The 144,179-nt window shown below is 43.5% G+C and overlaps 2 protein-coding genes and 1 long non-coding RNA gene across 3 annotated transcripts in view; 1 reads left to right on the top strand and 2 right to left on the bottom strand.

Annotated features, from left to right (window-relative positions):
- Positions 1-43,472, top strand: part of LOC308296852 (leucine zipper putative tumor suppressor 2 homolog) — a gene marked incomplete at its 3' end in the record, with an annotated part of 86,174 nt that extends 42,702 nt beyond the window's left edge. The window contains exons 2-11 of the mRNA XM_080740203.1: positions 11,415-11,816; positions 13,462-13,737; positions 20,808-21,100; positions 21,750-22,215; positions 22,964-23,086; positions 25,256-25,402; positions 26,236-26,487; positions 31,188-31,451; positions 40,751-40,855; positions 43,287-43,472. Of these exons, the coding sequence (XP_080596329.1) occupies positions 11,451-11,816; positions 13,462-13,737; positions 20,808-21,100; positions 21,750-22,215; positions 22,964-23,086; positions 25,256-25,402; positions 26,236-26,487; positions 31,188-31,451; positions 40,751-40,855; positions 43,287-43,472 (2,478 nt within the window). The 5' untranslated portion in view covers positions 11,415-11,450. The remainder of the gene's footprint in view (positions 1-11,414; positions 11,817-13,461; positions 13,738-20,807; positions 21,101-21,749; positions 22,216-22,963; positions 23,087-25,255; positions 25,403-26,235; positions 26,488-31,187; positions 31,452-40,750; positions 40,856-43,286) is intronic.
- Positions 32,188-34,102, bottom strand: LOC308296854. Its single transcript, XR_013962642.1, has 3 exons — positions 34,064-34,102; positions 33,037-33,191; positions 32,188-32,538 (listed from the first exon to the last, which is right to left on the bottom strand). It is a non-coding gene; the product is annotated as an uncharacterized lncRNA (long non-coding RNA).
- Positions 43,473-61,018: 17,546 nt separating the features above from the next.
- On the bottom strand, positions 61,019-133,322 carry LOC308297458 (PDZ domain-containing protein 7-like; the record flags this gene model as incomplete). Its single annotated transcript, XM_080740864.1, has 18 exons — positions 61,019-61,285; positions 67,805-67,905; positions 69,713-70,134; positions 70,782-71,061; positions 72,977-73,045; positions 73,900-73,991; positions 76,436-76,527; positions 105,322-105,494; positions 108,705-108,857; positions 116,960-117,235; positions 117,829-118,127; positions 118,925-119,075; positions 121,254-121,314; positions 127,815-127,962; positions 129,093-129,275; positions 130,716-130,890; positions 132,148-132,285; positions 133,154-133,322. 18 exons carry the CDS (start codon positions 133,320-133,322, stop codon positions 61,019-61,021), a joined length of 3,249 nt encoding a protein of 1,082 aa, XP_080596990.1.
- Positions 133,323-144,179: the final 10,857 nt, after the last annotated feature.

Here is a 144,179-nt window from a genome sequence, read left to right as displayed (position 1 = left end):
CTCTTTTCTCCCTTCATCCTGATCTCCCACTGAGCAGGGGCGTCACAAGGGGGGGGGGAAAGTGGGTCTGAGTTACTAGGGCCCAAGTTAGAGGGGCCTGGAATTATTTTATACTTTAGCTTTTGAAAATGCCGCGCTGCGAGCTTGTAGATCTGCTATTTTTTTTAAAGTCATGAAAATGTGTGCAAATCTTTGAATATATGTATTTCTTAAGCAAACACTTGTAACTCAAATTTTGCTCCTGGGGGGTCCCTGGAACTAAATATTTTGAGATGGGAGTCCGGGCCAAACCCATATCATTTTGGGGGTCCTTGAAAACATGAAAACATGAAACATGAAAAAGTGTGAGCATCACTGAAATAAAAACATTTTCAAAAAACCATAGAAGAATTTGAAATATTCAAAGACATTTTCAAGATTTTTCAAAAATCTTACTTAGTAAGGGGACTACTAAGTAAGCACCGAGTGCCGCGCTGCGAGCTTGTATATCTGCTATTCTTCAATAGTTAAAGCACAAAATAATGCGTTCCCAGTCTAAATGGGTTAAACCCCATCCCCCTATGAAGAACATTCAATGGGGGGCCCGCAGTGAATCCTTGTACCCAGGGCCCAGAATTTGGTGTGACACCCCTGCTCCCTGCACCCTGATCCCTCTCCTTTCTCCCTGCATCCTGATCCCCCTGCCGAGCATCCGGAACTCCTCTCCTCTCGAGGCTTTAAGGAGGCCGATCCACCGCCGTGGAATAATGGGCTTCCTCTCCTGGGAAACGGCGGGCATTATTAACAGACTTATGATAACAGGCTTAACCCCCCCCTAGATCTGGATCTGTTTAGAGGTGGGGCTACCCGGGAACCTCTTTCTTCTGTCCGCCCCACTTTCACTCATCCAGTTGGGGCCGCAGGGTGCTGGGGTGGAGAGCATTGCAACTATCCTATCGCTGTTGTGTCCAAAACCGTTCGTTTTGTATTTGTCAGTTTAGAATTGTTTAAAATATTTAAAATAGTGAAATAGGCAGATCTATAAGCACATGATGCCTCGCACCGCATCTGCTGTTTTCACTAGTGTTGTGCGACAGTCTTACAGTCTTACGAAGAAAAGAAAACATACAAATTTGAAATTTGGTGCTAGGAGGTTTCTGCCCGACAGTGGCGCCATATTGTTTTAGCGATTTTCCGCTAGATTACGCTAGAAGCACGCTTAAAATAAGAAATGCTGTATATTCAATACATGTGATGTTGTATACAGTCTGTCAATATAGCAATTAACCACATGTGTCATTTTATATTTTGTTGTACAACGTTGTTGCTTAAAAAAATAAACGCAAAGTGAAGTGTCCTTGAGCAAGACACTCCAGGCTCACAGTTCTCAACCTGTGGGTCGGGACCCCCAGGGGGATCCCCAAATTATTTTGGTGGGTCCCCAGATGATATGCTTAATGTGAAACATTGTTGTCTCACTCAACAGTATACAAACCAACATACAGTATAAGTGTATAGACTAGAGGGTATCTGCACATTTCTAAAGTGACAATTTAAGGACTTTTAAGACCCTTTTAATACCTCTAAAATAAAATAAAAATAATAAACATTGGCCATATTGTCAAATATTAAAGGCAGAAATAGTGAAAATAGACGATCTACATGCTCACAACGCCTCATGCTGCGAGGCGTTGTGAGCATGTAGATCTGCTATTCTCACAATAGAACCGTGTTCTAGGAGGCCAGTGTGTGTTATTAGTGAGCGTCTGATCAAAATACCTGCCGGCTGAGGCAAACGGCCTCACGGAGGCTTCGTCGTCAATTCAAAAGTACAACCTTGGAAGGAGTTTTATTATCGCGCCCATTCAAACACTTGGAGACACGTTCTATTCTTAGACACCATGATGACATGACCACTGTTTCCTCACACTGTTTTTTCATGCCGCTGGCAGAAAGGGAGGATGAGGAGCGTGATGAGGGGTGTGTGTGTGTGTGCGTGTGTGTGTGTGTGTGTGTGTGCGTGCGTGTGCATGTGTGTGTGTGCGTGCACGTGTGGGGGAGGAGTGTTTTTCACTTGGTCTGAGGAATGTGACCGAGGAGGAGAAAGGAGTCAGAGGCCTGAAAACTTCAATAACTTTAAGAAATAACTGTTGGGCAGTTGGTTGGAAGGAGCATTCAGTTTTGTCAGTTTCTTTCCTAGTTTTTTTTTACTTTTCTTTTGACTCTAGTTTTTAATACTTGAGTAACAGTAGCAACACCACAATACACAAATACTAAGCCTTAGACTCTAAGGCCTGTGTTCAAAAGTGTAGCCTTCTTGAATAAAGGCCCAAAAGTATTGGTGGCATCACAATATACTAGCATAACTACCAAAGTAAAAGTACAACATTTTTTGGAGCTTGTTGATCGCCTATTTTCAAACAGCCAAAGTATAACATAGGACTTGCGTGGTTTCCTACATTTTCTTTGAAATTATTGTTATTTCAAAGCATTTTCAATGAATGAATGAATTAAAAAAACGATTTGAATACTTTTTTCAGTAATTTCATGAAGAAATAAAAGAAAAATCTAAGAAGTTCCATAAATTATATAGAAAACAAATGTTTAAGAAGTAGTGAAGATAGCCGATCTACAAGCTCACTATGCTCACTAGTTTGCGTCCGGGGCAAACATCTAATTCATTTTCTCTTTTGGGTCACGGGAACCACAGTATAAAGTATCAAAACAAAGGCAAAATACTCAAGCAAAGGGTACCTCGCGAATCGTACTCGAGTATAGGGCACTGCTGTGGCGGGCGACATCAGAGGTCTTGGGAGGGATTTGTTTGCCAGAGCAGGCAGAGAACAAAACCTGACCTCTGGAGGGTCACGGGGGTTGAAGGGACCGACTTACACACTCCCACTCCTACCGGGGTCATGGGGTTTAGGGGGTCGCAGGGGTCACGGACGACAACCGTACAGAGGGGCCTTTAATTCTATTATCCCAGGCTGGGTGGGTGGGTGGGGGGGAGGGGGGAGGTGCTGGATGAAGGGTGCAGTGAGGTCGCGAACCGCGATTCTTTTGGCTTTGGTAATGGTCAGAGTCAGACTCATGCACATACCGCGCAGAATCTTTATCTCGTTAGCTCATGTGTAAGCACACTCTTTTTTTCCCTACTTTATGCATGACTCTTTCTCTCTGTCTTTCTCTCTCTTCCCACTAGCCTTATAACATCTATCCCAGGGGTCTTCAACGTTTTCAGGCCAAGGACCCCTTAATCGAGAGAGAGGTGAAGCAGGGACCCCCATAGATTCCATATAGTTTCATCGTTTGACAGCACAATCATCAGTGTATTTTGGATTCATGTCAATGTGTGTTTCCAGATATTTAACCACTTGAATCCTCCATACTTAATTAACTTGACCTTTCACTCTGTACTTAGTCTGCTCTTTTCCCCCTCTACACCAAACCTCTTTGCCGAAAATAGCCGATCTACCAGCTCACTATGCCTCGCAGCGCGAGGCGTTGTGAGCTTGTAGATCTGCTATTTTTGGCTAAAGTTCTCAGAATATGGACGCTAGGGTTCAATTGGTTAATGTAGAAAAGGAGAAAAAACATTTACTATCACACACAGATTTGGAGGACCCCCTGTAGTAACTCTCAGGACCCCCAGGTTTTTGTTTTGATCCCGGTCGTCCAGACCCGATCTACAGATTCGGGAGAGTGTTTTTCGCAGGTCTTTCAGTCCGAGTGTATCCAAAAAGCAACTCGGTTAAGGCAGCGGAAGCTTGTGATTGGCCTTTCGGATTTTCGATCGCGGGGAGGGAGGGAATGTGGTCGCAAAAAAAAAAAAAAGAAAAAACTCATAATATGGGGTTGTGATATAAAACAGTTTCCGAAACAGACCCCCTGTACTAAACCGTCACTGCGTTGTGTGTGTCTGACATGCCCATATATGGAGATCCCGGATGCCATCAATATTAAGCCCATAGCATGGAATGCCCATATATGGACATGTTGTGTGAGTCTCATGTCGTCTATAACATAAAACATCTACAGTATGATGTCAGACATCAGTCATATCCATATTTGGGAGAATATTGTGTCCACATTTTGTCCAACTTAAACAACCAACCACAACTCCAATCACACTTTAGAATGAATTCCGTCCTGCGCGACGCCCTCAGGGCGTCTTACTAGTTTATTTATGTATGTATCTATTGGTAGGGGCATCATTTTTCTCTGTTGTTGGTAGTCATGGTTTCCAGTTCCCACCTGATGTCATGTGGAAGTTCAGACAGCTCCAGACCGTGCTGAATGACTGCTAGCTTGCATAACATCTTCAGGCTGGGATTTAAGTCTAGGATGTACAGGTCACCAGCGTTGAGTTTGTCTTCTTTGCTTCCTCCATGGATGATGATACAATCTCCCACCATGCAACAGCACATCCCAAACATGCCACAGGGGTCTTTCCCCTTGGGCTCAACCTGCTTCCAGGAAAAGGTCTCTGGACTGAATTTCCACAGATCATTGATGTAATGGTGGTTCCTGTTGTAGCCACCAAATATGTACAGCTCTCCATTGTAGGCAAAGGCTGAATGATGACAGCGTCCTTCTAGAATACACCTTATTCTAGAAGGCATGCTCAGCCAACAGTTGGTCTCTGTGTCAAACACATTGATGCTGCTGCTCCAGCCGGCCCGTTCGCCCCCAAATACAAACATCTTTTTTCCGATGATGGTGGCAGAGTGACCCACTGAAGCATATGGTGGAGTTCCTCTAGTGTTAATTAAAGACCATGCCATTATGGTGGTGTCCAACTTGTAGATGCCATTAGTATAGTCAGTCAGCTGGGTGTCTCCTCCACACACATACATGGCCTTCTCCAGGCCACAGGCTGAGTGGAACTTCCTTGCTTCTGGAATAGTCCCAGAAATGTTGGGTTTGAACCAGCTTTGGGTGTCGACATCAAAGGCGTAAAGCACATTGCAGTAAGGAGACCCTCCCCAGATGTAGGCAATTTCTTCTATCAGCACAGCTGTGTGGCCATAGCGCCCGGAGGGAACCTCAATGGGATGTTGTCCTCTTCCATTTGTCACTGGGGGAACCTTCCTCCAACGCAAAGACACTGTGTTGAAGACGTGGACTTCAATCTGACCACCGCTGTTGCTCCAAACTTCTCCAAATGAGTACAGCTTATATCTGACTACCACAGCAGCATGGTATTGCTCTTTAGGTCCTCCTTTCAGATGTATCGTCCAGTGAATCATTTCACACACCAACACTAGTTTACTGTATACGTCCTAAAACAACGGTTTAGACAGCTAACAAGTTGTTGAATGACACTTTGTTTATTGGACATTTACTTTAAAAGGACAAGTATACATTGGTTGTGATGACAATGTTGTGATGTCATTGTGTGATGATGTAACTAGAAAGATTCTGGGAAATTGCGAGTGTGGTTGATTAAACTTAGTAACATATTACAATACAAAAAAAAAGGCTCAAATTAAACATCCTGACTAAATACAGTATCACATACTTTATTATATTCTATTATAACATAGTTTAATAGTTTATTACAGTATAACATAGTTTAATAATATACTATTATAGTATTATTACATAGTCTAATAGTATATTTCAGTTTACATGTTATTGTATGGATCTATGCAGATCTATAGAATAACACGCTTTGTTTTGTGCTTTTGTTTTGTTCTGATTACTTTTCAAACATATTATTGTAACTAAGGATTTGTATGTATGATAGGCAGTTATAAGCTCTATCTATAGCTTCAGCCTATTCCCTTTGATCACTTCAAACAGTGTTGTTTCTTCTGTGGATGTATGATTTGTAAAATGCATGATTGATACTGTGATCTTTCACAGTATCAATCATGCATTTTACAAATCATACATCCAATCATCAATAAATGAACTAAAAGAAATAAAAAAAAAGATCCCGGATGTCATCATCAATATTAAGGCCAAAGCTTGGAATGTCCATATATTGTGTGAGTCTCATGTGGTCTATAACACTAGTAAGACACCTGAGGGTGGAATGCGACCTCAGGGTGACATGCGACCTCGCCCTAAAGGGCGAGGTCACGCCAATTCTTGACTATCTGGCCAACTCTCTGACGTTTCTAGTTGTTATCATTCTGGGGGGAGTTTGTTCATGTTTTTGTGAGGGTATCAACCCTAGGAGACACGGGGAGAACATGCAAACTCCACACAGAAAGGCCCTATCGCCAACCCCACCTAGGGTGTGAGCGATAGGGCCTAAACATGGAGATGTGGAGAACACTATATATGGAGATAGTCCAGTCCATCATGTCATATGGGACTACCGTCATAGACAGTAGCCATTGTTAGGACGGAGTCAATGGCTGTCTGTCTGACTGTCTGTACAGGAAGTGATGTCACATGACATACTTTTTATGCCCATATATGAGTCATTCTGTACCACATCTCCATGTTTGGGCCAAACAGGTTCGCTCCATTTCTCCATGTATAGGTCCAAATGACCAACGTCGAGCTTGACAAGGAGGATACCGCACATTGTACCTCATCCACCCTTTCTTCTCTCTCCTTTTGGTATCTTTATCCTCCTCCTCCTTTTTTTCTTTTTTATTCTTCTCTTTTTTTCACAGCCGCCCCCATATTTACTTTAGAAAATATATATTAAATTCTAAGAACGTTTCGAGTACCAGTTTGATACAAGAGCGAATAAGCGCTACACTTCTGGAATCCTGTGCGTCGACTTAAAGTCGGATCCAGGCCTAATAACTTTATCTAGCCGCCCCCGTTGCCACCTCCTTTTCTTTTCTGAGACACATTGTACCTCATCCGCCCTTTCTTCTCTCTCCTTTTGGTATCTTTATCCTCCTCCTCCTTTTTTTGTCTTTCTTAGTCTTGTGTATCCTTCTCTTTTGGCTACTGTCTATGACGGTAGTCCCATATGACATGATGGACTGGACTATCTCCATATATAGTGTTATCCAAATTTCGTGTAGCCGCCCCGTACAGGAAGTGATGTCACAACTCGCTGACATCACACTGACATCACAGAGGTTACGGAAGTAAGGAAGGACACTCAAGCGACACGGTTGGTCGCAATAAGACATCTATGATGTCAGACGTCAGTCATATCCACATTTGGGAGCATATTTTGTCCAACTTAAAGCTATACTGTGTAAGTTCAACTAGTGGTCAGTAGCGGTATTGCTTTTTTCGGCCGTTTTTCGGCCGGAGTCGTCGCGGACCACCGGAGCGGCGCCGCAAACCACCGCGACCGATAGTAATCCGTGGAGGGGTAGAACGCATGGTAGAACGTAATTTTCTGGCCAGGATTTGTGGATTAAGAGGTTAAAATCCTTCACCATGGTAAACACTGTAGCCAAGCGGAGGCGCTTCCTGGAGACCAGAGCAGATAAGCTGTGATTGGCCGGTAGTGTACCATGTGTGCATGATCGGCGATGTGATTGGGCAACGTATACACAACGTATACAGATGATGCAGATTACGTCATTTTGGCGCGAAATCCGGTCCACGGCCAGGATCATAGAAAACATATAAAGAGAAGGCTTCAGAAGCTGAAAATAACGGAGTGGGTGTTCTAAAACTTTAGCGATTTAACAGTTAGGACAATTTTAAGATTTGTTTTATAAAAAAAGTTACATGGTACAACTTTAAACAACCAACCACAACTCCAATCACACTAGCAAATGAATTCCGTCCTGTGCGAATTCCGTCCTACGCGATGCCCTGGCGTCTTACTGGTTTATTTATGTATGTATTTACTGGTGGGGGCATCATTTTTCTCTGTTGTTGGTAGTCATGGTTTCCAGTTCCCACCTGATGTTGTGTGGAAGTTCAGACAGCTCCAGACCGTGCTGAGTGACTGCTAACTTGCATAACATCTTCAGGCTGGGATTTAAGTCTAGGATGTACAGGTCCCCAGCAGCGAGGTGGCATTCTTTGAGTCCTCCATGGATGATGATACAATCTCCCACCATGCAACAGCACATCCCAAACATCCCACAGGGGTCTTTCCCCTTGGGTCCAACCTGCTTCCAGGAAAAGGTCTCTGGACTGAATTTCCACAGATCATTGATGTAATGGTGGTTGTAGCCACCAAATATGTACAGCTCTCCATTGTAGGCAAAGGCTGAATGATCCCTGCGTCCTTCTGGAATAAGGTGTCCAGAAGGCATGCTCAGCCAGCAGTTGGTCTCTGTGTCAAACACATTGATGCTGTTGCTGTAGACGCCCCGCCCCCTTTGCCCCCAAATAAAAACATCTTTTTTCCGATGATGGTGGCAGATTGACCACTGAAGGTAGAATTCCTCTTGTGTTAATTAAAGACCATGCCATTATGGTGGTGTCCAACTTGTACATGTCATTAGTTTTGCCAGTCAGCTGGGTGAGTCCTCCATACACATACATTGCCTTCTCCAGGCCACAGGCTGAGTGGAACATCCTTGCTTCTGGAATAGTCCCAGAAATATTGGGTTTGAACCAGCTGTGGCTGTCGACATCAAAGGCATAAAGCACATTGCAGTAAGGATACCCTCCCCAGATGTAGGCAATTTCTTCTACCAGCACAGCTGTGTGGCCATAGCGCCCGGAGGGAACCTCAATGGGACGTTGTCCTCTTCCATTTGTCACTGGGGGCAACTTCCCCCAACGCAAAGACAATGTGTTGAAGACGTGGACTCCAATCTGGTCACTGTTGTTGCCCCGCCTTACTCCAAATGTGTACAGCTTATATCTGACTACCACAGCAGCATGCCATACATCCCTAAGTCCTCCCTTCAGATGTATCGTCCAGTGAATCATTTCACACACTAGCACCAGCGGGGATTAGTGCAACTGTATAGGATGTAAAACGACTGTTAACAAGTTGGTGAATGGCACTTTGTATATTGGACGTTTACTTTTAAAGGACAGGTATACATTGATTGTGATGACAATGTTGTGATGTCATTGGGTGATGATGTAACTAGAAAGTTTCTGGGAAATTGCGAGTGTGGTTGCCTATTTATTGTCTGGATAGCCACAATGTCATGTGACACTCGCCCAATCCTCAAGCTAGCACATCTCCCCCTTTGACTCAATGGACATACTCTATTCAGGTGACGTCACCGGGGCTGGTGACGTCACCAAAAGTCTATCTAGAAACTAGAAATACTGTTCCTACGAAACAGTGTGGGTCTCGCATGTAACACCATGTATGGGCACAAAGATCTACCCTTTGGCTGCACCTCATTGGCTAAGAGCCCTGCCTTTGTACCTTGGAGGAGAACTTGACTGATAGACTGCCTTTGTACTGTCGAGGAAAACTTGACTAAATTGACGTAATAGGTTACGTCATTTTTGAGGAGAACTTAATAATTAAGATAAATAATGAAGATAGCATAGTGTTCTCGCTTTCAGCGAGCCCACAAATAAATAAAGCTACTCTAGAACAGGGGTTTTCAAAGTGGGTGACGGGGCACCCTGGGGTGCCGCGAGATCATTTGATAATATTTGGAATTTATTTGGACACTTGAAAAAATATTTATTATCATTTTAAACTTGAAGTACAAAGTTATTTTCAGTCAGTTCTAACCAAAATGGCAATTATCTCAACGTTTTCCTCACAACATGTGTACGTCTTTTGGTAAAGCAAAGCCCTGCTTCATCATACAAGACTGTCGCACAAAACTAGTGAAAACAGCCGATCTACAAGCACACAACGCCTCGCATCGCGAGGCGTTGTGTGCTTGTAGATCTGCTGTGTGTTGCCCCTGGTGTCCCCTTTTCCTGTGGTGCTAGGATCAATTATATGTCCTGTAAAGTTTTCTATTCATAAGCTTTCCCATGGTAATATCATATGAAACTAGAAAGGTACAATTCTGGGAAATTGCAAGTGTGGTTACCGTTTTTGCATTTCCCCATTCAAGTCAGTGAGGTTATTTACGTAATTTATTTATATATATTTATGAGCGGTGGTAGACCGCTCCTATACGTGGCTGTGCGTGTGTCTGTAGCCTTTTTCCTCATTGTTTTGCCATAGCAAAATGTGTGTACGTAGTAGCATCATGTTTGTCTAGTGATGTCATATGTCGTATGCCTGTAGCCTTTTTCCTCAGCGTTTTGCCATAGCAAAACGCGTGTGTGTAGCATAGCCTGTACATCCTAGACTCAAATCCTAGTCTGAAGACGTTATGCAAGCACGACCACCGCTCACTTCACATTGGGTGTGATTTTTGTATTATTTGCCCTATTTACGTATTGTATTTGAATACATCAAATGAATCCAGAAATGTGCATGAAAGCAGATACGCAAAGATTAGCTTGACTCTCAATACATTATTTTCTAACAAGCTCCATCTCAAGAATTTCATTTGACTCAAGACTTTTGATGACCCATCTCAAGACTTTTATTTGACTGTCTTGTGTGTTTGAATATTGTGTCTGTGTATGTATTATTGTGAGCAGTTGATGTTCATGTGTGTGTGTAGTGTAGTGTACTGTAGTGTAGTGTGACTATTAGCTCTGGATAAATGTTTGCAGTCATAGTCTGGTTGGAAAAAAGCCTATAAGCTCACAACACGCCCCAACCGCACCGTGCCGTGAGCTTGTAGGTCAGCTATTTCCGTCACGTGACACGGCCGCGCGACGACGTATAAATCTCACTCGATTCCACTTGGCCAGACGGATTTGCACTTGGCACGGCATGCTGAACATATCTGTCTGTCTCTGCTCACACAACTGATAATACGGGCTGCAAAGGGAACACTTAATCCTCTGCCACTTATTGTGTTATTATTCTAAATAAGGGCCTAATTTTGGATAAGTGAGGGCTCGCCATCGGGTGGGGGATTTGTATCTTTATGAAATCGTGTCTATAGCTCTCAGTTTGGGGATTAGATGATTGGCACATGAGGAGAAATTAGTATCTAAGCAAGCGTGGTTTCACTCTGAAAAAAATGCTGTAGCGTTGCAACTATGGATTATTTTCAAAATCAGATTTTTCTTTTTTCTTTTTTTTTCAGTAAAGAAGTGGGTGAAATGTCGTTTTTTTTAATGCAAGCTCCAAGGTTCTCGCTTATTTTTAGAAAAAGAGAAGAAAGGAAGGGGGGAGGGGCAGGGAGAGCAAAATCAAACATATCGTCGTTGTCGGGTGGAAACCTTGTATGTCCAAAAGCGTTCATTTTGTATTTATCATTTAAAAAATGAACTAAACTAGTGAAAACAGACGATACAAGCGCACAATGCCTCGCACTGCTTCTTAGCGATTATTCGGTTACTTTTTCAATTCATCGACTAACCAAGAAGCTCTGTCAACCAATCGGTGAACGGTGTCATATATGTTTATTTTGGGGGTCACAGCCTAAAAAAAGTTTGAGAACCCCTGTAAAATCTATCCCCATCTCTCTCTCTCTCTCTCTCTCTCTCTCTCCCACCAGGGTGTGTGCTGTGTGCAGTGACGCCGTCAGGGGGCCATGGCTCTGGTTCAGGCCCTACCTGTGTCCGTGACTGACCGCCCCAGCTCGGGTCTCGACGCGCAGCAGCCGTGCCACCCTCTCTCGTCCCACTCGTCGCACTTGGCCCCTTGCTCCTCCGGTCCCTGCTCCGGCCCCGCGCCCGCCATGGGCTCCGTCAGCAGTCTGATATCGGGCCGCTCGTACCAGGAGAGGCACTGCCGGGCGGCCGCCAGCGAGCACGGCGCCAACAAGCCCCGGCGCGCTGCCGCGCCCTCTTCTTCCTCCACCACCACCGGCTGCTTCCGCCTCCAGGACAAGACGCTCCGCAGCGGCAGCTCCCTGGAACAGCTGCTGGTCGTCAGCCACCACACGCAGCACACGCAGGTACACAGCAGTGAAGTTTGACGTCATTTACATATCCTACCTGGTTCCCCTTTTTTTTTTTTTTTTGAATTCCCATAGATAGTGACATGCTGGCCATTGGGAAAAGCGGGACAACTCCCGAACGGCCGGTTCATTCCCGAAATTAGGAAAAAAATAAAAAATAAAATGTCGGCCATGTTGGGGTCTGGGCGGCCAACAAAGTAAATCGTCACTATCGGGCAGAAACCTTGTATCTCCAAGTTTCAAATTTGTAATTTTTTTTCCGCAAAGCAAAGCCCTGCTTCATCATACAAGGCCGTCGCACAAAAGTAGTGAAAACAGCAGATCTACAAGCACACAACGCCTCGCACCGCGAGGCGTTGTGTGCTTGTAGATCGGCTGTTTCCACTAGTTTAAATCATTGTTAAAATGATAAATGCAAAACAAACGGTTTTGGACATACAAGGTTTCCACCCGACAACGACGAAATATAACTCATGTAATTGGCCCACTGTAGCTGGCTTGTCACTTGTCATGATCTGAAATGGCAAATATTTGAGTAGCAGCAATGAGCGCAATGAGGGCCTCTACAACTCTTTTTCCCGGGCTGAATCAGGGGCCCAGCACGTCCCTGGCCATAGACTTTTTTTAAAATAAGAACTGTGTAGCAAACAAACATAAACAAATGATCTCAGTGGTTTGACTCATATGGATATGAAGAATCAACTGATGGTGAGAAAACGCTAATGTTACCGTCGCCAAATTAGTTACATTTTCGCTAGAAACAGACTGTATCAAAATAGTTACTGACTATTATTAACCTTAAAGAGCAACCTTAGGGTGGATCTTAAATGACCTTTTTCTGATTTTCTTGATCTAAAAAAGGTAATTTAAGATCCACCCTAAGCAACCTCCCCGACAATATCGCGAAGACCGTTTGTTTATTTTTGGCCACAATGCTTATATGAGACGATTTTAAGATGACTCAATGTTATTCTCCATAGAGAAATTACTTCCGCGAACCGGGGGATGAGCGAGTCACGTCATGACTTCGCAGCTCTATAGGTGTTTTATATAGGCCCTGTCACTGTTTTTGGTGTAATTGAGGTCAGGGAAACATGAAAAATAAAAACTCAAAATAAAAAAGGATGTCATAAGACCTTTAACTTTTTCAGTGCCAGATGTTGTTATTTATTATTGGGTTTTGTGCCAGCAAAAGCACCTTACCTTTGCGATGTTATAGACAAAGATGTATTATTATTTTTTTCATTATTATTTTTTTATTTTCTCCTTAAAGAGGTGTACCGTGGCTCTACCAGCAGTAGAGGGCAGCCTCATGCAAGAATTAATGTGAAAATGGCCCCAGTAGGCTCCTGTTCGTCAAGGCAGCTCAGTAGCTACAGAGCAATAGATCCAGAGGAAATCACATGGAAGTGTTTTGTTACTCCATTGATGCTAACGTCCAGTGGGTTTTTGAGAGTACTTTTACGGACGCTGTCTCAACGGTACACACCCGCGCGACCCCTCATCAGTTTACAGACATCAAACCAAGGTACAAAAGAACGAGCCAAAGAACGTACAATTGGCATCGCGCCGCCGGGAAAAATGGGGCGAACGGGAACGTTCAAAGCGTTGATAGAGTTAATATCTGTTATCTGTGCGACAGGCCCCGGTCCAGCCACCCCCGCTGCCCAACAAGAAGCACCCGCGGCCCGGGAACTCGGCCTCGGGCGCCGCAGGAGGAGGAACCAACGGGAACAGCTATGGGAACCACGCGTGCGACGACGCACTGCTGGCGGACTGGAACGACAACGCCGCGGCGCTGGCCGCCGCCGGAAGCCCCTGCAGCGACTCGGAGGAGCAGCGGGACAACAGAGCGCTGAACGGGAACATTGGGGGGCCGCCTCCCAAGCTGGTGCCCGTGTCGGGACAACTGGAGAAGGTGAGAGATTAAACCCATTTAGGCCTAGAATTATTGAACGCTTTAACCGTTGAAAAATAGCAGATATACAAGCTCACAGCGCGGCACCGAGTGCCGCGCTGCGAGCTTGTAGATCTGCTATTTTTGAAAAAATGTCGTGAAAATGTGTGCAAATCTTTGAATATATCTCTGCTGTCGTGCCGAAACCTACTAACTCCAAAATGTTCATTTTCGGGGAAAATGAGCTCAAGTGGAGTTAGGAGGTTTTGACCGAAGGGCTTTTTAGTACTTTTCATTGGTTCAATATTATTTTAACCAACACTCAGATGTAAAGGGTGTTCAATAGAACATATTTATGAAAAAAATGTGGGGGTCCTTCACATGAAAAAGTTTGAGCTCCACTGACATAGAAACATAGGTTTTTCGAAAAACCTTAGAAGGATTCTAAAGACACTTATAGAATCTGGTCAAAATCGGGTCAAAATTCTAATTTTCACGATTTTTCAAAAATAGCAGATCTACAGCTTGTAAATCTGCTATTTTTCAACAGTTGAAGCATAAAATAATAATACGCAATAATGCGTAACCAGTCTAAATGGCTTAACTGATGGGGACACGTCCGGATATGTGGGGCAATGGCTATTTTAGGCCCAAGCCATCTAAAACAGGGTTTGTGCGTGTGAGTGTGTGAGTGTGTCCCTACGTTTTAACAGCAGGCAACAGCCGGCGACTCCGGGGGACGTCGTCCAAAAGATAAACTGTGTTCATGCTTTTGGGGCGACGTCGCCTCATCGCCTGCTTTTGCCAGTTAGTCGGGAGCGTTAGGGATATTTCGCGCTATATTAGTCTAAAAGCACCATATTTTGCACAGATGTAGCCCAGGGCATGCTCTAATGATTTTGCTAGGGCGCCCGAGTCGGCGACCTTCGGGCTCGCCACAGCGGCCAAATCAAGTTGGGCTCCCATCGACTTTCTATACAGGAAGAAAATACCCAGAAAATAAATCTGCTTTAAGTAGGATGCGAGGGGTCTAACTAGGGGTTTGTCATGATGCTGAATCCATTGCAAGCATTTGTTTTGCACAAAACACATTCATTGGGCTATAAATGGCCCAAGAAAACGCCCACAAAACTGTGAAAAGTGAGTGAAAAGTGATGACTCATCACTTTTCATCACTAAACCATCGTTGCGACCCCGAAGGTCGCCGACTCGGGTGCCCTAGCTAAATCATTAGAGCAAGCCCTGGGCTACATCTGTGCAAAATGTGCTGCTTTTAGACTCATATAGCGCGAAAATGCCATGTTATCTCCCTAACGCCCCCGACTAAGTAGTTGCCGGGTCCCGTTGACAAATAGCGCACTTCCGGAAAATACGACTGACCGTCGCCCGCTGTTAACATGCACTGTGTGTGTGTGTGTGTGTGTGTGTGTGTGTGTGTGTGTGTGTGTGTGTGTGTGTGTGTGTGTGTGTGTGTGTGTGTGTGTGTGTGTGTGTGTGTGTGTGTGTGTGTGTGTGTGTGTGTGTGCGTGTGTGTGTGTCTCTGTCCTCAAAAGCAGACCAATCACGTACGACGGAGCATAAAATACGTATCAGGAGGACGTTTGTAGGGTGCACCTTCACCACTGAACACCGCACAGTGATTTGTGCAGCTTCATTGGCAAACAGCACACAGAATCATTCGGCTAAAGACTTGGAGGTCGCGCCGTCTAGTTTCTAAACCAATGCCAGTTCTACTTTCACACGAGTCAAATGTCTCCTTTGGTTACAGGGACTGGAGAGAATGTTAGAGAGGCAGGGGCTGACATTTCTAAAATCGCCTTTTGGTGAAAATATTGAAAATAGCCGACCTCCAAGCTCACAGAGTAGAGGTCTGCAACGGGAGCGCACTCCCGCAGGACCTGCAGGTCCTGTCGCAAATAGTTGCGGCGCGGGGGGTCTTTTAATCACTGCGGGCGGGAGCAGGCGGTCAAAATAAAGCCAGCGGACCCCGCAAAATCCCATACTCTCCCGCAATAAACGAGACATAGAGCTTATATCTATACTTTAGCAAGATGTGAACATGTAGAGAACGTAATTCGCCCTGCTGAGGGCAACGCACGCACCTACAGTACGTGGACTGGAGTCTCTCTTTCTCTCTTGTCTCTTTCTCTCTCTCTCGCTCTCTCCCTCCGTCTGTGGCTCCGTCCCTCGCCCTCTCTTTTCGCTCTTCCTCTCTCTTTCTCTCATTTGTTCATACGCTACCGTGAGCAGCTTGTCACAGCGACATTGTCACTCATTATTTAATATATAACTATTTGTATATGTCCCTCCCTCCCATCACAATATAAACACTTTCCCACGTGTGTGCAACCCCTCACAAATGCTCCTCTCATCGCGCACACTTATTCTGTTTGGTAATGGTTTTGGAATGGATTTCAATGTGCCTTCTTGGAAGGAAGGCTGTTGGACGCGCATAATTTCATTTTTGCGGGCGGGAGCGGCGGGCAGGAATTTACAGCGGGCGGTCAAAAATGAAATCATTGCGGGCGCGGGCAGGAGTGGTCAGAAATCAAGCGGGAGCGGGCGGTAATGGGATTAAAAAATCAGTCCCGCGCAGACCTCTTTCACAGAGCTTAGAGGTCGGCTATTTTCAATATTTCGGTACAATATTTCGGTACTTGATACCACACTAAACTAAGCATAATAAATCAAGTCAATACTGGAGATGTGGTGTAACGGCATGGTTTTCTACACAGAGAGGGCAATTCTTTCAACATAAGATGCTGCATTCAAGTTCAGGAGAGTTTGGACAAGACAATTCTCTTGAACGCTGCCTTCGGGTAATTTCTTTCACCATAGTAAAAACTGCATTCATGGTCTGGAGAGGGCACTTTTTAAAGACAGATAAAAGGGCAGGGGCTCAAGCCCCCTTTGATGTCTATGTGTGCACGTGACTGTTTGGTTATTATAACCCAAGGTGACTTTGCCTAAAATACGTATATCACCACATATCTCCAAATATATATATACTTCTTTCTCCCTATCTTGTATCCTTCTAAGATAAGGGTCTTCAACCTCAGAGTTACTACAGGGGGTCCTTCAAATCTTTGTGTGATAGAATTTATTTCCCTCCCTTTTTACCACTGGAACCCTAGCGTCCCTATTCTGAGAACTTTAACCAAAAATAGCAGATCTACAAGCTCACAACGCCTCGCGCTGCGAGCCGTTGTGAGCTTGTAGATCGGCTATTTTTGGCAAATAGCTTTGGTGTAGAGGGGGAAAAAGAGCAGACTAAGTACAGAGTGAAAGGTCAAGTTTATTAAGTATTGATGGTTCAAGTGGTTAAATATCTGAAAACACAAATTGACATGAACCCAAAATACACTGATGATTGTGCTGTCAAACAATGAAACTATATGGAATCTACGAAAAGGTTGTGGGGGTCCCTGCTTCATCTCTCTCTCAGCTAAGGGGTCCTTGGCCTGAAAACGTTGAAGACCCCTGTTCTAAGACATGCTCGCGAGACAGCCAAGCCGAGGTGTGCCGTTCTGCGGCAGTCGCTGACATGTTTAACGGTAGATCGGCTTAGCCTGTCTAATTGGCTATTTATTTCCATTGATCGCGGGGGAAGCTTAATCACTCTCCTGACAGAGGCCCAGATAGATGGTTTGACGGCCCCGCTCACCTTGCCGGGCTCCCTGTGATCAATAGTCAGATCACTGACGTTCAGAGTTCACTCCGTGAGACCCCAGCCGAATCGTTAAAGAAGAAACGCTTACGGAACATGTGCTTTCGCTCCGTCTTCTGTTTCACTCCACTGGGTTCGCCGTCCGGTGGTGTAAATTAACTAAGTACGTTTACTTAAATACTGTACTTTAGTACAACTGTGAGGTATTTGTACTTTACTTTGAGTATTTCCAATTTCCAGTCCTTTTACTTCTACTCCACTACATCTCAGAGGCAAATATTGTACTTTTAGGCGCATAAATTAACCTCTTCAGTCCTATATGCCTATACATTTAAGGCCATATTTATACATTTGAAAACTTAAATTGGACATTCTGCCTAATGTCATTAGTACTTTTGGTACTTTAAGTACATTTTAATACAAAATACTTTTGTACTTTTACTCAAGTACATTTTGAATTCTGGACTTTAACTTGTAAGTCTGCAGCCACAACAAAGTATGGTCGCTCGCAGATAAACTCTTTCTGTGCACGGCTGACTAAAAACACAGAGAGCGCATTCTGTCCCAAAGCCAGTCACTAGAAATGAACAAAAATAGCCGACTTCCAAGCTCATAAGGAGCTTGGAGTTCTGCTATTTTCTATATTTTCACCAAAAGTCCCTATTAGAAATGTCAGACCCTGCCTCTCTAACATTCTCTGCACGTCCCTGCTTGTGAGTACTTTTTCCACCACTGCTCCTTTCTCCATCCCCTCCTTACTCCCACTCCCACGTCCCTCTGTCACGCTCTCTCTCCCCCAGCCTCTATCTGGGACGAGAGAGGGGAAATCGCTGAGAAAATTGCTTGAAGAAACCATGCATGTTAACACAACTAGTGCCTCTTAATCTGAAGGTTGCTTGGTGCCTCGGTGCCACGCAGTTTCCTCCATAGGCCGCCGCTATTATTTTGAAGGGCTGGAAGGGGGTTGTTTTTGTTTTTTTGGATTATCACTTGACGGCAACGATTACGTAATCTAGTCACATGACAGTGTGGGAAGAGAAGAGGAAGATGGCTGCGCCCTGCCTTGTGCCTTGTTTACATTTAGATCTGCTGCAAAATGTCTCAAAATGGCTATTTTGTTTAAATTAAGTTTCTTTATGGGCCTCTCCATTGACTTAACATTGAGGAGCTTCACTTCGCGTGCACGCCCAACGTGCGTTGTAAACAAATCGCCGACATTACCGATGCGGGCGGGACCGGAGCGACGTACAGTAAGTAATCATATCTTTACTGTATATACAGTAAGATTCACAGTCCTCACCGTCAACGGCGCCATGGTATTAACCCTTTCAATGATGGTGAGGACTGTCAACGGCAGCAGAACAGTTAATTAAAAACAAATTAAACTAATCGCCGCCCGCGCGCGACCCTTCCACCTTATCGCTGACCCCTTTAATGAGCTCCAACCAGCTGCTGCTAATGAAATAAGCGCAGCTCATGCTCTTCTCAATCGCCGATTTTCATGACCATAATTGATTTTGCGATTTTACTGATGACTTTTAAGCATGCTGCTCTTTTAGCTTGTTCTGTAATGGCTCGAACACACTGCCCGAATTTTTGAGCCGATTGTGCTGTCGTCAACCATTTTTGGCGCTCGCCGACAAAAACGGTGATCTGACTCGTGATCGGGCTTTGCTCGCTGATCGCTTTGCTCGCTGTGTATGAAACACACGCGATTCCAGCCCTCGCCGACAGCTTACAGAGCGTTTCTATATCTATAGCAGCTCTGTCACTCAATATTATTAATTAATTTTGGATAACCGGGATGAAATGTGTAACCAAAACTTACAGCTGTGTCCACTTAAATTCAAGCCATCAGCGCACTGATCAGCATGCCTTGCGCTGGTTGCCGTGCTAAAAAGTTAAACCTCTCATATAGCTCCATTGCGCATATTTTCACTGTAGGCTACAGTCTGTACGGTGGGGATCCATTTCTCTCTCTTTTTCTCTCGTTCTCTCTGCCTCGCGGCGCTGTCTCTATCTGTGCATGTGTGTGTGTGTGTGTGTGTGTGTGTGTGTGTGTGTGTGTGTGTGTGTGTGTGTGTGTGTGTGCGTGTGCGCGCGCGCGCGCCTGAATGTGCGTGCATTCCGAATCCTGCCTTCCTCCTCCCGTCTGCCTGTCTGTTGTGTGAGAAGTTAAACTCATTCATTCATAAAATAAAAATGCTTACAGTAGCCTACAAGTTTGAAGTAGCATAGGCTTAGTTGACAACTGTGTTTACTGCTGCTATTGCATATTTAAGTACATTTATTAGAGCGTCCTCCTCTCGCAACGCAGCGAATAAAAAAAAAAGGAAAAAAGACGAACGGACATTCTGTAGGCTTGAATCCATTTCTGTTATCTAAGAAAACTGAGAATAGCCTACCAGGCAATATGAATAATTTGACATTATGGCTGTTGCGTTTGGTTCTGTAAATTGGATGATATAAATCATATAATTAATGCGGTTGGATAATGGTTGATTAATTTTGCGGGCGGATTTGGATGACGCTCAGAGCCTATCGCGCACCTAGTGTGTGTGTGTGTGTGTGTGTGTGTGTGTGTGAGAGGGGAAAATCATTAGTTCCCGGTCTCGTGCACAATTAGAAACAAAAACAAATGTAATATTGGCTATGTATCGGCGATGCATCCTGGTGAAATATCTGGCAGTGTGTGATCCCTTGTCAGTGATCTGTCGGTGATCAATCTTGTCGGCGAAAACCACAACGAGCTGATTTCAAGAAAGTCAATCGTTCAGTGTGAAATACTCTAATGATCTGATGCCTCGCCGACCATGCAAAATCGTGCAGTGTATTCGAGCCCTAAGGCAGTAGGTTCTCAAAAGGTGGGTCGGGGGGGCGGGGGTCACCTCATGATTTTGTGTCCCCATGACAATTTAAGAACTTTTAAGACATTTTTAATAAAAGAAATAAGACCATTACTGGATCAAAAGTAATCAATCACTATAAAATCTGGTCAAACATTGTCCAAATTGTCAAATAATATAAGAAAGAGGCAAACATTGTGAAAATAGCTGGGGCGTGAGCTTGTAAATTGGCTATTTTCACAATGTTTATCTGAGTAACGTGAATTTTGTAATGTTAATTTTTGTGAATTTTTGTTGTGTGTTTTTACTTTGGTTCTATGTCCTGTGTGTTTTGATGTTTGTAAAAAAAGTGCAGTTTACATTTGTGACTTTAACATTTTTGATGATTTTCCTTTATTTTCTGCTAAAAAATGAATAAAGAGATTTGTAAAAAAAATGTTTATCTGAGGAACCAAGTCAAACTAAATTGAACGCCTTACCAAGTGATTGAAATATATTCGACCACTGCTGTGAAGCACTTTGTAACCCTGTTTGGAAAAGTGCTTTAAAAGAAACTAATCGTCTGGTATTTATTCCAGAACATGGAGAAGGTGTTGATCCGGCCCACGGCCTTCAAACCAGTGGTTCCCAAAAACCGTCACTCGGTGCAGTACCTGTCGCCGCGGCCAGGGGGCGGCAGCCTGTCGGAGAGCCAGGGCAGCCTCAACCTCCTGTTGCCCGTAGGGGGCGCCAGCATCACCAGCGGCGTCAACGGGAACGCTGCGGGCAGCGGCGGCTCGGACGGGAAGCGTAACTCGTACAGCGGCGGACGCAACGCTCGGAGCAGCCAGTCCTGCTCCATGTCAGACTCTGGACGCAACTCCCTCTCAAGGTGATCACAGTTTAGCATTTTTCTATTAGTTTTTATTAGGGGCAAAGCCTGAAGGCTTGCCCCGGAACTTGTTACACATGAACTTTGGATCAATTTCTAAAGGTGTATCTGAGCTGACCTTTTTTTTAAGTAAAAAAGCCAATGAATATTGCAGTTTTATGAAAAATATTCTTCTGCCCCTTGTGCGATAATGTAGAGGGTTAGTCCAAATATCACTGAAACAATCTTGCGCGATAGCAATCATTTGAAAAAATGCAACCTTTAAACAGGCATAAGTCATGCCTCGTTTGGCCTAAAGCCATGCAACTTACACATGTGCCTTGACTAATACGTTGGTAAAACACTTAAACACGTTTTTATCCTGGGATTTTTGAGCAATTTGCATGAAACATTCTACACACAACCTAAGGACAATCTGAGAAGCTTAAGCAGATGGAGCTTTTTTTGTTGTTTTAGCTTGAACCAACGTCTTTCTATCTCTCTCTCTCTCTCTGTCTCTCTCTCTGTCTCTCTGTCTCTCTGTCTCTCTCTCTCTCTCTCTCTCTCTCTGTCTCTCTCTCTGGGTCTCTGTCTCTCTCTCTCTCTCTCTCTCTCTCTCTCTCTCTCTCTCTCTCTCTCTCTCTCTCTCTCTCTCTCTCTCGCTCCCCAGCCTGCCGACCCACAGCAGCACCGGCTACAGCCTGGCCCCCAGCGAGGGCTCCAGCTCCGGCGGGTCCGCGTCCGGTTCCGGGGTGGTGGGTGGAGGAGGAGGGGGTCCCATCATGGATCCCATCATCCTGGGGGTCCGGACCACCTCGGGCGGAGGAGGGGGAGGAGTTGGCCACGGCCACACCAACTCGGACAGCGGCCGCTCCTCGTCCAGCAAGAGCACGGGCTCCGGCGGCTCGCTGGGCGGCGGGCGCTGCGGCGGGGGAGGCGGGCAGCCCCTGTCAGACAGTGGCTCATGCGGGCACTCGCCACCTCCGCCGCCGTCGCTGCTGCTGCTGCCGCTGCTCCCGCCGCTGGACGGCTACGAGGGCGTGGTGCGCGAGCTGGAGGACAAGCTGAGGGAGCGCGACGCCGAGCTGCAGCAGCTCCGCGACAACCTGGACGAGAACGAGGCCGCCATCTGCCAGGTGAGGAGAAGACGGGAGATGCTTTATATGTCGCCGACGGGCAGTTCAACGCTGATGTGTCGGATGTGTCTTTCACACGCAGTGTTGTTTTTGACAGCAAATTTTGATTACGTTTTAGTCACAGTCTTTTGAATAAAATGTAATTTAGTTTTAGTTATAGGCTTCTTTTTGGGGGACAGAAGCTCAGATAAATAATCTGGGGCCAGCCCGTGCCGAGTTTTTAGTCACCTGAAAAGGATTCGTTTTAGTCTAATTTTAGTCGACTAAATATCATACGATTTTAGGCGACTAAATCTACAGTTGATTTAGTCAACTGAAATGTATTTTGGCAGGCCTTGATGGCATCATAATGACATAATTTTACACTTGGTTGTGTGCTTAAAATAGCAGATCTACAAGCTCACAACGCGTAGCGTCGCTTCAAGAAGTTTTGTGTGTGCTGAAGCGGTCATTGCGCCTATGTGAGCGTGGTGTTGCTTTCTTTCCATTTCATTCACGTTCTTCTCAAGTTTGGAAGATTTCCGAACAGGGAAGTAGGGGGGGAGTGCGGTCGAACTACTTGAAGCGACGTGTGAAAGATAGGCACGCTTATTGAAACCGATGTTTAGAACCAGTCAGACTTCGAACCAGAGGTTGCGTCCATGCATCTGTTATGCAACTTTGGGAAAGTTTGAATAAGGTTTAGTGGTGATCTTGTACAGTGGTTCCCAACCGCCCGCAATGAAACTGTGCTGCTGTGTGGCTGCAGGTGTACGAGGAGAAGCAGCGGCGCTGTGAGGGGGAGATGGAGGAGCTGAGGCAGAGCTGCGCCGCCAAGATGAAACAGGCGTCTCAGAAGAACCAGAGAGCACAGCAGGTCCTGCAGCTCCAGGTACTGTCACTGATTGTACCGGGGATCAGGGGCGTCACACCAAATTCTGGGCCCTGGTTACAAGGATTCACTGCAGGCCCCCCATGAATGTTAACTATTGAAAAATAGCAGATATACAAGCTCACAGCGCGGCACCGAGTGCCGCGCTGCGAGCTTGTAGATCCGTGAAAATGTGTGCCAAGAAACCTATGTTTCCATGTCAGTGATGCTCAAACTTTTTCATGTGAAGGACCCCCCATCTCAAAATATTTAGTTCCAGGGAACCCCCAGAAGCAAAATTTGAGTTACAAATGTTCTCTTAAAAAATACATATGTTCAAAGATTTGCGCACATTTTCATGACTTTTCAAAAATAGCAGATCTACAAGCTCGCAGCGCGGCACTCGGTGCCGCGCTGTGAGCTTGTATATCTGCTATTTTTCAATAGGTAAAGTTACTAGGGCCCCTCCACCTTGGGCCCTGGTAACTCAGTCCCACTTTCCTACCCCTTGTGTCGCCCCTGCCGGGGATACATAACAGCAATACCTTTTATAGATGTGAATGGTGAGGAAGTAAAAAGTCCCCTATGGGGAATAGTAAACTGCAGTAAGTTACAGTTGCAGCATTAAACTTGCCCTATGTTGCCGTACTTCTAGCCATGGAACCCGGGCTTTTATTATCATTCGCGTTCGGCTACCGTACTTCCACATAATCAGCTTATGAAACCTCAACTAGTCAAGCTACAGTTACCCTAACCCTAATAATAATATTAACCTATCATAGTCATAGCCTCGCGTAGCCAGACAAATCTGCCATTGCTAAGTAAAATTGCCCTTGGCCCTTGGTCGGCTATGCAAGGCTATGTGAGTCGAGTCCATTGGTTGAAAACACGTTTTGTTTGTGTAGTGGGCCCAAACTAGAGTTCTCAAATTCTGCCTGAACCTGACCATACCCGACCGACGTTTTCTGCAGTATGCTAATAAATTTTCAGGCCCGAATTCTAACCCAAACCGACCCAAACATGCTTGGGTTCAGCTATACCCAAGACGGAAATAGCAAGACTGGTCAACGCCGGTTTACCTCCTGTATCTGACGTGAACACAGCTTCTGAACCATTCTTTAGCTCCATGGTCACTGAACTAAATATTGGACCCGATCGTCACAAGCCACACAATATTCCCAGAATGTTCATACTAAAATGGCTTTTCTCAGAGAGACAAATCAAGAGAAAATCTACTTTATTATGGACTTTTCTCTGTCCCAGCGATACACTCTCTCAGGATCTAGCACCAGTAGGGTTAGGACATAGGACGTGTGCAAGACTTAGGAGACCATTTGTAGGATGTGTGTATCATGTCGCCTCTAGTGGTGCCAGTTAAGATCGTGTATCTTCCTTTATTAAAAAAATCTTTGGCTATACTGATCAGAACAGAGAGGGACTCTGGGAAAGGTTACCAAACCCGTAATTTGACTGCAGCTTTAGCACCACACCACAACACACCACATACAAATATTTATCATTTTCCATTACACAAAAGTACCCGCTCTCAAATCCACAGTGTGAATAGCAGACTCCGGTCATTGACACTCCTTCATAGGTAAGGTAAGGTAAGGTAAATTTATTTACAAAACAATAGTTACAAGGATACAATGAAATAAAACAAACATCACAGAGCAAGAATAAAACAGAAACAATACAAATGAATAAACAGTACAAGGAAATAAACAATATTACACACCAAAATGTTTCCTAAATAAATGAGTTTTCAGCAGTGTTTTAAAAACATCTACCGACTCAGCATTTTTTATTGACAGTGGTAAGTCATTCCATAATGTCGGAGCTACTACTGCAAAAGCGCGATCCCCTTTTGTTTTTAATTTTGTTCTAGGGACCTTGAGTAGGCCCTTGTTTGAGGACCTAAGCAACCTCACATTCTTTTTGGGGGACAGAAGCTCAGATAAATAATCTGGGGCCAGCCCGTGCCGAGTTTTATAAGTAATTAGACTGATTTTAAAAACAATTCTGCTCTCAATGGGCGGCCAGTGCAAGAGGTCATTGCTTCTTGAGGTCATTGCTGTTGGTTCACGTCTGACAATCAGAGCGCGAGTCCGTAGCCACATATCTCTAGAGTCTAAATCTCCAGATCTCTCGGCGTGACCGTGGTGGATCTCCCCGTGTGCTCCTCTCCAGGTGTTTCAGCTCCAGCAGGAGAAGAAGAAGCTGCAGGAGGACTTCTCCTCGCTGCTCCAGGACAGGGAGGTGCTGGAGAGGAGGTGCGCCAGCATCCAGCGGGAGCAGACACAGCTGGCCCCGCGGCTGGAGGAGACCAAGTGGGAGGTGGGTGGGTCGCACGTGCACGCGTAGACATCAAAGGGGGCTTGAGTCCCTGCCCTTTTATCCGTCTGTAAAAAGTGCCCTCTCCAGACCATGAATGCAGTTTTTATTATGGTGAAAGAAATGCAAATGCCCTCTTTCCATGCCATACCTGAAGGCAGCATTCAAGAGAATTGCCCACTCCGTGTAGAAATCCATGCCATACACTACATCTCCAATATTGACTTGAAAAAACCGTATGAACTGCCCCTTTTAGTGAAATCATCAACATGTAATGCATTCTACAAGTCTTCTGAGCAAGATGCTGCAGAAAGAAAACCTTTTCCAACTTTTTACACCTATTTATAGTCATTTATACTCTCATAGTGTGGTCGACAACAACTCAACCCCGTTACATGAAATTACATGAAATAAAGATAAAAAACAGTAATTTGTGAAAACTATCTTTGTTATTTCAACAATGTATCTGATATCCTAATGTCATGCATGCCATTTGGTCTCCTCTCAATCACCACAGGTAGAGTAATGGCTATCTTGAGTAAAAAATCACAACCCCGTTATCAATTTCAACCCTGTTAAATGGATTATTCCATATAAAAATATTAATGTAATGCCTGAGATGGGGAAAATATGTTTTTTCTGCATGTTATATGTATGTTAATATGTCCTTAATGTTGTGGGCTAAAGTAATTCATTTCGATCAAATTTTCCCCCAAAAAATGTCCAAATCCTACCGGTTTCGTGGAATGACTCAAATACAAAACAAACAGTTTTGGACCTACAAGGTTTCCACCCGACAACGACGAAATGCAAACTCTCCAACCCACCCTCCTCAGGTGTGTCAGAAGTCCGGCGAGATCTCGCTGCTCAAGCAGCAGCTGAAGGAGATCCAGTCGGAGCTGAGCCAGAAGGCCGGGGAGATCGTGATCCTGAAGGCCCAGCTCCGCGAGGTCCACTCGGAGCTGCAGTCCAGCCAGGCGCGCTCGCAGGAGGCCGGCTCGGCCGTGCGGACCCGCGCCCTGGAGCTGGAGGTGTGCGAGAACGAGCTCCAGCGGCGCAAGAGCGAGGCCGAGCTGCTCCGGGAGAAGGTGGGCATGACACGTGGTTGTAAAGTACATTTGCTTGACCACATATGGTTGTGCCTGAGTCCCTCAGGGCTCTAGACTAGTATCTTTTTGTTTCGTTTTTTGTTATTGTGGGGATAGCTTATTGTGGGACAAATAGACGCTCACAACAATAGAAGCTCACAATGAGCTTTATCTATTTTTTTCACCTATATTTGAAAACTTTAGTTACTAGTTACTTTGTAGATTTGGATTAATATTACAAAAGATACATTAACCACTTCGGCCCTATATACATTTCGGATGCGACGCATTGTGAGCTTGTAGATCGGCTATTTTCAAAAGACTTTTATACATTTGAAAAACATACATAACGAGTACTTAGTACTTTTGGTACCTTAAAGGAGTAGTTCACCCTCAAAATTTAATTTTTTCTATTGATTATACCTACGCCATGGAGACTTGAGTTCAATATATGTTTTGATTTTTGTCGCGTTCACAAGACAATAATTTGATTACAATAATTTTACCCCCATTGATTCCGGATGGGAATCCGGAATCAATGGGGGTAAATTTACTATAATCCTTTTTTTTTGTCTTAGGAATGCGACAAATACAAAAAAAAATGTATTGAACTCAAGTTTCCATGGCGTGACTAATCGATAGAAAATAAGTAATTTTGGGGGTGAACTACTCCTTTAAAGCAATTCTATGCAGGATTAAGCCTAAAAATTTAAACTATATATACATATATATTTAGACCTTTTTCCCCTCTATCAGACACTATAAAATCATGGTGAGGTGTAAAACAAAACATTCAGCATTCAATTCCCCTTTTCTCCACTATTTTTGACTTACATCCGGGCATACGGGTCGAGAATGGAGCATGAATGGAGCAGTGAGGGGTGGTGTCGGTTGGTGGGGGAGATGGCCGTGCTAGCCAATGATAGCGTGACTTCCGCCTTTCTGAATCCCTTCCCTATACAGTTCATTCATAACGTAGCCTTCTGGAGCTATGGCTTACGACAAAGGAGCTAGAAGTTGGAGTTGAAGGAGTTTTTTTTTTAAATAAAGCTAAGGCAGATGCTGCTCGAGCTAAAACGAGAGTAAATCTTGGTGTTGCTTTTCATCGATGGTGTGATTTGAAGGCCCGGCTGCAGAAGAGAAGTGATGCTGAGTTGGGAATGTTTCTCTTGGACCAGTAAGTTTCTACTGTTATGTTTATTCACATAATCCAACGTAGCTCTCCCTATTGAAACCATCAAGTATGTAGTAAACTGTGCTCGACTTTCTGGACACTAAAAAAAGGAAAGAAAAAAAAAGTTTATCGTACGCAGTTTTCCATGAATGGAGCTAACTCTGCTGCTATTAGCAGCTAAGCTAACGATCTACAAGCTCTCAACGCGTCGCGACGCGTTGTGAGCTTGTAATCTGCTAATTACAAAGAGCGGAGTTATACATTAGGGCTAAAGTGGCTTATGTGTGTTATAATATTACCATAATATATCTTCAAAGTAAAAGCAAACTAAAGTCAGTAAAAGTCCAACTTTTGGACAGATCTAGTAAGTGAAAGACAAGTATAGGAAATGTTCAAGTAAAGTACAAATACCTCAAGTGTATTGAAGTAAATCTAACTAGTAGATTTATCTTTATCTTTTGGACAAGTACGTTTCTCTCTAGTATAGAGCCTACTGCAATGTTTTTCTTCACACAATAAAAACGTAGCACGCTCAATCTAAACCAACAAGTAGGCTGAGCTTGTATTATTGTGCAGCCTCAATTTATCTTGTTCTCCATTGTAAAAGATGCTAACGCTATTAGCTTGCATTGTACCGTGACTACATCAATAAATACAACTATTGAGTCATAGTCTATAGCTGGATTTGGGCTTGAAATTGAATAATATACTGTTCATGGAGACATAACCATATAGCCACAGTTTCTTTTATGAAGTGCTCATTATAACATAACCATGGTTATGGGGATGTTTCACTGGACAAATAAAATACTGTGAAGTGAAACATCCCCATAGCCATAATTTATTTTGTGAAGTGCTCATTATAAAAACAACATCGCCACATCCATTAATTTCTTCTAAATGTTCAGCAAACGAGTCACATTGCATTTTATGTACATTATCATAACAACGTTGCCACACCTATTAATTTAATTATTTATTCACCCCTCCTTGTGACATTCTGCTAAAATACTGAAAACAGGGGTAATGTTACTGCAATATTACTTGTCTGGTAGTATTCTGCTTGAGTGCAACATTAGAGTTGTTTTCAATCACATGCATCCATGCCTGCATCACCCATTTGATAACATTTAGGAAATAATTGTTGAGTGACTGACTGTACTAGCATTGTTTGATATTGTGTATTTTTCTTGTAGGTCATGCTTCCTCAGAGGGACACGCCACACAACAAATGCCATTTCCATGGGTTGATACAAATGTGAATGAGTCAACTGCCACTCTGACTCTAGACAAACATTATACCATCATTTGTATGGCCTCATAAGTATACAGTAGCATAATTTATTTCATAACTTCAGAGACAGTGAATTGTCTAATACAAACCTGATAACATCTTACTGAAAAAGTCTATTGGAGACCTGTCTGTATATATTGTATTTATAATGCTCTAATCTAACAAGGTGTTTTAGTTATTAGGCTGTGTCCTCATTTATTTTGCTCTTATCACCAACACCTGAAATGTACATGTATACCCAAGGTTATGTTAATAAAAGTTTTAAAATCATGGATTGATTCCTTCATTGACCAGGTCATCATAAGGTTATAGGTAGTTACCATGAATTTGAAAGGAATGTGTAAATCAATGTTTTATTTTTTATTAGCACATATATAAATACTGTATGACATTTGAAATTGTACAAAGGGTGTCAAGTGCCATTCCTCTCGCTTGACATGGTCGTGGAGGTTCTTGTCGCTGTAGCCTACATCTGGAGGGAGGTCTGCTCTGCTCTTCACCCACCACTGGTCCTTCACCTCTTCGTCTGCTTCTGACAAGACTGGATTGAATTGTCTCCTCTCCTGATAACAAAAGATACACAAGTCAATTTTGCCATGTTACAAGGGGTCAATGTCTGTACATGGACAAATGTGTCTGTGGCAAATCATTTGTAGATTTAGATTTTGCTTTACACAGCATTATATTTTCATCATAATACCCAATTACTGAATGTCAAGTCACTCCAGGCTGTTTATCCAGAATATGTATGACATTATTAGGCATTAGTGGTTCTCAAACGTTTTATTTGCAAGGACCTCCATAACTCTGTGTACAAATAGAACCAAATGGTCATTTGGTTCCATTTGTACACTGAGTAATAGAAGTCTAAAGGCCCATTCCCACTGGGCCAGATGACAGATAAAAAAATCTCTTTCTCCAGATATGTTTCCATTCAAAGTGGATAGTAGATACAGATAAAAAAAAATATTTGCCACAGATAAAAGTATCTGTGGCAAATATCTGTGGTAGATATTTTTATATTTATTATTTATATTTTATATTTATCTGTATCTACCATCCACTTTGAAAGAGATTTTTTTTATCTGGACCAGTGGGAATGGGCCTTTATGGTCATTCAGGGCTTTTTGTGTTTCTGGTAATATTATTGTCCATTTCATTTTGTATGTCAGTGGTGATGGACATTTATACCTGTTGTTTCTCGCTCGACAGTATTTGAATTAGCCCACACTAGGCAGTATATGGGCACATGATTTACTACGACACAAGTCCAAGGTCCAACTAGTACTAGTCTGGTTATTTGCAAAGACCACCATAACTCCCGAGTGTAGTATTACCGGTCCATTTGGTTCCATTTGAATCGGCCACCAATATGTTACTACCATAGATGTATGTCTATGTAGGCGAGGCAAATTGCATGTTAGGACAGATATTATGACTAGCCCTAGCTCTGGTCCATAACGTTAGTGGAGTTCTCGAACTCCACCAACGCTATGGACCAGAGCTAGGCTAGCCCATGATGCTAGTCACTGCTGTGCTTTGGCTAGCCCCATATAGAACCTCACCCGTCAGCACAACAGTATGCAGCGACGGGTGAGTTTCTATGGGGCTATGCTTTGGCTAGCCATGAAACATGACGGAGTGAGGATCTATATCAGGGCAGGGCTAGACCGTCTAGACGGCCGTCAAACCCACGATGTTTAGTAGCTACATACCTTTTCACCCTTGTCCAGCAACGTCCAAGTAAACGTTATGTCCGTCCTCCTCTTTCTTCTTTTTTTCCGGTTGATGGTGAATATAGGAGACGCTGAATGAAATGAAGTCGATATGGTGCGCGTGCGTGTGCACGTGCATGAGTGCGTGTGCAGTGCACGCGCGCATGCGCTGTTTAGGACAACAGAAACACATGCGTTTGCCGGGGGGAGGGAGGGGGCGGGTGCTTCAGTGTGACGATGAGCGGGGGAGGAGTGGGGGGTGACGTGTAGGAGTGCGAGGGGTGGAGCCCTGTTTGAATTTCAGTTTGCCAACAGACATTGTTTGCAAACATTTAAATTTAGGCTGCTACCTGCATATTGCACCTTTAAGTACATTTTGATATCGAAACTTTTGTACCTTTACTCAAGTACATTTTGAATACTGGACGTTCTACTTGTAACAGATTACATCTACATTAGCAGTGTTGATACTTTTACTCAAGTAAAGAATGTGACGACTTTTTTCCGCCACTGATAGATGGGGCGCCTGGAGGAGGAGTCGGCGCGCCTCCGCGACGCTCTGGCCGCCGCGTCCGCCAGTCAGTGTTCGGCGGTGAAGGGCCAGTGCACGCAGGGGAGATGCATGCAGATGGGCAGAGCGGCGGCCCCGGGGCCCCCCGGCGGCCCCCCTCCAGTGTACCGGGACGGAGGAGAGGAGAGCCGCCTGGCCTGGGGAGGCGAGAGCGACGAGGTCAAGGCACAGAGGCAGAACGCAGAAAACCTGCTGGGACTCCGGCAACAGGTAGAGACCTTATGTTGTGTTCCCCTTGTCATCCAAGTGTAATAATGCTTTCACTTGGTAAAACGCCATAATGGAGTGGAGACCATAGGGGCACGATACAAAGATCATATCCCACATGGAAAGAACATATATGTTACATATATGTTAAGACATATATGCCACATATATGTGACATATATGTCTTAATATATATGTAAGATATATGTACATATATGAAATACATATATGTAATATATATGTAATATATGTGTAATATATATGAATTACATATATGTAACATATATGTAACATATATGAACATCCCTGAAATTGGACCCCCTAGACATATATGTTGCATATATGCAACATATATGGAACATATATTATATATGTACTATATATGCGATATATATGTAATGAATTACTATATGCAATATGTTTATTTACACATGCTCCTGAAGGTATGCATACCTCATATATATATATATAAAAAGAAACTCAAAATGCAGGCATACAAGTCATTAACATTTATTGAACAGAACATACAAATGTACACTATTTTAGTGCCATATAGTGCATTCTCTTTCTTCCTCATTCTTAATTGTATGCCCTGGCTTACACAAAATTAAGTTTGTCTAGATGACAAAAACAAAACACTCAAACCCAGGGCCTCTCTTAAATTATAAAACCTGTGATGTAAACTGTCATCAAATGTGCAAATATAAAGTGACACAAACACCCAATAGTATAGAGGGTGTGTAAGAACCATTAGTGCAACTCTGGAGACACCAAACACAGCAGGAAGACGGCAAGAACAGCTTGACGTTTCAAGTCTTATAGTATCCATTAAACTGTAATTATTTGACTCATTGTGACCGCAAGAACAGCAGTCCATTGTTCCTGAAATATCAGTATTGTCCATGAGGAGGTAGACACATTAGAGTGTCGTAGGATACCCCAAGTTTGACTTGCGTTCGATTGACTTTGTTAGTTTCACTTGGGTTCCTTGGGATGCCTCCCTCGCGCTCTGGAGCATATCGCAGCCACTTCTTTACAGTGTCACTGAAGTCCTTGTGGGTCAGCTTGCGGTCAAACTTCCGAGCAGCAGCTGAAAGACAAGATTAAAAAATAAGGAAGAAGTGAGGAAGAATGAGCGAGTATCCCATACCATTCTTGTTATATTAGACCACTCTGTACATACAGTAACACATGCTACATGCTTTATTCTTCAGAGAGGAGACAAGCAATACAGTATATTACAGCTATAGCATTCAAACTCTGTACTATATGGCTCAGAAAGAGCATAATTATGTTCTGGATCACGCAGTCACACCCAGTGGTGTGATATGGATTTTTTAAGTGGTGGCCTTCTAAATTCATGATGACATGCACGTCACGTGTGCGCGCACGTGTGCATGCATGCCTGCTACTCTGTGCTAGTAACTACTGTTAGTTGAAATACTGTATTCAACACACATTTTTATGTAATTATATTTCTTATTAGATCAATTGTTAATTTGTTGTTTATTTTAGTTTCAATGAATGTATTTTCCTTTAAGTTTGATAAATCTAAGCTATTAAGTAGTTTGCAGGGGAGAATACTCACCAATTGTATTGTTGTTTGCTTGAATGGCTTGTTGCCGCTGCAACGCTTGTCTTCCAGTTGAACTGACAGGCCAGGACGTTAGTCAGAGGAGTTGCCAACATTCGTCTGATCAGGTTCTCTGAATTGGTGCCTCCTACCAGAGCCAGGCGAGAAATCTAAAATCAGAGGAGAGATGTACACTCTTGATACACTGATATTCCAGCGCATGGTGTTCAATAATGTTCATCCCTGTTGTTGCGTTTAACCCCGGTGTCCCAATTTTGGTCATGTCAATATGCAAATGTGTCAAATATTTTAACAAAGGTTCACACCATTGTCACATTTTTAACTTCTTTGTGGTTTCTTTAGAAAAAAAAAGTGATAAATGAAAACCTGCAAAGGAATTTAGTCTAATAGACCAGGGGTTTTCAAAGTGGGTGATGGGGCACCCTGGGGTGCCACGACGGCAGTCCAGGGGTGCCGCGAGATAATTTGATAATATTTGGGATTTATTTGGATACTTGAAAAATATTTAGTATAATTTTAAACTCTAATTACAAAGTTATTTTCAGTCAGTTCTAGCCAAAATGGCTATTATCTCAATGTTTTCCTCGCAACATAGGGTTAGGGTACTAAAACAAAAATATCGTCGCTGTTGGGCAGAAACCTCGTTTCATCTCCAAGTTTCAAATGTGTACGTCTTTTGCCCTGCTTCATCATACAAGACCATCGCACAAAACTAGTGAAAACAGACGATCTACAAGCACACAACGGTGTGCTTGTGGATCTGCTGATCAAGATCTGCTGTTTTCACTAGTTTAGTAAATTTTATAGATAAATACAAAAGCAACGGTTTTGGACATACAAGGTTTCCACCCGACAACGACGATATGCTACAAATATAAGGTGCTGGGAGTGAAAATTATGATGTAGGGGTGCCTCGGATTTAAAAAAATATATATATATGGGGTGCCCTGAGACAAAAAAGTTTGGGAACTCCTGTAATAGACAACATTAATAATAATTACACTATGTCCAATAGACTTGCCTTTCAAGAGGTGGCTGGTGTCATCTGTGTGGTTCCATCTGTAAAACAAAAACAATAATGCAAGTTAAGCACTGTCCATATTTGGAAGTTATTCAGCATGCGCAAGTGAAATTGACACAAAGTGATTTTATTTTGGTTAAAAATGTTAATAGCTATGCATTCTGTGTTCAGTAACAGGTCTCTCCCCTTTCCTACATCTCTTTTGTAAACAGAAAATACATTTTCAGTATCAAATCAGGAGAGAAAACTACATTTATGTACATGTTGTAACTGTGACTGTCTTGAAAGTCTGTGCGGTTTGGGCATCTTGTGATGCAGTACATTGTAATAAATACAATCCCAGGGCTCCATTTAATAATACTCAGAATGGTGAGAATTTTAGAACACAATCATCAGTAGTCACTGGTACGTCATTGGGCGTTTCAGGCCTTTAACTATACACCCTGTTATACCAGCTGGCCCAGAAAAGATGATCAAGCCTTCTCTGTGTGTTCCATGTCCAATTAAGTATTATGGCATTAGTTTTGGAAAGTAACATATACAGGCAGGGTACGAGTAGCCATTCGTATCGGTAGAACTGAGAAGACCTACAGGTTTGTGATGTTATATCTCATATATAGAAACAGCCGATCTATAAGTTTACAGAGAGTTGTATTGTATTATGGTTCTATAAGTTTACAGAGAGTTGTATTGTATTTGAGTTAAGGAAGGTTAAGTTAATCGAACCGCGAGTATGAATCATAGTGTCCTGTATGTTAAGTTAAGGAAGGTGAGTAAGATTAGCCGGTGTGTAACACCGCAGAGGTGATTATTAGTTCAGAGCTATATGCTAAGTAAGAATGAGTTCATCTAATCAGTATAAGACCTGGAGTCTCATGTGTTAAGGGTAGATAAGATAGGTATGTTACGCTAAGGTAAGTAGGATTAGTAGCTTTACAAGCTTGGGTCGTGGAGTGTCATTTGTTACGAAGGAACCACCCACGCGAAGGGAGTGAAAGGCTGAGTATCAGGACATAGGGTCTCTGAAAACCCAGATCTGAGCAACGCACCAGGGCTACTTCCACCAGTTAATGAGGAGGGTGGGATTGGGAACCTCCATTTCACTGGCAAGCCAATTGGACGTGACTCAGACCAATCAGTAACCACCCCCTACCCTGCTAATGAAAAGGGACGTAATGGTAAAGTCGTAGACTGTAGCCTACAAAGGTCACAGCCACGACTCCCTGAAGGCAAACCAATCATCACACAGCAAAACTCCGGGCTCAGAGAACTTGATGCAATGATCAGTAAGCCATCATACCAAAACGTTGTCTATCTAATGCAACTTACCGACTTACCAAAGGGAACGCCCAATCACACGTAATCGCAGACTCAGGAAGGGGACAAGTTGAGCATCAGCAACCTGAAACATCATTACCTATTATATAATACCTTCTTAACAGAATATTAACCCCTAAGTGATTTACAAGTAGAGTTATACAGGAGTTTAAGCAATATTAGCGTTGGAGGTGTAATATAAAGGGTTAATTAATTATGCAAATTAGGTCAAAAATTGAAAAGGGATTAAGGGGGGATCATAAGGTAAAGGTTTTAAACCGAAAGGTAGTATAGTATACAAATTATAGGTAAAAAGGTCTAAAAGGTGGTAAAATTAGGTTGAATTCAATAGGAAACCAATCCAAGTCAAAATAACATAAAGGGTTAATAAAATTTGAAAATTTAATAGGGGAACTGAAGAGGGACTAGAGAGGGTTATCTAGTCCAAAAATTAAGTCTATAACTGTTACCCAACTCAAGAAAATGACTAAAGTGTGTACAGAGCAAAAACAGCAGATCTACATGGCGTTAGCATGCTGTTTTGTTGATGTTTTAGCACAATACACGACGATTTAGGCTGAAAAAACCAAACATGGGTCAAAATAATTGTAAGATAAGTAAAGAGGAGCTAAAGGGGTTTAAGAAACCATTAATTATATGTCTGTAGCTGTAACCTAGCCCAAATGACAGCCAAAAGAAACACCAGAGTCCCCACCTGAAGCTGGGCCAATGCTAATTGGCTCCATAGAAACCCTGTGTAATTCATGCTAACAGTTAGCTTATGACACAGCAGTTTAAAGGCTAGGTCTCACCAGGTAAATTAAGTAAATCAAGCTATGAAAAGTGGATAAAAGTGAAACCCTTTACCCAAAAGGTGTAGATAAGATCCTAAGGAACATTTTGTGAAGATTACAAGTGTCCAGCTATAGTATAAATGAATTAAAAAAGCTAAAAGGTGAGAGAATGTGTAATTCATTACCTGTTCATGTGCAGGGTCTCTGCTAGTGAGACAAGATGGCCACCCATGTTGACATGGGGATGTATTGCCATAGTTCAGAAGGATGTTTCCCATGGTCTGTAAGAACCAATCAGAGGGCTGCTATATATAATTGACTGTAGCTAAGCAACCATATGTCCTATCGGAAAGTGGGGGGTATCGAATGAAAGAGCAGAGTGTCCCGCATATGATAGGGTCCATTCTGTAGTGGAGGGGAGGGGCTTGCAAGGGAGAGCCAATCAGAAGGCTGCTATATATAATTGACTGTAGCTAAGCAACCATATGTCCTATCGGAAAGTGGGGGGTATTGAATGAAAGAGCAGAGTGTCCCGCATATGATAGGGTCTATTCTGTAGTGGAGGGGAGGGGCTTGCAAGGGAGAGCCAATCAGAAGGCTGCTATATATAATTGACTGTAGCTAAGCCATCCTAGGTCCTATCGGGACATGGGAGGTATTAAATGAAACCGTAGAGTTCCTGCATTATGATAGGGTCTATCTTGTAATGAAGGGGAGGGGCTTGTAAGGGAGAGCCAATCAGAAGGCTGCTATATATAATTGACTGTAGCTAAGCCATCATAGGTCCTATCGGGACGTGGGAGGTATCGAATGAAACCGTAGAGTTCCTGCATTATGATAGGGTCTATCTTGTAATGAAGGGGAGGGGCTTATCAGGGAGAGCCAATCAGAAGGCTGCTACATAAAATTGAGAATAATTCAACAACCATAGGTCCCACAGGTAAGTGGGAGGTGTCCAATGAATCGGCAGAGAATCCTGCATCCTGATAGGGCTCCTAGGTAATAAGGGGGAGGGGCTTAGACCAAACCATAAGTAGATCTATAGTTAATGAACCAAAGGTCCCAGTAAGGTGCGAGAGGTATTAAACGACTCGTCTCGGAGTCCTGCATGCTAATTGGACCTTCTCATGTGTGAAAGGGGAGGGGCTTATGTTAAACCGGAAGTGACACTATAGTTCTGGAACCGTGAGTCCCCCGGAGGTGTGGGAGATGTCAAATGACTTGTTTAGGAGTCCTACATTCTAATTGGACCTTCTTATATGTGAGGGGGGAGGGGCTTAAGTCAAACCGGAAGTAATCCTATATCTCTAGAACCGTTTGTTCCCCGGAGGTGTGAAAGATCTCTAGAGACTTGTCTCGGAGTCCTGCATGCTAATTGGACCTTTCTGTATCAAAAGGGGGAGGGGCTTGTGTCAAAACGGAAGTAGCCCTGTATTAAATGAACTATCAGTCCTACCAGTGCGCGGGTGGTACCAAATGATTGGTTTAAGAGTCCCTAGTCCTGATTGGGCCTTTCTGTCCCAAAAGGGGAGGGGCCTATTTCAAACCGGAAGTGGCCCTGTAGTTAGTAAAGCATATGTCCCAAGGGAATTTATGTTGAAGTTATTGTCCACGACATTACAAGCGGCACGAAGGCCAGCGGCAGGTTAGTTACTTAGCGTAAGGCAGGTTAGTTACTTAGTGTAAGGCAGGTTAGTTACTTAGCGAAAGGCAGGTTAGTTACTTAGCGTAAGGTAGGTTAGTTACTTAGCGTAAGGCAGGTTAGTTACTTAGCGTAAGGCAGGTTAGTTACTTAGTGTAAGGCAGGTTAGTTACTTAGCGTAAGGCAGGTTAGTTACTTAGCGTAAGGCAGGTTAGTTACTGAGATAAGGTTTACTGTGGTTAGGTTTAGGGTTGGGGGTAGAGTTAGGGTTAGGTTAGGGTTAGGGTTAGGGTTAGGGTTAGGGTTTGGGTTTGGGTTTGGGTTAGGGTTTGGGGTTATGGTTAGGGTTGGGGTTAGGGGTTGGGGTTAGGATTAGGGTTAAGGTTAGGGTTAGGGTTTGTGTTAGGGTTAGGTTAGGATTAGGGAGAGGGTAAGGGTCTAAGGTTAGGGTTATGGACCTAGGGTTTTGGGGTTAGGGTTGGAGTTATATATAGAAGTTATTGTCCACGACATTATAAGCGGCGCGAAGGCCAGCGGACCTTGGCCCTGTCCCTTCGCGCCCGAGCGCCGCAGGCGTGAGTGCCCGCGAAGGGCGGGCCAGGTCCGCCGCGCGAGTTACGAAGCCGTGGTGGATGCAATCGTTATATATATGCCCAGGCCGTAAGGCCTGGGCAAGCGCACGATACACGCCCTGAGCCGATAATTATATGGGAGTTAGGGTTAAAATCTATTAACAGGTTTAGAGTTAGAATTAGGGTTAAAGCTGAAGTATAGGTAAGTGGTAAGTGGAGATATAAGCTAAAGTGGACCTCAGTGAGAAGTAAAGGTTAAAGTATTGGATAAGTTCGTAAGAGTGACCACCCTCATATAGTACCTAGTGTAGAAAACCCGGGTTTTTAAATGTGAAATATCCAATCCAATTGGGGTCACAATTACGTTTATTAAACCATTCAGAGGATCAAAACATCAATATAGAATAACACTTAATGTACAACACCCGACCAATAAAAGGGAAATTAACATTGGATTAAAGATGATAATAACCATATATGGGGTTCTATGGATGGGTGTGTAAAGGAAAAAAAAACACGAAGGATTTTAATTTGACAATAAAGAATAATATCAGAATAAAAGGTACAATTGGTCATTATATTAGTTATTTACAATATATACACAAAAACATAGCCCACTGGAAACTGTATAATGATCAGACAAGGTCCATATTCATATCTGGAAATTAGATACCCCTATCCGAGTGGGGTTCCTTAGGGATCCCAAACATCAAAACGCAAAGGTTAAAGTTCCATGTGACCGTCCAAGGGTTCAAGGTCCAAGATCAAGTTAAGAATAGGGTGCCAGGCAGGGCGAGATTGACCAGGGTCGGTGATGGGATAGGGCTAACGCTCATTGAGCCCCTTAGGGGTCCTAGAACCGAGCCGTTGGATCCAGAGATATTCCTGCCTCTTCCTTTGTGTAGGGGACCACAGGGGATTATGCTGTAGGACCAGGATGTGGAGGTTGTGGGGGCCATGTGACAGGAAGTGGGTAACTAGGGCCGTATCGGACTTGAGGTGGTTGTTAATGTTATAAAGGTGCTGGGCCAGGCGTGTCTGAAGTGAGTTTTTTGTTTCACCCAAATAACGAATACCGCATTGGCGGCATTTAATTAGGTAAACCAGGTTTGGATATGACATGTCAGCATATGGTCAATATGACAGTATCAATTCAGTATCATGTAAATATGTTTACCATGGTCAGCAAAAACTAATGACTGGCTACATTTAAAAAAAAAGTTAGTTACTTTTAGAGTAGGCTGTTAGAATTGTTAGCCAACTTCTGAATTGGAACTCTATGAAGTAGTTCATCCCATAGCAGTGTTAGCTGTTAAAGGTCCTCAAAAGCATCTGTCCCAGTCCATTTGTTTCCATTTTTACACTTGAGTGAAATACCTGTAAGGGTCCATTTGGTTTCATTTTGTATGCTGCTGCTCTCACTCTCATTTGAACTTAGACCTAACTACATTTTCTGGAACCTCAAGGACTGCCGTGGGGGTCCCTGGTCCAACATCCAGGATAATACAGAGTACACTTATCTACATATATTATGCACATATCAATCTGAATATGGTATATATATGTTAGATACATGTCATACTTATCTACATATATGAACCTGGATATGGCATATAGGTTGCATATATGTCATACTTATCTGCATATATGCAGATAAGTATGACATATATGCAACATATATGCACATATATGAATCTGAAAATGACATATAAGTCACATATATATGACATATATGTGCATATATGTACATATATGTTGCATATAAGTTCTTTCCGTGTGGGATAATGTGTTTTTCTTTAATAAAGTGATATGAGGTCAACAAAATTATTCAATTAATTCATTTGCATAACTGTCTGTAAAGCCCTTGCTGTAGTGATTCAACAGTGACTAGGGCTTTTAAACAAATGTTCAAATTTTGAATATTCCTCAAATATTAGGAATAAATGTACATTAAAATATAAAACTATTCGAACATATATATATTTTTTTATCTACAAAAAATCTCCCTTTTTTATATGTTTATTTGACAGTTATAAAAAAGTTATAAAAATACATTTTCCCCGTATAAAATGACTTAAAAACAGGATACCAGCGGAAGAGGGAGAGCGTGCGCACTGCTCGGATAAAAAAAAATATATATATACATTTTGTATGTTTTTATAACGTGATCCCTGTCAAATAAATATACCTTTATATAAAAAAGAAAATCAGAGGAATGTTAACAGCCGACTCTGCGACAGATATCGTGCTGCATAGCTTTGTATCTACCGTAGAAGCCAGTGTGAATGCAATGCAAAGTGATGATGTTATGAAAGCAGTGTGGTTCATGAGGCCTCCCTCTCTGTCTGCGTTCTCCTCTCAGGTGGAGCGGCTGAAGGCGGAGCTGATGTACGAGAGGAGGAGCAGCGAGGAGCAGCGGTCAGGGTTCGAGGAGGAGAGGAGGGTGTGGCAGGAGGAGAAGGAGAAGGTAAGGCCACCAGAGACAAGATGAAGAGTTAAGAAGACACAGTCCAGGTTGCTTTAAGACTGGGTGCCGTCTTTTTTCAAAGAAGTGTACAGAAAGGTTAAAATTATATTTTTATGTGACCACACCCAACTGTTCATCAAGTATACCTGTTTGTCAGGTTGGTGGTGACCCAGCTGAAGTTAGCCCACACCCACAGTGTTACAAAGGGGAGGGGATAATTTTATGGTGTAAAGTGATGTCATTAAAGCGTGTAGTTCAATTGGGCCTTTTGAATCAGAGGTTTTGAATTTCAGGCTTCAGGAAGAAACCAGAAATACACAGACATATTTGCATATTAAACCACACCTGGAGGTCTATATTAGAGTAATGTTAACTCCATAGACAGAAAAGGTACAAAGCTATGGCAAATAAAGAGAATATACCACTGCTCCTGTAGAGTTAGCAAGACAGGTTACTTTTCATTTGGAAACTTGTTTGTGTTGATTTGGGTGTGAAACGTTTAGTTGTATTTTATCAAAGTATTCTGACTAGAGGCTATATTGCAGTGTTATTACAGTGACACTCCCAGAAGAGTAGATTTGTGTAAATTCGTTTTTAAATTATTCAAAAAAGCACACGTACAAGCTCACAGTGTGGCACAAAGTGACACACTGTGAGCTTGTACATCTGCATATTTTTTAGCGAACATCTTTTTTGAGAACTGTTCTATACCTAAATCCTAAGAGTTTTCTGAAAAACTTACTATAGCCTATGGGGTTCTTAAGTCTGAGATTGTAGGCAGAGGAGAACTTTTGGGGCCAAAAGGCCCCAGCGCCCGTGAATATTTTTACTATTTACTAATTTGTCTTCTCTTTCTTGTTGACAGGAAAGTGGTAGAATTACACTTTAGTCGTTTTTGTCTCGGATCTGTTGAAATAGCGAGGGACACATATTGACAATAAATCTGAGTGGAGGTCTGACTACAAAATGATGTCACGGCTTAAAAGCCCCATACATACAGTATATAGCTCAAATCTAAAATGATATAGATGCTTTCCCAGTCGCAATGGGTTAAAAAAGGAGGCTCCATTTTGGGCTTGACCCCCAACTTCTTTGGAGGTCATCACAGAAAGGAGAATCCCCCCCCCCTCCCCCCCCCCCCCCCCCCTCTCTCTCTCTCTCTCTCTCTCTCTCTCTGGTAATTCCATTTGCCTTAAATGCACTTTCAGTGATAAGCTAATTATGCAGATGTGTTTCGACTAATTACGGAGTAGGTCTGCAAGCTGTCAAGTTTTTTCTGCAGTTAATTATGTTTTCGATTAGTGTGTTGTTTTTAGAGTGTTGTTTTTTGTGTTGATATTATCTTCTATCTCTTAACATGTGGGGGCTAATGTAGTTTGCCCCTTGGAGATTAATAAATCAATTAAGCAAGAGGAGGACGAGGGGAGAGCAGTTAAAGATTGAAATTAAGTTATTTCTATTTTAGTCTTCCTCCATTGAGTCATCTGGAGTGAGTGTCAATAATCGAAAAATTGCTTATATGAAGAGAAAAGTGGTGAAGTCGTACTTGAACCCATTTAGACTGGGAATGTATTATTAGGTATTTTATGCTTTAATTACTAAAAAATAGAACATATACAAGCTCACAGTGCAGCACCGAGTGCTGCGCTGCGAGCTTGTGGATCTGCTATTTTTGGAAAATCGTGAACATTTTGTGCAACGTCTTTGAATCTTTTGACCCGATCCTTCTAAGGTTTTTTGAGCTTGTAGATCTGCTATTTTTGAAAAGTCGAAAAAGATCAGATCAGATCAGATCTACAAGCTCGCAGCGCAGCAGACGATGAAAAGCCAAAAGATCGGAAATAGCAGATCTACAAGTTCGCAGCGCGGCACTCGGCGGCACTTGTCTTGGTGCCGCGCTGCGAGCATGTATATCTGCTATTTTTCAATAGTTAAAGGTGATACACCATGAAATTTCACTTTTCCTATTCTAAAACCTTTTTTTGGGGTCCCACTAGCACCTTCTATCCTCACAAAGTCCCATTTCTGACCGTTGTGTCTTTTTCTGGTTTTGGGAAGGTGGAGGTTAAAAGTATCCCACGGGTTCTCAAAACAGGCTATCCAGATTTGCTGCCGTTGCTGACGTCATCGCCGGCCATTTTTTTCCAAAAACGTCTTTTTTTTCAAAAAGATTTTGGGGGGGTGGCGCAGTTCAGGCCAAAGGTGGTACTGCAGCTGAAAATGCTCTGAGAGCCATTCAAAATGAGAGATGCTCTCTATTCAGGAGTGGTAATTTAGCCTCAAACCTTTTGAAAAACGTTTTTTGGGACATAAACAATATGACAAATACTTTTTAAATGCATGGTGTATCACCTTTAAAGCATTAAATACGTCTAAATGGGTAAATAAACAAAACAATTGAGTACTACTCTTCCCCCCTCACCTCCTCCAGGTGATTCGCTACCAGAAGCAGCTGCAGCAGAACTACATCCACATGTACCGGCGCAACCGCGACCTGGAGCGCGTCATGAGGGAGCTGAGCCTGGAGCTGGAGAGCCGCGAGCAGGAGGAGTACGAGCTGCACGGCGGCGGCGGCAGCGACATCCACTTCGAGGAGATCACCGCCACCGAGATCTGAACCCTCACACCTGATACCTGCATTATCATCCCTTAGTATGGGTCTGTTATCACCGTTGCCATCCCTGGGCTAAGGCTCAGTAGTCTGTCTACTGGCTGCCTGGAGCTGGTAGACCCGTTATCATCCATTGGGCTTGTTATCACTGCAATTCGCATGCGCCAACACACATTTAGTAACCTGACCAGCCAGATGGTGGCAGTAGTGCGTAGGCTACCGCCCTACTTTACCATCTGAGATCTCTCGGTGAGAGTTGATAACACTCGTAAAGTCCCGGGCCGGACCAATCAGCGGCAGCTATGGGCGGGCTCTGAGCGGCTCTGAGCCAATAGAGTCTGACTGCAGACCACGTGGAAACCCAGGAGGCGGATTCTGGGTGTAACGTCATGCAGACAGGCCAATATGAGTGGTTGGAGTTGGCACTCCCAGACTGTGATAGAGAGACGGCCCCATCCAATCACCTGCTAAAGAATTTGAAAAAATGGCCCGCCCCTTACATCGAGTCTGCCGGAGCAGTCCCAGATGATAGTAGCAGAGCGGTATGCAGCCAGGCAAACGCCAGATGCTCAGGCTGCTATCATCTGGCGCAGTCAGGTTACACATTTAGGGGAATAAGAAAAAGTCCTACCCACGCTGGGATTCGAGACTACCAGGTTGGGAATCCTAGCCATGCGCTCTTACTGAGGACGCTACTGAGATGGAGGTGTGGCCCCCCGAAATGTTTGTTTTATTGACCAAACCGTGTCGGAGGCGCGCCTTCTCAGGCGACGATGAACCCCGTGAGGCCCTGCCGAGCGAGCGGTAGCGAGCGAGTTACGGGGGCTGAGCGGTGTGAACGTCAGCCAGCTGCCTGGTTAGCTCACTCGGTAGCGATGGTTAGCAGGGAATCCAAAGGCTCGGGTTCGATTCCCGCAGAGGGCATCGAACCCGAGCTGACAACGGTGATAACTGACCCATACTAAGGGAATATCTGGGATATCGGCTGGACACTTGGATGTGCACGCTCTCTCTCACTCTCTCTCACACACACGCACACACAGACACACGCGCGCGCACGGATACGCCAGCCAGTATTCACAAAGGATTCTGTTTCCTGAAGTAGACGAAAAAGCCAAAAGATGGGAACTCCTGTTTTCCGAAAACAAAAAAAACATTGTGTTCTCTTCAAGATGTGTCTACCCTGAACCGGTTGAACACTAATAGGGACCACCGTTCTGTCAAAAAAGGGTCGCTTCCCACTGTGAGACGTACGGTAGAAATACTGCACGGTATGTTCCGGACGCCGCAGGTTTTTACGACCCTCCCGTATAATACCAGCACAAAGAACTCCACTCTCCTCGACGGGATGTTGTTACCGGGCTCAAGAAGAAAAAACTAAAAAGAAAAAACGAAGCATGTTTGTTGTTTGTTTTTATCGTCGGAACCACGTTCAAATCAGGGTATTCCAAGCATCAACAAGTTCAAGCAAAAAAAAAAAAGACAACACAGTGACACCTGCTGGTCAAATCAAAGCAGCACAGGGAAAGAAGGAAAGCCTGGTTTATTTATATTCCTCGTCGCACGACGGGAGCGGTAAAAACCAGGCCGGAAAACCCCGACCACCAGCACACGGCGACGGCATCGTCGTCACAGCCACGGCCCGAACCGCTACACCGCTGGACCCGCGACGGCGACCGGCGTCCGCCACTGCACTAAAAACACTCCCGACACCTTTAAAAGGGAAAAGAAGAAAATAAAGACGACGCCAAATATCCAACGTTTTCCCCCCCGTTATTTCATGTGGTGACGAAGGGGATCGGCGGAGCATGTCGCGCTTCATCCCGGGACGTTATCAAGAACAAGACACGTTGCAGCCCTTCCCTCCCCCCGTTCTTTTTATCAGAACATTGGTTTTGACGCTCTTCGACACATTTTTTTTGGAAGCCTTTTCCTCAGCAGCGAGTGTGATATGAAATGGAATGTAACCGTGACTGTTGTCACATCAGAGAAATGCAGTAATAGTAGATATTATTATAGTGGTCGATCTGGTCACACAACCGGCCACGAAAGACTCTGTACACCCACTTTGTTATGCTTTGCAAAGAAGCCTGCGTTCACCCCTATGTGTCCCTATTGTCATTAACCTGCATTCACCCCTATATCGTCGTTGTCAGGTGGAAACCTTGTATGTCCAAAACCGTTTTGTATTTATCACTTTAAAAACGGTTTAAATTAGTGAAAATAGCCGATCTAAAAGCAAAAAAAAAAGAGTGCTTATAGATCTGCTGTTTTCACTAGTTTTGTGTGGCAGCCTCATATGATGAAGCGGGGATTTACTTTACGAAAAAACTAACAATTTGAAACTTGGAGATACAAGGTTTCTGCCCGACAGTGACGATATGTTTGCCTATTAACATAAACCTGCATATGTAGCAGAGCGGCTCACAGCCTCAGTCTTATGACCAAAAAAGTCTAATACAGACTGAGATAAACCTTTAGTCTAGTGGTTAAGGTGTTGGCTTTCCATGTGGGAGACCAGGGTTCGAATCTCGGGCGTTCCACACCCACTCCTCTTGTTTCCCTATGAACATTATTAACTCTTTTGCCGCCATTTAAGGTTGTTTACAGTCTGCTCACGGCCATCAAAGTAGCATACCTTTGCGAATTTATAGAAAAATAGCCATCCATTATTTCCTATCGCGGTCTTGTGTAAAACAAAGCTGCATCACCCACGGAGCAGTGAAAAGATCCACAACAGTATGGGCGCCGCCGTTACGGAGCGAGAGGCTCCTCCTCCCCCTCCGTTTGCATCAGTTTTCAGACAGAAATAGAGAAAGTAGATCCACCGCCACGCCACCATTATTGTTTATGTGCGCTTGAGACTAACGTTACGGGAGCTGCTGCTACTGTACACACCCCGCCGCGCCACCCCTCATCTGCTTACAGTGCTCAGACAGGTAAAAGAACGAACGCTCGTAATGGCGCGGCGGACACGTGAAACAAAGAACGAGCGCTCGTTTCGCAGTAAAAGAGTTCAAAGTTTAAAGCCTGATTTATACGCTCTTAGATGAGCGTCGGCGTCGCGGAATAGCCTGAAAATAGCCCTACGTTCAATCGTAATACTTTATATACAGTATCATTTCCTTTTCCCCACCCACCACTGAATTTAAAAATAATTGTAATGCTTTATATATATATATATATATATATATATATATATATATATATATATCTTTCGTGCGCTCAACTTCTCTTTGATCTTGCCGACATAAATGTAGTTGAGATCTGTGAACCTGGGCCCATTTCTCAACTTCTGTTCAGGTGGGTCAATCGTCCCACTGGTGAAGATACGGAAGTCTTCGATTTGAGAGTCGACTTTCCTTTTTCTCTCTCTCTCTCTCTCTCTCTCTCTCTCTCTCTCTCTCTCTCTCTCTCTCTCTCTCTCTCTCTCTCTCTCTATATATATATATATATATATATATATATATATATATATATATATATATATATATACACAGTACACTCACAACAACACATTCTCACCTCTCAACGTGACGCCGACTTACCAATTCCCGGGGTATATGCAGATCAGGCGGCAGCGAGTCTCGGGGGAGAAGTAATTTCCCATTCAGGCACTCTGGATTCTACCTTGCCTTCTCTTCAATGTTTATTGTTATATAAGTTAAGTTATTTCTTAACTTTTTGACGTTTTCAATGACAACGTTGCCTTGTTCTCAGTCACGTCCGCGTTCCGCCGTCGGTCGCGTGACAAACTTCGGCATTCCGTCGTCAACCGCTGCGTGGTTTTCGGGCCACCCTTGCGCGTTGAAAAAATGTGACGGAAATCGGTCCTGACCAATCCATATAAGTGATGGGAATGGGAATGAGAGTGTGGTTCTTCGCGCTATTCCACTGGCTCCTTCAGAAATAAAGTTTCGTTTTTTATAAACACATCTAATGAAATAAAAAAAGGCGGTAGCACAAAGAAGCAGATAACGGTAGAGTGACGGCTCTCTGTCTCCCTTTCTCTCTGTTCACCTTCACCGTACACAACTTTTATACTTCAATAGACTATAATAAAAGGCACCTTGCATTGTCCACCATTAAGAGACAACAGAGAACAGAGCTTGTTCTTTGCTTTGGTTACGCGTCACGTCACTTCAGTGATTTCAGTCGGTGTGGTTTGATCCGTACTAGGCATGTTTTATTATCCCTCCCCTCCATGTCCCTGGTTTAGCACCGTTCATTCTGTGAACCCCCTGGCTCAAAGCCAAAAAGAAAAGCCTTCCTTGTCTTCCTCTTCTTCCTCTTCTTCCTGGTCTTCCCTTGACTGTCGCGCTGTTAAGCAGGTGACGGTACACTGTAGTGGCATGAAGACTGCATGTCCTTGTTGTGTCTCCTCCTGCAGTACCACAGGCTACCTGTAGGCTACGCTCACACATTGCAGCCCAAATCACATTTTTGGCCTGTTATCCAGATTGGAATCAAGTCTGAACCTTTTTTTTAAGATACGTGAAATCAGATCTGAATCTCCTATTCCTACTAGGTGGTTTGAAATGCCGTTTCCAAATCAGGCTTCTAAAGATCCCACCTTGGTCTGGACGCGAAACCCTGTCACTCACCTAAAAGTAACCAATCTACAAGCTCACGGCGCGTTTTGAGCTTGTAGATTGGCTGTAAGGCCGGACCATGTGGATGCTGGCGGCCTGGGGCACTGTAGTAGACTGTTATCATACACTATGTGCAGGGCTGTGTAGCCTAACTGTACATCACTGTTTCACAAACACTGGCTCGGGGCTCATGTGTGGGTCGCGGACACAAGTAAATATCCCTTTATTTATTTTTGGTTTCCTACATATTGTTTTTTAATAATTATTTCAAAACGTTTTCCCCTATCAAAAAACTAAAAACAATTTGGAACAAATTCAATTCTTTTTTCCCAAGAAGAAATTCCATAAACTAGAAAACAAATGCTTTATAAGTGGTGAAAATAGCCGATCTAAAGCTCACAACGCGTCTCATCGCGACGCGGTTTCCACCAAAAGGGAGCTAAAAAAAGGTTTGTGAACCAGTGTTGTACACCGCCGAGAATGGCAGGGCAGCATACGTGGGTTGAGATTATTGTCTTTTATTTTACAGAGTCTATATCAACAACAAACTAAAAAAAAAAGATAAATGGAAATCTATATAATGAAAATAATATTGTATATTTTTATATATACATAAATATATATATATATAATAGCACCTGGAGATATTTTGTGGTAGTACTGGTATCTATGTGGGTTAAATATGCAAAAAGTTTTAAAGAACTTCTATGTAACTCTTTATCACATGCAAGCATTTTTAATGGCCGATCTGTTTGAAATGGAGGGGGACTGTTAAGGGTAATGCAGTGGTTCTCAAAGTGGATTCCAGGGACTCTGTGGGTTCCTTTAGGGGGGTCTAAATTGACCCATACACGTCTGTAACTCTGACAGTGTACAAATGGAACCAAATGAACCCTAACGGGTCCATTTGGTTCCATTTGTACACTGTCAGAGTTAAAGGACAACTTTAGTTTTTTACAACAAAGGGTTCATATTTTAGATTGTAATTAAAGAATATAAAAGATGAGTGTTAAATTGATTCATTTACTTCTTTCTATTGTTTTAGAGATTCTTATTTCAGTGGTTGGGGGCATGTGTACCAGTGGCTAAATATGTCATTTTACACAGAATAAGCCCATTCCCAAGATACAACGCAACCTTTCGTGGTTGGATGTGACTTATGGGGGCTAGAACTGTTACTGTAAATAGTAATAAAGAAACTGCTGGCTTATTGTGTCTAAATAGACACACTTGTACGCATGCCCCCAATGCGTACACATGCCCCACATTTTAGCATGGTAAACGCGATAAAACAATAGAACGAAGCAAATGAAAACATCTTAACACTCACTTTTTCTTTTCTCTATTACAATCTAAAATATGAACCCTTGTTATAAAAAAACAAAGTTGTCCTTTAAGGGGAGACTTTGAAATTTGAGAGTTTTGAGAAACACTGCTGTAATGCATCCAGCAGAGTATGTGTGTATATTAACGCTGTTATACAGGCAGTGCTGTGTACAATACGTACAGTACATTAATGATACAGTACAGTGACAGCATGCGTACAGCTGACCCGTTGAAGAGAGAGTTACGCCACTATAGCATATAGACTTGTAAGAAAGAATGGAATGCAAAAATTCTCTGTCTATCTCAATGAGGACGTTCCAATGTTTGGAACTACAGCCCGTAGCAGTCCGCTTTGTGGCAAGATCAAAGCGTGACAGAACTCTCTCTCTCTCTCTCTTCTGTAGCAATAGCACTGGCATACAGTGCAAAACTGAAGCGACACAATTCACCCTTTGTTAGCCTTCTGGTTGGTCCCTGACTGACCAACCAGCAGGCTCTATTTGCCTTGTCCCGCCCTGGTTCCGCCTTTTTTATGCTGAATTTGCTAAAGCATAATTTTTGGAGAGATGAAGACATTTAATAACATGCTGAGTCACTATACTGCCACTGAGCAGCTCCATTTGAAAGAAACCAAGTTTGAAATGAGAATTGAATATACAGAATAACAATATTAAGCAACTGAATTACAATGGTAGTGGATGGAATGTCCCACCGAGTGTCCCACCGAGACACAGCAACCAATGGGTGTGAAGAGGGGCGGGACAACGGGCGGGACTTGACAAAGGGTGAATTAGCGTCACGCTTTGGTAGCCGGTAAACCCTTTGATTTTTGTCTTTGTTCTCCGACTCCATTTGAACGCAAACAGTCCTCTCTCCATTTTGAACGATCAGTCCTTCATTTGATGGTCAATATATTATATCATATCATCATCACCCATATCACGTTTTTGTTTAGTTTTTTTTTGTTTTAGCTCAACGACAGATAATCGGTGCATGAAAAGTGTCTAATAGTTTTCAAGACCAGAGCTGTTGCAAGCCATATAGCATTGTTAATTATATTATCCATACTGTCTGAATGAACACCTTTTAAAGAAATGGATTTGTATGAGCTTTTTATATAAAAGATGTTTGATTTCACTGAGGTTAACACGTTCACTGTGGTTTGAGCAGTATTAAAAGCATGCACTGTGTGTAATTCATCAAGTTAATTGACTATACGTTGGCCATAACCAGCTAAGAAGCCCTCGGCTATACTTTGTTGTGCGAGGACTACATGTATAGAGGAAATAGACGCTTTTTGAGCGGTGCCAGCCGCTCCTAAAGGTGACCAAGTGTGTATGTCTGTATGTCCGTATGAGCACGGCTTCAACAGCTGCAATACCGCTCAGTGACCTACCTTCAAGTGGCGCTGCTGAGCAGCCTTGAAGTGAATGGACAGAGATGTAACATTGTTCCTCTGGTTCAGTGGTTCCCAAACCTTTTTAGGTCGAGACCCAAAAGAGAAATTAGACTAAAACAGCAGATCTACAAGCTCTCAATGTGCCCCTTTGCGCCACGTTGTGAGCTTGTAGATCAGCTATTTTCACTACTTCTTAGACATTTGTTTTCTAATCTATGGAACTTCTTTGATTTTTATTTTATTGTTCATTTATTCATGAAATTACTTAGATTTTCTTTATTTTTTTTATCGTGACAAATTAGCTTTTTGGGTATTATTATTATTATTATATTATTTTATATATGTTTTGGAATAATAACAATTAAAAACAAAATGTAGGAAACCCAAAATTAAGGGACCCATAAAAATGTAAAAATGCAGCCTATAAATGGGTCCCGAGTCCCGACCCAGCGTTTGGGAAACAGTGCTCTAGTTCATACAGCAAATTAACTCAACAAAGGCACCGCTCACGTCACACTGGGTGTGATTTTGCAAACACGCAAAGTTTCAGGTTTGCCCCCCGAAATGGGGACGAAAGGGTTAACATTGTTGGAGTCAAGGAAGGCGTCTTCAACTGGGTCGTATAATTTGACTAACTTTTCACCGGTAGCGAACGTTAGCATAACCTAGACTGTTATTTGTACGCACCGCAGCCACACAACGAACAGCCACAGGGTGTCGTGGGTCAAACTGTGTCCCCCGCCCTCACTGTCTGCGCACGTCTCTTCATAACCTTTTAACTTGTTTCATTGTAAATAATCTTAAAACACTAAATAGTGTAACAGAGTGACATTGTCTTTTATTTGGACAAAAATATCTATTTCAGATGTAGCCACTGTGATTAGACCAAAGCAACGTAACGTTTGTTTGTTTGTTTTTTCTACTCGTACTTTTGTTTCACCCTGCATCCTATGTGTGTGCATATGTTTATGTTCCATTATGCATATTCATATTAATCCATAGAGTATGTAGTCCATGTATATTTTTGTGTAAATTTCTTGTACAAATGACTGTGTTTTTAAATAAAGAACAAATTGTCAGATCTTATATCGTACTAACAGGCTGCTGGCGGCGTTTCTTTTGATGTCGTTCTTGTTCTGAAGCACGAGACTGGCCACGCTATCTTCAATGGGCAGCCTTTTGTGCAGTGCTGTAAAGTAACTAAGTACATTTACGTAAGTACTGTACGTAAGTACAGTTTTGATGTGTTTGTACTTCTTTACTTGAGTATTTCCAGTTTTCAGTCCTTTTACTTCTACTCCACTACATCTCAGAGGCAAATATTGTACTTTTACTCTGCTACAATTATTTGAGAACTTTAGTTACTTGTTACTTTGCAGATATAAATGATTATTTTATAAAACATCCATTAATACACTTTAGCCCTATTTTATGCCTAGGCTATTTGAAAATAGCCAATCTACAAGTTCACAACGCGTCGCGATGCGACGCGTTGTGAGCTTTTAGATTGGCTATTTTCAAATATCTTTTACTTTTGGTAGTCTACTCAAGTACATTTTGAATTACAGACATTTACTTGTTAGGGTGCCCTCACACCAAAATACTTAGAGTGGAATCCGCCAATGCATTTCAATGAGAATGGAGCGTTTTTTACAGAAATCCTCTACTGGCAAAAAACACTCCATTGAAATGCATTGGCGGATTCCACTCTAGGTATTTTGGTGTGAGGGCACCCTAACAGAGTATTTCTAGTGCAGTATTGATACTTTTACTTAAGTAAAGAATGTGAGTACTTTTTCCACCACTGCTATTGTGGTTCATTATTTCTCAGATCCGTCCGTACGAAGTACTGTGTGACTATGTAGTAGTGTTGATTTCGTCGACTAAAACTTTGACGAAAACCTTTCCTCGACCACCCTTTTTCACCCACGAAAACTGAATAAGAAATAAATAGAAATGTTGCTACCGTGAGTAAAACTAAGACAAAATATATCGACAATTTTGTCCACAAATAAAAACTAGACTAAAATGTTAGGGAGCGACGAGATCCAGTAGGACAGAAAGACAAGTCATTTCATGTTTGGTTGCGCACTGAAAATAGCAGATCTACAAGCTCACAACGCGTCGCAGTGTGACAACGTGAGCTTGCAGATCGGCTATTTTCAGCATGCAACACCTGCAGTGTAAAACCTGCCATTAAGACTCCATGCATTAAGGCCCGCCAAAATACATTTTAGTCGACACAATCTACAGTTGATTTTGTCGACTAAAATGTATTTTGGCAGGCTAAAACTAGACTAAAACTAAACCAAAAACATTTCAGATGACTAAAATATGACCAAAACTAAATGGAATTTTATTCAAACGACTATGACTAAAACGAAATCAAAATTTGCTGTTAAAATCAACACTGCTATGGAGTGGGGTCCAGGCCTGCTAGGGGGTCCTCAGAATAACTATAGGGAGTTCGCCAAGTCTTTGTTTGATGGGGAATAGCCGATCTACAAGGCATATTATAGCTTGTAGATCATCTATTTTGGGAGAGTTTGTGTACAGGGAAAAAGAGCAGACTATAAGTAACAGAGCTAACGGTCAAGTTCACTAAAATATTAGTAAGATGAGATGTATAATCAGAAATGTTTGTATGCGGTATATATGGTAAGATATGGTGTCCAGTACATTAGCTACATCTAGATTGTCAACCTGTGTGGATTTTTGGAAAGAAAATAATATATTCATTGTGTTCTGTTCTACATTTACTGTAGGTTATTGTTCTATATACACCCTTACAATTTGGGATTTCCTGTACTTCCATATTTTGGCATCACTAGTAATCGTGATATTACTGTACAAAAGCACTTTCATTGACCATATGAATCTAAAAATGCCTTTGGATCTTTCTTTCTTTTCTTGAAATTAGTTTGAATATTTTGAGCACTAGACATGCACGCTAACAAAAGTTTTAAAGTATAAAGGTTTTTGAAAGTAGGATGTTTTTCATGTTTAAAATGCAAAATGGGCTAAATCTAAATACTGAGTGGGTATTATAATATCACCACACTTAATATTATATGTCAATGTAAAGGAGAACAGAACATCCAGAAATAGGGTGGGTACATAATCTCAAAATCTGATTTAGGCCTGTATAGCCAAATGTAGGCAAAAAAAAGTTTTGAGTCAAAGCAGACAAAAGAATCATGGGTCCTCGGAGGATAATGTCAAAAAATGCCTTTTATTGTTTTGGAAGCATCTTAGTTTGATAGATTCGTAACATAGATTGGCGGCAAGAATGCATGATGAAATTGCAAAAAGTGTCCCAGATTTCACCCAGAGCTGTAAGACCTGTAATGAATAAGAGAAGAAGCAGGCTGTTCTGTATGTGCAATGAATGATTCATCTCTGCTTTATAGCTTTCCTAGGGAAATAAGAAGCTTAATTGGAAATATCGAATTAGTAGATGTCTGCCTGCCACTCTCTGAATATAAAGCCTAATTTATACTTAGGCCTACTAGGGCTGCACGTTTATGCCAAATAGTTCGACATTGATACAATATACAATATTACTGTACACATTTCATATTCAATGTTTTAAGTGTTGCAACGGTGTTAGTGTAAACTAAGCAATTTTCAAAAAACGGTATAATAATAAGTCAATATCACACTTTGATTTTAAGTGCTATTGGGTTCCCAAACTTGTTAATTTTGATCGTCGAAGTGAAGCAAAAGGCAACAATATGGGCAACGATATTCATGGGTTGCATTTGTAGTCCTACGCCAGCCATGTTGAGGACCAACACAGGTGTTATGATTTGTGTAGAACGTTAGTTCCATGCCAATCAAACACATTGAAACACCTTTGTTGGTCCTCAACATGGCCGTTTAGGACTACAAATGAAACCCATGAATAGGCGATATGGGTGATATGGGCAAAGATATGGACGATATATTGCCCAGGGCGATATATCACAATATCGCTGCCTTTTGCGATACTGATATTAAGCATGGTCATACCTCGATAACGATACTATAACAATATATTGTGCAGCCCTAATACTTACACTATACACTATTGCCGTAATACGACACTGTCACATTAAAGTAGTGGATCTACAAGCTCACAGCTTGTAGTCCCACTATATTTTGGAACATGTTGGAAAATGATGGAAAGGTTTTACCCGTGACCAGGAACATAGGATAGGGACATCAGGTTTAAAGTGTTGATGCCACTGCACGCCATGTCCCGTCCAGGGGTGTAAAGTAAAGTACATTTATTGACTCAAGTAATAAGTACAACTTTGAGGTATTTTTACTTTACTTGAGTATGTTCAAAGTATGTTCACTTTGACTACTCCACTACATCTCAGAGGCCAATATTGTCCTTTTACTCCACTACAATTATTTGAAAACTCTTTGTTAGTAGTTACTTTGGGGACTTTGATTATTATCACAAAACATACAGTAGTAAGGGGCACGGTGGTGCAGTGGTTAGCACTTCGCCTCACAGTTGGAAGGTCCTGGGTTCGATTCCCGCCGGGGGAAGCTGTGGGCGCTGGGGGCGTGTTCCTCCACTCGCGTCATCAGCACCCACACCCTAGGTGGGGTTGGCGATGGGGCCTCTCTGTGGTGAGTTTGCATGTTCTCCCCGTATCTCCTTGGGCATAGGCCCTCACACAAAAACATGCAGTAGTCCTGGTTTCTATACTACCCCTAGCCAGCCGGGTGCTCCCCAATGTCCCCTGGCGCGGCAGGGGGAGAGCGGAAACCAGGACTACAGGTTAGGTAGTCACCGGGTGAGAAAAAAATGGGTTGCAAAAATCGTGGGATAAAAAACATTAAAAAAAACAAAAAAAAAAAAACATACAGTAACCACTTCAGCCCTATGTATGACGCATTGTGAGCTTGTAGATCGGCTATTTTCAAAATACTTTTGGTACGTACTTTGGTATACTTTTACCCAATTCCAGACTTTTACTTGTGACAGAGCATTTCCACATTTCAGTACTGGTACTTTTAGTTAAGTAAAAAATACAAGGACTTTTCCCACCACTGGCCACTACACTGCCATCCAAACTCACATAGCACGCTGTAATTAAGCCTGTAAAAGTGGCCGATTTGTTACAGAACTCAACACTCAAGCACTTCTGCCAGGAACATACAGCAGTTTGTAATAATCCACCCCCAGACATCCTCCAGACTAAAGCCAAACTCAGATCAGTTTTGACATAATAAATACAGGGCTTTAAACCCATTTAGACCCAGAATTAGTTTATACTATACTTTACTTTGAAAAATAGCAGATATACAAGCTCACAGCGCGGCACCGAGTGCCGCGCTGCAAGCTTGTAGATCTGCTATTTTTGAAAAGTCGTGAAAATGTGTGCAAATCTTTGAATATATGTATTTTTAAAGCAAACATTTGTAACTCAAATTTTGCTTGTGGGGTTCTCAAAAAGATATTTTGAGATGGTGGTCTGTGGCCAAATACATATCATGTTGGGGACAATGGGGGTCCTTGACATGAAAAAGTTTGAGCACCACTGACATTTTTCTTTTAAACCTTGGAAGGACACTTATAGAGTTGGGTCAAAATATTCTGAGACTTGCACACATTTTCACTATTAAAATCTACAAGCTCACGAGCTTGTATATCTGCTATTTATTTATAGTTAAAGCATAAAATAATGCCTAATAATGCGTTCCCGGTCTAACGGGCTTTAATCTGGTATCTCATGGCAGGATGCGGGGCTCTATAATCCTAATCCTTCCTCTGGCAGCAGCACTGATGAACCCAGATGCTCCTGTTAGGGACTCCAGACAGGGTTCAGTTGGTTACCACAGAGCAGTGGCTTTCATCCCTTTTCACAACCAAGGTCCATGATTTATTCGGTATTTGAGCCAAAGGACCGCCATTTCGTCACTGTCGGGCAGAAACGTACCTCGTATCTCCAAGTTTTAAGTTTGTAAATATTTTCGCCAAGTAAAGCAATGCTTCATCATACAAGGCCATCGCACAAAAGTAGTGAAAACAGCCGATCTACAAGCACACAACGCCTCGCGGTGCGAGGCGTTGTGTGCTTGTAGGTCGGCTGTTTTCACTAGTTTAAATCATTTAAAAAATGATAAATACAAAACAAACAGTTTTGGGCATTCAAGGTTTCCACCCGACAATGATGATTAGGTCCCTATTTCTGTCCATGCCTTAGGCTACCCCTAATCCCTAAACTTCTTTGCCTTTTTTACTATTTAGATTTTTTTTTAAATAGTTCAAATAGATGGTCTACAAGCTCACAATGTGTCGATGTAGATTAGCTATTTGAAATATTTTAAAATGTTTTTCAAAATAGCAAAAAAAAAAATACAAATAAGTTTAGGTATAAAGGCTAAGGGCATGGATGCAAATATAGCTCTTAGACTCTCAGACCCAAAACTTGGAATTATGTTGTTGACGTTGGATACAATTCTTTGCACAAGTCCATGCTGTATTGATGTTGGTACCATACTGTAGGAGAGATAACAATCAATCGTAACAACAATGACAATTCTTCTACATTCTCTAATGTGTAGACTTCTTTTAAACCAAGTAATGCAGATGTTTAACAATAATTTAACTCTTGAGAGCAATAAGGAGATCTATAAGGTTCCATTTCATTACCAACTCTCTGTCATTTAGCTGGGGACCACCTGGAACTTGCCTGGCTCCAGCCAATAGACCCGCCCACTCTCTGAGTGGACTGCTTCTCTTGGTCTGGTTTTGTCATATGACGCGTCTCTTTCTATCGATGTCTTGGCAAACCGACCGAAACCGACCAATGAAGTCAATGCAAGACGGAGGAGGGGTGGGTCTAACTTTTGAAAATCAACAGAAACAGTGGAGGGAGGGGTGACTCACCAGAGTTCTTAATTGCTCCCTTTGAACTTCAAAGGGGTTTGAACTGCAGTCATTGATTGAGCCATACAAGTGTAAATACTAGCTCGTTAGTGCTTCTCTCTAATCAATGAAACATCAAAGACAACAACTTGATGCCTGTCATACAGGGGGAGGGGAATGTTTTGTGTACACAAGTCAAACACAACCCCTCCCACCAGATCTCTTGTGATTGGGAATTTCAAATTTTAAATCCCCTCCCCTTTTAAATCAAATAGAATAGGGTCAACTTCAGACTCAAGCTCCAGCGCAGAGTCTGAAATCAGGCTAACCTGGAACCCCCTCAGGAACCACTGCCATAGAGCAGTGACTGGTTCTCAAAAACATCCATGTCAAGGACCCCAAATTCATATGTATTTGGCCCTTCTGAAAGGATTTCTGCAAGAGACCCAAATTGTTCCCTATTTTTCAATTTTTTACAAGATTCTTCCAAAGAATCTCCAAAATCCATATGAGTTCACAAAGCGTTTGCATTGCGATGCGTAGTGAGCTTGTAGATCAGCTTTTAACAGCCAAAGTATAAAACATTATTAAAGGGGTTAAACTGACTGTGATGCTATATTCACTAATTTTGCAAGGACCCCTGGGGGTGTTTGCCGGTCACCACAGAGGTGCCACATGTTCAACAGAATATCCGGCCTTGTGGAATTCATGGATAATGGGGTGGCTGGCAGTGGCTCAGGAGGTAGAGTGGCCATTGGTTCGATCCCAGCTCCTCCTATAGGTGCACGTGGAAGCGTCCTTGACTCCTGACTGCCCCCTGGTGAGCAGGTTGGTGCTTTGCATGTTTCTCTCCACTGTCAATGAGTGAATGTGTACCGCATGTAATAATGTGTAATGGTGTGTGTGTGTGTGTGTGTGTGTGTGTGTGTGTGTGTGTGTGTGTGTGTGTGTGTGTGTGTGTGTGTGTGTGTGTGTGTGTGTGTGTGTGTGTGTGCGTGTGAGCGTGCTTGTGCGCGTGCACGACTGGGTGAATAGGAAATACCAGAGTGTATATAAGAGAGTTACGTCACGCTTTGAACTCGCCGCAGACCGGAAGTGGCGTCGCATGGAGCCTGTTCTCATTCTTATCGAGGCTCTGCTGCTCTCCTGCCCGTCCGCCCCCACTATAGCCGAGGTATTTTCAATCACTGGTAAGTAGACGAAATCACGTCTTTTTCACCCTTTTAACGCATTCACGGGCCTCTCGTGAATGTGTGAATGCGTGAATGCGTTAAAAGTGTGAAAAAGACGTGATTTCGTCTACTTACCAGTGATTGAAAATACCTCGGCTATAGTGGGGGCGGACGGGCTGAAGAGCAGCAGAGGCTAGCTAGGAATGAGAACAGGCTCCATGCGTGCGCAAGTGCGCATGCGTAAGCTTCCCACCATAGAGTAAATAGGCTTTCCACGCTTACTATGGGAGTCGACGTAAGTGACGTAACTCTCTTATATACACTCTGGGAAATACTATACATTGCAAAAGAAGGAAAAGTCTCCATATCATTTACAACACCATCCTCGCTTGAGCCATTGTTGCGTTTTCTTGCTGTGTCTGCTGGTTTGCTGTGTCTGCTTTTATGCCCTCGAAATGTCTGCTATAAAACTCATATCATTTGAATACAGTACTTCCAAACAAAGCGTCTCATCTCATTGCATCGTAACAAAAGTAACATCAAAGTAATGCATTAAAGGGCAATTCCAGGCTAAACCATATTCCCCCCTTAAAGGAGGCATACAGACCAAAATAGGACCCCCCCTGAATGAGAATGTTTCCCCAGACCTTCTTACCTGGTTAGGTTGATATGCCTCAATTCTGCCCCTGTTCTGAGATCTGTAGAATAGTCCCCACTGCTAAAACGGGCGTATCACCTCTATCCAAAAGCGCACATTTCGGCCGCTTCAAAAGATTTTTTTTTTTATGAATCGTCCAGACATGCTTCCTAGACATACCAGACACGCTGTTGTAGCCTGTGAAGGGTTAATAGCATGTTTACCAGGGCTAAGGAAAGCAATGCTGCCTCGAGCTCTCGCGAGATTTCGCGAGACTTCCCCTCTAGCTCTCAGACCTGAGGCAGGAAGTGGCCGTTCTCATTGCTTTGTTTACATCAATGCACGGAACGTCTCGCTAAAACACTGTGTGTGGTGACTGTAGGAAGCATGTCTGGACGATTCCTAAAATATTTTTTTGTTTGGAAGCGGCCGAAATGTGCGCTTTTGGATAGAGGCGATACGCCCGTTTTAGCAGTGGGGACTAATCTACAGATCTCAGAACAGGGGCAGAAATGAGACATATCAACCGAACCAGGTAAGAACATCTGTGGAAACATTCTCATTCAGGGGGGGTCCTATTTTGGTCTGTATGCCTCCTTTAATTTGCCTTTTATCATGATTGTTGTGCATGAAGACGGCGACTATAACAGAAATCCAACCAAACGAGGTAGGAACAATCATGATAAAAGGCAAATTAAGGGGGGAAAATGGTTTAGCCTGAAATTGCCCTTTAACAATAATCGACAATTGATAAGTACGGCAGATAAGTCATATTATACAACGGGTAGTCGGGCTCTCAATGAAAAACAGGCTCTCCAACAGTGCAGATAACGAGCACTACTGCACTGTCTCATCAAGCAAAGAATTCAGCTGTGCGCTCTCCTTCTCCGCACACTATGCTAGGCGGCTAGGCTAACAGTTTTCATGTGAAGTTCAAGGACATAGTAGCTAAATGTCAAAATGTGGCATTAAAAAATAAAAAATTCCTATCGAATATCTTAATTACAATGAAATGAAGTTGACGTGTTTTTTAACCCTTTTTTTAAGGGTTCGTTGTATAATATAAACAGTTGTATAATCGCAACATGAGAGGGTCTGCCTTATCACGGTTATCTGGCACTTCAGTCCTGCCTACGGAACTCGCCCTGTCGGCTCGTTCCTGCAGCAAGACTGTCGTGCCAGATAACCATGATAATGCACACCCTCTCGTGTAATATTGCTTGATTATGGGACATACAGTAACGTCATTCGTTGATTCAACATTCTACCCTTCAAAATTCTTCGCTTTAGAGGAAGTAGTGTGTGTCTCTCGTCCACAATGACTGAACCTCTCGCTGCATGAGATCACGTATCTCGTTCGTTCGTATCCCGATCGTTTTGCTTTCTTCAGGTATGGCATGAAAAGAGGGCATTTGCATTTCTTTCACCAAAACTGCATGGTCTGGAGGGGGCACTTTTTTACAGACGGGTAAAAGGGCAGGGGCTCAAGCCCCCTTTGATGTCTATGTGTGCACGTGCCTCACGATTCCTCTGTGTTTCCAGACTGTTCGTCGTGTCGTCACCGGGGCTCCCTGGATCCTCTGGGGCTTCGGGGGCTTCTGGGGGTGCTGGGCCTTCTGGGGGTGCTGGGGCTTCTGGGGGTGCTGGGGGTGCTGGGGGTGCTGGGGCTCCTGGGGGTGCTGCTGGGGCCCTTGGGGGCCTTGACCACGAACATCATTGAGTCTTTGGCCCTGTTGCCGAAACTTCGGCGAATCACGTCCACCGCATGCTGATGGCTCACTTCCTGCAGGGACTCGCCATCCACGGACACCAGCTCAAACCCCGCCTGCTCACGCACACACGCAGGCAGGCAGGCAGGCACACGCGCACGCACGCACGCACGCACGCACGCACGCACGCACGCACGCACGCACGCGCACGCACACACACACACACACACACACACACACACACACACACACACACACACACACACAAAGTACACTTTATTGGTAATATCAACATATATTCGTTACATCATACTGTAATAGACATCGCTAGAGGGCGCTATGGTTCCCTCATTTGTTTGTTTTGCACAAAAAAACATTCCTTGGGCTAAAAATGGCCCCAACAAAACTGTGAAAAGTGATGACTCATCACTATTATCACTAAACCATCGTTTCGTGGGTCAGTTTTTTTGCCCAAGGAAAGTTTTTTGTGCAAAACAAATGCTTGCAATGGATTCGGAATCATGACACAGACCCCTAGTTAGACTCCTCACATGCTACTTAAAGCAGATTTTTTTCCCTCCTGTATAGTGTATAGAAAGTCGATGGGAGCCCAACTTCATTTGTCACCGACTCGAGCACCCTCGCTAAATCATTAGAGCATGCCCTGGGCTACATCACTTTTAGACTGACTAGAAGTTCGCGGCCGCTGCGCGGCCGCTCACATCTAGAAATCGCGCCCTGACGGGCGCTCATATAAAAAAAAAAAAAAAAAAAAAAAAAAAAAAGGAAAAAAAAAAAAAAAAAAAAGTTGATGGTCAGCAAGGAACATGCGTTGTTGATTTTTGTATTATGTTTTTGAAACAATTGAACAACTGCTGAACGTGGAGTTGCAGATGCAAGACATTGGGACATACAGACATACAGACATACATACACACGACCCCATTCTGATTAGGTTGTGAGATTAGCATGAAATTGTATCTCCCTAAGGCCCCCGACTAACAAGCGATGAGGTGATATTTAGTCCCCCATCAAAAGTTCTCCTTTAACAGGAACGCATCTTTGTTACGCTAGATTTTCGCCACTTTAACCATTATTTTATGCTTTAACTATAAAAAAAATAGCAGACATACAAGCTCTCAGCGCGGCACCGATTGCCGCGCTGCGAGGTTGTAGATCTGCTATTTGTTTTAATCGTGAGCAATTGTGCAAATCTTTAAATGATCAAATACATATCCAGGAGTTCTTGACTTTAAAAGGTTTGAGCGTCGCTGGTCATAGAAACAAAGGTTTTTCAGAAAGCTGTTAGGGTTTAGAAGACATTTTTAGCTATTTTTCAGGCCCAAATGGGTCCATCTTCACCGTAACGGCGTACGTCTCTACACATTCTAGTTCTCCCCTTTGCTTCTGTCTCTCTTCATCCGCTAGGCATCCATCTGTTCATAGAACAACATTGGAGACAGGTTCTATAAATCTGCAGTGAAACATCTCTCTCTGTCTCTCTCTCTCTCTCTCTCTCTCTCTCTCTCTCTCTCTCTCTCTCTCTCTCTCTCTCTGCGGAGCCCTGATTTATGCCAGGGAGAAGCGGCTCTTCCCATTACTTTAATGTATTCACACTGAAGAACTGTACACACATAAAAGCTCTCTGTCAGCACAAGGTTGGTGAATAAGTACATGCACACAGAGAGAGAGACACACACCCCCGACAATAAGTACCTCCACACAGGAGCACACACACACACACACACACACACACACACACACACACACACACACACACACACACACACACACACACACACACACACACACACACACACACACTCCCTGACAGTGGAGGAAGAAATACTCCATTTACTTAGTGGCTTTTACTTAGTTATAAGTAAAAGTCCCTGTTTTAAAAATGTGACTTGAGTTAAAGTACCAATAAAGTATTGCCATTATATCGTCGTTGTCGGGTGGAAACCTTGTATGTCCAAAACCGTTCGCTTTTATCATTTAAAAAGATGAACTAAAGTAGTGAACAGCCAATCTACAAGCAGCCGATCTACAAGCACACAACGCCTCGCACCGCGAGGCGTTGTGTGCTTGTAGATCTGCTGTTTTCACTACTTGTGTGCGGCGGCCTTGTCTGATGAAGCAGAACACTTAGCGAAAAAGATTACACTTTTGAAACTTGGAGATACGAGGTTTCTGCCCAACAGTGACGATATTATATACTGTACTTGAAAAGCCAAAAGTTATTTTAGTGCAGAATGTCCCATCTCGTCGTCACCAAGTCCTCCTTTATGTTTTCCCTGAAGTTCAGAAAGTGTCAAAAACTTTTGAAAATAGTAAAATAATTATGCAGAATGTCCCATTTCCCAGAATATTTCGAAAATACAAGCTCACAACATGTCCCACTGCTACATGTTGTGAGCTTGTAGGTTAGAATAGATGAAGTATAAAGGGTACAATATTTGTCTCTGAGATGTAGTGGAGTAGAAATTTAAAGATGTATGTATGAAAGTTAATATACCTCTAAATTTGACCTAAATACATGTACTGTATGTGAGTACTTATTTACTTTCCTCCACTGCTCCTTAACACACACCCACACTTATCTACGTCCACACATTGATACGCACGCATGCACACACGCACACGCACACGCACACACACGCACACACATGCTCAAGAGTTCTGGCTGATTGTTTCCTGCAGGAGGAGAACAGAATTCTATGGAACCACGAAGACAGGAAGTTCCTGTGTGATGTCATCAGCAGTTGCCAAGGATGCACCTGCCAGCACTGTCAACCCCACTGAAGGTTAGCCACTCAAAACACACACACGCGCGCGAGCGTGCGCGTGTCCCTTTCCCTTTCCAGGCATTCAAAGTTATTCCCTGTTCACTCTTATCCAGGGGTCTTCAACAGGGGGTCCGGGACCCCCAGGGGGTCCTCAGAGTTACTACAGGGGGTCCTCCAAATCTTTGTTCCTCCTTTTTTATATTAAACACTTGAACCCTAGCGTCAATATTCGGAGAACTTTAGCCAAAAATAGCAGGTCTACAAGCTCACAACGCCTCGCGCCGAGCTTGTAGATCGGCTATTTTCGGCAAAGAGGTTTGGTGTAGAGGGGAAAAGAATGTAAAGTTGATCAAGTATTGACGGTTCAAGTGGTTAAATATCCGAAAACACCAATTGACATGAATCCAAAATACACTGATGATTGTGCTGTCAAACAATTAAACTATAATGGAATCTATGAAAAGGTTGTAGGATACCTGCTTTATCTCCTTCTCAGCTAAGGGGTCCTTGGCCTGAAAACGTTCAAGACCCCTGCTCTTATCCATTGTATCCACTTCTACCTACTACACATAAAATCCTCAGTGTTTTGTAACTCGGAGAGTGACCAAATGTGACCAATTACTCAATTGGTATTGATTGGGCATCGATTGCCATTTCACTTTATTTCCACCCGTAATAGTCCATTTGGTTAGATTGGTTCACTCTCTGAATTAAACAAACACTTGAGGGTTTTACTGTGGTAGTGTATATTCAGATTTGTGGTCACTTGCAAGTTGCTCTGGATAAGCGCTCGTACACACTGCACGACTTTTTGCGACAACCATTTTTTGCGCTCACCGACAAACCCGCAGATTGTCCCACCAAGACCCAGCAACCAATGGGTGCGAAGAGGGGTGGGACAACGGGCGGGACTTGACAAAGGGTGAATTCCTGAGTCCTGACTGAGCTGGTGTTGTCTAGAGTAGACCACACTCTCACATCACATCGCATAGATGCATTTAACTGTGTGAACAGGAGATTAGGGACACATACACACACCTCATTTAAGTGCTAGTCTTATCGTAGGTGTCTGAAGAGACGGGATGTTAACACCGGGGGGCAGCGCTCTCACTTCCTGCTGCACTCGCCATGTGAGAGATAACAGATCATGTGCAACCTTCCTGACATGGAATAGTAAATGCGACTCTGCCCTTGATACCCGCACATCTGACTAAACACGTCCAAAATATGTGCAACACCCACAGCCACAGTACTAGAGGGAGCGCAAACAATGAACTGGTAACACGCACCAAAAAGACAAATATGGGTAAATTCTCCTTCTACAACACTGCCACCCAAGTGTGGAATTCCTTGACACCTTCCCTTAAAACATATGTAGCTCACTGACCTCCTTCAAAACTGCCCTTAAAATTCACATTTCAGGAGGCCAGAGACGGAGATAGCTATCACTTTTCCCTTAGACAGGTGAGAAGTGATCTAAGATAAAATAGACACATTTTGTCTGTGTAAGGACATGTTGTTGATGACTCCTATAGTCCCAAATGCTTGGGAAACACTGCTAGTCAGCATCCAGGACCTTGGAAAGGCTGTCACCTGATATCTAGCTGTCAGGAAACCCTCGCGCTTAATGCATGTACGCACGTACCTGCACTCATGCACAAGCGTACACCATGTACACACTGTGTAATTATAAACCTGATACACCTGCACTGTACGCTAACAATTACCTGCAACGACCGACAATCGCGGGGTCATTGTGTCGTCTCGTCCTCTCAGTCACGCACTTTGACCTTTGAATTTGAACCCTTCCCCATATCCCACCCTCCCGAGCAGAGGCATAGCCAGGATTTACCAACTGGCTAGGCCTGGCACAATGTGGGTGGGCACAGATATGTGAGCTTATACATCTGCAATTTTAAAATAGCGAACATTTACATATTTAAAAGGACATAATACATTTCATTTGTCATGAAAGTGGACTTTCCAAGCAATATGGAGACGTTTTAATTTGAAAAATCGCTTCATATATTGACTAAACTACTGTATGGTCAAATCAAACTGTGGTGTCTTTCTTTGCTTCCTAGATAGCCGCGCATCGCCGCACGCATCGGCGCGCCGCACCGCACTGCACCGCTCCGCGAATGTTTCCGTTATTTTTGGGTGGGCACAAAAACTAAATGGGTGGGCCTAGTCAGGCCCACCCGTGGCTACGCTGCTGCTCCCGAGTGTCACAGAGGATTCACTGTCTATTTTGCACTGTGAAAACGTGATTAGTGCTTGACTGCTTTGTTTTTCCACTTTAAGACTTGAAGAATCAGTGTGTGCCGCCAAAATGACGTGCATTACTGTGTTAATTCTTTATGCTACTGTATGTTTATGAATTGAATTACGTATAAGACCACAATGGAAACAAGTCCCGGGGACATTGTGGTGTTTTCCTTTTAGCCTTAATGTCTTACTGTGCCACGTGCTGCTTACATTTCTAACTAATAAAGTATTCAATAAATAAAATAAGATAAATGCGTGCGTGCGTGCGTGCGTGCGTGCGTGCGCGTGTTTGAGTGAGCCAGGTCAGGATGGTGGATGACTGTTGAGCCAGCATGCAGGCAATATATACCAACACATTAGCGGAGCAGCACCCATGTAGCTCATCAATAATTACACAGATGAGCCACTTGAGACGCTCTCGGCTCTTCCCCAACACCCCCTGCTCATAGACAACCACTTACTGTATAAGAATAACTCATATCCACAGCCCAGTAGACTGACAGACTGACTGACTGAATTACTGACTGACTGTCAAAACATGACTTATACCTGAGTGAACAGCTCTCATACCTTTGGCTTACATCATTGAATAATTTAGGAACAGAAGTCAAGGAGCATTTTCTAAGGACAAGTTGCTGTTGTTTAACTCCTTTAAGGACTTAATTGCACCCCGCGCCGATTACACTAAATTACATTGGTGGTAATTGGGCCAGCGGGCTTCGGGGCGCCGAAGCACGCCAATTACACCGAATTACCACTGATGATAATAAGCTATCGTCTTTCTTTCCGTTATGAGGCAAGTTAAGAAGCGCCTGCACACTGACATGGTGAGCAAAAATCCGGAATATAAATTCTTGCCTTCTGGCCAACGGTTAGAGGCCCCTGCAACTAAAAACAACAGCTACAAATTCTCATTTATACCCGCTTTCATTCGTGCCATCAATAATGGAAGCAGGAGGAGGTAGCCTGCTGTCCATAGTTATCGAGGTGGGAGGATGGTTTTTGGTACAATTATACAGTACTTGTGCGTTTTATTACTGGATACTGTGATGTCTATGTTCTTGTTTGTGTATGTTTACTGTGTTTTTAGAGTCTTATCATCTGCTGTAACATGAATCTTTGGAATGCAGACTCCTTCAGACGCCTTAGACATTTTTAAAAACGTATCTCTTTTGCCTACACTACGGTCTGCCTTAATCTCTGAACTTCACTTGTATGACCTAACCCTGCTCGGTGTCTTTTAGATTGTGTTGTTTTATTTTATCCAATTTTGTTTTTCCTTTCATTTTCATCTTCAGCTGTGTACTGCTACATGGAAATTGTTTGACCATGTGTGCTGGCACTTCTTAATGTTTTCCCTCCTTTCTTTTGTGTTGTTTTGTGTTTGCTGTTTGCTTTGTTGTGAAGTGCACAGAGACCCCTTGGGGTGATGTTGCACTATAAATAAAAAATAAACTGAAACTGAACTGAATTGCCAACTTTGGGACATGCTAATAAACCTTGACTGTGACCTTGAGTATGTATGACTTGTCTGCATTCTGAACTTGAGGCCCTGATGGTCCAAGATGCCTTGCTCACCTTCAGGATGTCACTGGTGGAGGCAGCTCCCCCGGGGAAGATCTTCTGGATCTTTATCATGGGTTGGATCCTACACTCCATCCCCCCGGAGATGCTGATACCTGTGAACACCCAGGGGAAACATCATACGCGTCAACTGTCAGACGTAAAGGCTTTAACCCATTCAGGCCGGGAACACATTTTAAAGTAGTACGGTACATGTACAGTATGTAGCAACAGATTAGTTTTTGTAATTTTTGAATAATATTTGTCATTTTTCAGAAAATGTGGGGTCGGTACTTTTTGAGAGGAACCATGAGGAAAAGCGTTGCTAAAATTGGAACGATACAGAGAAGATTAAGATTGACTCTACATGGTTCTCGTCGTGGTTCTCTAATATTCTCTGTATCGTTCCAATTTTAGCCCAAAGACAGCGCCCCGTTGCCAACAAAGGGCATTTTGGTATTGCATCTGAAATGGCTTGGAATTAGAGACAGACAGAACATGAAATTTCAATATCCGAGTGGTTGTTTAGGCTAAAACCTGTATAAAACCGTATTATGGACCAATATTTATATAAAATATATATATATATTTTTTGAAAAGCATGGTGGGGCCCCTTTAAATTATTTCTGTTCAGCACAGAGTCATGCCCTGACCTCTACTGGAGAGGCAATGAACAGGGGGAGGCTACAGATGGATTATTTTAGTGTATGCTTGAACAATAGACTAATGTTGATGATGACATATTAGCATGCACAATATTGTTTATAATGTACTGTATGTTATTTACTTCTATTCATGGGTTTCACTTGTAGTCCTACACCGGCCATGTTGAGGACCAACACAGGTGTTCTGATTGGCGTAGAACACTTCTATGCCAATCAGACAAATTGAAACACCTGTGTTGGTCCTCAACATGGCCGTGTAGCACTACAAGTGAAACCCATGAATTTAAGTGAGTGCTTGAGGAAGATCTAGTTTGGTCAATGCTGGGGGGCAGGAAAATTGCACACAGCATGACCTGCCTGCACCAACATCTCTTGTGCTACAGTACATCTCTCCTATTCTGAAATACAGTTAGAACAATTTTACAATTTTGCACCCTGACGTTAGCCTTTGACCTTTCCACTGCTAAAATGTCTAATCTCTTTGGGGTAGCCTACTGATCCTGCTGATCATTCCCACCAAGTTTCATGAAAATCTCTCCAAAAGAAAAGTCTGGTTTTGGAGTCATGTTACTTACAGACGGACAAACAAACAGACACAGGGATAAGGCCAATTACAATACTGTGTTGTTTGTTGCTGCAGGCAGGTAATAAAACATGCATGGGAGCCTCAATCCAGAATATATTATTCTGTAAAACTTAACTAAACATTTTTGCATTTGGCACTAGGGATGGAGCTCGAAAGAAGGGTCCGCTACACACTCGATATCAAATGTATTGAGGCTTATCAGGGCTTATCAGGCTTGTTATTGAGCATATAGGCCCATGACGTCATGTTTAAACAATCAAGACAAGAGGCGATCAAGAAATTATTACAGTACTATTCATAATATAAAGCCATTTAACACTTATTGAACACTAACAAATGATTGTTTTAATGATATTTAATGATAAGATTTGATACTTTTGTCAATTGTCATCTTCATATGGTGGTCAGCAACAAACTCACAGTCACAACAACTGTCCAATAAAAAAGATACCAGTTCTGTTCAGAATTTGTCGTCTCGCATCTTTACACAACATATTAGAAAACACTCAATATGGGCTCGATACAAGTTCAGAATTTGTCCTCTCACATCTTTCCACAACATTAGAAAACGCTCAATAGTGGGCTCGATAAAAGCCCCACTCAATAAGCAGGGTTGATAAGGTGCTCATTATCAATATAAATTAACAAGCTCCATCCCTATTCGGCACTCACCAAGGGACGGCCTGGACTTGGAGATGGTCACCGTCTTGATCTCATACTGCTGGATTGGATAGATGACCCTCTTCTGCTGCTGCTGCTGACCAGCCTCCTGCGCGTGTCCGTGCGCCTGCCGAACACTCCTGACCACCGCGGACGGACTGCGCTCCCTGGGGCGGGGCTCCCGCGCCTCCACCAGGGGCGACCTCGGCCGCGGCTGGGAGGGCACGCGCACGCTGGTCTCCGTGTAGCCCTCCTCCTGTCGCGTCCGCCTGCCGTGCGCGCTGTCCGGGCTGCTCGCCCCCCTCCTGGGCCTCCTGTGGCCCCCCCCGTTCCTCACCGGGGACCTCCCCCTCTCGGGGGTGGCGTCTCCCTGGTCAGACACGGACAGCAGCGAAGCCTCGTCGACATGCGGGGCCGCGCCGTCGTCGTCTGACCTGTAAAGCAGTGTTGTAAAGTAACTATTAAGTGCATTTACTGAAATATTCCACTTAAAGGACAACTCCGCCCTAAATAACATCTAGGCTCATTTTCCTACTGATAATGATTAGGGATGGAGCTCAAAACACGAGCCTGTTTGAAACTCGATGTATTGAGTACCCTGTATGTATCAATAGGTTTTGGGCTTATCAAGCCTGTTATCGAGCATAGCGGCTCATGACGTCATGTTTAAACAATCAAGTCAAAGGGCGATCAAGATTTGTGAAGAATTTGTACTTTACTGGAGTATTTCCAATTCCCAATACTTTTACTTCTACTCCACTACATCTCAGAGGCAAATGCTGTAGGCCTACTTTTACTCCACTACACTTTTTTGAAAACTTTAGTTACTAGTTACTTTGCGGATATAAAGTATATTACAAAACACACATTAAGCACTTTAGCCCTATTTTATTACCTAGGCGATTTGAAAATAGCCGATCTACAGACTCACAATGCGTCACATCGGGACACATTGTGGGCTTGTAGATCTGCTATTTTCAGACATTTGTACTTTTACTTTTACTTGTAACAGAGTATTTCTACATTGCAGTATTGATACTTTTACTTAAGTAAAACATCTGAGTACTTTTCCCACCACTACCTGTAAGGGGAGCGGTACGGCTGGCGCCCGCGCTGATGGGCAGCGCCGTGCGGAGACTCTCTGTGAGAGGGCGAGGGGCTGGGCGTGCGGGACGGCGGGGTGGAGGAGGGGAGGTAACTGTCCACGGGAACGTCCAGGAGAGGGGCGAAGGCGTGCGAGGGGGACAAGTGGCCGGTGTGAAGGCCGGACCGGCGCAGTCTCTCCAGGTCGTCGTTCAGCTGACGGTCCTTGCCGACCCTGTCCTGCTGGACTGTCTGGAGATGGAATCCACCTCTGGAGTCTGGACACACACATGCAGACACAGTTACACACGCAGGCACGCACAGGGCTGTCGCACCAAATTCTGGGCCCTGGGTGCAAGGATTCACTCACATTTTGTGCTTTAACAGATATACAAGCTCTCGCTGCGAGCTTGTAGATCTGCTATTTTTTTTAAATTGTGAAAATTTGTCCAAGTCTTTGAATATTTCAAATCCTTCTAAGGTTTCTTTTTTTGAAAAACCTATGTTTCTATGTCAGTGGTGCTAAAAACATTTTTATGTGATGGACTCCCAAAATGTATTTGGCCACAGACCCCCATCTCAAAATATTTAGTTCCAGAGGTCACCCCAGACGCAAAATTTTAGTTACGAATGTTCCCTTAAAAAGTACATATATTCAAAGATTTGCACACCTTTTCACGACTTTTCATTTTTCTATAGCTAAAGTTTAAAATAATTAAGGCCCCTCCACCTTGGGCCATAGTAAATCACTGTTTTTGGATCGGCACTTTTGAACCACAAGGTGTCAGCCTCCAGGAAGAAATCCAAAATACAAAGGGAATACATAATTGCTCATAACAACCACGCCAATGGGTCTAATGAAGTACTGTCAACGACCTCATAGACACATGAAAACCAGAAAAAGTACAAAACTATGGCACCACCTCTTTAAGAAAATACTGGTCTGCAACTGAGAGTTACAGTATATCATATTAAACAGTGTTCATCTTAAAGGAGTAGTTCACCCCCAAAATGACTTTTTTTCTATTGATTACTCATGCCATGGAGAGTAGAGTTCAATAATTTTTTTGGGGTTTTTGTCACATTCCTAAGACAAAAATTTGATTTGAGTAAATTTACCCCCATTGATTCTGGATGGTGACCCGTTTCGAAACGGGTCACCATCCGGAATGAATGGGGGTAAATTTATTGTTATCACATTTTTGTCTTAGGAATGTGACAAAAACCAAAAAGTATTATTGAACTCTACTCTCCATGGCATGAGTAATCAATAGAAAAAAAGTCATTTTGGGGGTGAACTACTCCTTTAAGTGAACACTTAGGATTTTACAGTATAGAGGGTTATGACCTAAACGCCATATCACACTGGAGGGTCCTGACATTCTAAACTTTTAGAATCACTGCCCCCTAACCTGTGACCCCCGGAGAGAGTGATACGGCCTGGGGTCACTCTGAGCTGGTTGGATTCTTGAATGGAGCGAGCTAATGAAAAGGCTCAAAGGCGTCCGCCTGTATTGTTTAAGCCCCAGGCAGGGATGTGCAGAGAATATTAGAGAGGCAGGGGCTGAAATTTCTAAAATGGCCTTTTTGGTAAAATAGCAGACCTCCAAGCTCACAACGCGTCGCAGCGTGACACATTGTGAACTTCGTGGTCAGCTATTTTCAGTGCTTGATACCACACTGAACTAAAACTAAAGTCAATACTGGAGATGTGGCCTGTGGCGTAATGTGATTTCTACACAGAGAGGGCAATTCCTTCAACATAAGATGCTGCGTTCAAGTTCAGGAGAGTTTGGAGAAGACAATTCTCTTGAATGCTGCCTTCAGCAAGGAAAGAGGGCGTTTGCATTTGTTTCACCATAGTAAAAACTGCATTCATGGTCTGTAGGGGGCACTTTTTACAGACGGATGGGCAGGGGCTCAAGCCCCCTTTGATGTCAATGTGTGCACGTGCCTGGCCCCAGGCCTGTCTAAAGACCCACCACCACTCCTTTTTGGGTGCCACAGACATGTAATGCAAGCCCGCGCTTTGACACAGAATATGGAAGCCAGGTTGTTGGCTAATACACACTGTGAACTCACGCACGCGTGCACACTCACACACACACACACACACACACACACACACACACACACACACACACACACACACACACACACACACACACACACACACACTGGAGTTGAGCTCACTTGGGACGGGCGTGATGAGGCGCCGTTGAGGGGTTCCGCCTCGAGGTGAGCGCAGCGCTGGAGAGTGCACTGCAACGAAAGAACCACATGAAGATGCTACTGAATACACACCTCTGGACTAGAATACACACCTGCTTTGGTTTAGACCAGTGGTTCTGGGGAGGCCCCCAGATAATTAACTTAATGTGCAACATTGTATTCTCACTCTACAGTAAACAAACCAACAAACCAAAGCGTTTATGGGGTATGTGCAGCACATTTCTAAAAATGACTTTTAAGAACCTAAAATGAAACATAGAATTAAATAAGACCATTACGGCGTTAAAAGTCATCAACAAGCGACAGGGTATACCAGAAAGAATTGTTAAATATTGGCCAAATTGTCGGATATTACCTAAGAAAGCGGCTAATATTGTGAAAATTGATCTACCGGTACATGTTCACAAGAGCATGTAGATCGGCTAACAAATTAATTAGAGGCTTTGTAATTAATACATCGAAATGAATCGCATGTTTAATCACAAATAAATATTTGACCTGAGAAGCAATTTTGTTTAATTTAAATGCATTTTGGTATACAAGTGAGTTTTTGAAATCAAAATTTCCCATCCACAAAGCCGAGCAAATACAGTAAGTGGTCTGATTGGCGGCTTCTCCCATTACGTGCATTGGGGTTTGTTGACTGTTGGTTGGTGTACCGGGTATGATCGGTACGCCTGAAACTCGTCCACTGAGAAACTAAGCAGTGCAAAAACGAAGTGCGATTAAAATCCGGTATTCTTTTTTTATCGTGTTGATTTTCTGTCATTAACTAATCCAAATTAATCAGTATTAAGTCCCAGCCCTAGAAAAAACATTCAAATGTGAAACTTGGAGATACAAGGTTTCTGCACGACAGTGACGATATGCGTATATCTCCTCACCAGAGCGGGTCTTCAGGATGTCGTAAGCTTCCGTTTCATAAGGCATCACCATGCTGTCAAACCTGCCTGTTTCAAACGGGGGGATCAGCATCCTGCAAAGCATGAGATAAGACAGTTACACAACACGCACGCATGCACGCACACACACACACACACACACACACACACATACACACAAGCGCGCACTCACATACGCACGCACGCACATATACACACACACACACACGCACGTGCACGCACACACAACACACACACACACACACACACACACACACCCAGTGGTGTAAAGCAACTAAGCACGTCTACCTACTTACTTACGTACTGTACAGTAAAGGGGAGGTAAATGCAAATTATTTTTCCTTTTTTTATGTTGTGATGTTGAAGTGAATACAAAGGACCACAATGTCACAAAACCACTGGGCCGACCAATCAGTGACTGGGATTTTGTGCACGTTGCCAGTAGATCTTCAGCATCCAGTGAGGCCACCCACGTTATGTGTTTGAGTCGCTGTTGGGAGTCATGGCTGCCAGTTCCCACCTGATGTTGTGAGGGAGTTCTGACTGCCCCAGACCGTACTGAATAACTGCCAACTTGCATAACGTCTTCAGACTAGGACTTAAATCCAAGATGAACATCTTATTTGAAATTGTTTTTTTGAAATACGAATTGTCTTTAATCCATGTGTATCCTCCAAACAGGATGACACGATCTCCAACTATGCCACAGCCCATTGAAGCCGACAAACACAGGCCTTTCCCCTTTGGCACAACCTTCTTCCAGGAGAAGGTCTCTGGATTAAATCTCCACAGATCACTGTATATCTGGTGCAAAGTATAATGGTCGCCACCAAATATGTACAGCTCTCCATTGTAGGCAATGGCTGAGTGATTGTAGCGTCGTTCTGGACGAAGCTGTGCAGAAGGTGTGCTCAGCCAGCAGTTGGTCTCTGTGTCAAACACCCTGATGTTGTGCTGGAACCCCCAGCCCCCAAATACAAACATCTTTGTCCCGATGATGGTTGCAGAATGGCGTGATGAAGCCGGCGCTGGAATGCCTCTGGTGTTGATTAAAGCCCAAACCATGGTGGTGGTGTCCAACGTGTAGATGTCTTTGGTGTCTTTTGGCTGTGCGGTTCTTCCTCCATAGACATACATGACCTTTCCCAAGACACAGGCTGAGTGGTTGAACCTTCGCTCTGGAACAGTCCCCGAAACCATAGGTTTGGACCATCCGTGGGTGTCGACCTCAAATGCATAAAGCGCGTCGTTTTCTAACTTCTCTTCCCTGTATCCCCCCCAGATGTAGATGGTATCTTCTATTAGCACAGCTGTGTGGCAGAAGCGCTTGGAGGGGACCTCGATGGGACATCCTTCTCTTCCAGGCGTCACTGGAGGCAACGTCGTCCAGCGCATAGACACTGTGTTGAAGACGTGTACTTCAATCTGGTCAGTGTCATCCTTGTTAAAGCAAAGCCCTCCAATGGCATAAAGCTTGTGTCCAACTGTCACAGATGTAAGAATTCCTTTCGGTCCATCCAGATCCACAGTCCACCTCAACATTTTACACACAAAGGCAACAACTGAACAATTTCAACAATTCTGGCCTGTAATAGAATACAGTTACCTTGTGCACACCACCACTTATATTGTTAGAGACCTACAAGTAGTTATGTCATGTTGATGGCTTCAGTCTTGTCCAAATATGGAGTTCTAGCCTCACATTCTTCCTAAATCCCTTTTTACAGCACTTCTCTGCTGTTTCTAAACACACCGATGAGCTAACATGCAGAAGTTACCCCATGGTAACCATGGTAATAGTCCTGGCATTTCGGGCAGTGGTGACATCTCTACACCAGGTGATGTCTGGGGGGGGGGAGCTTCTAACGAATGGTAGAAGATGACACGCATACTGTACTTAAGTAGTTTTGAGGTATTTGTATTTTACTTAGTATAAAGTATTTCCCATTTCCAATACTTCTACTCCGCTACATCTCGGATCGAAATATTGTACTTTTACTCCACTACACGTATTTGAAAACTACAGTTACTAGTTACTTTGTAGATTTGGATTGTTATTCAAAAACATACATTAACCACTTCAGCCCTATATATATTTCGTCAATTTGAAAAATTACAGATCTGCAAGGTCACAATGTGCCGCGATGCAATGCATTGTGAGCTTGTAGATCTGCTATTTTTTATATACATTGGAAAACTTAAAATGGAACATTCTGCATAATGTGTACTTTTACTTTTGGTACTTTAAGTACATTTTGATACCAATACTTTCGTACTTTTACTCACATAAATGTATGATTCCGGACTTTTACTTGTAACAGAGTATTTCTATATTGCAGTATTATTGATAATTTTGCTTAAGTAAACATGTGAGTACTTTTTCACTGCACACACACACACACACACACACACACACACACACACACACACACACACACACACACACACGCACACACACACACGCACACACACACATGCACACGCACACGCACACACACACACATGCACAAACACTCACCTTATGTCTCTGAGCAGCAGCAGTTTCTCTGGCTTGTCCAGGATGGCCAGAAGGGGGCGCACTAGATCTTCAATCACATTGTCTGACAGAAACTACAGAGACAGATAGGAATGAAGAGACACTGAGTTTGTTACAGTATGTTTGCAATTGTCAAACTACTGTATGCCTAAAGATGCTACTGTATAGTTTCTATAGTGGGACCCACCACGGAATGAGTCCAAATTCAATTGTATCAGTTTTAACTTTGGACTGAGTGACCAGCAGCCCCTACACCTTTTCATATCGGTATAGTAGTACAACAACAATAATAATAATAATAACTAGAACTGCACTCTATCGAGATGCCAACTTACGCCAAGTGCCAACATGGCCTACTTGTGCAGAGGGCGCCATAATGTGTGCTCTGCTGGCTTAGCAGGAATGCTCTTATATACCAAACTCTGCTGACATCACCAGTGGCATCACCACGAATGCTGGTCCCTCATTGGCTGTTAACGATGACGTTGCCAAGGATGCTGGTCCCTGATTAGGCTACGGTCTTCAACAAGTGGAGACCGACATACATACCCAGCCGATTACAGTACTTGTGCGCTCTGCTTGCGCAAGTAATAATATCTAGAAAGGTGCAATTATGGGAAATTGCAAGTGTGGTTGCCATACATCACAGAGTTCATGGAGTAACATTTAGACAATGAGAACTGCACTCTGTCGAGGTGCCAACTTGCTCCTTGTGCACAAGTGGGCCATGTATGGCCCACTTGTGCGCCAACAGAGTGCCATGAGGTGCTGCTGGTGATGCCAATGAGGAAGCTGCAAAAAGATGACGTCACGAGAATGCTAGTTCCTCATTGGCTAAATGTTACTCCATAAACTCGGACCGAGAACAATATTGTGTTGCCCTTCAGACAACCACACAAATAATGTTCTATAGTGAAGTTAACAGTCTCCAGGGACGCTCAGGGTTCCAGGGGGGGTTAGTTCTAGGTGGACATTTACAGGTCTGTGACACTGAGGCGCCTTTTCCACCGGCAAAGAACCTGTTCAGGTTCTTTCTCCCGCCTATGGACTGTCAACTTTCTTGGAACTTTGGTTCGTTCTTGCGAACCGGCCCCGAACCAACTCGAAAGAAACCGAACCGGTTCTTTGCCGGTGGAAAAGGCCCTTGAGAGTGTAACAAATGGAACCAAATTAATGGTCCGTTAAGTTCCATGTGTCACACTCTTATTGAGTTATGGCTGTCCTTGAAATTAGGCAACAGAGTCTTATGCACACCTGATCAAAGTTTAGTGATGGGTGCGTAGGCGGGGGTCAACATCATCTCAAAACATGCACAAGAAGTACAGGGCCCGCACACCATCTTCAACTTGCCAAAAAAACTCTTTTTAAATAAAAAGAGTTTTTTTGGCAAGTTGAAGATGGTGTGCGGGCCCTGTACTTCTTGTGCATGTTTTGAGATGTCCTTGAAATTAAAAAGAAAAACCATTTGATAGCCACTGATAAGTCATTGATGGGTACACGGTGCCACCACTTGTGCTCTAATTGGGTCTAATATGTTATGCAGCGTTGGCGGTTGAGCTGAGCTGATCCTTTCAGAGTGACCAGTCAGTGTGAGCGTGCGGGCTGACAGACAGAAGGATCAGATGGTCACCGATATCTGATCCCATCTCATAAATCACACGCTAAACCCCTCTGGTGTCACCGGGGCCACCGTCACATGCAGAGTTTAGTGTCTGGTCCTGTTCCAGACCCATGAAGAAACAATGCCACTACAGTGCAGTGGCGTCAGTTCAGCAAAAGCTAAGGTATGGCAACATGACTGGTGTCTTGCACGCGTGCGAAGGCGCTAGGGGTGCAGGAAAAAATGTATTCGAACTCGAATCGCATTTCGATGCTCATTTTTCAAAAATCTATTTTTATTAGATATTATTCATTAGATATTATGATTTTTATGATTTTCTTTTTATTTTATGATTTTTTTATTTTATGATTTTTTTTATTTTATGATCTTTTTATTACGATTTGTTATTAGATATTATGTTGTGTTTGTACAAGTTAAAAGAATGTGTGCACGCATGAATAAATCAGATATGTTGTTTTAGATTTACCTATGTGTGTTTACATTATTGCAATACGTTGATAAAACCTTTACAATTATAAAAGCTACGTAAATGTACTCTGCTTTCATGCCAGCAGACTGGAGTAGATGCTGATATCCTATGAATTGAATAGAGAATCATTTTGAATCGAGAATCGTTTTGAATCGAAAACCGTTTTTATTTTTTTATTTTTTATTTTTTTTATAATTTTTATCCCACAATTTTGTAACCCATTTTTTCACCCAGTGCTAATTGCCTATGTAATCCTGGGCTCTGCTCTCCCTCTGCCGCGGCTGGGGAGACAACGGACTGACCTCATGCTTCCTTCTATGCATGAGGAGTCCAAGTTGCTTCTTTTCACCTGACAGTGGAGATTTCCCTGGTTTGGACGTAGCGCGTGGAAGGAACACGTTATTCCAACCAGTTCCTTTCCCCTCCATCAGGCGCCCCGGCTGGCCAGGGGGAGGCATTATTGAGACCAGGATTACGTGCATGTTTTTGTGAGGGTATCAACCCTAGGAGACACGGGGAGAACATGCAAACTCCACACAGAAAGGCCCTATCGCCAACCCCACCTAGGGTGTGGGCGCTGATGACGCGGAGGAGGAACACGCCGCCAGCGCCCACAGCGTCCCCCGGTGGGAATCGAACCCAGGACCTTCTTGCTGTGAGGCCAAGCGCTAACCATTGCGCCACCGTGCCCCTGAAAAATCATTTTTAAATCGAAAAATAATCGTTTCTGAATCAAAAAAATATATATATCGAAACGTGACCCCAAGAATCGATTCTGAATCAAATCGTGGGTTACCCAAAGATTCGCAGCCCGAGAAGGTGCTGTCCGGCTCTGCTGTAAGAGGAGACCAGAGACCAGACCAGACCAGATCCACAAACACTCCCACTTTCTGGACCTCCTCTCTTACAGGGAGGAGGACATCAGGGTCAGCACCAGCCTTGTAATCATTTCCATTCCTCAACACTATAGACCAGTAACCATTGTCAGACTTCAGTCTGAACCATCCCTTCCTGTTGATGGACTCTCTGGCCACTCCTAGATCCCAGCCAGTCTAAGATTTTAGTTGACAAAATCTACAGTTGATTTTGTCGACGGAAATGTATTTTAGCACTGACTTGATGGCGTCATAATGGCTGAGTTTACACTTTTTTGCACTCTGAAAACAGCAGATCTACAAGCTCACGTGTCCCTCTGCAAAAAACAAAAAAAAACAAACCTCGGTTCAAAGTGAAGCGGTGAATTTGAGCATAATATTGTCTGGAGAGCCAAATTGTCATGTGAAGCTTGACCAATCCTCAATTCTTCATTCTGGACTGGACAGGTACGGGACAGGTACGGGACAGGTACAGGACAGACAAAGCCACACCTTGGAAGCGGCTTTCACCGCTTCAAAAAGAAAGGAAAACCTGTTGTCGACCGTTCTCATAACCGCCATCATCAACAGTTCTGTAACCTCAGGCTGTGTCCCAGCTGCCTTCAAGGCAGCCAGAGTATCACCACTCCTCAAAAAACCAACTCTTGACCCCTCGGACGTCAAGAACTACAGACCGGTATCCCTCCTCTCATTTCTTTCAAAAACCCTTGAACGTGTGGTCTCTAACCAGCTTTCTCTCCATCTCTCACAGAACAACCTGCTGGATCCCAACCAGTCAGGTTTTAAACCAGCCCATTCTACAGAAACTGCACTCCTAGCAGTCACGGAAGCACTCCATGTTGCCCAGGCTGCCTCCCACTCTGCAGTCCTGATTCTTCTGGATCTATCAGCGGCATTCGACACAGTGAATCACCAGCTGCTCCTGGACACCCTTGCTGACCTAGGCATCACCGGGACGGCACTAAAGTGGTTCTCCTCCTACCTGTCGGACCGGACCTATCAGGTCTCATGGAAAGGTTTGCTTTCATCCCCCCGAACCCTCCAAACGGGAGTCCCCCAGGGATCCGTACTTGGCCCTCTGCTTTTCTCCCTGTACACCAAATCCCTTGGTGCTGTTATCTCTGCTCACAATCTATCCTATCACTGCTATGCTGATGACACTCAACTGTTTTTGTCCTTCCCCCCTTCTGCCACCCAGGTGGAAGAACGCATTGCTGCATGTCTGGCCGACATCTCACAGTGGATGTCAGCCCACCACCTTAAGCTGAACCCGGACAAGACGGAGCTACTCTTCTTCCCAGCTAAGTCTTGCCCCATGCAAGATCTCACTATTTCCATAGATAATGCATTTGTGACTTCAGTTCCTACTGCTAGAAACCTTGGTGTGGTCCTGGACAGCCAGCTATCATTCAAGGCACACATTGCATCAGTCACCCGGTCATGTAGGTTCACACTCTATAACATCCGTAAAATCAGACCCTTCCTCACCCAGGAGGCAGCCCAGCTCCTCATTCAGACATCTGTCATATCAAAGCTTGACTATTGTAACTCTCTCCTCACTGGTCTCCCGGCATGTGCACTTAAACCTCTCCAACTGATCCAAAATGCCGCGGCACGACTGGTCTTCAACCAGCCTAAGTTCTCACATGTCTCTCCCCTTCTCCGCAGCCTCCACTGGCTCCCGGTTGCGGCCCGCACTGAATACAAAACACTGATGCTGACCTTCAAAGCAGCCAAAGGTATGGCTCCTCCATACCTCCAGAAGCTGATCAACCCCTACACCCCCACCCGGTCACTTAGATCAGCCAACACAGGGATGCTGACAGAACCCTCGCTCAAAACTCCAGGGCAAAAATCCACTCGTCCGAGACAGTTTGCCCTCCTGGCCCCCAAGTTGTGGAATAAACTCCCTGTCGCACTTAGAACAACGGACTCACTCGCTAGCTTTCGCCGTGGACTGAAGACTCACCTTTTCAGACTCCACCTAAACCCTTAGCACTACAGAAAAAGAATCAATGAATACATGAAGCTAGTTAGCATTTGTTTTTGTTTTTTAGGTTTTTTCAGAACTTTGATTATATTGTGTTTTTTCTAGATAGATATCCATTTGCATTTGTTATATTGTTGATGATGTACTGACATATTATCTTGTTTATTATTGTGATGTTATCTGCTTATTGTAAGTCGCTTTGGATTAAAAGCGTCTGCTAAATGCCTAAACTGTAAACTGTAAACTGTTCTGAGGTCGCCGTGTTTGCCAAGGGTGGAGCGTGTTTTGAAGCGAGCGTTCTTGTGTTCATCCCAGAACGCTGTACTGGCAATGCCATGCAAAATAAAAAGAAAGGAAAAAGAGACTGCACTCTGTCGAGGTGCCAACTTACGTCTCGTGCACTAGTGGCTAGTGTGTAACAAGGCACGCTCTGCTGGCGCACCTTGTTATTGCGACCGTCAGGTCGCAGTTACTATCAAAACCTCGACCACATGTCAGTCAGTCTGTCACACGTCACACGTCACATCTGACGGTCGCTTATCTCCCGATTAGGGAGTCTTACTGGTTTATATCAGGTCACACAATGCCAACAAGAATGCTGGTCCCTCATTGGCTGTTGATGGTGACGTCACCAGGAATGCTAGTCCCTGATTGGCACGGCCTTAAACACAGACAGTTACACGACGGATACACCACCGAACGCAGTACTTGTGCACCCTGCTGGAGCAAGTAAAAACACCCACAGGAGGATATCATGCCAGCTTTGGCTGTGTGAAAAAAAAGCAAGGCCATCATAATGCCAGGTCTTCGTTATGGCAATACTGGGATCTCTGTATGAAAGGAGAAATGGCTCCATCATCAGACCTCATCTTTAGCTCCGCCTGGCCGGAAAGGCCATGAGGCGTGGATTATGTTTTCATCCCTGTCTAAATGCCATCAGTGTGATTGACAGGAGAGATGATCAGAGCAGAGTTCACACCATTATAATTATAACATGGATTGAAGTATGGATATAGTTTGTCAGTGAAGGTGCAGCCAGTGAAAGAGTAGAGGTGAACTCTGGCCTCCACATCATGAAAGGAGACCAGACCCTCCTCATAATCCACAAACACTCCCACTTTCTGGACCTCCTCTCTTACAGGGAGGAGGACAGCAGGGTCAGCACCAGCCTTGTACTCATTTCCATTCGTCAACACTATAGACCAGCAACAATTGTCAGACTTCAGTCTGAACCATCTCTTCCTGTTGATGGACTCTCTGGCCACTCCTAAAAACCAGGCAGTCTTCCCTCTAACCTGAACCTCATAGTAAAACCTTCCTGAGGAGAAGCTTTGTTTTCCTAAGACAGTGAAAGATCTAGAGAATCTCTCTGGATTGTCAGGGAGATTCTTCCGTATGTTTCCATGACTCACTTGTTTTCCATCGTCAGACAGGATGAGTTCACAGTTTGCTGTATCAGGGTCCAGAGTCACATCCACTTCACATTGCTGCATCCTCCTCAGCTCAGCATCGCAGAGCTTCTCCATCTCTTGGTTGAGTGTGTCTTGTCCCTCAAGTTAATTCCTCAAACAACTGTAAATAATAACCCTCACACTGCAGAATCAGCTTTTAAGACGCTCCCCTGCGTTGGATCTCACCTCATCAAATATATGGCATCACTCTTTACCAAATATGGAGTTCCACAGGGCTCCATACTGGCCCCAGTGAAGTACTGTGATCCGAAAGACCAACAAACATGGACACCATGAGATGACTTTTTACTGTGGTTTGCCTAGAGGGCAACACACTATAGTTCCACACAGAGCCTTCTACCTATGGAGAGTTGTGTCATCTCCGTTCACTTCATGGGGCCACACATCTATTGGCGTATAGTGACAAACCGCGAACCGGAAGTTTGCAGAATGCATTGAAGTCTATGAGGGGTAAAGTGACAATGAACTACGTGACCAGCGCTGTTTCTGACCCCGCAGTGGCAGAACTCTCTGATTAGACGACTCTGGTTCCAACACAATTCTGGGTAAACTCATAGCCAATCAGGAAGCAGCATTCTGTGACGTCATCCATTGGGGAAACCCTTGAAAATCACATCATGTCTTTCTTGGTAAACTCACAGACAATCTTCTTCTTTCGTGTATCATCGCAGGAAGCAGCGTTCTCGGTGACGCCACCATTATAGAGGAAGCCCATTGAGTTCAATGGGGGAGTGGTGCGAGCTCGAGGATTGGTTGAGCTTCACATGACAATTTGGATATCCAGACAATATACAGGCAACCACACTCGCAATTTCCCAGAATTCTTTCTAGTTAGGAAATATACTACAGGTTTTCACCCTTGTGAAACTTGACCAATCATGGACATTTTCTATTTAGTTTTAGTCCTAGTCTTTTGAATAAAATGTTATTTAGTTTTAGGCATATTGTAGTCATCTGAAATGTTTTAGTTGTACTCTAGTTAGTCGATTAAATAGCATAATATTTTAGTTGACTAAATCTACAGTTGATTTTGTCAACGGAAATGTATTTTAGTGGTGCCTTGATGGCGTTGTAATGGCTGAGTTTACACTTGCTTGCAAAATAGCAAATCTACAAGCTCACAACGTGTCTCTGCTCAAAAAAAAGAAGGGAAAAACCTGTTGGCGACCGTTACGAGGTCGCTGTGTTTGCCAAGGGTCAGGGTCGAGCGTGTTTTGAGGAGTGCGTTCTTGTGTTCATCCCAGAACGCTGGCAATGCCATGCAAAAAAAAAAAAAAAAGAAACAAGGCGCGCTCAGGTCAAACTTGTTAACTCAGTCAGGGCCGGTCGACTTTTAGATCGACTATCTCACTATGGAGTTCCCTGCCAAGCGACTTTAATCGACTTTTATATAAAAGCATTGTTTAAGCTTTTAATTTGGGTTAATAGATGGAGCGGAACGGTTAGCTTACCTTCGGCTAGTATAAAGACGTAAACCGTGAAAAAAAGGATACGATTATGACGTCACCTTTAAGCCATAGCTTCCTGTTTGCGTAGGCCTCTGCTAGCCGCTAGGCTCAATGCAAACCATCCGACCCTCACGCAGCTTCACTAGGTCGGATTTTGATTCGGAAACTTTCTGTGTGGCATCTGTATACGTTCCGGTGCCCATACCGATGGTGGTTTTAGACGATCAAGCACGAATTGAACAGTATTGAGCTCAGATGGCGGCCCGCGGGTCTCCCATTCATGTCAATGGGGATCGACGTCATCGTCCCATCCTTGAATGTTGTGAACCTTGGTTTTAACATGGGTTAACATGGGGGCTTCCACAGTCTATGGTCTATGGCTCGCTCTAGTGGTCATTTTGTGGTATGGTATATCAACGTGGCTTGGTAAATTGATGTGATTATGATGATTAAATATAGCTATTTCTTGGCGTTATAAGCGCACATTCATATTTAAATTTGCTGGGGTTAATGCCAACAAGAATGCTGGTCCCTCATTGGCTGTGGATGGTGACGTCACCAGGAATGCTAGTCCCTGATTGGCTACGGCCTTAAACACAGACAGTTACGCGACAGATACACCACCAAACGCAATACTTGCGCACTCTGCTGTAGCAAGTAAAAAAAAACACAGGAGGATATCATGCCAGCTTTGGCTGTGTGAAAAAAAAAGCAAGGCCATCATAATGCCAGGTCTTCGTTATGGCAATACTAGGATCTCTGTATGAAAGGAGAAATGGCTCCATCATCAGACCTCTGGCTGAACCGGTTCATCTTTAGCTCCGCCCGGCCAGAACGGCCATGAGGCGTGGATTATGTTTTCATCCCTGTCTAAATGCCATCAGTGTGATTGACAGGAGAGATGATCAGAGCAGAGTTTAAACCATTATTGTTACGACAAGGATTGAAGTATGGATATAGTTTGTCAGTGAAGGTGCAGCCAGTGAAAGAGTAGAGATGAACTCTGGCCTCCACATCATGAAAGGAGACCAGGCCCTCCTCATAATCCACAAACACTCCCACTTTCTGGACCTCCTCTCTTACAGGGAGGAGGACATCAGGGTCAGCAATAGCCCTGTACTCATTTCCATTCGTCAACACTATAGACCAGCAACAATTGTCAGACTTAAGTCTGAACCATCCCTTCCTGTTGATGGACTCTCTGGCCACTCCTAGAACCCAGGCAGTCTTCCCTCTAACCTGAACCTCATAGTAAAACCTTCCTGAGGAGAAGCTTTGCTTTCCTAAGACAGTAAAATATCTAGAGAATCTCTCTGGATTTTCAGGGAGATTCTTCTGTATGTTTCCATGAGTCACTTGTTTTCCATCGTCAGACAGGATGAGTTTACAGTTTGCTGTATCAGGGTCCAGAGTCACATCCACTTCACATTGCTGCATCCTCCTCAGCTCAGCATCGCAGAGCTTCTCCATCTCTTGGTTGAGTGTGTCTTGTCCCTCAAGTTAATTCCTCAAACAACTGTAAATAATGCCCCTCACACTGCAGAATCAGCTTTTAAGACGCTCCCCTGCGTTGGATCTCACCTCATCAAATATATGGCATCACTCTTTACCAAATATGGAGTTCCACAGGGCTCCATACTGGCCCCAGTGAAGTACTGTGATCCGAAAGACCAACAAACATGGACACCATGAGATGACTTTTTACTGTGGTTTGCCTAGAGGGCAACACACTAGTTCCACACAGAGCCTTCTACCTACGGAGAGTTGTGTCATCTCTGTTCACTTCATGGGGCCACACATCTATTGGCGTATAGTGACAAACCGCGAACCGGAAGTTTACAGAACGCATTAAAGTCTATGAGGGGTAAAGTGACAATGAACCACGTGACCAGCGCTGTTTCTGACCCCGCAGTGGCAGAACTCTCTGATTAGACGACTCTGGTTCCAACACAATTCTGGGTAAACTCATAGCCAATCAGGAAGCAGCATTCTGTGACGTCATCCATTGGGGAAACCCTTGAAAAACACAGAGTAACGTCATCATGTCTTTCTTGGTAAACTCACAGCCAATCTTCTTCTTTCCTGTATCATCGTAGGAAGCAGCGTTTTCTGTGACGTCACCATTATAGAGGAAGCCCATTGAGTTCAATGGGGGAGTGGTGCGAGCTCGAGGGTTGGTTGAGCTTCACATGACAATTTGGATATCCAGACAATATACAGACAACCACACTCGCAATTTCCCAGAATTCTTTCTAGTTAGGAAATATACTACAGGTTTTCTCCCTCGTGAAACTTGACCAATCATGGACATTTTCTATTTCGTTTTAGTCATAGTCTTTTTCAATAAAATGTAATTTAGTTTTAGGCATATTTTAGTCATCTGAAATGTTTTAGTTGTACTCTAGATAGTCGATTAAATAGCATAAGATTTTAGTTGACTAAATCTACAGTTGATTTTGTCAACGGAAATGTATTTTAGCGGTGCCTTGATGGCGTCGTAATGGCTGAGTTTACACTTGTTTGCACTCTGAAAACAGCAGATCTACAAGCTCACAACGTGTCGCTCTGCAAAAAAATAAAATAAAGGAAAACCTGTTAATCCGTTCTGAAGTCACTGCATTTGCTCAGGGTGGAGTGTGTTTTGAGGCGAGCGTTCTTGTGTTCATCCCAGAATGCTGGCAATGCCATGCAAAATTAAAAGAAAGGAAAATAGACTGCACTCTGTCGAGGTGCCAACTTGCTCCTTGTGCACTCGTGGCCATGTGTGTAACAAGGTGCACTCTGCTGGTGCACCTTGTTATTTATATCAGGTCACACTTGTTAATGCCAACAAGAATGCTGATCCCTCATTGGCTGTTGATGGTGACGTCACCAGGAATGCTAGTCCCTGATTGGCTATGGCCTTATACACAGACAGTTACGCGACGGATACACCACCAAACGCAGTCCTTGCACACTCTGCTGGAGCAAGTAAAAACACCCACAGGAGGATATCATGCCAGCTTTGTTTGGCTGTGTGAAAAAAAAGCAAGGCCATCATAATACCAGGTCTTCGTTATGGCAATACTGGGATCTCTGTATGAAAGGAGAAATGGCTCTATCATCAGACCTTTGGCTGAACCGGTTCATCTTTAGCTCCGCCCGGCCGGAACGGCCATGAGGCATGGATTATGTTTTCCTCCCTGTCTAAATGCCATAAGTGTGATTGACAGGAGAGATGATCAGAGCAGAGTTTAAACCATTATTATTACGACAAGGATTGAAGTATGGATATAATTTGTCAGTGAAGGTGCAGCCAGTGAAAGAGTAGAGATGAACTCTGGCCTCCACATCATGAAAGGAGACCAGACCCTCCTCATAATCCACAAACACTCCCACTTTCTGGACCTCCTCTCTTACAGGGAGGAGGACATCAGGGTCAGCACCAGCCTTGTACTCATTTCCATTCCTCAACACTATAGACCAGCAACAATTGTCAGACTTCTGTCTGAACCATCCCTTCCTGTTGATGGACTCTCTGGCCACTCCTAGAACCCAGCCAGTCTTCCCTCTAACCTGAACCTCATAGTAAAACCTTCCTGAGGAGAAGCTTTGTTTTCCTAAGACAGTGAAAAGTTGAGAGAATCTCTCTGGATTGTTAGGGAGATTCTTCTGTATGTTTCCATGACTCACTTGTTTTCCATCGTCAGACAGGATGAGTTCACAGTGTGCTGTATCAGGGTCCAGAGTCACATCCACTTCACATTGCTGCATCCTCCTCAGCTCAGCATCGCACAGTTTCTCCATCTCTAGGTTGAGTGTGTCTTGTCCCTCAAGCTAATTCCTCAAACGACTGTAAATAATGCCCCTCACACTCTACAGAATCAGCTTTTAAGACGCTCCCCTGTGTTGGATCTCACCTCATCAAATATATGGCATCACTCTTTACCAAATATGGAGTTCCACAGGGCTCCATACTGGCCTCAGTGAAGTACTGTGATCCGAAAGACCAACAAACATGGACACCATGAGATGACGTTTTACTGTGGTTTGCCTAGAGGGCAACACACTAGTTCCACACAGAGCCTTCTACCTACGGAGAGTTGTGTCATCTCTGTTCACTTCATGGGGCCACACATCTATTGGCGTATAGTGACAAACCGCGAACCGGAAGTTTACAGAACGCATTAAAGTCTATGAGGGGTAAAGTGACAATGAACCACGTGACCAGCGACCAACACAATTCTGGGTAAACTCATAGCCAATCAGGAAGCAGCATTCAGTTATGTCCTCCAATTGGGAAACCCTTGAAAAACACAGAGTGACGTCATCATGTCTTTCTTGGTAAACTCACAGCCAATCTTCTTCTTTCCTGTATCATCGTAGGAAGCAGCGTTCTCGGTGACGCCACCATTATAGAGGAGAAGCCCATTGAGTTCAATGGGGGAGGGGTGCGAGCTCGAGGGTTGGTCGAGCTTCACATGACAATTTGGATATCCAGACAATATACAGACAACCACACTCGCAATTTCCCAGAATTCTTTCTAGTTAGGAAATATACTACAGGTTTTCACCCTCGTGAAACTTGACCAATCATGGACATTTTCTATTTCGTTTTAGTCATAGTCTTTTTGAATAAAATGTTATTTAGTGCTAGGCATATTTTAGTCATCTGAAATGTTTTAGTTGTTTTCTAGTTATAGTCGACTAAATAGAATAAGATTTTAGTTGACTAAATCTACAGTTGATTTTGTATACGTGAATGTATTTTAGCTGTGCCTTGATGACGTCGTAATGGCTGAGTTTACACTTGTTTGCACTCTGAAAAAAGCAGATCTACAAGCTCACAACGTGTCGCTCTGCAAAAGAATAAAATAAAGGAAAACCTGTTAATCCGTTCTGAAGTCACTGCATTTGCTCAGGGTGAAGCGTGTTTTGAGGCGAGCGTTCTTGTGTTCATCCCAGAATGCTGGCAATGCCACGCAAAATAAAAAGACAGGAAAAATAGACTGCACTCTGTCGAGGTGCCAACTTGCATCTTGTGCACTCTTGGCCATGTGTGTAACAAGGTGCACTCTGCTGGCGCACCTTGTTATTTATATCAGGTCACACTTATTAATGCCAACAAGAATGCTGATCCCTCATTGGCTGTTGATGGTGACGTCACCAGGAATGCTAGTCCCTGATTGGCTACGGCCTTAAACACAGACAGTTACGCGACAACCGAACAACACCGAATGCAGTACTTGTGCACTCTGCTGGAGCAAGTAAAAACACCCACAGGATATCATGCCAGCTTTGGCGGTGTGAAAAAAAAGCAAGGCCATCATAATGCCAGGTCTTCGTTATGGCAATACTGGGATGTCTGTATGAAAGGAGAAATGGCTCCATCATCAGACCTTTGGCTGAACCGGTTCATCTTTAGCTCCGCCCGGCCAGAACGGCCATGAGGCATGGATTATGTTTTCATCCCTATCTAAATGCCATCAGTGTGATTGACAGGAGAGATGATCAGAGCAGAGTTTAAACCATTATTATTACGACAAGGATTGAAGTATGGATATAGTTTGTCAGTAAAGGTGCAGCCAGTGAAAGAGTAGAGATGAACTCTGGCCTCCACATCATGAAAGGAGACCAGACCCTCCTCATAATCCACAAACACTCCCACTTTCTGGACCTCCTCTATTACAGGGAGGAGGACATCAGGGTCAGCACCAGCCTTGTACTTGTTTCCATTCCTCAACACTATAGACCAGCAACAATTGTCAGACTTCAGTCTGAACCCTCCCTTCCTGTTGATGGACTCTCTGGCCACTCCTAAAGTCCAGTCAGTCTTCCCTCTAACCTGAACCTCATAGTAAAACCTTCCTGAGGAGAAGCTTTGTTTTCCAAAGACAATTAAATACATAGAGAATCTCTCTGGATTGTCAGGGAGATTCTTCTGTATGTTTCCATGACTCACTTGTTTTCCATCTTCAGACAGGATGAGTTCACAGTTTGCTGTATCAGGGTCCAGAGTCACATCCACTTCATATTGGTGCATCCTCCTCAGCTCAGCATTGCACAGTTTCTCCATCTCTTGGTTGAGTGTGTCTTGTCCCTCAAGTTAATTCCTCAAACGACTGTAAATAATGCCCCTCACACTCTACAGAATCAGCTTTTAAGACGCTCTCCTGCGTTGGATCTCACCTCATCAAATATATGGCATCACTCTTTACCAAATATGGAGTTCCACAGGGCTCCATACTGGCCCCAGTGAAGTACTGTGATCCGAAAGACCAACAAACATGGACACCATGAGATGACTTTTTACTGTGGTTTGCCTAGAGGGAAACACACTGGTTCTACGCAATTCTGGGTAAACTCATAGCCAATCAGGGAGCAGCATTCGGTTATGTGATCCAATTGGGAAACCCTTGAAAAACACAGAATGACATCATCATGTCTTTCTTGGTAAACTCACAGCCAATCTGGAAGCATCATTATCGGTGATGTCACCATTATAGAGGATCATGGTCATTTTCTATTTAGTTTTAGTCATAGTCTTTTTGAATAAAATGTAATTTAGTTTTAGGCATATTTTAGTCATCTGAAATGTTTTAGTTGTGTTCTAGTTATAGCCGACTAAATAGCATAAGATTTTAGTTGACTAAATCTACAGTTGATTTTGTCAACGGAAATGTATTTTAGCTGTGCCTTGATGGCGTTGTAATGGCTGAGTTTACACTTGTTTGCACTCTGAAAACAGCAGATCTACAAGCTCACAACGTGTCGCTCTGCAAAAAAATAAAATAAAGGAAAACCTGTTAATCCGTTCTGAAGTCACAGCATTTGCTCAGGGTGGAGCGTGTTTTGAGGCGAGCGTTCTTGTGTTCATCCCAGAATGCTGGCAATGGCATGCAAAATAAAAAGACAGGAAAAATAGACTGCACTCTGTCGAGGTGCCAACTTGCATCTTGTGCACTCGTGGCCATGTACAGTATGCTCTGCTGGCGCACCTTGTTATTTATATCAGTTCACACTTGTTAATGCCAACAAGAATGCTGCTCCCTCATTGGCTGTTGATGGTGACGACACCAGGAATGCTAGTCCCTGATTGGCTACGGCCTTAAACACAGACAGTTACACGACAGATACACCACCGAACGCAGTTCTTGTGTACTCTGCTGGAGCAAGTAAAAACACCCACAGGAGGATATCATGCCAGTTTGAAAGCAAGGCCGTCATAATGCCAGGTCTTCGTTATGGCAATACTGGGATCTCTGTATGAAAGGAGAAATGGCTCCATCATCAGACCTTTGGCTGAACCGGTTCATCTTTAGCTCTGCCCGGTTGGAACGGCCATGAGGCATGGATTATGTTTTCATCCCTGTCTAAATGTCATCAGTGTGATTGACAGGAGAGATGATCAGAGCAGAGTTTAAACCATTATTATTACGACAAGGATTGAAGTATGGATATAGTTTGTCAGTGAAGGTGCAGCCAGTGAAAGAGTAGAGATGAACTCTGGCCTCCACATCATAAAAGGAGACCAGGCCCTCCTCATAATCCACAAACACTCCCACTTTCTGGACCTTCCCTCTTACAGGGAGGTGGACATCAGGGTCAGCACCAGCCTTGTACTCATTTCCATTCCTCAACACTATAGACCAGCAACAATTGTCAGACTTCTTCAGTCTGAACCATCCCTTCCTGTTGATGGACTCTCTGGCCACTCCTAAAGTCCAGCCAGTCTTCCCTCTAACCTGAACCTCATAGTAAAACCTTCCTGAGGAGAAGCTTTGTTTTCCTAAGACAGTGAAAAATCTAGAGAATCTCTCTGGATTGTCTGGGAGATTCTTCTGTATGTTTCCATGACTCACTTGTTTTCCATCCTCAGACAGGATGAGTTCACATTGTGCTGTATCAGGGTCCAGAGTCACATCCACTTCATATTGCTGCATCCTCCTCAGCTCAGCATCGCACAGTTTCTCCATCTCTTGGTTGGGTGTGTCTTGTCCCTCAAGCTAATTCCTCAAACAACTGTAAATAATGCCCCTCACACTCTGCAGAATCAGCTTTTAAGACGCTCTCCTGCGTTGGATCTCACCTCATCAAATATATGGCATCACTCTTTACCAAATATGGAGTTCCACAGGGCTCCATACTGGCCCCAGTGAAGTACTGTGATCCGAACAAACAGACCAACAAACATGGACACCATGAGATGACTTTTTACTGTGGTTGCCTAGAGGGCAACACACTAGTTCCACACAGAGCCTTCTACCTACAGAGAGTTGTCATCTCCGTTCACTTCATGGGGCCAGATCTTCTACGCACACATCTATTGGCGTATTGTGACAAACCGCAAACCAGAAGTTTACAGAATGCATTGATGTCTATGAGGGGTAAAGTGCAATGAACCACATGACCAGCGCTGTTTCTGACCCCGCAATGGAAGAACTCTCTGAATAGTCAGAATCATGTTTTTTTACTTCTCCAGCGCCTTCAACACTATCCAGCCTCTTCTGCTTGCGGAGAAGCTCGCGCTGATGGGGGTAGAAAAGGACCTGGTTGCATGGATTACGGACTACCTCTCGGGCAGACCGCAGTACGTGAGGCTGCAGAACTGTAGATCTGATGTGCTGGTGAGCAATACGGATGCCCCGCAGGGTACTGTACTCTCTCCTTTCCTGTTCACTCTCTACACTTCTGATTTCTGCTTCAACTCCAAGTCCTGTCATCTACAGAAGTTCTAAGATGATACCGTGGTGGTGAGCCAGATCTCTGGTGAAAACACAGCTGAGCATGATGGTGTGGTGGTGAGGGACTTTGTGCAGTGGAGCGAGGCCAACCATCTCCGGCTTAATGCTAGCAAGACCAAGGAGATGATCGTGGACTTTCGTACGTCTAATCGTGTACCCCCGGTGCCTAGCACCATAAACGGAGAGGTGGTGGAGTTTGTGGACAACTACAAATTCCTTGGAATACACCTGAACAGCTCATTGCACTGGTCCGACAACGCTGAGGCGATCCTCAGCAAGGGGAAGAGCAGGCTGTTCCTCCTGAGAAGACAGACACACTCGCAATTTCCCAGAATTCTTTCTAGTTAGGAAATATACTACAGGTTTTCACCCTTGTGAAACTTGACCAATCATGGACATTTTCTATGTCATAGTCTTTTTGAATAAAATGTAATTTGGTTTTAGTCATCTGAAATGTTTTAGTTGTACTTTAGTTAGTCGATTAAATAGCATAAGATTTTAGTTGACTAAATCTACCGTTGATTTTGTCAACGGAAATGTATTTTAGCAGTGCCTGGATGGTGTCGTAATGGCTGAGTTTACACTTGTTTGCACTCTGAAAACAGCAGATCTACAAGCTCACAACGTGTCGCTCTGCAAAAAAACAAAATAAAGGAAAACCTGTTAATCCGTTCTGAAGTCACTGCATTTGCTCAGGGTGGAGCGTGTTTTGAGGCGAGCGTTCTTGTGTTCATCCCAGAACGCTGGCAATGCCATGCAAAATAAAAAGAAAGGAAAAATAGACTGCACTCTGTCGAGGTGCCAACTTGCAACTTGTGCACTCTTGGCCATGTGAGGTGCACTCTGCTGGTGCACCTTGTTATTTATGTCAGGTCACACTTGTTAATGCCAACAAGAATGCTGATCCCTCATTGGCTGTTGATGGTGACGTCACCAGGAATGCTAGTCCCTGATTGGCCACAACCTTAAACACAGACAGTTACGCGACAGATACAACACCGAACGCAGTACTTGTGCACTCTGCTGGAGCAAGTAAAAACACCCACAGGAGGATATCATGCCAGCTTTGGCTGTGTGAAAAAAAAGCAAGGCCATCATAATGCCAGGTCTTCGTTATGGCAATACTGGGATCTCTGTATGAAAGGAGAAATGGCTCCTCATCAGACCTTTGGCTGAACCGGTTCATCTTTAGCTCCGCCCGGCCGGAACGGCCATGAGGCATGGATTATGTTTTCATCCCTGTCTAAATGCCATCAGTGTGATTGACAGGAGAGATGATCAGAGCAGAGTTTAAACCATTATTATTACGACAAGGATTGAAGTATGGATATAGTTTGTCAGTGAAGGTGCAGCCAGTGAAAGAGTAGAGGTGAACTCTGGCCTCCACATCATGAAAGGAGACCAGACCCTCCTCATAATCCACAAACAGTCCCACTTTCTGGACCTCCTGTCTTACAGGGAGGAGGACATCAGGGTCAGCATCAGCCTTGTACTCATTTCCATTCCTCAACACTATAGACCAGCAACCATTGTCAGGTGTCAGTCTGAACCATCCCTTCCTGTTGATGGACTCTCTGGCCACTCCTAAAGTCCATGCAGTCTTCCCTCTAACCTGAACCTCATAGTAAAACCTTTCTGAGGAGAAGCTTTGTTTTCCAAAGACAATGAAATATATAGAGAATCTCTCTGGATTGTCTGGGAGATTCTTCTGTATGTTTCCATGACTCACTTGTTTTCCATCCTCAGACAGGATGAGTTCACAGTGTGCTGTATCAGGGTCCAGAGTCACATCCACTTCATATTGCTGCATCCTCCTCAGCTCAGCATCGCACAGTTTCTCCATCTCTTGGTTGTGTGTGTCTTGTCCCTCAAGCTAATTCCTCAAACGACTATAAATAATGCCCCTCACACTCTGCAGAATCAGCTTTTAAGACGCTCCCCTGCGTTGGATCTCACCTCATCAAATATATGGCATCACTCTTTACCAAATATGGAGTTCCACAGGGCTCCATACTGGCCCCAGTGAAGTACTGTGATCCGAAGGACCAACAAACATGGACACCATGAGATGACTTTTTACTGTGGTTTGCCTAGAGGGCAACACACTGGTTCTACGCAATTCTGGGTAAACTCATAGCCAATCAGGAAGCAGCATTCGGTTATGTCATCCAATTGGGAAACCCTTGAAAAACACAGAGTGACATCATCATGTCTTTCTCGGTAAACTCACAGCCAATCAGGAAGCATCATTATCGGTGACGTCACCATTATAGAGGATCATGGTCATTTTCTATTTAGTTTTAGTCATAGTCTTTTTGAATAAAATGTAATTTAGTTTTAGGCATATTTTAGTCAACTGAAATGTTTTAGTTGTACTCTAGTTATAGTCTACTAAATAGCATAAGATTTTAGTTGACTAAATCTACAGTTGACTTTGTCGACGGAAATGTATTTTAGCGGTGCCTTGATGGCGTCGTAATGGCTGAGTTTACACTTGTTTGCACTCTGAAAACAGCAGATCTACAAGCTCACAACGTGTCGCTCTGCAAAAAAATAAAATAAAGGAAAACCTGTTAATCCGTTCTGAAGTCACTGCATTTGCTCAGGGTGGAGCGTGTTTTGAGGCGAGCGTTCTTGTGTTCATCCCAGAACGCTGGCAATGCCATGCAAAATAAAAAGACAGGAAAAATAGACTGCACTCTGTCGAGGTGCCAACTTGCATCTTGTGCACTCGTGGCCATGTGTGTAACAAGGTGCACTCTGCTGGTGCACCTTGTTATTTATATCAGGTCACACTTGTTAATGCCAACAAGAATGCTGGTCCCTCATTGGCTGTTGATGGTGACGTCACCAGGAATGCTAGTCCCTGATTGGCCAAAACCTTAAACACAGACAGTTACGCGACGGATACACCACCGAACGCAGTACTTGTGCACTCTGCTGGAGCAAGTAAAAACACCCACAGGAGGATATCGTGCCAGCTTTGTTTGGCTGTGTGAAAAAAGCAAGGCCATCATAATGCCAGGTCTTCTTTATGGCAATACTGGGATCTCTGTATGAAAGGAGAAATGGCTCCATCATCAGACCTCTGGTTGAACCGGTTCATCTTTAGCTCCGCCCGGCCGGAACGGCCATGAGGCATGGATTATGTTTTCATGCCTGTCTAAATGCCATCAGTGTGATTGACAGGAGAGATGATCAGAGCAGAGTTTGAACCATTATTATTACGACAAGGATTGAAGTATGGATATAGTTTGTCAGTGAAGGTGCAGCCAGTGAAAGAGTAGAGGTGAACTCTGGCCTCCACATCATGAAAGGAGACCAGACCCTCCTCATAATCCACAAACACTCCCACTTTCTGGACCTCCTCTCTTACAGGGAGGAGGACATCAGGGTCAGCATCAGCCTTGTACTCATTTCCATTCCTCAACACTATAGACCAGCAACCATTGTCAGACTTAAGTCTGAACCATCCCTTCCTGTTGATAGACTCTCTGGCCACTCCTAAAGTCCAGGCAGTCTTCCCTCTAACCTGAACCTCATAGTAAAACCTTCCTGAGGAGAAGCTTTGTTTTCCTAAGACAGTGAAAAATCGAGAGAATCTCTCTGGATTGTTAGGGAGATTCTTCTGTATGTTTCCATGACTCACTTGTTTTCCATCGTCAGACAGGATGAGTTCACATTGTGCTGTATCAGGGTCCAGAGTCACATCCACTTCACATTGCTGCATCCTCCTCAGCTCAGCATCGCACAGTTTCTCCATCTCTAGGTTGAGTGTGTCTTGTCCCTCAAGCTAATTCCTCAAACGACTGTAAATAATGCCCCTCACACTCTACAGAATCAGCTTTTAAGACGCTCCCCTGCGTTGGATCTCACCTCATCAAATATATGGCATCACTCTTTACCAAAAATGGAGTTCCACAGGGCTCCATACTGGCCCCAGTGAAGTACTGTGATCCGAAAGACCAACAAACATGGACACCATGAGATGACTTTTTACTGTGGTTTGCCTAGAGGGCAACACACTGGTTCTACGCAATTCTGGGTAAACTCATAGCCAATCAGGAAGCAGCATTCGGTTATGTCATCCAATTGGGAAACCCTTGAAAAACACAGAGTGACATCATCATGTCTTTCTTGGTAAACTCACAGCCAATCAGGAAGCATCATTATCGGTGACGTCACCATTATAGAGGATCATGGTCATTTTCTATTTAGTTTTAGTCATAGTCTTTTTGAATAAAATGTTTTTAGTTTTAGGCATATTTTAGTCATCTGAAATGTTTTAGTTGTACTCTAGTTATAGTCGACTAAATAGCATAAGATTTTAGTTGACTAAATCTACAGTTGATTTTGTCAACGGAAATGTATTTTAGCGGTGCCTTGATGGCGTCGTAATGGCTGAGTTTACACTTGTTTGCACTCTGAAAACAGCAGATCTACAAGCTCACAACGTGTCGCTCTGCAAAAAAATAAAATAAAGGAAAACCTGTTAATCCGTTCTGAAGTCACTGCATTTGCTCAGGGTGGAGCGTGTTTTGAGGCGAGCGTTCTTGTGTTTATCCCAGAACGCTGGCAATGCCATGCAAAATAAAAAGACAGGAAAAATAGACTGCACTCTGTCGAGGTGCCAACTTTCATCTTGTGCACTCGTGGCCATGTGTGTAACAAGGTGCACTCTGCTGGCGCACCTTGTTATTTATATCAGGTCACACTTGTTAATGCCAACAAGAATGCTGATCCCTCATTGGCTGTTGATGGTGATGTCACCAGGAATGCTAGTCCCTGATTGGCTACGGCCTTAAACACAGACAGTTACACGACAGATACACCACCGAACGCAGTTCTTGTGCACTCTGCTGGAGCAAGTAAAAACACCCACAGGAGGATATCATGCCAGCTTTGTTGGCTTTGTGAAAAAAAAAGCAAGGCCATCATAATACCAGGTCTTCGTTATGGCAATACTGGGATCTCTGTATGAAAGGAGAAATGGCTCCATCATCAGACCTCTGGCTGAACCGGTTCATCTTTAGCTCCGCCCGGCCGGAACGGCCACGAGGCATGGATTATGTTTTCATCCCTTTCTAAATGCCATCAGTGTGATTGACAGGAGAGATGATCAGAGCAGAGTTTAAACCATTATTATTACGACAAGGATTGAAGTATGGATATAGTTTGTCAGTGAAGGTGCAGCCAGTGAAAGAGTAGAGACGAACTCTGGCCTCCACATCATAAAAGGAGACCAGGCCCTCCTCATAATCCACAAACACTCCCACTTTCTGGACCTCCTCTCTTACAGGGAGGAGGACATCAGGGTCAGCATAAGCCCTGTACTCATTTCCATTCGTCAGCACTATAGACCAGCAACCATTGTCAGACTTAAGTCTGAACCCTCCCTTCCTGTTGATGGACTCTCTGGCCACTCCTAGAACCCAGGCAGTCTTCCCTCTAACCTGAACCTCATAGTAAAACCTTCCTGAGGAGAAGCATTGTTTTCCTAAGACAGTGAAAGATCTAGAGAATCTCTCTGGATTGTTAGGGAGATTCTTCTGTATGTTTCCATGACTCACTTGTTTTCCATCGTCAGACAGGATGAGTTCACAGTTTGCTGTATCAGGGTCCAGAGTCACATCCACTTCACATTGCTGCATCCTCCTCAGCTCAGCACCGCACAGTTTCTCCATCTCTAGGTTGAGTGTGTCTTGTCCCTCAAGCGAATTCCTCAAACGACTGTAAATAATGCCCCTCACACTCTACAGAATCAGCTTTTAAGATGCTCGCCTGCATTGGATCTCACCTCATCAAATATATGGCATCACTCTTTACCAAATATGGAGTTCCACAGGGCTCCATACTGGCCCCAGTGAAGTACTGTGATCCGAAAGACCAACAAACATGGACACCATGAGATGACTTTTTACTGTGGTTTGCCTAGAGGGCAACACACTAGTTCCACACAGAGCCTTCTACCTACAGAGAGTTGTGTCATCTCCGTTCACTTCATGGGGCCACACATCTATTGGCGTATAGTGACAAACCGCGAACCGGAAGTTTACAGAACGCATTGAAGTCTATGAGGGGTAAAGTGACAATGAACCACGTGACCAGCGCTGTTTCTGACCCCGCCGTGGCAGAACTCTCTGATTAGACGACTCTGGTTCCAACACAATTCTGGGTAAACTCATAGCCAATCAGAAAGCAGCATTCTGTGACGTCATCCATTGGGGAAACCCTTGAAAAACACAGAGTGACGTCATGATATCTTTCTGGGTAAACTCACAGCCAATCTTCTTCTTTCCTGTATCATCGTAGGAAGCAGCGTTCTCGGTGACGTCACCATTATAGAGGAAGCCCATTGAGTTCAATGGGGGAGTGGTGCGAGCTCGAGGGTTGGTCGAGCTTCACGTGACAATTTGGATATCCAGACAATATACAGACCAGTAAGATTCCCTAATCGGGAGATAAGCGACCTATATCCACAAATAGGCAAAAAAATGTCTTTCCAAAATCGTCCTGATGGTGGCGCTAGATGGGACAGATGCGTTTTGATTACATGACTGTAGAGATACTGTGCGATTTGCGTGATTTTAGGGCAAAAATTGTAGGAGCAGTGTCCAAAAATGTGTTTGAAAAAATCGGCCTGATGGTGGCGCTATATGGGACAGATCCATGTTGATGACATGAGTGTAGACATACTGTGTAGCGATTTGCGTGATTTTAGGGCAAAAATTTTAGGAGCAGTGTCCAAAAATGTGTTTTAAAAAATCGGCCTGTATGTGGCGCTATATGGGACAGATCCATGTTGATGAGATGAGTGTAGACATAATGTGTAGCGATTTGAGTGATTTTAGGGCAAAAATTGTAGGAGCAGTGTCCAAAAATGTGTTTTAAAAAATCGGCCTGAAGGTGGCGCTATATGGGACAGATCCAAGTTGATGACATGAGTGTATACATACTGTGTACCGATTTGCGTGATTTTAGGGCAAAAATTGTAGGAGCAGTGTCCAAAATTTTTTTTTGCAAGAATCGGCCTCATGGTGGCGCTAGAAGAGGGCCATGTGAGAAATCAGGGGTGGGGTCTCCGCGCCGCCGAAGCGGACGAATAGGTACCGGCCCCGGCTCTCCCGGTCGCTCCTAGCCCGAGTTACGGCATTTTATGTGCGCTGCAGTGGAGGGGGTCCTCCACTGGGGGCGCCACCACTTTTGCATCCGTTCTGGAGCACCAGGTGACGGTGGTCCCCGGGAATTCCCCGTGTGCAGCCCCGTTGGGGTGGTCATTTGCTCTTTTTTGCACATTTGGTCATTTTTTACACCTGGGGGTCCCCCATCTACAAGCCTATCTACAAGCTCACAACGTGTCGCTCTGCTCACAAAAAAAAAAGAAAAGGAAAACCTGTTGGCGACCATTCTGAGGTCGCCATGTTAGCCAAGGGTCGAGTGTGTTTTGAGGCGAGCGTTCTTGTGTTCATCCCAGAACGCTGGCAATGCCATGCAAAAAAAAAGAAAAAGAAAATAGACTGCACTCTGTCGAGGTGCCAGCTTGCGTCTTGTGCACTCTTGGCCATGTGTGTAACAAGGCGCGCTCTGCTGGTGCACCTTGTTATTTATATCAGGTCAAACGTGTTAATGCCAACAAGAATGCTGGTCCCTCATTGGCTGTTGATGGTGACGTCACCAGGAATGCTAGTCCCTGATTGGCTACGGCCTTAAACACAGACAGTTACGCGACGGATACACCACCCGCAGTACTTGTGCACTCTGCTGGAGCAAGTAAAAACACCCACAGGAGGATATCATGCCAGCTTTGTTTGGCTGTGTGAAAAAAAGCAAGGCCATCATAATGCCAGGTCTTCATTATGGCAATACTGGGATCTCTGTATGAAAGGAGAAATGGCTCCATCATCAGACCTCTTTCTGAACCGGTTCATCTTTAGCTCCGCCCGGCCGGAACGGCTGGAACGGCCATGAGGCGTGGATTATGTTTTCATCCCTGTCTAAATGCCATCAGTGTGATTGACAGGAGAGATGATCAGAGCAGAGTTTAAACCATTATTATTACGACAAGGATTGAAGTATGGATATAGTTTTTCAGTGAAGGTGCAGCCAGTGAAAGAGTAGAGATGAACTCTGGCCTCCACATCATGAAAGGAGACCAGACCCTCCTCATAATCCACAAACACTCCCACTTTCTGGACCTCCTCTCTTACAGGGAGGAGGACATCAGGGTCAGCATCAGCCCTGTACTCATTTCCATTCGTCAACACTATAGACCAGCAACCATTGTCAGACTTAAGTCTGAACCATCCCTTCCTGTTGATGGACTCTCTGGCCACTCCTAAAATCCAGGCAGTCTTCCCTCTAACCTGAACCTCATAGTAAAACCTTCCTGAGGAGAAGCTTTGTTTTCCTAAGACAGTGAAAAATCTAGAGAATCTCTCCGGATTGTCAGGGAGATTCTTCTGTATGTTTCCATGACTCACTTGTTTTCCATCCTCAGACAGGATGAGTTTACAGTTTGCTGTATCAGGGTCCAGAGTCACATCCACTTCATATTGCTGCATCCTTCTCAGCTCAGTATCGCACAGCTTCTCCATCTCTTGGTTGAGTGTGTCTTGTCCCTCAAGCTAATTCCTCAAACGACTGTAAATAATGCCCCTCACACTCTGCAGAATCAGCTTTTAAGATGCTCTCCTGCGTTGGATCTCACCTCATCAAATATATGGCATCACTCTTTACCAAATATGGAGTTCCACAGGGCTCCATACTGGCCCCAGTGAAGTACTGTGATCCGAACGACCAACAAACATGGACACCATGAAATTACTTTTTACTGTGGTTGCCTAGAGGGCAACACACTAGTTCCACAGAGGCCTTTTCCACCGGCAAAGAACCGGTTCCGGTTCTTTCTCCCGCCTATGGGATGAACCTGAGGTGTGCTTTTCCACCGAGAACCGGAGTTGGTTCCGAACCGTAAAAGTTCGTTCCGAACCGGAACCACAAAATCCTTGGTTTTTCCAGTGAACCACCATCTGAACTGGGGGACAATGGCTCTGGTTCAATCTGGTGGAAACGCAAGCCGGTTCTCAAGAACGAACCAAGGTTCCAAGAAAGTTGAACCGGCACTGGTTCTGGAACCAAGGTTCTTTGGTGGAAAAGGCCCCACAGAGCCTTCTACCTACGGAGAGTTGTGTCATCTCCGTTCACTTAATGGGGCCAGGTCTTCTACGCACACATCTATTGGCGTATAGTGACAAACCGCGAACCGGAAGTTTACAGAACGCATTGAAGTCTATGAGGGGTAAAGTAACAATGAACGACGTGACCAGCGCTGTTTCTGACCCCGCAATGGCAGAACTCTCTGATTAGACGACTCTTGTTCCAACACAATTCTGGGTAAACTCATAGCCAATCAGGAAGCAGCATTCTGTGGCATCATCCATTGGGGAAACCCTTGAAAAACACAGAGTGACGTCATCATGTCTTTCTTGGTAAACTCACAGCCAATCTTCTTCTTTTGTGTATCATCGTAGGAAGCAGCCTTCTCGGTGACGTCACCATTATAGAGGAAGCCCATTGAGTTCAATGGGGGAGTGGTGCGAGCTCGAGGGTTGGTCGAGCTTCACATGACAATTTGGATATCCAGACAATATACAGGCAACCACACTCGCAATTTCCCAGAATTCTTTCTAGTTAGGAAATATACTACAGGTTTTCACCCTTATGAAACTTGACCAATCATGGACATTTTCTATTCAGTTTTAGTCATAGTCTTTTGAGTAAAATGTAATTTGGTTTTAGGCATATTTTAGTCATGGGAAATGTTTTAGTTGTACTCTAGTTAGTCGATTAAATAGCATAAAAAGACATGTGGGGCGGCATAGCTCAGGCATAGCTCAGGGGTAGAGAAACCGTTATTAGAGCACGAAGGGTTCCCGAAGGGTTCCCAGTTCGAATCCGGGCTCCCCCTGAGTTAATGTCGAAGGGTCCTTGGGCAAGACTCTGAACCCCACATTGCTCCCGGTGAGCTGGTTGGTGCCTTGCATGGTTTCCTCCGCCACCAGTGTATGAATGTGTGTGTGAATGGGTGAATGTAATGCACAATCTCTGTAAAGCGCTTTGGATAAAAGCGCTATATAAATGCACCATTTACCATTTACCATTTACCATAAGATTTTAGTTGACTAAATCTACAGTTGATTTTGTCGACGGAAATGTATTTTAGCGGTGCCTTGTTGCCGTTGTAATGGCTGAGATTACATTACACAAAATAGCAAATCTACAAGCTCACAACGTGTCGCTCTGCAAAAAAAAAAAAAAGTAAAACCTGATGGCGACCGTTCCGAGGTCGCCTTGTTTGCCAAGGGTCGAGCGTGATTTGAGGCGAGCGTTCTTGTGTTCATCCCAGAATGCTGGCAATGCCATGCAAAAAAAAAAAAAGAAAATAGACTGCACGGCACGCTGTCGAGGTGCCAACTTGCACCTTGTGCACTCGTGGCCATGTATGTAACAAGGCGTGCACTGCTGGCGCACCTTGTTATTTATATCAGGTCACACTTGTTAATGCCAACAAGAATGCTGATCCCTCATTGGCTGTTGATGGTGACGTCACCAGAAATGCTAGTCCCTGATTGGCCACAACCTTAAACACAGACAGTTACACGACAGATACACCACCGAACGCAGTACTTGTGCACTCTGCTGGAGCAAGTAAAAACACCCACAGGAGGATATCATGCCAGCTTTGGCTGTGTGAAAAAAAAGCAAGGCCATCATAATGCCAGGTCTTCGTTATGGCAATACTGGGATCTCTGTATGAAAGGAGAAATGGCTCCTCATCAGACCTTTGGCTGAACCGGTTCATCTTTAGCTCTGCACAGCCAGAACGGCCATGAGGCGTGAAGGTGCAGCCAGTGAAAGAGTAGAGATGAACTCTGGCCTCCACATCATAAAAGGAGACCAGGCCCTCCTCATAATCCACAAACACTCCCACTTTCTGGACCTCCTCTCTTACAGGGAGGACTGCAGGGTCAGCATTAGCCCAGTAGTATATACCTGTTTCCATAATAATTGGATCCAGTAATAGTCCAGTAACCACTAGAAATACTGTTCCTACGAAACAGTGTGGGCTCGCTCGTGAAGAAATATGCTCCAGCTAACACCACTCCCAGATGTTTTTCCGCCAAATTTCCAATTACACCTCATGGCCCTGCCTTTATACTGTCGGGCGGAACTTGATATACATAATGAAGATAACATAGTGTTTCTCGCCTTTCAGGCAAGCCCACAATAAAGTTTATCTAGAAAAAAAAAAGTTTCCCCAGGACTATAGTGTGTTGCCCTGTTGGGCAACCACACTAAATATAAAACCACAAGGACCTGTAGTTACTAGTATATTGTGACCTGCTAATTTGTTTGAAAAAGTAATGGACTATATGTATGATTTGTGATGGGAGACTATGCAGCTCGTTCATAGCTCTATACTTTACTGTGTGTTGCATGGAATTAGAGTTTGAGACCTTGTGATGCATGTCTGGTGTTGTAGCTGTGTACATCAGAGCTAAACTCCAGCCGGTCATACAGGACAGCCGGAAGTCTAGATGAAGCAACGCCTCTGACAAATGATAGCAGGGAGATATGACGTCTGTCCTCCACAAAAGGCCATCCCAAAGTGATATGCATTCTTTTGATGTTTGATCTTTTTAGACAGCTCAGAGCAATACGTGCAGCTCAATTTTGGACCGATTGTAATTTCATTAAATCCTTTTTGGCAGCACTAGACCAAACTATTGGACAGTAATCCAGATGAGTGAGGGCTAGTGTTTGCACAATTTGGGGAATGCATTGTTGTGGTACATGTGTGGCACATCTCTTGATAACAGATAGAATTTTCCTATTAATGCAACAGTCTTATCAACTTGTTTTGACCATGTTAACTTACTATCTAAAGTTATGCCTAGTAATCTTGTCTCCTCTACCTGTTCAATTTGCATTCCTTTTACTAATATATTTAATTGAGGTTTATTTTTAACAGAAAACACAGATCCAAATACAATGCTTTTTGTTTTTGATAAGTTAAGAACTAGCTTATTACTATTGACACACATTACTACAGATTGTAATTCTGAGTTCATAGTCACTGTTAAATAAAAAGACTGACTGACTGACTACTGACTGACTGACTGACTGACCGACCCAAACTTGTCACGCAACATCTTCTTTTATCCCCCCCCCCCCCCCAAAAAAAAAGAATAGGCACACATGAGGCTTTACCCTGTGACAGTGTCTCATCACCGCAGCGACCTCGTCCTGGTTCAGCAACCTCTTGGCCATCAGCTCCACCTGTTCCAGGGTGTCTGGACGGGGCAGCGGGCTGCCACCCCTCACCCCACCACCACCTCCACCTCCACCTCCAGCAGCTTCTTTAGGCCCTCCCTTGTCCCTGTCTGAGAATTTGAAAAATACAAGGACCATCAGTTCTAAAGCACAACTTAAAACCCTTTTAGTGCCTCTTTATTTTGTAGGGATCCCGACAGTAAGTTGCCACGAATTCCTTCCATAGGCGGACGCTTTTATTTTGAAGAGCCAGAGTCAAAATGTGAACACTTTTTGCCACTTTACAATGGCCGCTGAGTCCAATGAGTATATTTTACCCATGAAAAAATGCGCTTTTGGGTGTTTTTTTAGATAAAGGAGACTTTTTTGCATCAAAATGAATGGGACCCTATAGAGGATTTTCGTTGCGCGTGCATGTCATCACCCAATGGAAAGGGAACTACGAGTCTGGCTTCACCAACGGACACCCCCGACCGTACAGTAAGGATTAATAATATAACATGTTATACTGTATATATCCCGAATATCTTTGGGAATGGCACATTACCACCCCTCAAATTTATCCAGAGTTAATTCAGGATAGGCACTCAAAGTAGGTGGTGCCATAGTGTTGTACTTTTTCTGTTTTGTATGTGTCTATGGAGTTCATAACCCACAGGTGTGTTTATAATGTGCAAATATTGTAGAACATCTACAATCTACATAATCAAGAACTCAGAAAATGACTGATCTCTGAGCTGGACACATCAAATGAATTTTCTCCAAATCGAATTGATTCAGAATGGAAACACCTAAAGCACCTTGTGCTTAGTAATATGTGCCCAGGCGAGTGCCCATCTCTGCCAGGCCGGGTGGGACTCCATAATTGGAGTCTGATGACTGAAGTCAACATGACATCAGTAATTGGAGGCCTGTTCCGATATAAGTGGCAGATCACACAATATAACTGTATTCAACAACACTTGAGAAGGCTGCTTTCTATTCACCATCGTCTGTTTGAGAAATGTTTAGGTGGACCATATGTCTGAAGGAAGGACCAACAGAATGGCCTAGGGCTGCTGTTTATGTGTCTAATGCTGCTGTTCATGTGGGACCCAAAGTTTACTTCTTTGGAAAGTGGTACAGTAATGCGAATGACAGTGGTCGGATTGATGTGCACATCTTCAACACAGTGTCCTTGCGCTGGAGGAAGTCCCCAGTGACAAATGGAAGCGGAGAGGTTCCCTCCATGCGCTGGGGCCACACAGCTGTACTGATACAAGATATCATTTACATCTGGGGGGGCTGTATTGATTTCAGTATACCATACTGCAACATTCTTTATGCATTTGATGTCGACACCCACAGATGGTTGAAGCCCAAGGTGTCAGGGACTGTTCCAGAGCGGAGGAGGCGTCACTCAGCCTGTGTCTTTGGGAAGCTCATGTATGTCCATGGAGGATACAGGGACCAGATGATTGGATGCACTAATGACATCTACCAGTTGGACACCACACTAATGGTCTGGTCTTTAAGCAACACCAGAGGAACACCACCACCTGTTTCAGCACGGCACTCTGCCACCATCATCGGGACAAAGATGTTTGTATTTGGGGGCGATCGGGGCGGCTACTGCTACGGCTACTGCAACAGCAACATCAGGGTGTTTGACACAGAGACCAACTGCTGGCTGAGCTCACCTTCTGCACAGCACCTTCCAGGACAACGCTGTAATCATTCAGCCTTTGCCCACAATGGAGAGCTGTACATAGTTGGTGGCGACAACCTGAACCAGACCTTCAATGATCTGTGGAAATTCAATCCAGAAACTCTCTCCTGGAAGAAGATTGAGCCCAAGGGAAAAGGCCCAGATAGGATGAGAGGGATGTGGTGTTGCATGGTGGGAGATTGTATCATCCTCTTTGGAGGATACAACACACCCCATGACCTGTACATCTTAGACTTGAGTCCTAGTCTGAAGTCATTGTGCAAACTGGCAGTTATTCAGTACGGTGTGGAGCAGTCGGGACTCCCACACGACATCAGGTGGGAGCTGGCAGCCATGACTAAGAACAACAACAGTAGTGGACAGACTAACTAGTGACTATAGCTTTGAGAGAGCTGGTGACTAAATAACGACATTGGATCTTTTTTCCATTTCCTGAAAAGTAACCATTCTGGACTATAAGGTTTCCACCCGACAGTGACCATATGAGGTCAAGCTAGGGATGGGACGATATGAAAATGTCATATCACGATTATTGTGACAAAAAAAAAAACGCAATTTACGATATTATCAATTTACGATATTATCACGATCAATCAAAATCCATTATCCTGGGGTGGAACATTTGCCAAAAAATAGCAGATCTACAAGTTCACAACGCGCCGTTGTGAGCTTGGCAAAGACATTTGATAGAGAGTGAAAAAAGAGTACCTTTTACCAATTATAGAGGGTTTAAGTGGTACCGGATATGCAGCTCAGCAACTAAAAGGTGAATTGATCCCAGTGCATGACGGAGGACGATATCACGATGAATTAAATCTCCACGATATGATTATCGTGTGTTTTTTATCACGATAAACGATAATATCGCTTATCGTCCCATCCCTACTCAAAGCAGGTTGTCTGCTCTCTGCTGTATAACGGACTGGAACGGATGAGACATCACGGCCACAGTCACGCTACTCTTAGCCTCGGGATCCAGGCCTGGTTGAAACACACCGATATAATGACATCATAATATCATCCCCTCCCCTTTTTACCATTCAACAACACTGTGGGTGTGGCTTCAGCTTCAGCTGGGTAACCATCCACCCACCTGACAATCAGGTATAAGCCTACTTAATGTTGCCACATAAAATCATAATTTTAAAACTTTATGTACACTTTTTGGAGAAAAAAAATCTTTTTCAAGTATAATCATAATACCGATGATTATGTTGTGTGTGTGTGTGTGTGTGTGTGGGTGGGGGGGGGGGGGGGGGGGGGGCAGACTGGCAGACTGGCAAGTGTGCATTTGAGAGAAACACAACACCAGATATGTGTCTAAACACCTGAACGTGGCCAGGTCACTCTGTCTTCTGGTCTGTAAAATGAAAGCACTATTGACCTAATACTTGGCTGTTTTCACTGTTGCAACTCTTGAACATATAAAATAACAAATGTGAACCCATAGTCATATTCATAGCTATGTAGGATATTTGTCATACAAATGGAGGTATGAGTGTTAAATTCAACAGTAATTCAATGGACAATTAACCCCGACGGGTAAGTGCCTCTGATCTGAGACCCCAGTGTCAACCCCTTTTGGAGGGACTCTCCTTGCGGTCTCTCTTACCTCTGTCAGCATGGCGGGACGACGGGGACTTGGAGGGACTCCTCTCCTTGCGGTCTCTCTTAAACAGGCGCTCCATGAAGGTCCTGGAGCGCTGCACCTGCCCCTCCCCCGCGCCCTTGTCATTCTGTTGTCTTTTCTTCTTCTGCTTCGCCTCTGGAGAGAGAGGAGGAAAAACAAACTGGTTTTATCCTGTGATGATGACCTCACCTCAGCCACTTGTGGAGTAGTGATGGACGAAGTGCGATCTGGTGTTTTACTTAAGTAAAGGTATCAGTACCCCGTAGAAATAGTCCAATATAAGTCCAAGTTTGGTATTACTAAAAGTATGGGCATCATACTTAAAGTGCCAAAAACCAGTAAGACTCCCTAATCGGGAGATAAGCGACCGTAGGTCACTTATCTCCACAAATAGGGCAAACATTTGTTTTTCCAAAATCTTCCTGATCCATGTTGATGACATGAGTGTAGACATACTGTGTAGTGATTTTCGTGATTTTAGGGCAAAATCTGTAGGAGCAGTGTCCAAAAATGTGTTTTTAAAAATCGGCCTGCAGGTGGCGCTATATGGGACAGATTCATGTTGATGGGATGAGTGTAGACATACTGTGTACCGATTTGCGTGATTTTAGGGCAAAGATTTTAGGAGCAGTGTCCAAAAATGTGTTTTGCAAGAAGCGGCCTCATGGTGGCGCTAGAAGAGGGCCATGTGAGAAATGAGGGGTGGGGTCTCCGCGCCGCCAAGGCGGACGAATAGGTACCGGCCCCGGCTGTCCCGGTCGCTCCTAGCCGGAGTTACGGCATTTTATGTGAGCTGCAGTGTAGGGGGTCCTCCACTGGGGGCGCCACCACTTTTGCATCCGTTCTGGAGCACCAGGAGTGGGTGGTCCCCGGGAATTCCCCGTGAGCAGCCCGTTGGGGTGGTCATTTGGTCAGTTTTGCACATTTGGTCATTTTTTACATCTGGGGGTCCCCCAGGGACCTGGGGGTCCCTGAAGCTCCGGGGGTCCTTGGAGGTTGTAGTTTGGCAGGTAAGGAGTGTGTGTGCAAAATTTGGCATGGATCGGGGCAACGGTTGCGGAGATATGAGCAGGGCAAGAGTGTGACGTGTGACTGACGGACTGACTGACTGACTGACTCACTCACGGACAGCCTGTGGAGGTTTTGGTAGTAAATGCGACCTACGGTCGCAATAAAAGTAGTCATTGTGCCGAAGGTCTCATTTGACAAGTTTTCAAATGCATAAAATTGATAAAAATCCTTTGAAAAAAGCAGATCTACAAGCTCACAACGCGTTGCTTTGCGACATGCTGTGAGCTTGTAGATCAGCTATTTTCAAAATGCCAACGTATAACAGGTCTGAAGTGGTTTTGTAATAATAATCCAAAACTACAAAGTAACCATTAACTAAAGTTTTAAAAAGAATTATAGTGGGGTAAAAGTACAATATTTGCCTTCCAGTAAAGCAAAAAATCCTCAAAATTGCCCTCAAGTACAGAACTTGCGTAAAGGTACTTCCCACCACTCCTGTGCAGTGTGAGGATCACTTTATCTTCCAGAGTATGAACAACTGTTTCGTTGAAGTTGGACGACGGAGCAAATCAAGCGCGAGCATCAGTGTCACCATTGCTACCGGTTACACTTTGCTTTGTTCAAAAATGTACAGTCGATGTTGTTTAGACGTCAAGGACATCAAGGATGTTCACAATTATAACACCAGAGGCAGCGCCACAGATCACGTCCAACCCAGATTTGGCTCAAACAAAGGGTTAACTTTTTTGGTGCCATGATTTTTTCTCTTCAATGTCCCACGATGCCATGGTCTCCATAGACTTCCATGTAATTTATAGTGCACGGATCGTGCACGCCCATGCCTAGATGATGCACCACGTGTGTGCCCACTGTTCACAGCTTTCAAACCAAAAAATCTGCTTGGAAATCCGTTCAGGCATTCATGATTTATCAGCCATTATGTTTTCTTCAGATGTAAACAAACATGGCTGCCATGTTTGAAAGAATGGGTTGGTATGGGGGTTAAACATGCAATTTCGCGATCGCGATCATGCCTAACACATTTCTGGAGGTCCAAAAAAAAAATTTTTGAAAAAAAATTTTTTTTTTTCTTCAAAAACGGCCCAAACTCAGGAAACTCGGGGTTGGCACAGCGTTGGTACCAATACAAACTCGGGAAACTCGGGGTTGGCACCATATGTGTTAAATTTGCTATACCACTAAAATGTGGAACGCCTGACCTCAGTGCCGCGTTTGACACAATTGACCATGCCACGCTTTTAAAACGTCTGGAGGACGAAGTTGGTTTTAAGGGTACAGTTTTAAAATGGTTCGCCTCTTACCTGAAAGATAGGACTTTTAATGTACAAATTGGAAACTCCTCCTCATCCTCAGCCCCGATTACCTGTGGCATCCCTCAAGGATCAATTTTAGGACCTCTACTTTTTTCTCTATACATGCTCCCACTTGGCTCCATCTTCCAAAAGTACAATATTCCCTACCACTGTTACGCGGACGACACACAATTTTACATACCTGCCACACCCGACAACACCAGCTCAATCACCAATCTTTTAAACTGCCTGGATGACATAAAAAATTGGATGGCAACTAACTACCTCCAGCTAAACGAAAATAAAACTGAAGTAATTATATTTGGCCCTCAAACCTCAACCACCCGTCTCACCCAAGCACTTGGCCCTCTCCAACCAAATTTTAACAGTTCAATAAAAAATCTAGGCGTCTTTTTTGATACAAACCTTAATTTTAATAAACAAGTAAGTTCCGTTGTAAAGGGTAGTTTTTATCAGCTCAGAACCATTGCCAAACTAAAACCAATTTTAACGCACACAGATCTTGTCACTTTAACACATGCTTTTATCACCTCTCGTTTAGACTATTGTAATTCTCTATATCTGGGACTGCCCCAGTCCACCATCCACCGCCTACAAATGGTCCAAAATGCTGCTGCCAGACTAATCACCGGAACCAGAAAACGGGAACACATCACCCCTGCACTAATTCAACTACACTGGTTGCCTGTAAAGTTTAGAATAGATTTTAAAGTTCTGTTGTTTGTTTTTAAAGCTCTAAACGGACTGGCCCCCTCCTACCTCTCTGACATAATACACTATCCCCCTGCTTCTAGGTTACTTAGGTCATCCACCCAGAAACTCCTCCAAGTCCCCCCGTCAAATTTGGTAACGAAAGGTGATCGGGCCTTCTCCGTAGCCGCACCAATACTCTGGAACAATCTCCCACTACACTTAAAAATTAGCCCCTCCATTGAACATTTTAAAGCAAATCTGAAGACCCACCTTTTTACCCTTGCTTTTAATATAGTATGATTTTATGTTTTGGTGTTGCGTGAACTGTTTTTCCTGTTTTTATTGATGTTGTTTTTTTTGGTTTCACATGTAAATTTGCTTTGTAAACTGTTGTTCTTTTGCCTCTGGAAAGCACTTTGGCTCAACTGTTGTTGTTTTAAAATGTGCTATATAAATAAACTTGACTTGACTTGACTTGACTTGACTTACCGAAGGCCTTAAAGAAGTGTAAATCCCTACCTTTCTTTAAAACCAATCTGAAAAGCCACTTACAGGCACCTATTCGAAACTGGTAAATGAAAACAAAGCCTATCTTACCTCCCCATGACCTTTCAGCTTGTTGTGTCTTGCAACAGTTTATTTGTATTTTTTTTTTTATATATTTTCTGTATAGTATTATTTGTCTGTCATTGAATGTTACAGTATATGAGTTTTAAAAAAGGACCCCAATTGAAACAAGCCCAAAAGCTTTTTTTGAGGTGTTAATCCTGTTCGTTGTTAGCTGTTAGTCATGAAACTGTACCTTTTCCTATGCAAACTTCTAATAGAGTCTTCAATCAATCAATCAATCAATCAATCAATCAATCAATCAATCACATACTGTATAGTGTACTGTAAAGAACGAGGCATTCCGGATTATCGGTTTTGCCAAAACCATGATTCATTGGTCTTTTTTAGCACGGTTCCATGCTAAAAAAGACATATAGGGTTAAATCTGTCTTTTATCATACCCCTTTATACTATACCTGCTTTAGTCGATTTTTTTCATAGCTGCCCCTGTTGCTAGATTTCGGCTGCCCCTGTTGCTAGATTTTGCAGGCCCTCTCATAACTAACAGAGTAGATAGACTTTATACTAGTGCGGTTATTTCTTCAGCTTCAAAGTTAGTATTTTTTTATTGGATTGTGTTTACAAAACGTCCTGAGACCAACCAAACCGCTGTTTTGACCTCACAGGCACCCTTACTTGTCAAACGGCTTCTGCTCTGCACCAGAGCAGGGAGAGGAGAGGCTAGAAAGGGAGGGGAGGGAGGGGTTGGTTTGACAAGTAAGGGTGCCTGTGAGGTCAAAACAGCGGTGTGGTTGGTCTCAGGACGTTGTGTAAACACAATCCAATAAAAAAATACTAACTTTGAAGCTGAAGAAATAACCGCACTAGTATAAAGTCTATCTACTCTGTTAGTTATGAGAGGGCCTGCGAAATCTAGCAACAGGGGCAGCCGAAATCTAGCAACAGGGGCAGCTATGAAAAAAATGGACTAAAGCAGGTATAAAGGGGTATGATAAAAGACAGATTTAACCCTATATGTGTTTTGGTCTGGATGACTCCTTTAAAGTGCCAAAAATAAAAGTAGTCATTGTGCCGAAGGTCTCATTTGACAAGTTTTCAAATGCATAAAATTGATAAAAATCCTTTGAAAAAAGCAGATCTACAAGCTCACAACGCGTTGCTTTGCGACATGCTGTGAGCTTGTAGATCAGCTATTTTCAAAATGCCAAAGTATAACAGGTCTGAAGTGGTTTTGTAATAATAATCCAAAACTACAAAGTAACCATTAACTAAAGTTTTAAAAAGAATTATGGTGGGGTAAAAGTACAATATTGGCCTTCCAGTAAAGCAAAAAATCCTCAAAATTGCCCTCAAGTACAGAACTTGCGTAAAGGTACTTCCCACCACTCCTGTGCAGTGTTGAGGATCACTTTATCTTCCAGAGTATGAACAACTGTTTCGTTGAAGTTGGACGACGGAGCAAATCAAGCGCGAGCATCAGTGTCACCTTTGCTACCGGTTACACTTTGCTTTGTTCAAAAATGTACAGTCGATGTTGTTTAGACGTCAAGGACGTCAAGGATGTTCACAATTACAACACCAGAGGCAGCGCCACAGATCACGTCCAACCCAGATTTGGCTCAAACAAAGGGTTACATTTGTTCTCCTGCTATGCCACTAAAATGTGGAATGCCTTACCGAAGGCCTTAAAGGAGTAGTTCACCCCCAAAATGATTTTTTTTCTATTGATTACTCAGGCCATGGAGAGTAGAGTTAAATAATATTTTTTGGTTTTTGTCACATTCCTAAGACAACATTTTGATTCGAGTAAATTTACCCCCATTGATTCCGGATGGTGACCCGTTTCGAAACGGGTTTTGTCTTAGGAATGTGACAAAAAACAAAAAATATTATTGAACTCTACTCTCCATTGCCTGAGTAATCAATAGAAAAAAAGTAATTTTGGGGGTGAACTACTCCTTTAAAGGAGTGTAAATCCCTACCTTTCTTTAAAACCAATCTGAAAAGCCACTTACAGGCACCTATTCGAAACTGGTAAATGAAAACAAAGCCTATCTTACCTCCCCATGACCTTTCAGCTTGTTGTGTCTTGCAACAGTTTATTTGTATTTTTTTTGTAATATATTTTCTGTATAGTATTATTTGTCTGTCATTGAATGTTACAGTATGTGAGTTTTAAAAAAGGACCCCAATTGAAACAAGCCCAAAAGCTTTTTTTGAGGTGTTAATCCTGTTCGTTGTTAGCTGTTATAGTTGTTTGTCATGAAACTGTACCTTTTCCTATGCAAACTTCTAATAGAGTCTTCAATCAATCAATCAATCAATCAATCAATCAATCAATAAATCAATCAATCAATCAATCAATCAATCAATCAACCAATCAATCACATACTGTATAGTAGGTATACTGTAGTAAAGAATGAGGCATTCCGGGCTATCGGTTTTGCCAAAACCATGATTCATGATTCATTGGTCTTTTTTAGCACGGTTCCGTGCTTTTTTGGTCGTCAATAGCAGCGGGGGTGATACGCGCACCTTCCGATGAGAGGCTGTTCATTTATTCCTCTTCCACTCAGGTCCCGTTTGACGGCAGCAAATCCCGCGCCGTGACACGGCAACACAGTAATACTGATGGATGGCAGCTGTACGCCCAGTCCGCTCACACTACTCTGATCTATCGGGGGCAGCGGCTCTAGCTTATATAACAAGTATCCAATCAACCCTGCACCCAGGGGTGTCGCACCAAATTCTGGGCCCCTGGGTACAAGGCTTCACTGCGTTGTTTGGTGCTTTAACTATTGAAAAATAGCAGATATACAAGCTCACAGCGCGGCACCGAGTGCCGCGCTGCGAGCTTGTAGATCTGCTATTTTTGAAAAATCTTGAAAATTCTTTGAATATTTCAAATCCTTCTAAGGTTTTTTGAAGAAAAAAAAAACATGTTCTATGTCAGTGGTGCTCAAACTTTTTCATGTGAAGGATCCCCAAAAATGATGAATGTATTTGGCCACGGACCCCCATCTCAAAATATTTAGTTCCAGGGACCCCCCAGAAGAAAAATTTGAGTTGCAAATGTTCGCTTAAAAAATACATATAGTCCTATTCAAAGATTTGCACATATTTTCACAACTTTTCAAAAATAGCAGATCTACAAGCTTGTATCTGCTATTTTTCAATAGCTAAAGTATAACATAATTAAGGCCCCTCCACCTTGGGCCCTAGTAACTCAGTCCCACTTTCCCCCCCTTGTGACACCCCTGCCTGCACTTTACCCACAGGCTTCCTGGAGGCACGGCGGCACTGGATAAATTGCAGAAGAAAGGAATCATAACTCAACCCGGTCCGGCCCTGCGAAGGAATGGATGGAATCTACTTGTTCTCATTTAACTCTCACGGAGGTGTGGAGGGGGAGGATAAAGGGCAGCGTTCAGTCTTGATTCTGTATTCTGGTTTCAGATTAATTTTGTGAATAGATTCATTCATTGATTCATCAATCTGGTCGTAAATATAGTGTAAATAAAGTGACTAAATCTGGCTTATATTTCTGTCTTACCTTCAAAATCCCAGACAAAAAAACATTCATGAATCTGACCCTAAAGGCACTTTTCCACCGGCAGCGATAACGATGACGATAGCCATAAAATATCACAGTGATAATTATGCCTTCACATTGATGTCCGATAAAGTTATCGGACATCAATGTGAAGAGGCGCCAATTAACAGCCGCTCGCGCAGAGCGCACCTCCAGCTGTTTGTCAGAGACCCAGTTCCATATCACTGTGATCTTAACCACATCGTTGTTGATCCTAACGATGTAGTTGTCGGCTATCGTTGTCTGTATCGGTGTTGAGTGGATGCTGCCGATCCACTTCAATTGAAAACCCACTTTTTTAAATCGTTATCGTTATCGCTGCCAGTGGAAAAGGGCCTTAACTTGGGAATTGTCCTAAATGGCGGTAAGATCAAAATATGGGCGTAATTTGGCCGTAAAGTGCTTGATGAATCAGGCCCATTGTGCTTTCCCTGGAGCCCGGATTTTCATTGGTCTGAGATTTAATTAAATGCTGGACTCTCCAGTGGGGTGGGTTTTTGCGGATGTATTTCCGCAATATTCATAGATGTATTCATGAATGTATAAATTACAAGTAAAACACCCTAATGGCAATAACGACCTCCAGGTCGACAACGCTTCTAAATACGGCATTCACTTGTCGTCGTCAAGTTGGCACAATAGATCCGAAGGAAAATGCGGGAGACAACTTCCGTCTTGTGTTGCTGCTTTCACACTCACTCACATAGCTCTGCGCTGCCTCCCTTGTGGCTTTCACAGGACCTGAGCGTGACATGAGGCATCAGGCGTGACTGACTGACTCACTCACGGACATGAGCTGTCGGCTTTCATACTAATTGTGACCTGACGGTCGCAATAATACTAGAAAACCGCAGATCTCTGCCAGGCCTGCTCATGTATAGCCAGTTGACTGGACGAACGGTTCTCAAGATTATGCGAAGGACGGACAGACAGAGAGACAGACAGACAGACAGACAGACAGAGAGACAGCTAGACAGACAGCTAGACAGACAGACAGACAGACAGTCCTTACACCCCGGTGTGCCCGGCATTCTCACCTGTGTCGGTGACGTGACTCTGGGAGCGCCTGACTGGCTTGCGCGGCACGCTCAGCTCCATCAGGGCCTCCGCCGCCTTGGGGGCGGAGTCTCTCGCGCCGCCGCTCTCCCGGTCGCCCGACGGCGGCCGTGACGGCGTCCTCGACCTGCCCCGCCCCCCTCCTCCTCCTTCTCCAGCCCCTCCCTTTTCCCTTGGCCCCTCCCCTTTCCCGTGCACCCTTGTGTCCTTCAGCAGCACTGTGGCGCCGACGGTCTGACCGCTCCCCGGGGCTGGGCCTGTCACAAGTATTACATAATGGTCTATAATATCTATAATAAATATCTGACATAATCGTCATAATCGTTTCCATGTTGAAAAATGTTCATATATTATCTTCAAACACTTAAACAAATCGTGGAAATAGCAGATCTACAAGCTCACAACCGGCTATTTCCACTATCAATGTTTTTTTTGTTTTTGTTTAAGTATCCACAAGTGTCCAGTGTCCCATGAACCCTTGCGTGAAAGTGGGCATCACTTCCCATGTTCCCCTTAGTTGTTTAATTCTGACTGGTTGCTGTGCTACTGTCACACCTGAATCTCTGCATGGTGATTACATGGTGCTTGTTCAGTGATTTGAATCAGCTGTGTGGAGCACATTTTTCCCCAGTAAGCTTGATGGGAAACTTGTGGATCAAGTTGTCAAACATGTCAGTAATTGCTTTGTATATTTAGGTTATTAGTCATATCTGCCATGTGCAAATTCAAAGCCTAAAAGCCAAACAGAAATGTAATTGTCAACAACAAAAAACATAATTAAATTGTTAATCACAATTATTTGAGTGACAATGAATCGTCATGTAAAATGTCATAACCGTGACAGCCCTACCTGTGGCTGCTGCTGCTGGCCGGCTGCTCTGTACTGAGGCTTGATCTGAGTAGTCAGGGTAGGCTGGGTAGTCGGGGTACTCTGGGTACTCTGGGTATTCTGGGTATTCTGGGTATTCTGGGTACTCCGGGTAGTCTGTTGGGTCTGGGGGGAAGGGGTCGGTCTGCATGGCAGAGTCCGTGGTCGACTTGGTGGTCTTGGTGGACTTTTTAGACTTGGTAGATTTGAAGGATTTGGAAGATTTGGAGGATTTGGTGGACTTGGCACTGCTGGGTCGCGAGCGGCCCTCTGTGGTAGGCCTGGACAATGAACCCAAAACACATCAAGACCCACATCTAGAACCAATAACCTTAGGTTAATAAAATAACCAAGAAGCAATATATAACATTTTCATGTAATCGACAAAAAAAGTATTCTCTCGACTAAATGTATTAGTCTTATTAACTACCGTTGTTTCCTGTTGAGATTGGCACATTTCCTGGGGCAACCTGCCAAGATCACACATGTCACACGGGTCTTTTTTCTTTTTTACTCTAAAAAAAGCGGTGCATTTGAAACTACATTGCAGTGCACATCATGGGGTGATCACTGCTTGCCTCCTGTGAATTGGTTACTTTTATTTTATTTATTTTTGTTGCTGAGTGAGGTCAGCAGACAAAGTGATGTGAGTGAGAGGAAAAAAACCTGGGTGAAATATGCCAATCTCAACAGGAAACAACAGTGCAAATAAAAAATGTGTCACCAAATAGTAGCCTTGGCTTTTGGATACGCAAAAAACAATAGGCTGAAGAAACTCAAATAATATCCCGGATGGTGCCAAATTAGGCTGAAGAAACTGCAAATAATTGCCCCGGCTTTTATTTGGGGCGCCGGCGGTGATTTGAACCGGATTTTAACATGCAAAATGTGATAATACCCCGGCTACAATTTGCGCCCGCCACCCAGGCTACTATTCGGTGATATGCAGTAACTGAAAAGCTCACAACGTGTCGCATAGCTATGAACTATTAAACAGACTAAAACAATCGTTCATTAATAAGTACGGCCAAAGTGTTAAATAATCGTGACTGGAGTCATAATTATCATCCGGCCCTACTCTGTGGCGATGTCGTCGTCTTCCACCATGTCGGAGCCGAAGACGGGAGGGAAGGAGAGACCACTGTAGGAGCTCAGCGGGGTCTCGGAAGACAAGGAGGACACGGAGGAGCAGGAGTCATGTGGGGAGGACGCAGGAACCCCGTTGGCCACTGTGGGGGAGGGGGAGGGGGAAGGGCCTTCTGACCCTGACAACAACACAAAAGGAGATTGTAAATAATTATGAATCAATCGAGTTTAACTCCAGACAAATACGTTATGAAACGGACATGTGATCATTGTTAACAATACAATACAATACATTGCCTCGATGAAATGGTCACAACGTTACACAGAGAGTAAAGTCTCAATATGTGTTTGATCTGTCATGGTTCAGCCTTGGTGCCGAATGACACCTGAAGGTGGAGTCTTCTTTTTTTTCACAGTCAATCTTTTTTTATGTGTCATAACTTTGTGTTGATATGGCACACTTGACTATCAAAACATTTAAACATGACCCTTGTTAAAAGTGTTGCCGACCTGACAGATAGATGACTGAAGTCACAGGCTTAAAACATTACGTTTAAGAGCCACGCCGTTTCCCAGTAGTCAGGGGATATCTTCAGAAATGGTGTCAAATCCTGGAATAAATTCCTTACCAAAAGATTTCTTCACGAATGTGTTTGTAAAGGTGTCTAGTAACACATCTCACAAAGACTGAAATTCAGTTTCCCTAGGAGAATCCTTGATAGCTGATGAAAGTTGGGGTCCCATTAAGTTAACTATACAGGATAAAACACACCAAAATAAATATGCTTTAAGTAGCATGTGAGGGGTCAAACTTGGGGTTCTTCATGATTCTGAATCCATTGCAAGCATTTGTTTTGCACGAAAAACATTCCTTGGGCTAAAAACGGCCCCACAAAAATATGGTTTAGTGATGAGTCATCACTTTTCACAGTTTTGTCGGAACCGCCTTTACCCCAAGGAATGTTTTTCGTGCAAAACAAATGCTTGCAATGGATTCAGAATCATGAAAAACCCCTAGTTTGACCCCTCACATGTTAGTTAAAGCATATTTATTTTGGTGTGTTTTGTCCTGTATAGTTAACTTAATGGGACCCCAACTTTCATCAGCTATCAAGGATTCTCCTGGGGAAACTGAATCTCAGTCTTTGTGAGATGTGTTACTAGACACCTTTACAAACACATTGGTGAAGAAATCTTCTGGTAAGGAATTTATTCCAGAACTTTATAAGATATCCCCTGACTACAGAGTTCCACATGATCCTGTTTCCTTTTTTCTTTTTTCTATGTGACCCAAAATGACTCTGCATGTTAAGGAATAAACAGAGCCAGCGACCCAGCCGTCGGGTCATGCTCCATTCCATTCGACTGCATCTGCCTTTGAGCACATCCAGATTAATCCCCCACATTTTCCAGACCCAATCATATCAAATTGAAATAAGAGGGAATTAGACAGCTGTGGAGAAAATGACAATCTGAACATAAGTTGGACCCATGTGACCAGTGTTCTACTTTTTGTAAGATTTTTTCCAAACGGCACAACAACGCAACAGTGCACTTGTAATGGGAAACTAGAATTCCACTTTTTCCTCCTTAAATCCTATAAAACTGTCAGGGTTTTAATACATACCCATTCCAATCCCTTCTTGTTATAGTTACAGTCCTGGCTGAAAGTATTGGCACCCTTTGTTTAAAAAAAAAAAAAAAAAAAAAATACAACACACAATCTTCTAGATTGTGCACAGTGAAGGAACATCAAGGTCTCTGGAGATGGACTTGGAGCCTTCAGAATGTCCATGCTTGGCTACAATCTGACCTCTGACCTCCAGACAATTCTCTCCTTTTTTATTTGGTCCATGCTCAGTGTGTGACACAAAACAGCAGAATGAGGGATTTACTCAATTTAAACTGGGTGGATTAGTGCTTACTAAAGAAGTCAACTTGGACTCACCACAGGTGAGTTCCAGGTGAATGGCCTGCTTGAAATTCAAGTACAGTGTATTTAAGTACTGCACGATGATACTGTATGTATGCAAGTTTCTTTGTAGAATGAGCTAGGATTCTGTATTTATTCTAGTTTTATGTTGTGTTCCTCTGCAAACCAAATACTGTATGTTGATGCAAAATATGTTTTCAATTGCCAAGCTTCTGGAAGATTCTTTTTTTCTGTTTTACAAATGCAAGGGTGCCAATACTTTTAGCCACGACTGTAAGTTCTAATGGTTGTGTCATCCTCTGTTTAACCGCAACATCATCTGTACAACTAAGCTATACTTGGTTAAAATCATTGTTTGTGATTATTGTTGTTGTTGTTGTGGACATACATTGGTTGATCCAGCTGTATTCTGCCACCATCTCCTTAAATGCAGGGTATCGACCGGCCTCCTGTAGGGATACATCATATTTCAATGAAATGAATTCATGGGATCCAGCAACAACATTGGCTAGTCAACATCATCATATAGCCTTCATTATAAGCAATTCATCATTTCGGGAGCTACACATACTTCAAGCTACCTCTGTAACTTTCCTGTTAAGGTACAGTTGCTCTCCACATTTCTGGACATTTTTGAATAGAAACACATATGTGTTTCTATTAAAAAATGTCCACAAAAAGCGTAAAATAATTATCACATAATGTATGTGTTATATTCTTTTATAAAATATTTCTGAAACATTATTTTTATTTTAGCATCCGTTTTTCAAGAAAAAGTTGACTATAGCTCCTTTAAGTACATTTTAATGCCAACACTTTCATACTTGTACATTTTGAATTCTGGACTTTTACTTGTAACAGATTAAAATTGATACCTTTACTTAAAGGAGTAGTTCACCCCCAAAATGACTTTTTTTTCTATTGATTAGTCACGCCATGGAGAGTAGAGTTCAATAATATTTTTAGTCCTTTGTTGCATTCCTAAGACAAAAAAGTGATAACAATAAATGTACCCCCATTCGTTCCCGATGGGGACCCGTTTCGAAACGGGTCCCCATCCGTAATCAATGGGGGTAAATTTACTCGAATCAAATTTTTGTCTTAGGACTGTGACAAAAACCAAAAAATATTATTGAACTCTACTCTCCATGGCATGAGTAATCAATAGAAAAAAAGTCATTTTGGGGGTGAACTACTCCTTTAAGTAAAGAATGTGAGTACTTTTTCCACCTCTGGTTTTGACCGTCAGATAGCAGCGGGCTTGTTGTTGAAAAAAAAACATCAAGCCGTAGGCTATTTTTAGCACCATAGTAGCCGCTGTTGCTGTTGTCTCTCAGGTGCATTCAGCAACTTTTGTTTTCACACCTTCCAACTGACTGATGCAGTGAGTTTCAAAACTCAACAAATCACTTGCTCAACCTTCATGAAATGTAGCAGGAATTTGCCACAGCACTGAGAATAATGGAAACATAACCTTGATGTCATTGTTTTTAGTTTCTGGACCTTGGGGACTTGGCTGACCTTTTTGTAGGCCAGGGGTCTTTAAAGAGGTGGTGCCATGATTCCCCCCCCCCCCCCCCTCTAAAACATGATTATCAGGTATTATGATTATACTAGGAGGAAGATTTTTTCCAAAAAAGTATACAGAAAGAGTTAGAATTGGGTTTTTATGTGGCCACACCCCCAGTTCATTAAGTATGCATGGATGGCATGGTGGGTGGTGACCCAGCTGATATAGCCACACCCCACAGTGTTGGGTGAATGGCAATTGGGGAGGAGTTGATACTGTGACACACTTAGTATCTGTGTTTTTTAACTGACACTTTTGACCACAAGGTGGCAGCCTCCAAGAGAAAACAAACAAATACTAAGAGAATACATCATTTCTCAAAAAAAAAAAAAACACATCAGGGGGTCTAATGAAGTACTTTCAACCTCCTAGACACATGAAAAACAGAAAAAGTACAAAACTATGGCACCACCTCTTTAACGTTTTCAGGCCAAGAACGACTTAGTTGAGAGAGAGATGAAGCAGGGACCCCCACAACCTTTTCAAAGATTCCATATAGTTTCATTGTTTGACAGCACAATCATCAGTGTATTTTGGATTCTTGTCAATTGGTGTTTTCAGATATTTAATCACTTGAAATGTCAATTTCAATTTGTGTTTAGTCTGCTCTTTTTCCCCTCTACACCAAAACTCTTCTGCGAGGCGTTGTGAGCTTGTAGATCTGCTATTTTTGGCTAAAGTTCACAGAATATGGACGCTAGGGTTCAAATAAAAAAGGAGAAAAAAAAGGTTTCTATATCACTCAAAGATTTGGAGGACCCCCTGTAGTAACTCTGAAGACCACCCTAGGGGTCCCGGACCCCCTGTTGAAGACCCATGTTGTAGGCTATTGAGATGGGGAGGGGCAGAGTGGGACTGGGATATGCATTTGTGCACAAACCATAAAAATAAACTAACGAATCCCTACTGTATTCCTTGCCAGTAGCATACAGACACTCTACATTTGCTTCACACTTACAACCTGCCATCCCTGTTTTGGGCATGTCATTTGAGGCACATCCTTTTTTTCTTTTTTTATAGTGAAAATAACAAATCTACATCTCACAAACACGTGTTCCTTTTAGGCAGGGTGTTTAACTGTACTTGTACTATACTACATTTCTATTGTATTGACTATACTTGTACTGTTCTCCATTTTTGTCTAGTAAAATAATCAATCAATCAATCAAGTCCCCCCCCACAGATCAGGAACGCTAGGGTTCATGTGGTGAAGGTCAAAGGTCAACGCCACTCACTCCCGAGGTCCCCTGGCGTCATCAAGGGTTTTCAGCCGAGCAGGTGCGCGTCGGCGTTTAGTAACCCTAGCCCGGTGATGCTGAGCCATAATGGGCTCTAACGCATTAGGATCTGGGATTATTTGATACTTTAGCTATTGAAAAAGTGCCGTGCTGCAAGCTTTTTTTTTTTTTTTATTGTGAAAATGTGTGCAAATCTTTGAATATATATTTTTCAAAGCAAACTTTTGTAACTCAAATCTCTGCTTCTGGGGGGGGGGTCCCTGGAACAACATTATTTTGAGATGGGGGGTCTCTGGCCAAACACATGTAATTTTGGGGGTCCTTGACATGAAAAAAGATTGAGAAACACTTTTCAAAAACCTTAGAAGGATTTTAGAAGTCATTTGTAGAATCGGGTAAAAAAAAATATTCAAAGACTTGCACAAAAATGTTCGAGATTTTTCAAAAAATAGCAGACCTACGAGCTCGCAGCGCGGCACTCGGTGCTGCGCTGCGAGCTCGTAGATCTGCTATTTTTTTTAACAGTTAAAGCATAAAACAACGGTTAAATGCGTTCCAGGTCTTACTGAGCTAACGCAGGGCTTTGGTCGAAACGCATAAAACAAGCGTTTCTGCTGATCATAACCCGATCCCCGCCGGCCGCTGAATAATGAACGCCGTGCCTGACGGTTCCTCACCGCGCGGGAACCTGAGATCACGGGGAGTAAAACGAGTACGCAGGAATGTCCGCGCGAACGCCACCCTCTCAAACGCACGTGCAACGCGCACACACAGGCACACACAGGCAAGCATGCACGCGCGTGCGCGCAAGCACACACACGCACGCACGCACGCACGCACGCACGCACGCACGCACGCACGCACGCACGCACGCACGCACGCACGCACACACACACACACACAGTGGTGTAAAGTAACTCAGTACATTTACGTGAGTACTGTACTTGAGTACAATGCTATTTTCAAACTTTACTTTACTTTTGGTACTTTTAAGTACATTTTGATGCCAACACTTTCATACTTTTACTCAAGTAGGTACATTCTGAATTCCTGACTTGTACTTGTAACAGAGTATTTATATATTACAGCATTGATACTTTTACTTAAGTAAAATCAAATATGTGAATACTTTTTCCACCACTGACACTGGCACACACACACACGCACACACACGAACGTGCACACACACAACTGCACGATGATACGTGGTGCAACCTTGCACGTTGTATACACACACACACACACACACACACTCTGTCTCACTCCCCCTTAAAGTGCCCGCGTTGATTAAGGCTCTGTGACGATGATTAATGCTTCGGAGCACTAAGAGTCGCCCCATCAATTAAGCCTACTATGTATACCTCTGAAGCACTTTAATCACACAGCAGAATGTGTTTAGTTTAGTCTGGGGTTGAAAAAAAAATGGTCATACTCTCTCATAGAGCATCTACCTGGGCGGGCATGTCCTGGATTGAAGGGCAGGAAGGTGCTGCTTGGTGCTTAAATCCGGGAAAGCATCTGTGACTATATATTGTCACTGTGGGGCAGAAACCTCGTATCTCCAAATTTCAAATTTGTACATTTTTTCACAAAGCAAAGCCCTGCTTCATCTGTCATCATACAAGGCTGTCGCACAAAAGTAGTGAAAACAACAGATCTACAAGCACACAACGCCTCACACCGCGAGGCGCTGTGTGCTTGTAGATCTGCTGTTTTCACTAGTTTAAATCATTTTAAAAATGATAAATACAAAATAAACGGTTTTGGACATACAAGGTTTCCACCCGACAACGACGATATATATGTGTGTGTGTGTGTGTGTGTGTGTGTGTGTGTGTGCGTGTGTGTGTAATGCCCAGGGTTCAAACCCAGGTCTCCCGCATGAAAGTTCAACATCTTAACCATCAGACCAAAGGGATATATATCCCTGTGGACTGAGGGAGATACTAGACTTTTGAGGCCATCAGGCTGAGGCAGTGAGTCACTCTGCTACACTCACCCCCCTTTTGACCTACTCCCACAGGGAAACCCGATCCGGGTCAAGGCACCATTGTAATGGCCGGGGTTCGAACCGGGGTCTCCAATGTGAAAGTCCAACATATTAACCATCAGACCAAAGGGATATCCTTGTGGACCGGGGGAGATATACTAGACTTTTTTTTTTCTTTTTTTTAGGCTGAGGCAGTGAGTCACTCTGGTTGGCTCACATTGGTTGGCTATTCGAAAAGTTGGCTATTCTAGTTTAGAAAAATCGTGTGCAAATCTTTGAATGTATAGTGAAATAATTTGCTTCTGGGGGTCCCTGGAACAAAAATATTTTGAGATGGGGTCCGCAGCCAAATACATATACCTGTACCTTGACATGGATAGAGTTTGAGAACGAGGATTTAAAACAGTGTTTCTCAAACTTTCAAATTCCAAGGTCTCCCCAGAACTCTTGACAGTGTACAAATGGAACTAACGGGTTCATTTGGTTCCATTTTACACTGTCAGAGTTACGGACTTTACACTGTCAGAGTTACAGACTTTACACTGTCAGAGTTATAGAAGGAGTAGTTCACCCCCAAAATCTTTATTTTTTTATTTATTACTCATGCAATGGAGACTTGAGTTCAATAATATTTTTTAGTTTTTTGTCACATTCCTAAGACAATAATTTGATTACAATAAATGTACCCCCATTGATTCCAGATGCATTCGGGTCCCCATCTGGAATCAGTGGGGGTAGATTTACTATAATCAATTTGTCTTAGGAATGCGACAAATACAAATATATATATATATATATATATATATATATATATATATATATATATATATATATTTATATATATATATATATATATATATATTGAACTCAAGTCTCCATGCTATGAGTAATCAATAGAAAAAAAGTCATTTTGGGGCTGAACTACTCCTTTAAGGGGTTAAGGCACTGAGGAATTGACTTTCACCTTCCCTGCCAGTGCATCTGGAGGACAGGGTAGAAAGTGAGAAACCCTACTAACCATCCTCACGTCACTGGGTATTTCCAGTTTCCATGCGGCGGAAAGCCTGGTTTTTGTTCCAAATTGACCCGCGTGATCCGATCCAGAGGTCTCTCCATATCCGGTCATTTGTGTACGGTAGCTTCAGACGTTAGCGTGTGAGCAGCTCGTCTTGGGTGACTAACAAGTGCTGTACTGTAAGTACTGGGGAGCTGATGGTAGGTGTGGCGCTCCACCTGAGCGATCCATCTGTCAGGGGAATGGCGCGTGTATTGAAAGGAGATAGATGATCTTGTTCCTCAGCTGATACAGACAATAAGCCACTTGACCTACTTACTTACTTAAAGAGGTGGTTTTGTATGTGTCTATGGAGTTAACGTTAATCTAATAGACCTCCAGGTGGGGTTGTAATGTGCACATTTGTCTTCCCTCCCTGTGTATTTTTGGTTACTTCCTGAAAGCTGAAAGCCTCTGAGTCAAAAGGCCCATTTGAAAAACACAGATTATACACCCAACACTTTGGGTGTGCCTAACTTCAGCTGGGTCACCACCCACCATGACAACCAGGCATACTTAATGAACTGGTGGGTGTGGCCACATAAAAACCTAATTTTAACTCTTTCTGTACACTTTTTGGGAAAATAATCTTCCTCCTAGTAGCACTACTTCATCACACACAAGTGTCACACAAAAGTAGTGAAAATAGCTGATCTGCTATCTTCACTATTTTAAAATGAATAAATATCATAAATACAATACAAACGGTTTGGGACATACAAGGTTCCCACCGACAATAATGCCCCTGTAGTAACTCTGAGTTCCCCCTAGGGGAAGACCCCTGGGTGGCAGTGGCTCAGTGGTAGAGAAACCGTCATTAGAACAAAGAGGTTCCCAAAGGGTTCCTAGTTCGATCCCGGGCTCCCCAGAGTTAGTGTCGAAGAGTCCTTGAGCAAGACTCTGAACCCCTAGTTGCTCCCGGTGAGCAGGTTGATGCCTTGCATGGTTTCCTCCACCATCAGTGTATGAATGTGTGTGTGAATGGGTGAATGTAATGCCCAATCTTTGTAAAGCGCCTTGGATAAAGGCACTGTATAAAGGCACCATTTACAATTTAGCCCTTCTACCAAACGCCCATCAACAACATGGCTCCTCACCCTGATGGCCAGCGCCACGTGGGTGTGGCTCCTCAGGACCTCCACTGCGTTGGAGTGGGTGATGTCATCAAAGCTCACCCCGTTGGCTGCCAGGATCTGGTCGCCCATCTTGAGGCCGTTCTGCTCGGCTAACCCTCCGGGGTCCATCCTGAAGACAATGCAATACAATACATTACAATACAATACATCAGGGGTCTTCAACATTTTCAGGCCAAGGACCCCTTAGTTGAGAGAGAGATGAAGCAGGGACCTCCACAACCTTTTCATGGAATCCATATAGTTTCAATGTTTGACAGCAGTGTATTTTGGATTCATGTCAATTTGTGTTTTGAAATATTTAACCACTTGAACCATCAATACTTAATAAACTTGAACTTTCATTCTGTACTTAGTCTGCTCTTTTTCCCATCTACACCAAAGCTCTTTGCCGAAAATAGCCGATCTAGATCTTCTATTTTTGGCTAAAGTTCTCAGAATATGGAGGCTAGGATTCAAGTAACCTCGCCTCACCAGGCTTTCCTTAGAGAAAGCCTGGTATTTGATAACTAAACAGGTCGTCTGATCCGGTCTAGACCGGATGATATCTTCCGTCATTTTGTATTCAAAACGGACTACACTTTGGCCGGAACTACCGACCGGAATCAGTTTTATCCCAGTTAGCGCATGCGCAAAAACAGGTTAAAACTGATTCCGGTCGGTAGTTCCGGCCAAATTGTAGTCCGTTTTGAATACAAAATGACGTGGGACGTCATCCGCTCCCGACCGGATCAAAAGCCCGAAATTGGAAGCAATCCCAGGCTAGGATTCAAGTGGTTTGGAGGACCCCCTGTAGTAACTCTGGGGACCCCCTAGGGGTCCCGGACCCCCTGTTGAAGACCCCTGCAATACATTACAAGGCAAGCACACGCACGCACGCACACATGCACCCAAGAAGAGAAGAAAAGACAATATAGTACAAGGTATACACACACACACACACACACACACACACACACACACACACACACACACAGCTCCTTCTAATGGGCATTTGAGCTGCTGCTTTCAACGCAGCCGCAAACTAGACTGCACTGCACTTGTCCTTGTGCACTCATAGCCTTGAAACACAAAGGGTTAGTTAGCTCTTTGTGTTTCTTGTTGGTTGGTGGTGGTGTCAACCAACAACGCTGCTCCCTCATAAACTGGTAACTCAAGTGTTTGATACTGTACAGTATGACACATACCTATGTTAAGATACATGATTACAGTACAGTATATATATAAATGGATGGTACATACTTGGACACATAAATGCCCAGGCCAAACTCTCTCCCTCCTCTGATGTTGAAGCCCAGACAGTGGCGGTCCTCCGGCGTGGTGTAGAGATGAACCGTCCTGCGGAGGGCGCTGTCGGAACTGGCGTCTGACGGCGTCACGCAGCCGTTCTCCTCCACCACCATCCTCCTGTGGATCAGATCCACCCTACATAGGTATATAGCAGTACATTAGACCCACCCTACATACTGTAGGTATATACCATACATTAGATCCACCCTACATTAGATCCACCCTACATAGGTGATAGGTATATAGCAGTACATTAGATCCACCCTACATACTGTAGGTAATATACCAGAGCGTCACTCCCATTCACTTCATGGGGCCAGGTCTTCTACGCACACATCTATTGGCGTATAGTGACAAACGGCGAACCGGAAGTTTACAAAATGCATTGAAGTCTATGAGGTGTAAAGTGACAATGAACCACGTGACCAGCGCTGTTTCTGACCCCGCAGTGGCAGGACTCTCTGATTAGACGACTCTGGTATATACCATATGTACATTAGATCCACCCTACATAGGTATATACCAGTAGGCCTCCGTTAGATCTAATCCTACACAGGTATATGTCAGATTAGGTCTGGCCCCACTCAGTTATTCAAATATTTCAACGGCTCACAAGTCACGAGGAACCAACCAGGGGCCCTGTATGCAAATGTAGGGCGGGCGTATCACCCTTGCGCTACTCTGATCGGTTGTAGGTCTAAGTCAGTTTGAATCTTTTTGTAACTGCCCCTTGGAAAAAGAAATAACACTGACGCTTCAGGGCGACCTCGCCCTAAAGGGTGAGGTTGCGCCAATTCTTGGCCATCTGGCCAGTGATGTATATCGGACCAGTTACCCATATATGGAGATCCATATACTGTATAGTACATCCCTTTTATGCCCATACATCGAGATCCCTGTCTGAACCAGCCGCACAGATATGGGCTGTCTTCCTTCATATATGGGCATTCCCATATCCTGTTGGATCCTGTTAGATATGGGCTTAATATTGATGACATCAGGGATCTCCATATATGGGCATAAAAGGCATTATGTTAGAGTGCTTCCCATGACATCACGACGTACAATATATTATATGCCCATACATGGAGATCTCTATCTGAACCAGCCACACAGATATGGGCCATGTCTTGGCCATCTGGCCAGTGATTGATGACATCAGGGATCTTCATATATGGGCATAAAAGGGATTCTGGGGAATACCCATGTATGGACTTTTACATAGGTGATGTCACCTGTGTTATCACCTGTGATGTCACAGTGATGTGTCAAGGGAACCAACCCATAGACTGTAAAAATGTGTACACACACAGCTTCACAGAGACAAGCTGTGACATTTCTCATGGTGTATGAAACCTGCAGGGTTTCTCAATCTTTCAAATTTCAAGGTCTCCCCTTAACTCTGACTGTATACAAATGGAACCAAATGAACCCGCCAGGGTTCATTTGGTTCCATTTGTTACAGACTTCCATCTGTGACAGACTTGTATGAGTCAATTTAGACCCCCCTAAGGGAACCCCCAGAGTCCCTGGAATCCACTTTGAGAACCAATGTATTACAGTATGTGGTCTCACCACGTGGTCTTCTCGTTGGTGACGCGGATGCCGGGGATCTTGCCCACGCGTCTCACCAGCATCCGCAGCCTGTTGTTCCCCGTCAGGACCTTCACGGCGCTGGCCATGGTGATGCTGTCCAGGTTGACCCCGTTCACCTCCACCAGCTTGTCACCCACACACAGACCAGCCTGCACTGGACGCACAGGGTCAGCACAATAGACACTACGCTAGAAACACTATCACTAGTTCATATATTTTCAAACATTTTCAAAAATAGTGGAAATAGCCAATCTACAAGCTCACAACGTATCGCGACGTGTTGTGAGCTTGTAGATCAGCTATTTCCACTATCAATGTTCTTTTTTAACGTATACCGTTGTTTCCTGTTGAGATTGGCACATTTCCTGGGGCAAGCTGCCAAGATCATGTCACACAGGTCTTTTTTTTTTTTTTTACTCTCAAAAAAGCGGTGCATTTGAAACTACATTGCACATCATGGGGTGATCACTGCTTGCCTCCTGTGAATTGTTTTATTTTTATTTTATTTTATGTTTATTTCGTGTGAGGTCAGTGAGGTCAGCAGACAAAGTGACATGAAACCTGGGTGAATTGTGCCAATCTCAACAGGAAACATCGATAATTGTCAAATATGTCAGTCATTTCTTTGTATGTTTAGGTTATGTGTCATATCTGATGTGCAACTTCAAAGGCTAAAAAACAAGCAGAAATGTAATTGTCAACGGCAAAAACAGAATTAAATCGTTAATCGCAAGACAATTAATCACCATGTAACACACAGGCCTACACTGAACGTACTGCATACATATGTCTAACAGTCTAAATAAACCAGGTGTTCTCAAACTCTCAAATGTTTTGTTGGTGTTGTCTTCTCATTTGGTTTTCCCAAGATTAGTTGAAAATAGCAGATTTACAAGCTTTGGCTGTACAGTAGCCCATATGTTTAAAGTGGTTAAACTGCTTTTGATGCTATATAACTCATTTGGCTGGGGAATCCCCTCAAGGACATCTTGGGGGTTCCCCCGAAACCCAATCTGAGAAGCACTGGCAGTAAACCAACAACAGAAACACACTACAGATCACTAGCTACACACACAGCCTGATGCTCACACGCGCTACGATAACACAGCCGCAAGCAAGCAAGCAAGCAAGCACCACAGACAGCACGTCTACTGTAAAGGGTTATTCATACTCCAAGGCAGGGGTGGGCAATTATTTTTTCCATGGGGCCACATGAACAATATTGTGGAGGGTCGGGCCAAAAGGCAGTGCTCCCCGCACGATATGCTCCCCGCAAACTAAACACGCAGCTTTACATCCACTACTCACCTCACCTTGAAGTATGAATGAGGCCTAAGCCTCCACAGAGACAGTCTCACACGCACACATGCGTGCGCATGCGCCCACACCCTTGTGCCTCCCTCCTGCTAACCTGCGGAGCTGTCGTCTTGCACTTTGCTCACAAAGATGCCGAGGCCGTGTTCGGACCCCCCGCGGACACTGAAGCCCAGGCGACCGATTCGACTCTTCTCCACCGTTATGGTGTAAAGGTCCTCATAGTCCTCCCCACCTGTACAGCACATGCAAACGAAACACACAAAGCTATTCTCTCCAAAGACAATCCTTATTCTGTGGCAAACATTACCAAAAACATAAACATAACAAATCTGCAAGCTCTCTGCGAGGTGAGAGAGATCTTCTATTTTTAGCTCTCCTCAGAATAGAGATGATAGGGTTCAAGTGGTTAATGTAATGTAAACACAATATCACGCAAAGATTTGCCCCCCCCCCTGTAGTAACTCTGAGGACGCCCTAGGGGTCCTGGACCATCTGTTGTAGCAGGGAAGGAGGGGGCCCAGTACAGATCCCTGTTGGACTCCAGTCAAAAAAGTGCAGGCCTATAAGGTTTGAAAACCATAAAAATATATATTTTATATAAATATTGGTCCATAATACGGTTTTATAGAGGTTTTCCAACCCGTTTCAGATGCAATACCAAAATGCCCTTTGTTGTCAACGGGCGCTGTATTTGGGCAAAAATTGGAACGATACCATGATGAGAACCATGTAGAGTCAATCGTAACCTTCTCTGTATCGTTCCAATTTTAGCACCACTTTACTTCATGGTTCCACCTCATATATACAGTCTCAAAAGAATATAGCCTCCCAAAAAGTACCGGCCCCTTCTCGAGGGGCCCAATAGGAAATGAGCCCCCTGTGACATAGAATGGGGCCCGATTTCAAAAGAGTACCGTTCAGACACGCCCATTCAGAAAATCACTGAAATGAAAGGCAAGGCTGAGAGTTAATGAATTGGGTTTTGTTTGGGCTGGAAGAGACACTGGGAAGAAAAAAAACTAAGAAAAAAAAAGAAAAATGTGAAATTCATGGTGAAGTTGTTAAAGCAGGGTAATAGTCTAGTGATTCTGAAAGGTTACCATCGAGGGGTGCGTTGATGAGGATGACCCTGCCCATGGGCGAGCAGGCCTTGCTGGCCACGGGTTGGTGCTGCGTCCTGTGGACGTAGCGCGTGGAGCCCCCTGCAGGCGGGAGGCCCCCTCCATTCGTCATCTCCCTCCAGCCAGAGGGGTGAGAGGAGTGTGCCATGGTGCTCCCCTTCCCTTCATCCAGACAGGGAGCGACCGGGGACACGCCTAGAGAGCACTGGTTCCCAAACAGTGGGTAGAGAAATGTGTCCGCAACCCACAAATGGGTCCCTTAATTTTAGTTTTTCATTATTATTTTTCAATAAACACTCCCAAAAAAGCAAATTATTTTACGAATTAAAAAAAAAAAAAACTAAAAAAGTTTCCGTAAGTTCATTAAGAAATAAAAGAGAAATCTAAGTAATCCCATACATTAGAAAACAAATATATAAGAAGTAGCCTAGTGAAAAGAGCCGATCTACAAGCTCACAACTCGGCGCGAAGCGATGCGTTGTGAGCTTGTAGATCTGCTGTTTTCACTAGTTCGGGTCCTGGGCAGCAAACATATAATTTCTCTTTTGGGTATAATGAGCTAAATAAAGTTGGAGGAGCCTACAAGCCCCGGTAGCAGGAGAGATGGGGAGTAATGGGGGCCGATAGACCCTCCAGCACTTGACTTGGTCTGAGGTCGATAGTTTTGCTATAGAACCAGCTTGGACTCCCACTCAGGAAGGAGTGCAGAAAGGAGGACAGAAGGTGCATTACTTGATGCGGGCTCCAAATAATCGAGAGGTCCTGCTGCCAACTGTTGTAAATGTCGCACGAGTTTTAAACATCATTGATCCACCGTCGAAGTTACAAAAGTCATTGCTTAAACTGCATCAATACTGCAGCTGCACCAGCCATGTGGAACTCATTGCTGTTTGCGGAGGATTTGAACATTGATCCGAAGCCTGCTGGGTATCCCAATTAGCTAATTAGGAGTCCTAGTGGACTCCTAATTAGCCTATTAAGTGAAACAATGATCCGTCCTTCTGTGTATTCCAAGTCCAGTGTCTGCAAACACTAACACCTACAAGTATGTAAGACAGCAATGGCATCCACTCCAGTTCTCCCCTCCAGTCAGCCAAAGGAGATTCGAGTGTCTGCAAAGAAATCAACAGAGCATAAAGATTCCCCTCGGGACGGGGTCATATTTAATTTAAATACAGTAGCTCATTATGTGAGAACAAGTGGTCTCTAAGTAGCCTAACAGAAGATAAAGGGAAAGGATAAAAAACATTGTTACAAACCTATGTCATTACGTCCAATGTGTGCCATTGCAACCCTATAGCATAGCAGACTAGGTGGTGTGTTGACAATGACCATCCTTCGTTGCTTTGAACTTCACCGGTGTCTCTCTGGCTTGCGTTCAGCACCCTGGACAGCGCCTGTAGCGGTTTGGATCAACATGTAGGCAGTGGCCTGACAATAATCAACACAAACGTCGCATTATCATTTAGAATGATTAATCATAGGCCTACTAGCTATCCGCCCGCATGGTGTGATCCACACTAACGCATCGCTAAAATCATGACATTGTTTCTCAGAAAGTTGACCTGTCTTTTGTATATTCTGGCATGACGTCCTGAGTGCAGTGGTAGCGCTACTACGAGCGAGATCAGGTGACTGCAGAGGCGTCAATTGGGTATGGGTATGGCAAGCTATGGCAGCTGCCATACCTTGGCTACAGGAGGAAATAATAAAATGTACTTTTCATTGTGCCTGTTGCTAAGGTATGGCAACATGACTGCGCGCGTGCAAGACACCAGTCATGTTGCCATACCGTAGCTTTTGCTGAACTGACGCCACTGGGTGACTGAAATGCATCTAGTAGTGACAACAAAAAAAGTCCCCAAGTTCCAACGCATTCCAACTCGATCGGACCGGGTATAGGCAACTAGACTGTGGTCAAAATGGCATAAAAAGATGTAATATTATAATAAATGTAGCCTACCATGCTGTTTCATGAAAGCAAATCAACAAAGTAAACAGCGTTTACCTGCATCCATATTGTGCTGAATGAGCTCTCTGCCACTGACAGCCCGCCTCGCTGACACACGATTGGAGGACACGTATGCTACACTCTGTTTGTGTTGTCTCAAGTTAAGAGGGGTAAGCATTTTACATAAGCCTCTCTGGAACATTAAGTAATAGTCTGAAACAGTGGGTGTAACAATAGACACGTGGGTTTTTAAAGAAAAGTAGCCTAATCATTTTATTTGTTCAATGGAAGTAATACACGTACTGTTTGATTTCAACAAAGAATGAGGGAAAGAATGTAGAACTGCCGCCTCAGTAATATCGTTATTTACTTGTAACAGAGTATTTCTACATTACAGTATTGATACTTTTACACAAGTAAAACATTTGAGTGGGCTACTTGTTCTGCCTTAAGTTTACATACAGTATTGTATCCACACTCCATTTGCCCGAGCTGAAGTAGAAGGTCCTCTGCTGCCATCTGGTGGACAAATGTGTTGCCAATAGCCTACTTCTGTGCAATACATAGTGAGCATAAAACATCTAAATAAACACGAGTTGTTAAAGTGAGAGCATTGCGCCAATAGGGTCTCATCATTGTTTTTTGATTGATTGAAGAATTTATTAGAAGTTTGCAATAGAAAAAAGTTTCATGACAGTACAAATCACAGGTAGGCCTACAAGGTCAACTAAAAGGAGATCCTAGAAAGCCGAAGCTTATTTCCACAGGAACCACACTTTAAGTATCTCATATAACATTGAAAGACAGACGGATAGAACATAGTACTTTATCTAGGATAATATCAGTTTCAAAAGCATAACAATACAAAGGCAGAAAAAAGGGTGGGGGGAGCATGGGGGCTTAGTCTATTTACAAGTCATGGGTAGCAGCTGTCTGAAGGTGACTTTTCATACCAATTTTGAAGGAGGCTAGGGATTTGCTCTCCTTTAAGGCTTGTGGGAGGGCGTTCCACATGTTGATGGTATAGCAGGAGAACGAGTTAGAGCCTTGTTTAGTGTTAAATCTACGTTGATGATGATGTGGGCAAAAGGTACCGAAGTACCTTAGGGCCATTAGGAAAGAATTGATCCAAAGAGACAAGTTCACCTTCATTTTCTATTTATAGACATTTTTAAAATGGATATAAAAAGAAAATGAAGGGTGATCTAACTTGTCTCTTTGGATAGCTTATTTTTACATCATGACAAGGAAACTACATAACCCAAACCTCTACCAAAGTGCTCTGGCCCTTTAAGGACTGTATTTCAAATAGAGAAGAAATAATTTTGAAAAGATTAACATTTTTAACTTACTGTAAGTTATCGTATAAAATCACTTCCATATAGCAGCGAGGATATTGCAAGTTAGCCCCCAAATCATTAGTAAAACACTATAGATTTTAAAATGAGGTATTATAATATGACAGTATAAAAAACAATTAAGTCATGGTGTCAAAATGTTTGATGCATTTTGCTCTTCCCTGCTTCATCTCTCTCAGTTAAAGAAAAATGGTGAACTTGAAGATGGAAAGGCCACACAAGTTAAATGCTCAGTGGATGATTTGATTTATTTAAGGAAAATACAGCAGAATAATGTACTTTAATGTAGGAGCCAAACAACCAGTAGGACATGAACTTATTGAACTATAGGATACAATCATGACCATACTATTGTAGGTAAGGTCAATTAATTAAGTTCAATATTTAAGAATATAAGAATATTTAGATAGAATATATTTATTTAACAAAACAAAAAATATAGAGATGTCAAAATTTAAATTGTAAATTGTATTGATTGTAATTGAAAAATCATGGCATTAGGACAATATTAATCGCCGGAATGGTTAAAATGGAGTTTGAAGTTACTATGGGTTTATATAGGAAATGGGAGTGTCATGAATATTTAAATTAATATCAAATATATAAATGGATCAAGCAAAGAAAAAGGAAAAAAGAAAAAACTAAAAGAAAAGAAACACTGTCACAAAAACCTGAGTAGACGTTAAAATGACCCCAGACGTGTTTTTAAAGTGAAATACTCCTCTAATTGTGATTATAAAGAAATGGTTCCCCAGTTCAAATTATTTTGGGGGGTCCCCAGTTATATAACTATGATTGTTTACTTATTCATTAATCTTTTTTTTTTTTTTTTTTCCTGAACAGGTTGAGAACCCTTGGTCTGCACTCTGCAGTACAGAACGTCTACAGTGGGAAGAGCAGGACGCCACTGAAAGTAGTGTAGTGGTAACCATTGTCAACAATTTGATGACTGCTATCGGTGCTCCCCCAAGTGATCACATTCACTGTGTCTCTGGCATCGAGAGACAGAATCACTGCTCCGCTGGTGGTGCCTCTATCTTCCTTGTATCGTATGGTGCTGACTTGAAGCTGACCGTTCTTCACCAGCTGGGTGCCGGATTCGTAATAATTGCTGCCCCATGTGCTGAAGGTGAACAGGTACGCCCCCTTCTGGGGAGCAGTGAAGTAACCTGAGACACACAACATGGAATCATTAGAGCCCTGTCTGTTCTATTAGTCAGGGGATATTAAAACCAGGGAATAATTTCCTTACCAAACAATTTCTTCATCAATGTGTTCATAAAGGTGTCTAACATATCAAAGATTGAAATTCAACATCCCAGGAGAATCTTTGAAAAATGTCAGATCTACAGGCTCTCAAGGAGTTATTTTTCGAGGTTTGGTTTGAAGGGAATAAAGAGATAACCAAGGACAGAGACAAAAGTGATGTTTACTAAGTATTGACGGCTTAAGTGGTAAAATGTCTGAACATTTACATGAATCCATTGATGACAGTTCTTTCAAACCAGTCTATTAAGCCATCGCTGAAATCTATAACAGAGTTTAATATATGTAGTGGGGGGGTGCCCTTGCTTCATCTCTCTCTCAGCTAGGGGGTCCCTGCCCCCCCCCCCCCCCCCCCCCCCCCCAGAAACAAAATGTGAATTATAAATGTTCGCTTAAAAAATACATAATAAGATTTGCACAAATTTTCACGACTTTTCAAAAATAGCAGATCTACAAGCTCGCAGCGCGGCACTCGGTGCCACGCTGTAAGCTTGTATATGCGCTATTTTTCAATAGCTAAAGTATAAAATAATTAAGGCCCCTCCACTTTGGGCCCTAGTAAAGCAGTCCCACTTTTCCCCCCCTTGTGACGCCCCTGTCAGTACCTGTGTGGCGGTTGTAGACGTTGCCGTTGTTGAAGACGACCCTCTTGAACACGATGGTTTGGGATGCAGCAGGTCCAATGTACACAGTAGTACCCTGATCTGCCAACGATGCTGAAAAGGCCACTTTGGGACCAACTGAGAACAAAAGAGAAAGAAAGCAGGGAGAGTGTGTGTGCGTGCGTGTCTGTCAGGGACATGCTGGGCCTCTGATTCAGCCGGGAAAAAGAGTTGGAGAGGCCCTCATTGCTCGCTATAGAGAGAGATCTCTCTCTATAGCGCTGCTGCTACTCAAAGATTTGCCGTTTCAGATCATGACAAGTGACAAGTCGGGTGGAAACCTTGTATGTCCAAAACCGTTTGTGTTGTATTTATCATTTTAAAAATGATTTAAAGTAGGGAAAACAGACGATCTACAAGCACACAGCTTGTAGATCTGCTGTTTTCACTACTTTTGTGCGAAGGCCTTGTATGATGAAGCAGGGCTTTGCTTTGCGAATAAATCTACAAATTTGAAACTTGGAGATACGAGGTTTTCTGCCCGACAGTGCAAATAATCTCCAGTACAATTGGACTGTTTGGACAATTTATTCCATCCTGATTTCCTAAGATGAGCTTCCAAAGTTTGCAGGCGTGGCCCGTTTTCTATAAAATGCCTCAAATCACGAACACAGCATCTGATAGCCGTGAAACTTCACATTGGACTGCAACTCTTCTGGCCTGCAATCTGTACACATTATCTCTATAGCACTGGTTCCCAAACACTGGGTCGGGGCCCATTTGTGGGTCGCAGACACATTTTATGGGTCCCTTTTAATTATTATAATTATTTCAAAAGATTTTCGATTAACATTCCAAAAAAGCAAACATTTGTATAAATTAAAAACTAAGTTCAATGATATTTTTCAGTACTTATATGAATGAATCAAATAAAACATTGAAGAAATTCCATAAATTAGAAAACACATGTTTTAGAAGTAGTGAAAATAGCCGATCTACAAGCTCACCACACAGTGCAAAGCAACATGGTGTGAGCTTGTAGATCTGCTCTTTTCACTAGTTTGGGTCCCAGGCAAATGTCTAATTTAGTTTTTGGGTCACAAGCTAAAACGTTTGGGAACCACTGCTCTATCGTCATGTCACCAAGACAGACCCGTCCAATTTATCATATTTCATCCTGATTGGCTAAGATTGACTTCCACCTGACCTGGCTCCAAGGAGCATTTTCTGCTAGTTAATTATTATTATTAATAATTATTCGTAACAAGGCATCACTCTTAACCTACCATCTCTCTTAACTTACCATCTCTCTTAACTTACCATCTCTCTTAACTTACCATATCTCTTAACTTACCATCTCTCTGGAGGTTTCCCAGGTCTCTGTTGAAGGTGGTCAGTTGTGACGTGAGATCTGTGAACACATTAAGACACATGCAGTAAAAACCTTTTACGTAGGGGTGTAACGATATAGTAACTGAATCGAAAAATCGTTTTAATTTGCAATGATCTACTATATCGATATGCAAAAGCAAATATCGTACCGTTCGGCTCTATCGTATCGTTTTACAATGCAAATAATCGCTATCGAATCGTTTTGCAATGCAAATAATCGATTGTATGGAAACTGAGTATTTGTGCCTTGTATTTAGCAATTTTAAGATGGAAAATTAAAAAGAGGGGTCTAATTACTTAGCCATTCCATATAGCTACTCTTGGTCTATCGATAAATGTGTGTAATCTCTGTGTTCATGTCAAGGTGCGTGTTTTTCCATGTGTTGTAATATAATGTCCATGTATTTGCTAAATAATCACAGTGTTTTATATCCATAATAATAGATTTTTCCCTTAAAAAAACCTGCTCTATTGACATGTTTCACACAGATTTAATGTCTTTGCTAAATAGTTACTGTATCAATTATAAATCATTGAATCGAATCATATCGTATCTCCATGAATGAACCAATATCGTCCATGTATTGTATCGTCAAACATGTATTGTGATGCGTATCGAATCGTTGTTCAAATGTATCGTTGCACCCCTAGTATAAAGGCTTCACTGAATGCTTTGTGCCACTGCACAGCGAGCACAGAATGATCTACAGTTTAGCATTAAAACTAAGATAAAATGATAATACCCTGACACATTGTATCACTGACATTTCAGAGATATTGGGGTCTAATTTCTTCTAGTGACCGACCGATAGACTTTTTTGTGATCCGATACGATACCGATTCTAGAGAGGGGAGCCATCACAGATACCGATACGATACCGATATATACATATATATATAAAACAGGCCTTTTAGTCTTTAAAGAGCCACAGACCTCCAATCTGCTGGGCTCTAACTGGACTGGAATCTCATTTCTCTCCTAAAGCCCTTGAATATGATGGAATATGATTAAGGATTACTGTAATTATCACATTTCACATCGCACAAACCATACTTGTAACTTTCATTAGCCCCTAAAAAAAAGTTATAACGGTTATAACGGTCGCATATCGGTTATATCGGTCATATCGGTTATATCGGTCATATCGGTCGCATATCGGTGCATATTGTCTCATATCGGTGCATACCGATATGGCCAAAAAGGTCATATCGGTGGCCGATATATCGGTAACCGATATATCGGTCGGTCACTAATTTCTTCCACCCGTTATCCTCACCCCATACCCTATAGTATAGATAATTGCTGGCAAGAAACGTACTCTTTCCCTAAATGGTATTTTGGGGACGCTATGCCCGCTAGCCATTATGCAGACTCTGTTCTTTGTGCATGGAGGTGTGGCCGTGGGCGTGTTGTTGCATTGGAGGCTTTCTGGGGGAAAGCCTGGTCTGGAGTCCCACGTCATTTTGTTGTCAAAACGGACAACACTTTGGCAGGAAACACCAGACCCATTGATAGAGAGAGTTACGACACTTACATCGACTCCCATTGTAAGCGTGGAAAGCATAGTGGAAAGCTAGCTTAGCCTAGCTTACTGGAGCCTGTTCTCATTCTTAGCAAGCCTTTGCTGCTCTTCAGCCCCGTCCGCCCCCATTATAACCGAGGCATTTTCACTCACTGTTAAGTAGACTAAATCACGTCTTTTCCACCCTTTTTAACGCATTCACGGGCCTCTCCAAGGTAGACAACATTACTAAAAGGGGGGAAAAGACGTGATTTAGTCTACTTAACAGCGAGTGAAAATGCCTCGGTTATAATGGGGGCGGACGGGGCTGAAGAGCAGCAGAGGCTCGCTAAGAATGAGAACAGGCTCCATGCGAAGCCACTTCCGGTCTGCGGCAGATCAAAGCGTGTCGCCACTCTGCTTACACTGCTCTGGGAAATACCAAACCGGAATCAGTTTTGACCCAAAACAACAACTACTTGCACATGCGCTAACCTCGCGTCACCAGGCTACGCATGCGCTAACTGGGTTAAAACTGTTTCCGGTTTGGTGTTTCCAGCCAAAGTGTAGTCCGTTTTGAATACAGAATGACGTAGGACGCCATGCGCTCCCGACCGGATCAAAAGCCCGAAATTCGAAGAGATCCCAGGCTAGTATTTTGGCAACACAGATTTGGGAAAGCGTGTACAGGATCCTAATACCACCCTATTTGCCACCCGCTATGCCACTTCTTTGGTAGAGTGCGCGCTGCCAATGGAAAGTACATGGATACCGGAGTCTCTGACACATTGTGCGCCTAATTGGCGCATAACCTTCATTTGTCTCCTTCTGCCCTAATTATCAACACATCAGTGATTATATTTTTCCCACAATCACCAGTAAGACTAATAGGGACATAAGCAACCGTCAGGTCACATACTCAAATTTTAGAAGGCAATGGTAGCCAATCAGGAGGGAATACGGGAAATGGGACAGATCCATGTTGATGACATGACTTTAGAGATACTGTGTACCGCTTTGCGTGATTTTAGGGCAAGATCTGTAGGAGCAAAAATGTGTCAAAAGTTTTTTTTTGCAAGAATCGGCCTCGACAGAGTGCTGATTTTCAGAGCTTACCTGCATTCTGCCTGGTCAGGGAGTCCTGTGCAGCCTGCAGCCGAGTCAACGAAGCGTCGGTGGCGGCCTGTGCAGTCTGGAGGCGAGTCAACGAATCGTCGGTGGCGGCCTGTGCAGTCTGGAGGCGAGTCAACGAATCGTCGGTGGCGGCCTGTGCAGTCTGGAGGCGAGTCAACGAATCGTCGGTGGCGGCCTGTGCAGTCTGGAGGCGAGTCAACGAATCGTCGGTGGCGGCCTGTGCAGTCTGGAGGCGAGTCAACGAATCGTCGGTGGCGGCCTGTGCAGTCTGGAGGCGAGTCAACGAATCGTCGGTGGCGGCCTGTGCAGTCTGGAGGCGAGTCAACGAAGCATTGGTGACGCCCTGGAGCTCGCTCAGCTTCTCGTCCATCGTGGATCCCAGAGAGCTGATGTTTTTGGCGTTGTCACACGGACTGACCGCAACGCAGGTGTCGGCTGTCGACTTCTGGTCTGTCGTGGACGATCCTGCAGTGTTTCAACCCATTCAGACCGGAAACGCACTTTTACGCATTATTACTTTAACTATTGTTTTATACTATTGTTTTATATCTATTAAAAGATATAAAACACCCCTGCTTACCCCTAGGGGTACACATACCTCCATTTGAGAAACACTGATCTAAAGTATAACACGTGTCACGTGTAGATGGCAATGAAGTCAGATTAATCTGCATTATACAATAAGGTTCCGACAAAGCAATCTGATTGGTTGAAATAGCTCTCTACCCATGGGAATAATGAGCATTACCACACGGCTCTCATCAAACAAAGATCTCAGCTGTGCTGGTCGCAAAAGAGCTGAAGCACCATAGACATATAAAGGTAGACGCCTCCTCCGACAGGGGGCGTTGGTAAAAGAGGACTGGCAAGCTTCCGGCATTCTGAAGAACGCTTCCTTGTGCGTCACAGAATGGGATGCTCGGTATAGGCCAATCAGATACTCCCTCTTTCCCACTGCAGGGGGCAGCAGAGTGCCTTCCACAGTTCCACACTTCCGCCAGTTCTGTTTTACCAGTCGCGCCAATGAACTGCAGCGGCGGATGAGGTATCTAGCTTTGTATATCTGTGTGAAGCTCCCAACGCTAGGCTAGCAGTTTTCATGTGAAGTTCAGGGACATAGTAGCTAAATGAGGCATTAAAAAAAGTTACATATTTTTATTGAATATCTTAATTCCGATGAAATGAAGTTGACATAGGGCAACGGTTGTATAATCGCAATATTACACTCGAGAGTGTGTGACATGACGGACAGAGGGACAGCCGGTGGAGGTTTTGATAGTAACTGGGACCTGACGGTCGCAATAAAGGCATACAACATCAGGTGTAACATGTAAGTTATACCTGCATTGTCTCTCTCAGTGGAGTTGAGCCTCATTTCAGTGGTGTTGAGCCTCACTTCTAGTCTGGACAGCTGAGCAAGGAGGGCTGGAATCATCCCAGAATTAGAATTAAATCACAAATAGTTTACATTTAAAAAATACTTTAATTTGAGTGAACCATGTGATTTGATCCAATTGTAAAGTTTTCCCTTGTCCATTACGTGGATCTAATATGAATTGCATTTGTCAAACAATGCGTGCGTGCGTGCGTGCGTGCGTGTGTGTGTGTGCACACGTGTGTGTTTAAATTACCTTCCTCCATCTCAGTGCAGCTCACCTTGACAGACACTGCAGAGGAATATCACAGAAAAAGATTAAATAAATACAAATCATTGCACATAGTCCAGAAAGTCCAAAAACTCCACATTAGTGGCCCAAAACCACATGAGCTGTATTTGGGTAAAGTGATGATATATAAGGA

Source organism: Nannobrachium achirus, assembly GCF_963921795.1.
Source record: "Nannobrachium achirus genome assembly, chromosome: 13".
Classification (NCBI taxonomy): domain Eukaryota; kingdom Metazoa; phylum Chordata; class Actinopteri; order Myctophiformes; family Myctophidae; genus Nannobrachium; species Nannobrachium achirus.
The sequence above is the reverse complement of the archived record's forward strand: the minus strand, read 5'-3'. Positions and strand labels throughout refer to the sequence as shown.